Genomic DNA, 127,532 nt, shown 5'->3' on the forward strand with positions numbered 1-127,532 from the left:
GCATATTTGAGACTTGCGTCAGAACCCCTGCAGCCCCGCAGTGATGGCAAACATAGGGGGAAAGGGATTTACTCACTGGAGTCTGGGTTGTCTCATCTGATGAAAGGATTTCTGCTAGGAGACTTGAGAACATCCCCCAGTCACAATGGATTAGGCAGGTGCAGGGGGATGGGGTTTAAGCAATACAGAATCTCAGAATTTGATCATGGAAATGGGGGTAGGATTCTCAGTAGTCTGATTGAGATAGCCAGTGGGCCAGTGGGTTCCCACTCCCAAGAAACAGGCTCCTGAGAGGAAGTGAGCTTAGTCCTCTGTGCTGAGTATGATTTTGGCTTCACAGATCTCTGAACAAACTGGGACAGAGGAGAACAGGGCATGGCCCTTTCTAGTATGACTGGGTCATCTTCCCTTCTCTGAACCCTCATTACTCTTTGCAAAATAAGAAGTTGTAAGGAATGCTTCACAAAGACCCAAAGTGTGGTTGTGTGTCTCCAGAGCGGCCAGCGAGACATACTCTGCCAGTGCTGGGGAGTCCTGCCTGGGCCATGTTAATAGAGTGGGACTTGTTAGTCTTCCAGGGTAGAGCCAGGTGTGTGTAGCCTTGCTGGCCTCTTGGCTTGAGGCTACCCTTTCTCACACCTGTAACTCCCTGAAGAGGGCTCCAGTTGTCAGCTCACTCAGCAGGATCCAAGCAGAGGTCTCTGGGCTGTGCTGGTGGCAGATGCTGGGGATGTAGGAGAACATGCTGGGATGTTCAGGATCAGATCAAATTCTTCTGAGATTCAGAGGATTGGAGAAGGTGACCTTTTGGGGTCCTTTTCAAAACAACAATCTAAACCTTGAAGGGTGTGGTAATTTGAAGTTCTTTGTGAATCCTGGAAAATATTATGTTTTTGAACTAACCCATTCCTGTGGGTTGTGGGTGGGGGGAGGGGAGAGGGCTTTGATCACATCAAATTCAGTTAAGGGGCCTTTGATTAGATCACTTGATTAGATCACTTAAGGGCTTTTGATTGGTATACATCAGTGAGGCATGATCCAGGTTAGGTCTCTGCCCTCTTGCTTTGTCTTGTATAAACTGAGGACACACAGAGAGAAAGACACAGAGTAAAGGGAGCTCTGCCATTTTGGTCCTGGCCATGTGAGAGACAAGACGCTAGGTTCACCTTCAGCTGCAGGAAGACAGAGGAATCTTAAGAGGCTCCAGGAGACTGAGGCTCAGGGAGAGATGCCTGATTGCCCACAGCTGAGCTCTAGAAGAAAGTAGAGAGAGAGCCACCAACTTCCCTCCCACATGACAGGACTCCAGCATCTGCTAGCAGCCAACCTTTGGTAAGAAAGCATCTCTGATGATGCCTCAATTTGGACATTTTTGCAGCCATGGAACTGTAAGCTTTTACCCCAATCAATTCCCTTTATAAAAGCAAGCCTATTTCTGGTATATTGCATTGGCAGCCTTAGCAAGCCAAGACAGAGGGTAGGAGGTATTGTGGAGGGGCATGACCCCTTGCTAAGAAAACCATTGTCAACCCAGGCGGCATTAACAGAGGACAGTATCTAAAACATGGGTGGTGGTGGGCTCATTCTGCTTGTCCTGGCCAGACCACACCTGGGCATTGGATTTCAGGACATCCAGGACTGCCAAGAGAAGGGAGACCTTGTCAGATGGAGCATCTATAGGAACTGAGCTTATTTATCCTGCAAAAGAGCAGCCTCAGGGAGTGGATGTGGCTCAAGTGGTTGAGCACCTGCTTCCCACATGGGAGGTCCCAGGTTTGGTTCCTGGTGCCTCCTGAAAAAACAAAAACAAGCAAGTGAACAAATGAAAAAACCAACTCAGGGTTGCTGGTGCAGCTCAGTGGTTGAATGCCAGCTTCCCACATATGAAGTCCCAGGTTCAATCCCTTGCCAAAAAAAAAAGTTAGATTTGGTACCTGGTACTATTACTTTCAGCTAGTGACCTAGCATAGGTTACTTCATGTCTTTGAGCTTCAGAAGCCCACCTACTGAACAAGGCTATTAGGAAGAGTAAATGAGGGGATGTATGAAGGTACCTAGAAGAGTGTGTGGCATGTAGTCCTCAGTTAACATTAGATAGTATTATGTTACTGTTGTTATTTGCTGAATGGCTGTCATGGAGAGAGGGAGATTCCAAGGGGTTACAGGGAGGAGGGTGTGGACCCTGTATAGAGATGGCCTCAGAATAAAGCTGCCTTGGTGGTAGTGAGCTTTCCATCCCTGGAGCTGTTCAAATGAGCTGACTACCCACCCCACCCCCAATTCTATGGCCCACCTCCAGTCCAGTTCTTAGCCCAACCTTTGGGAGCCACAGCTTTTGAACCTGGTGGCGGTGGAGGGCGGGAGAGGGGAGTGTCCATGGCAAGGTCTGTCTCTCTCTGTGTGTCTGTCTGTTGGAACTTTATTCCATCCAGAGGGAAGTAACCAGGGCAGACGGAGTGGTCCCAGGCAGTGTCTGAAAAGCAGGACACAAACTCCTCCCTGACTCATTTTCCTGCTCAGAAAAACCCTCAGAATCCCTCTTTCTCTGCACAAGCAGCAGGAGAGGGACAGGGATGAGGGCAGGAAGAGGTGGCTTAATAAAAAATCCCAATAAAGCTCTGAAGCCCCTGGCGGCCAGGGGCAGGTGCTGGGCACAAACCTTCCTTTGCCCCGCCCACCCAGGGGCCCTGACTAATATTCTTGGAGCCTCTGCCTGCTCCTGGCTTCATTAACTATGCTTAAGGGGCTGCAAGGTCCAGCAGGGCTCCCCAGCGCTGCCTGACAATATTGCCGAGCGGCCCATGCAGGTCCCACCCAGCACGCCCCTCGCACACACACCATCCCAGATCTGCCGCTTAGGAATGGGCTCGATTCAATCAGCCGTTGGCCTGTGGGACAGTCTGGGTCAACTTATTATGGGCAGATACCAGCTCCAGGGACTTAGGCATCCCTGGCGTGGAATTTGGAGCAAAGACTCATTAAAGAGCAGCAGAGAGTGGCTGAGATGGGGGCTCTGTTCCCCAAGAGCAAGACAGGCCCGGGGTAGACTCTGCTAGGAAAGGCTGCAGTGAGGTGGGAGAGGGCAGGGCCCCAGGCAGAGCCCACAGGGAGGGCTGCCCTGCTGGTCAGAGCTCTTCTTGTGACAGTTCCAAGCTGGCCTCGCTCCTCGGGGACCCTGGGTGGGACAAGCTCAGGCCTTGTTCCCTCTACCTACCCCCTAACATAAATCACAGTGCTTTAAGGAGTTAGGACTGAGAAACGCTAAGTTCGGCCAGTTTCAAGACAGCCAGACAAAGGCCTGGTGTGGGACCGCCCGGAGCACCCTGGCCCTCAGCTGCCTGCAAAAGGAAGGAAAAAGGAGTGCGGACGTTGCAGTTCAGCTTGAAAAACAAACCTGTGAAACACAGCCGCCCCCCTCCTTCCCCCTCGCTCCAGCATTAACAGGAGGGGCTGAAAACATTTGTTCAGAGAGAGAGGGGAGGGGGGAAACCCTAAGTGCTTCTGCTTCCCTTTTTTTGCCAAATCATGCAGAAGATGCTGGCAGCTGCAAAGATTCAATTATGCACAATGCGAAAAATCATTTACAAAAATAATGGCACTCGAAAAAAATGGCCTCTCCAGAAATGGCGTGGAACAATAAATCCGTTAATTAGCTAATTAATATTCAATTGGGGTCAGTGGGCTTAATAGAACCTTTCTTGGAGACCCAAGAAATTCTAAACTGCCATGAGGCGCCTTCCCACTGCCATTATCTCAGGCGAGCAGGCCCTTATCGGGCTGCCAGCTGTCCTGGAACAATACGGACCCTTATCAGCTGGGGCAGCAGCCCTGGCCGCTGGCTCTGGCTCCCTCCACCCAGAGGAGCTTGCAGCCTCTTGGTAATTGATATATGGCGCAGCTTTGTCTGGGGCTGTTTGCTCTGCTGGTATTTAAGGCAGCACGGCCCCCTGATTGATTGCCATTGGCTAAGTTTCTGCCATCAATGACAACCTGTCAATGAGGGGCCAGCCAATGGCAGTAGCTAACACTCTTGATGCCCTGGCCATCTGGGCCATGCCGGAGGCCCAGCATGTGGCAACGTGGCTGGCTTGGGTTTGGCTTGCGATTTGTGATCCTTCTCTAGTGGGACCTGCAGCCCTCATAGACTTGGGCATTTGAGTGCGTGGCCAGGGTCCCCTGCCCTGCTTTGCTCTCAGTTTGGTCTTCCTCTCAGGAAAATGAGAGATTGTGCTAGTCCCTTGCTATTCAAAGTGTGGTCCATGTGCTTGCAGCATCCATCACCTGGGAGCGTGTTAGAAACAAATGTATACTCAAACCTCTTAAATAGAAATCTCTAGGGATAGGGCCCTATGTTTTACCAAGTTCTCTAGCTGATAAAGCTTGAAAGGCAGTTGACAAGATACAGGTTCCTACCCCTGACTGTGCCTTAGAATCAGCTGGGGTGGGGGGAATTAAATATAAAAATTTCTCCGTCTTGCCGTGTAGTGTTGTTTTTCCATCACCCACTGAAGTGTGTACCCTGAGTACTAGTGGGTACCAGGCACTCTGGGGACACTAGGACTGGCCAGCAAAGGAGCAGAGAGACAGGCAACCATTGTCATGGCCCACAGGGGATCCTGCCCAGGGTGGAACAGGGCTACATATGTCCAACAGCGTAGTCGAGCTTTGGTTATACATGACTTGGGCTCCAGAATCCATCTGGGAGCCATCAGACATTCAGAATCTGTTTTTGATAGAAACAATGCTCCACGTGGGTGGGGGGAGGAGTTCTCAGGCTAGCCCCTGGATACTCATAGCAAAGCCGAGTCTCAATACAGGCCTTTGCTCTTAGTCCTGGCAGGAGGGCCCACGGCATTGGGAAGAGAATTGAAGGAACAAGAGAAAGGTGGGGAAGGAGGTTGGAGAGGGAATTTTTCTATTCTCTTTCCAGGGCACAAAGTGCAATTTCTAAGTGGGCAACATTTCTTTGGTGTTCTGCATGCCTGCCCTGCCTCCAGCTTCTCTTTTCACTCCCACGGCCCATTCTCTATCATCATCCCCTGCCAGGCCTGCCCTCTCAGGGACCAGCTCAGCCAGGTCTCCACAAGTGAATGGGCAGTCCAACCACTGAAGGAGAAGGGCTCTCGTGGGACCTGGCTTGGAGTAGCCTTGGATGAGTAGGTGGGGAGTGTCCTCCACCCTGACCCCATCCCACTTTCTTTCAGGTGCTGAGTGGAGCAACATAACCAAGGAGGCAAAAGGGTTGGGGGTAAACACCAGGCAAAACCTAGTCCAGCCTCAGTATCCCTGAGCCAACACGGGTTGGGGGTGGGGGTGGGGGGAGAAAACTGTGCAGATTGGGGACCTTGGTGATAGGGATCCAGGGCTGTTCTCCCCCTAGAGCCAGGGCCGGTGCAGGGAGTTCTGGGCACCAGCAGGAAGTGAGGCTGCAGCCAAAGGGGCCATGGGTGGGGCCGGTGGGATGAAGCTGATCTAGGCAAAGAGCAGCTCTAAACTTAGAACTTTTAGGATGAAGTTATAGGCGGGGGCCATGGCAAGGGCCAAATGTCATACTGAGTGAGACCCGAGGGAAGGGCTGGAGCTGCTGAAGTTCTTCCTACCTCCTAGAAGCCAGAGGTGGGGTCAGGTGGAAATGGAGAGAGGAGAGAAGCAAGCGCAGGGACTTAGTGGCTCATCTGATCAGGTCCTTTATCTCTGCTGTGCACCAGCAGCAAAGGCTCAATGTGCTGCTCCTCCTGGGCCATTTACTTCTTTAGGAGCAGAGGCCTTCAATGCTTTAAGCTCTGCTTGGGAGGGTTAATCGACATTTCTAGAACAGCCCCGGGCCTCAGGGGAGGCTCAGTCACATGTTCTGACTGGTGTGGGCTGTTGGAGCTACTAGCAGTCAGCATGGCCAGGAGTGTGGCTGATGCTCACAACCAAATCATCCTTTCATCTTTGCCTTCTCAGGGACTCTCAGTGCATCAAAAGTTTGTCAAGGAATATCAAAGGCAAGTACCCTTAATCCGTCGTTCTGCAGGGTTAAATAACAGGCTAATGGGAGAAAATAACCTGCCAAGTAAGCAAATCACTGACCTGAGAACCCATGGGTTAACCTAGGCCCTAACCCATCAAGTGAGCAAGGGAGCAATTAGTTTCTAACGCTGCCTCGAACACTCTATAAAGCATTCCCTTCCTTCTCCCACATGTGGGCGCACAGGATTTCTGTCCTCATGGGGCAGCTGGACCCCTCACTGAGCAAGTCTGCTCCTGTGGACAACTTGGGTTCAGCCCATCTCACAGAATCCGGAGATTAGAGGCCAGGGGTGCTTTCATCTGGGCTAGAGTGGTGGTCCCACCCCTTTGGGGGGAGGTGAATGTGTGACCCCAGATTGGAGGGACAGCCCTGCAGAAGCCAGTGCTAGAAGATGATACCCCAGGATTCCTTTCCCACATCAGATCTGTCCTGGTTGTTTCCACGGATGCTGGCCCCCCTTGAAGAGGCTCCATGGCAGCCGCTGGTGGGAGAGAGAGAGGTCATGAGAGGCGGAGACGTGGGCAGGGTGAGACACTGAACGACCAAGACAGACTCCCTCCGGTGAGAGGCTCTAGAGGACTGGTTGGTTTGTGTGGACGAGGGAGGAAGGGCTTTAATCATTGGTGAGATTTTGGCTGCCTTTGGCTGCAGAAGAGACTTCCTATGTCAAGGACGACACTTGCTGGGATGGGGGTGGGGCAGGCTGGAGCCCTGCAGATCGCCCTGGCTGCAGATCCGTCTTCTGGCCTTGAATCTCTGGTTTCCTGTGAGCCCAAAGTAGGTGCTACCATGAGCAGGCACAGGGCTGAGCTTGTTCCCAATTTCCTTTGCTACTTGTCCTTGAAACACCAGTCATTTGGGACCCTCACAGTGTCCCCTCAATTTCAGAGATGAATAAGCCGAGGCTCAGGGTGCAACAGCTGCTCAAGTGCCCACTGCACACACTGAGTCAGGTGCTGGCCGGGATGTTAATCCAGGAGCAGCCTTTGCCCTTTAGTTCTCTGCCCACTGCCCATGCCCCTCATATACACACACCACACACACACACAACCCTACTGCCCCCACTGCGGGGGAGTCTAGACCCTAGCTCTAGGGGAAAAAAGTTTCTGCTAACCTGAAAAGAAGCCATAGGAGCAGGAGGCCCTGTGTGTGCCTGCGGAGTTTGGAGCTCCTTCAACTTCACGACTAATTGCAGAGAGGCAGTGGGCGGGCTCTTGGCAAGCGATTAGCTGTCCCACTGCATGAATAATTTGCATAGAAAATGCTTTATTTTGGCAATCTATTAAAGGGCCCACAGTGCTGTGGCTTATCTCACTCTCACAGCAAGGAGAAGGCCTGGCTATCTCGTTAAGTTCTGTTGATGCATAACAATTTGAAATGGGCACACGCTAGTATGACATTTAAAGATGCCTTCACTTAATTATATTACACAAACATGGGGTTGTTTATCCTTGGGAATAAAGTCTTTTTGAAGTCAAAGTTGGCGTGTGCATAAAGGAGAGCATTTTAACTGATTTTTCAAGAGGGGGCCTCCTCACTACTTCAGACTTGGGGGGGCTGCATTTCCCTAGCGCCTTGTAACACAGAAGGTTCTATGGCTGAGATGAAGACTTTGAGATTGGTTCTCGGCTTCTTTTTTGTTGGGAGTAGCCTACAGTTTGGTCCTTAATACAAAATTGTGGAAAGAAGAGCTTATTAGAGCAGGGAAAGGAGACTCGTTCTGTGACCTTGGGTGAGCCGCCTCTCCTCTGAGCCTCCATTTCACACTTGGGCAACCTATAGGGGTGGAACTTTCCTGCTCTAAGGCAATGCCTGTCAAACCACAATGTATTTTGCTTTCTCCTTGCCGCTCATCATGTTGAGCATGTAAATAAAAATACAGCCTCTTGTTAAAAGTCAAAGGGAATTCAGAGACCCTATCACGCTCTTCCTAAGGACTGTTAAGATACTGGAGGTAGAAGGTGAGGGAAAATAGGAAGGGGGTTGCAGCTACAGCAGGTGTTGGTATGTTTTTTGTTCTGCCAAGCCAGGAGCCCCCAGGAGACTGCAGAACTAGCAGTCTTCCTTAAAAACTAGGAACTGAACCCTGGCTGGAGGCAATTCAAGGAAAGCCCTAGTTGCAATGAGAAAACCAACAGAGTCCTGAGAAGTCTGTGTTGCTCACAAGGTACACATGGAAAAGCCGACAAATGCTAGTGAGCCCATCACCATTGGAGCAGAGCCTAATTGATGCTCCTGTGGAAGGAATTCTGGACACAAGGTCAGTTGGACTTGTTTCTGACAGGACACATTCTTTGATATTTTTAATGAAAGTGCTGTTGGAGTAGGTCATTCAACAGAGAAAGATATAGAGAGAAGGGGGATTTTGTCCAGTACTTTGACTTCCAGGTGCTGTGTTCTTCCTAGATTAATAGGTTCTCATTCCACCTCCCACTTCCCTTCCTAACCCTCTAAGACTGAGACTGCAATATACTCCTGTTTCTGTCATTTTAAAAATACATGTTTGTATTTTTAAACAAAAAAATACTGCCTCCCACATGGGAGGTCCCAGATTCAGTTTCCAGTGCCTCCTGAAAAAACAAAAACAAATAACAAGCAAAACAAATGAAAAAACTATCTGAGGGAAGCCAATGTGGCTCAGTGGATGAGCACCAGCTTCCCACATACAAGGTCCCAGGTTCAATCCCAGGCCCCTTGTACCTCAAAAAATAAAAAAATAAAAAAATAAAAAATATATATATACATGTTTGTTATGAATAGACACACCATCTATAATTTAAGAACAGAGGTTATTCCTATTCCATTATGATTTCCTATAAAGAAAACTCTGTTAAAATAATTGAGATAACACTAATTAGCATTAATAATTAACTGTATACTTAAATGATGAATACCTCTTTGAATAAGACCTAAAGAAATGTCAACTCCTAGACACAGCTAGGTAGTTCTTTGGCAAGTCTGCCTATTCTCACATGGCTGTCCCTTGACCTTGAGTAAAACATCCACTGAATAAGTTCACCTCAAGTCAAAACCTTCAAAGGTGCTTGAAGGGGCTGCCTCCACAAATGTGAGCAATAGAAAAACAGTCCCGGTGTGACAGTTTGAAGTTTTTGAACCCCAGAAAAGATCATGTTCTTCAACTAATTCATTCCTATGGAGTGTGTGTGGGGGAGGGGAGGGGGTGTCATTTGATTGCATTAAAGACCTTTGATCAAGTCACTTGATTAGATCTACTTAGGGCATTTGATTGGCCTACCTCAGTGAGGCATGACCCAGGCCAAGTGCCTGCCCTCTTGCTGGGGTCTTACATGAACTGAGAACTGGGAGCAGAAACACAGAGAAAGACAGCTGCCATTTTGATCCTGCCGTGTGAGAGAGAGGATCGCCTGCCCTCGAAGAAAGACAAAGAAGCCAGAGAGGTTGAGAGAGGTACCAGAGGCAGAAGCTGTTTATGTTCTAAATGAGCAGCACACAGAGGTCTGGAAAGAGGCCCCAGAGAGCCTAGGCCCACGGAGAAGTTCAAAGCTGAAGAGAGAGCCCTGCCATGTGCTTAATGGCTCACAGCTAAACTCCAGAAAAGAGGCCTAGAGGAGAATGTAGTGACCCAGACAGAGTGGGCCATTTTGCCTTACCAGGAACTCAGGATCCGGCCAGTAGCTGACCTTTGGTGAGAAAGCATTTCTGATGATGCTTTGATTTGGACATTTTCACAGTCTTGAAACTGTAAGCTTTTACCTTAATAAGCCCCCATTATAAAAACCAGCACATTTCTGGTATTTTGCACTGGCAGTTGTAAGCAAACTAAAGCACCAGGTAAGAGAACTCATGGTTATGCTTGCACCATCTGAATAATAAGAACCGAAGGTACCATTTACTGAGCAATTGTTCTGTATCAGGCCCTGTGCTAAGTGTTTTCTTAGATTAAACCACAAAAAATGTGATTTTGCAGTTCAAAAATGGCTGGAGCATGGTGATTTAATATGGTTGTTCAATCTGGTATTACCTCATTTAATCCTTACCATACCCTTACCACCATTGAGGAATAAATGAGGAAAATGAGGGACAGAGAAATTAAATAATTTATCCAAACAACAGACAAGTGGGTGGAGCCAGGTGCCATCTTTCAAAGGCCAAGTACTGACTTCATAGGCATCCAGCCTGACATTTTTCCTTTACCAAAATGTTGCCATAAATATTCCATCTGTTTCAAACAATGAACCTGTTAAACTGAAGCTGGTACACATTGTGTGCTCAGTTATGGTTTGTTAAATAAATAGATGTATAAATGATCAGTTACAGGGGGGCCTTGGCTCCATTTATCAGGGGGGTGGACACCGACAGGCCGACTGGATACTGCAGAGCCATTAAACACCTGGCCTGAAGCTCCTCCTACTCCCTCCTCCCAACCCAACCTCTACACACCAGCTTCATCCTCGGAGTCAAAGATGGGAGTCAGACATGGCTGGAAGGGTGGCAGGGAGAAAAAAGAGATAGGCCCAGGGGCTCCGTGGCTGCTGAGGCAGAGCTCTAGGAGATAGGGTCATTTTGGATGAGCAGAAGAAGGGAGAGGGGGGAGAGCAGAACGGTCATACCATGAGTCACCATTGTTAGGTTGGGAGGTTTCCTAGCTCTGGATTTCCCTCCCTCAAGTCCACTTACAAACAGACCATAAAATGTTCACTAACTCCAGAGTCCTCGTGCCACATCCATCACTTCCTCAGCACCTGGAGACCTTTCTCTCTGGTCTCCAGGCCCGTGTTAAATCTGCCCCCTCACAGCCACCTAGACATGCAGCTTCTGCTCTTCTCTGTAACATTGCCCAGGGCAGTGAGGTGGGCGAGCTCAGTTGCCAGCTTTGAGGGCAGAGAAAGGCCATGTGGTCACTGGTACAGTAGTTCCTCACTCCTGCCATGTCCTAGTCATGGTATGTGTCAGTGGATCAGACTGTAATTTACGTATTTATCCATTTTTGGTCAAACACAACTAAGAAATTGAAAACTATAAAATGATACAAAGATGGACAATAATTATAGTTCCTTTATTGAATAGCTTCCAACATCAAGAAATGGATGTTGTTAGCATAATTTTTGCTGTCGGTTTTGCATGAAGTAGGTGTTCTGAGAGGGAGTGATTGATTAGCAGATGCTGACATTGCACATCTGCCTCCCTTCAGGTAGCCAGCTATATTGAACGTGGTAATGGGAATAGCAGTCCATAGTGACAGGAGTTTGGAGGATGAGGCCCTTGGAAAAGTTGGAGACTTCACATTCTAGGCTTTCTCCTTCAGGCCCAAAGGGATAGGGAATAGGTGCAGGAGAAGGAGCAGCTCGAAGTGTTGGGGGGACAACAGGTGATGGAAAGCCTCCCCTCAGGACTGAAACCTCCAGATCTGGGTTACTACCAAGTATCTTCTGAGGGGGGTTCAGTTCAGAACTGCTCTTGCTGGTGCTGTGGGGGTACAGGAAATGATCATACACCTGTTCTGTCCAAAGGAGCTTTTGTATTTTGCCTGGTTAAGACCTTACCTCGGGAAGCAGATTTGGCACAATGGATAGAGCATCCGTCTACCACATAGGAGGTTCAAGGTTCACACCCAGGGCCTCCCGACCTGTGTGATGAGCTGGCCCACGTGCAGTACTGATGCATGCAAGGAGTGCCATGCCATGCAGGGTTGTCCCCCACTTAGGGGAGTCCCCCGTGTAGGGAAGCCCCACATGCAAGGAGTGTGCCGCCCAGCACGAAAAAAGTGCAGTCTGCCCAGGGTGGCTCCATACACAAGGAGAGCTGACACAACAAGATGATGCAACAAGAAGAGACACAGATTCCGCATGCCACTGACAAGAATACAAGCAGACACAGGAGAACACACAGAGAATGGACACAGAGAACAGACAACTGGGGATGCAGGCAGGGAAAGGAAAAGAAATTAAAAAAATAAATCTTTGGGAAGCGGACCTTGCCCAGTGGTTAGGGCATCTGCCTACCACATGAAAGGTTTGTGTTTCAAACCCTGGGCCCCCTTGACCTGTGTGCAGCTGACCCATGCACAGTGCTGATGCGTACAAGGAGTGCCATGCCACGCAGGGGTGCCCCCCCCGCATAGGGGAGCCCCACACGCAAGGAGTGCACCCCATAAGGAGAGCCATCCATCATGAAAGAAAGTGCAGCCTGCCCAGGAATGGTGCTGCACACACGGAGAGCTGACACAACAAGATGACACAACAAAAAGAAACACAGATTCCCATGCCACTGACAACAACAGAAGTAGACAAAGAACACACAGCAAATAGACACAGAGAACAGACAACTGGGGTGGGGGCGGGGGGAGAAATAAATAAATAAATAAATCTTAAAAAAATAAAAAATAAATAATAAAAAAATAAATCTTTAGAAAAAAAGACCTTACCTCATTTTTTTTTCCTCTTACCTCATCTTGGATACCACATTTGGTATCATTCCCTTCACAGCCCTACCTTCATGTGCCATGTTTGATGATACTTAAGGCTCTTTCAACTCATTAGTTCATTTAATCCTGGTAATGACCGTGTAAGTGCAGAGATAATTATCGCCACTTTCCAGATGAGGAAAACTGATGCCCCAAGGATAGGTGACCTTCTCAAGCTCACTCAACAAGTCAGTGATGATGTTAGGGGTTTAATTTCTAGTCCAGAGTTCTTCCTACAAAAGCACCACCTGCTGGGATGGCATAGAGCAGGGCTTTTTAACCAAGATTTCAGGGGGCCCATGAGCTTGAATTGAAAATTCAAAAAAACATTATTTTTGTGGGGACGTGTTGGTGTGGGTGTGATATATTTATTAAATACTACACAGTATAATATGGACTTAGTAAGGGTTTTCATCTGACTGGCAAAGAGGTCCGTGGAGCAAAAAAGGTTAAGGACCCCTGGCATAGAGGGAAAGGGGGAGAATTCTGGCTTTGCCAAGATTGAGCCAGTGTGAAAGCAACAGGGCAGAACATATTCCTGGCTCTTGGGACCTGCTCAGAGGACCCAAGTCTTTATGAAACCAGGGTACAAACAGCCTTACCTGGATGGAAGAGAGCAACAAATGGGGAAAAAAATCTTCCAGATGTGCTCAGAACTGTATGAAAGCCCTGAGTCGTTCAGCATTCATTAAGCAGTTATTAACTGAGGTCCTACTGTGTGCCAAGCACTGTCCTGCAAGATGTCCAGATGTGGAAGACATCCTGTCCCAATCCCCAGGCCCTGCCCTCTCCTCTTCCACTCTCAACTGGCTGTCACAACCCAGAAAGGGAAGGCAGGACCTAGCACCACGGACAGCGCCACGCAGGCGGCAATGCGGTGGATAGTCCAAGAAGCAAGGGGGAAGGTTCCACCAACGTCCTTTTTCACAGGAAAATCCTCACTTCCTCTGGGAATGTCCAGGGAAAATGTGGCCTCACCCTACCCATAAGGGAGTTGGCGGTTCTCATCCCCTTCACATTTCATTCAACCTGTGCCCCTATCTCTCTAGCATATGGCACCTTAAGACCAAGAGAGATCACCTGGATGTTCCAAGGCTACTAAAAAACACCCAGACCTGCTCTCCTCTGTTCTTCCTCATCTGCTTTACCTATATTGCTATCTCCATATGACTCTGAACTCGTTTCACATCTCAAACTCTGATTCTACCACCTAAGTTTGTTGTTGGTGTTCCCAGTGCCTGAATTTTAATTTTCCTGAAATGAAAGCTAGTTTAGCTTGCCCCTGTCTTACCTTGGATGAGATCCCCCCACCCTGCCACATGACACCCACACCCCCAAATCCACCATGTGGCTGTACCCCCACTGGGACAGCCCTAGGTAGATCATGAGTGTGGCTTACCCTCGAAGAGTCTCACTTCAGAGAGGAAGGAGAAGCTGGAGTTTGAGGAGGATGACTCAGGCAGAACCCCGCCTCCTGAACCCAGACAAGGGGCCAGGCCGCATCCACGGAAGTCACAGTACAGGCTGGGGGATCACCAGGGGCTCTGGGTGGTGGGTCACATGCCCTTGGCTCTCTGCTGCTCTGGGCCCCATTCTTCAGGGTGCTGTGGCAGAAATATGGGATTTTGCCCAGGGGAGGTATCCAGGTGTCTGGGGCTGAGGTGTCGGGGCTGCTGGGATCAGGCTCAGGACTCACACTGCCCCCACTGGCTGTGGGGCCCAAGCACAGGATGGAGTGGACTGGGGAGAGCTCTGCAGAGTTGGGGACAACCCCACAGCAACAGAGTTGGCTACACAGGGACAGGTTTCCCTGGGCCACAGGTGCCCTGAAGGCCTGGAGTCAATCCTGACTCCACCCAGGCCCAGGGGGAGCCCCAGCTCTGAGTGGATCTGGGGAGAGCTGACACCCTGGGAGTGGGAAGGGACTCACCTCTCTTCCCGAGGGCGGTTGGGAATTCTTCAGCAAGATAGATGACCCCTTATCTGGCCATCTGGCTCTATGACAAGAAGAGTGGTCCCCTCCTTGCTTTCCAGCCTGCAAAATCATCCATGGGTGATCCCAGGAGCTCTCTCCCTGGTTTCCATACACACACTGCCATCTGCTGGGAGGATGGAGGACGCTCATAAGGGCTGTAAGTTCTTAGGAAAGCCCTTTGCTCCTGTTAGGCAGAAGGTGACCTGGCTTCCTTCCCTGCCTGCCCTCTCTCCTACCCCTTCAAAGTACCAATCCCTCTCTTTCTGGGCTCCTCTCTCCCAACTCCCTGCCCTTGGCAGTTAATCCCTGAGAGCAGATCTCATCCCAAACCAGCTCCAGTACTTGAGCCTAGAGGTGCAGGCACAGAGCAGGGGTTCCAGAAGTGTTTGCTGAGGGCTGCAGCAGGAGGGCTTTGGGACACATGGACCCTCAGGGCAGGAGATGATTCCTTTCCTTCTGTCATGCTGGACCAGGCCAGTCAGGAGAGAGAGAGCTGCAGGGCCCTACCTATCACAGGTCTGGAGGGGAGGCGACGTGGAGGTGTTGCTTCCAGTCTACCCAAGAGCTGCCAGGCCAGAGAACCAGGCCCATTCCAGAGCCAGCTACACTGAAGCAGACGTGGGGGTGATTCTGCTTGCAAATTCTGGGAGCAGGTGAGCAGAGTCAGAATCACGTAGTAGAGCATCAGGGCAGAAAGAGCCCTTTCAACAGTCCATGTGTCAGCAGGGCCCTAAAATGCCACAGAGTGGCAACACCTACTCTCTGGTTCATTGGACTTGCCCAGGTCAGCTAACTGGGAGGTGAGGATGGTCAACCACCACACCAGGGAACCACGAGAGTCTACAGCTGCAAGCAGAAGATTTCCATCCATTAGCCATGTGGGCTCTAAGCCCCCTCTTGATTTAGAGGTGGAGTGGGCATCACCATTCCAGGGTCCTCAGGATGGAGGGGTAAAATATGGATTAGAGTGGACTTACTGGTATTCTACTATAGAATTATTGTGACTCTAGCAATGGGAAAAAAATATATCATTGGTGTGGAGACAGTGGCCACAGGAGTTGCTGAGGGCAGGGAGAGGGAAAAAGAGGTGTGATACAGGGGCATTTTCGGGACTTGGAGTTGTCCTGAATAATATCTCAGGGACAGATGCAGGACATTATATATCCTGCCATAACCCACTGAATGTACTGGGGGAGAGGGTAAACTACAACATAAACTATAATCCGTGCTGTGTAACAATGCTTCAAAATGTATTCATCAAATGCAATGAATGTAGCACACTAATGAAAGAAGTTGTCAATGTGGAAGGAGTGGGGGTGTGGGGAGTGGGGTATAGAGGAACCCTTTATATTTTTTAATGTGTGATTTATGTATCTTAAAAAACAAAAGATAATATGGGAAGCAGACTTGGCCCAGTGGATAGTGCGTCCGTCTACCACATGGAAGGTCCGCGTTTCAAACCCTGGGCCTCCTTGACCCGTGTGGAGCTGGCCCATGCGCAGCGCTGATGCACGCAAAAAGTGCCATGCCATGCAGGGATGTCCCCAGCGTAGGGAAGCCCCACGCTCAAGGAGTGCGCCCTGTAAGGAGAGCTGCCCAGCACGAAAGAAAGTGCAGCCTGCCCAAGAATGGCGCCGCCCACATGGAGAGCTGACACAAAAAGATGATGCAACAAAAAGAGACAGATTCCTGTGCCGCTGACAACAATGGAAGTGGACAAAAAGAACACACAGCAAATGGACACAGAGAACAGACAACTGGGGTGGGGCAGAAGGGGAGAGAAATAAATAAAATAAATCTTAAAAAAAAAAGATAATAAAAAAAAGCAAGAGCCCTTTGAGACGTCATATCAGAATCCCCACTATATGGATGAGAAAACAGGCCATCACACTGACCCTCCTAATTAGATGAACTATGATATTTAAGGCTCTTTCAATGCATTAGTTCATTTAATCCCAGAGATCTCAGAAGACATCTAGTCTAATCCCTTCACTTACAGATGGGGAAACCAAGGCATGGAAGGTAGCAGGAGGAAGGGCTGCTCCCCTTCCTGAGGTTGCAACAGTAGCTAGTATCTGTCCTGTGGTTTTTCTGTATACCAAATTGCCCCAGTGTGAAGAGACCAGCCCCTGATGTAGTATCTGCTTGAAGCCATGGGGACAGCAGGGAGGTTGTGCAGCCTTCTGGTGGGCAAGGGTGTTGAGGCAGCAGTCACAGGCTGCCCTGCCCTTCTGTGAAGTTTCTACTATTTCCCTCACTGCTCAGAGCAGGGCCAAGGTGGGAGGCTTATTTATTCCTGTGCTTTTATTTACTCATCTTTTATTCATTCACATCCTGTCAGTGTATATTGTTTACATTATAAATCATATGTACTCCCACATTCCCTCTCAAGGAAAAAGCCCAAGAACACAGATTGTTCCAAAACTGTAAAAACAGTGGTGGTGGCGGCAGCACTGTGTTTGCATCCTCCTACAGGCCTCCCAACAGGCTGCAGGATGCCCTCATTATGCCTGGCGGAGGCTAAGCCCACCTGGACCACTTCTCCACCTGCCCCCACCTAACTACCCACTCAGTGTGGCATTTCTCTCTGATCCTCAGTAGAAGAAGTGTGGGAAGGAGGAGGAATGGGAGAGAGTGGGGCTCTGCAGGGAAACCCAAGGATGGCATTCTTCACACATCCCTGTCCTGAGCTGGCTGGTAGGACTGGGTCAGGGCACCAGGTGTCTGAAGTCCTCTTGAAGGGGGCGAGTCAAATCCAAGCTAGTTTATCAGAAAGCCTCAAGCCAGGAACCAGAGAGGCAGGTTGCAAATGCCAAGAAAAAGGAAAGAGAAGTAGAATTGTGAAGGAGAGATGTTGCCAAGAATTGGTAACCTGGCATTCAAGCAGCAGTGATTCAGTAACATTTGCAGCCAGCCGGCCAGGAGGGGCCTGGTGGGTAGTCACAGTTTGTGTTTATAGACTGACTTAAATGGAGTGGGGGATGGGGGGCTGGAGTTCTAGCCAGACTGGGATTTCAAGAACTGAGTTGAGCAGATGAATCTTGCAGCTGTGAGACTGAGTAAAGGGTAACTGTACATTTACTCTGAGCAGGAAAAACAACAACAACAACATGATTTTAATTGTAATTGCACAACAAAAGCTTTGGATGTGTCTAAAGCTATATTCAGAGGAACAGTCATAGACTCAAACTGTCTGTCTGATAAGCTAAGAAACTAATAGCTGCCACAATCCTTTCTTGCAGCAATGTTTCTACTGCTGCTCTTGTATCTCAGAGCAGGTCCAAGGTAAGAGATTTATTTATTCCAATGCTTTTTTATTTTTTACTCATCTTTTATTCACATCCTATCAGTGCATATTGCACATGGAAAGCTATATTAACCCAGAAAGTTGCGGATTGGGGAGGGACTATAGACAATGCTTGGAATTACAGGTTGCTAGGACTTCATGAAGATGTGAACTGTATCCTTGTAGTGATGCTAGTTCAGCCATTCACATAGCTGTATCAATTTTCATAAGAAAAACAAGAACAAAAAAGGTAAAAGACCATCTAAAGATATATAACTCTTAAACTTGACCTGCAAATAAATACAAACTAACTATATTTCAAAATAAAAAATTGAAAACAAGGGTATTGAAGAGAATTTTTGCTACAAATTTTGTTTGGACCATGTAGTATTGGGAAAATCCTGATACCCAGAGATATATAATGAAAATGGTCACATTTGAAGTTCACTTGGCAACCTCAGGATAATCTTCAGTTAACCTGTTTCAGAAGCTTGTAAGAGAACAGTAGAAAACTCCCCCCCATGGAGAATATTGAAATGATATAACTGTGTACATTCCTTATCATAAATAAAGTGTCATAAATGAAGAACTCCAAACTTATAATCTTTAATGGTCACCTTTCTAAGAAATTCAAATATATTCATAGAAACGGCAGAAGAATCTTTATTTTCAAGCTCTTTTTAAAAAATGAACTAGCCTGGCAGTACTAGTTAACACATCAGCAAGTGCCAATATATGCAAATTTAATATATACTGCATTTGAGTATGTTTTATTCTTAAAATAGTTAAAATGATATTTGAAAATAAGACAAGCATTAAAGGAATTCCTCCAGCACATAAGTTTTAAACACTGTTTAAAAATCACCCAGGCCCAGTGCAGTAAACATGAGAATGTGCATAATCAATCATTCCATGTAAACCTCTTCTCACTTCATTTACCCAACTGTAGTTTTCAGGTACTATATAATATATATGTGTGTGTGTATATGTAAATTTATCTACAATCAGTTTGGGAGCTTTTTCAAAACACTTAATCTGTAGAACCTAGACATTGCCATCTTCATTCACCCAGCAATGAGTTATTTATTGATGCCTACCATGCACAAGGCACTGTTCTAGGCACTGGGAATGCGGAAGTGAGCAAAATCCCTGCCTCATGCAGCTTATATTCTAGAAGACAGAGACAGACAATAAATAAAAGTAAGCTTTAGAAAGTCATAAATACAATGGAGAAAAATAGAACACTGCAGGAAGACAATGAGTGTTCTATTCTAAATAGGTTGGTCCGAGAAGGTCTTGCTGAAAAAGGGATTTTTGAGCAAAGACTTGAATGAGGTGAGGTACTGAGCAATGCAGATATTTGGGACATCAGCATCCCAGGTAGAGGACACAAGTACAAAGGCTCAAGGTGGGCGCTTTCAAGGTATGTTTGAGTGAGAGTGAGAAGGACAATGTGGCTAGAGATGGGAGCAAAGAGGCAGTCATAGGAGATAACTCAGAAGTGAAGAGAATTACTAACTTCAGCCACCTGGAGACCACTAATAGAAAACAGCTGGATCTAGCCCCCATCCATCCCCCTTTCTCTCAAGGATCATCTTCTTCCTCTGTATTAGGGAGAAACGACCTTTTGTCTCAAGGGCGTTCCTGACCTGGATGTGCTGCAGTCTGCTCCTCTGCTTTTCCCTGGTTCCATTACAGCCGTCCACTGACGCTGTTTCTAGTCCCCCTGGCAGTCCAGGATTAGCATTCCCTGCTGATTCTATGCTGCTTCCTCTGTCCTGACCCCATAAGAGGGGAATTCCTTGCTCTAAGAACGGGGCACAGCCCCCTCCCTTGTTTCCCAGCACCACTGACACCAGTCCATTGTGTGTCACAGACATTTCTAAAGGCTTCAGGAGCCCATAAGAGGAAAACAGTACAGGAGAAAAACCTGGATGTCTCCTTACTAAAAGTCCTGTGTCTGCCCTTTCTTCCCCAGTCCCTAGGCTATCGAATTCCAGACTCTGGGCCACCAGAGGAAGTACCCCAAATCTAACAACATAGCCTTTCAGTGAAGGAAAACACCATTTTAAATCATTCTGTAAAGTCCTTTAGTCCTTTGTTTCAGTGCCTACTCAACCCAGACGACCCTCTGGACTTCACCTTCCATAACCAGAGGATTCACGGAAGTGTTCATTTCCCTCTGCCAAGGTGACACTTCCACCCATTCTTAGAATGAATAAACAAAGCGAGCAGCTTTTCCAAAAGCAGCAACATATTACACCTCCAATGTTTGATATAATCAAAAACTATTCTAGGAAAGCAGACGTGGCTCAACTGATAGAGCGTCCATCTACCATATGGAGGGTCCAGGGTTCGATCCCCAGGACCTCCTGACCCGTGTGGTGAGATGGCCCACATGCAGTGCTGCTGCACACAAGGAGTGCCGTGCCACACAGGGGACCCCCACATAGGGGTACCCCACACACAAGGAGTGTGCCCCGCAAGGAGAGCCACCCCATATGAAAAAAGCACAGCCTGCCAGGAGCGGCGCTGCACACATAGAGAGCTGACGCAGCAAGATGACGCAACAAAAAAGAGACGCAGTTTCCCAGTGCTGCCAGATAATGCAAGTGGACACAGGAGAACACACAGCGAATGAATAGAGAGCACGGGGGAGAAGGAGAGAGAAATAAATTTTTAAAAATCTTTAAAATATGAAAAAATAAAAAACGACTTTATATTGTGGAAAATGTGAACTAGGAGCCGCGTTACTTTACTGCACACCGGGCTTCCTGGAGCATGAGTCACTGACAGCGCAGCAGGCTCGGATTCAGGCAGGCAGGGCCTAAAGAACCACCAGGCACAGTGCGCACGGTGCATGGTGCCCACCAGACATTTAGGGGCCCTTGAAAAATGTTTCAATTTATTTTAAAATTAGAAGGAAAATGAATTTTTAAGTTGAAGAATATACCTTAATATATAATATTAACATATTCTTTACACCAATGCAGTCACAAAATATAATTTAAAAAAATTTTTTTTTTTTTAAATCGAGGATGGAGTTCAGAAGGCAAATGTGCCAAAGGCCCAGCCAGAGTCTGCCATGACTTGATCCTGGCTGGGTCATTTGCACTGAGCAGTCTGGCTTTGGTATGCTCAGATCTTGGTCACAATATTGTAGCAAACTCAATGAGACCTTTAAGAAAAATAGAACAATTTTTAACTGTCCATTCTTGTCATCAATAAGAAGATAGTAAAGTTATAGTTACTTCATAAGTATTTCCAAGGGAGAGAGAAAGTGGACATCAGCGGGATCAAATTATGAAAAAAGACGAAAGGGGAGAACTTAGGTAGGTTAATCTGATTTCCTTTGTGACTCTTTTCTAGGCTTCTTGTTCTATAGTCCCTTTAGGAAGCAGGTCAGACACTAAATAATAATAATAATGATAATAACAATAAGAAGAATCATAGTAGTAGCATTTACTATGAGGCAGGCTCTATTCTAATTGCTTTGCAAGCAAGCTCACTTAATCTTTGCAAGTCATTGTGCTTTTAGCTGCAAGAGCTAGAAATCCAACTCAAACTAACCTAACACACACAAAATGGGAATGTATTGACTCACATGGCTGGGAAGGATTCCTGTTAGCTCAGAGAATCACAGGATGAGCTGGAGCAAGGTCTTGGGGGGTGAAACTGGGATTTAGCACCACTGGGATCACTCTCTATTAGTCTCATCTCTCCTTGTGTCACTGGCTTCATTCTTTCCTACTGCAGAAAGGTCTTTTCCAGATGGTGGTGAAAATAGTTGCCTGGAAACCCCAACTTTACATCTGCCTTAGTTTGGGCTCCCTCCAAAGTAGACTAGAAGGCAAGAATTTAGGTGCACAGCTTTATCTGGGAGGTGTTTTAGTTTGCTAGGCTGCTGAAAGCAGATACCACAAAATAGGTTGGCTTTAACAATGGGAACTTATTAGTTTACAAGCTTACAGTTTCAAGACTAGAAAAATGTCCAAATCAAGGTATCATCAGGTAATGCTTTTTTCCCAAAGAACAGTTGCTGGTGATCCTGGACTCCTCCATCATATGGCAAGGCACATGATGACATCTGCTGGTCTCTCCCTTCTGTTCTTTCCATGGTTTTCTGTCTTTGTCTGAATTTCATTCTCTCTCTTTTTTTAAAGATTTATTTATTTATTTATCACCTCCCACCCCCATTGTCTGCTCTTTGTGTCCATTCACTGTGTGTTCTTCTGTGTCTGCTTGTCTTCTCTTTAGGCGGCACTGGGAACCTACCCTGGGACCTTTTGGAGTGAGAGAGAGGTGCTCAATCTCGTGTGCTGCCTCATCTCTCTGGTCTGCTGCATCTCTTATTGCCTCTTCTCTGTGTCTCTTTTTGTTGCATCATCTTGCTCATCAGCTCTCCACTTGGGCCAGCATCCCACATAGGCCAGCTTGCTTTTACCAGGAGGCCCTGGGAATCAAACCCTGGACCTCTCATATTGTAGATGGGAGTCCAATAGCTTGAGCCACATCCCCTCCCTTCCTCCCTTCCTCCCTTCCTCCCTTCCTCCCTTCTTCCCTTCCTTCCTTCCTTCCTTCCTTCCTTCCTTCCTTCCTTCCTTCCTTCCTTCCTTCCTTCCTTCCTTCCTTCCTTCCTTCCTTCCTTCCTTTCTCCCCCCCCCCCAGGCTTGCTTGCTGTCTGCTCTCTGTGTCCATTCATTGCACGTTCTTCTGTGTGTCTGTATTTATTTATTTTTTATTCCTCCCCCCCCCTCCTTGCAGCTTGCTTGTGGTCTGCTCTCTGTGTTCATTTGCTGCATGCTCTTCTGTGTTTTTATCTCCCTTTCTGTTGCATCATCTTGCTGAGTCAGCTCTCTGTAGCACTGGCGGGCCAGACAGCAATCTGTGGAGCTTGTGGACAAGCCTGCCTTCACAAAGAGTCTCTGAGAACCCAGGGCCTCCCATACGGTAGACGAGAGCCCAACTGATTGAGCCACAGCCACTTCCCCCCTTCATTCTCTTTTAAGTAAGAGGATTAAGACCCACCATGAATGAGGTGGGTTACATCTTAACCTAAGATCCTACTCATGATAAGTTTCTCCTTACAATGGGCCCATCTACAGGAATGGCTTAACTTTAAGAACATATTTTTCTGGGGCCCGTACAGCTTCAAACAATGACAGGAGGTGATTCCAGGAGGCACAGCAAGGAAATGGAGATGTGAGATAAGGAAGGGAAGAAGTCCAAGACAGGTATGTTGATGAGCAGGTTTCAGCTGGAGCAATTAGGGCTAAATTCCACTGGGATAGAGCACCCCTCAGTCATCTACCAACTTCCCCCCTCACTGTTTGAGAGTTGCTCTGTGGGTGATAACTCCCCAGCACTTGTGGGCTGCCTGCATTGCAGGTCTGGCTGCTCCCAAGGTTGAAGAATGGCCTTAGGCAGAAAGACGTAGGAATCTGATTTGTGTGCAGTAACTGTCTGTAGGTGACCTCAAGACTGACCCCAAAAGCACCCACTATAACTCCTTCCAGCACCATGAACCCTGAAGCAGAATGGAGGGACTTCTCCTCCAAATCCAAATCCAGAAAGCCCAGCTGAGGACTCTGCTCAATCAGGTGTGAGTATGTGCCCACCATGGACCAATCATGGGTCAAGGGGAGCAGAGGGCTGCTTCCTGGGAAGGGGGGCTTCTTCATCTATTGGAATAGAGAAGGTTCCCCTAGTCCTTTCTTCCATCCTTTTCAATTACTAAAATCCATATTCACCATATTCACTGCTCAAGTATGGAGTCTTCAGGAGAAGAGGAAGGACTGGCCTTGCTCTGCCCAGCAATGGGGGCACAGCAGACGCAAACCACCTGGTTCTACAGTTTCCACCAACTTGATCCCTCTGCAGAAAGAAAACAGTCATTATCAAAAAGCCAATTGTCATTCTGCCTCTTCAGAAAAATTCCCATTAAAGATAAAGCAAATTTTAATTAGATTAAGTATCCAATTACTGTAATTACATTTTTAAAAAATTCACATCATGAAGATGACCCTTTTAAAAAGGGTTACAGGAATAATTAGTGTATTCATATTAACCAAAATGTATTGGATAATATTTATACCCAGAAGACAAAGTACATTACACACATTTCACCTTTGGGGAAAGCTTGCAAATGTTTTGGCAGTGGCATGAATATTTATAGGCAAGAGTGTGCTTTAGTAAGATTATGTGAGGCAGCATTTAAATGCTCACCAATTTTTACCCAGGGGTAAAGTATACAGAAAACGTAGTGCAGAGATTATGGATATGCAAAGTGTGACTTAAGCAGGGAATTTCTATCAGTTTGCTTAATTAATTGGAGCCAAAGACTATTTCTCCTCATTCAAGGCAAAAAGGCCCAAGGTATCCAACTGTGACTTCTCTCTATTCTGTTCACAAAGAGCCAGCAAGGAGAGCAGGTAGGAAGTGGTAAGGACATTCTCACTTTGACCACTTATCACAGGTAAAGCTTTAGAATGAGCTAGAGAGCTATAGGCTGCAGTTAGGCAGGAATATGTGCCTTCTAGAGGTGTCTTCCCTAAAGGTTTTTCTCTAAAGCTGCCTTCTCTTTCCTAATTCTAATTTTCTTTATTCAGACTCATCTTGGAGCTACAGCTTTCACACATGATTGCCTTTCAGATTCAGTCATTTTTGCTAGTTCATTAGCAGGGAGGTAGCACACATTCTGTGATCCATTTCACAGATGAGAAAACTGGGGCTCTGTGGTGGCCTGCAGTTATGTACCCTAGAAAAGCGTGTCCTTATTCTTAATACAATCCTATTAATCCACTGTAAACAGGAATTTTGAAGATGTTATTTTAGTTAAGGTGTGACCAACTGAATCAGGATGGGTCTTTCCTATAACTGGAGTTCTTATAGAGAGGCCATAACTACAAAGAAAGAAGCTGGAAGTCAACAGAACCCCCCCAAAAAAGAAGACACTGCCATATGGATTGCCATGTGACAGAAAGACCAAGGACCCAAGGATTGCTGGCAGCCAGTCTCACAATGCCACAGTCTTCAGGAAGAAAGTATACCTTGGGTTTTGGACTTCTCCTAGCCTCAAAACCAGGAGCTAATAAATTCCTGTTGGTAAGCCACCCCCCTGTATGGTATTTGTTTTAGCAGCTAGCAAACAAAGATAGGTTCAGGGGGTCAAGGGGCTTTATTAAGAAACACAAAATATTGGATGTAAGATTAGAATTTATTTATTTGGCATGAATTCATATCTGGGATGAGGCTTAGGACCCAGGTGGAGTCGGTCTAGGTACTAAAAGTGAGCAAACACTCACTTAGGATCTGCACTGTTCAATATGGTAGTCAACAGCCATATGTGGCTCTTAAGCTCTCAAAAGTAACCTCTCTCCTTTTGTTCATATGGTCTCTTCTGGCATAAGGACATTCTCCTGATGAGCAGAGGACCTTGTACAGGGACTGTGGTAGGTGAGTTGCATTCCTGGGAATAAAGCACAATGGGAGGCATGACCAAGCTTCAGGCACTGCCCCTGAGGGAGCTGGACACTTTAGAATGGACTTTGAGTCTGTTGTTGTGGTGGTGGGGTTTGCTTTACCAGTGTCATATTTCTGCCTTCATCTACAGTTCTGTAGATGGATCAGCAGGTAGAGTCAGGCAGGCACTGATAGGTGTGTCTTCGGGCAGAGATGGTGTTTCATTCTGTAGCTGTTAGAGGGGTGGGAGGGAGATGAGGAGCGTTCCCAGAGACAGAATGCCTGAGGGACATGAGAGATTGTGGCTGAGGGTCTGGGACACAGTGAGATGGAAAAGGGGAGTCCATCTGCACCAAGCAGAGGCCTGGGGCTGGGCATGGGGAAGCCAAATATCCTAACAGAACATCCCTTCATGGTTCAAAGACAGTGTTGCCTTTCAGCCCCCCTGCCCCTGTCTCCACCCAAACTTATTTCTCCTCAACAGGACAATTGCATGAGCCCATAACTAGATTCCCTTCTCCTGTTCTCCCCACTGCCCCAGACCATCTTCTCCCAAACACAGCTAACACCCCTACTCTGCTTACTCTCTTTGATATCACGATCAGGATAAAAGTTCACCAATTCTGTCTGGCTTCCTGCCCATCCTCCCTCACTCTGTAGCCTCTTCCCACCATTCCCCAGATGCGCTGTGACTGGTACACCTCGTAATCTACACTTTTAGCTTGGGACTCTCTCTTCTATGTATCACTCAGGGTTCTTTGCTGTCTGAGTTCCCAGGGCTGCAGTAAGAAAGCACTGCAAACACAGTGGCTTAAAACAGAAATTCAGCATCTCACAGTTCTAGAGGCAAAAAGTCTGAAATCAAGATGTTGGCACAGCCCTGCTCACTCTGAAGCCTGTGGAGGAGAATCCTTTCTTGCTTCTTGCTAGTTTCTGGCAGTTACTAGCAATCCTCGGTGGTCCTGGGCTTGTGGCAGCATAACTCCAGTCTATACTTTTATATCTCTTTGCCTTCTCCCTCTGTCTGTCTGTGGTCTCCCTTCCCTTCCTGTAAGGACAACAGCCACATTGGATTAGGGCCTCATTGTAATTAATCATATCACATCAAAGACCCTATTTCCAAATAAGGTCTCATTCATGGGACCGGGGGTAGGACTTGATCATATCTTTTGGGGAACAAAATTCAACCTGTAACGTTAGAGAAAACAGAAGCTACCTATGCAATTTAGATTCTTTGGGAAGCAGAGGCTGAGATTGAGTCAGGAGTGTGAAAGGTTTGTTTGGTGACAAAACCTGAGAAGTAAAGTGGGAAGATGCTTTATTGGGCAAGTAGAGCTTTCCCAGGACTTCAACTCAGACCTGGCAAAGCCTCAAAGCCTGGGGAAGGGGTAGATGTCCAACACCACTGTGGCTTTCACATTTTATCTTCCCCCTTCTTTCTTTAAAAAGGAGCTTCCTTTATAAAGCTCCTTGGAAGAGCATGCCATCTGGCTGCTCATTCCTCCTTCGGTTTCTGTCACCTTGCAACCTTCCAGTAACTCCTCATACATTCAACATTTTAACATCTGGCTCACTGTCTACCTTTCCACTCCATTTCCCCATTTCCTTTTATTTGGTAACTTCAACATATAGGTGTAACCTGGGTTTCTATTGTGTTCTCATCACTCTTCATGAGGCCTTTTTTTTAAAGATTTATTTTTATTTATTTCTCAGCTCCCCGCCCCTATTGTTTGTTCTTGCTGTCTGCTCTCTGTGTCTGTTCATTGTGTGCTTGTCGTCTCTTTTTTAGGAGGTATCGGGAATTGAACCCAGGATCTCCCATGTGGGAGGGAGGCTCTGAATCACTTGAGCCACCTCCACTCCCTGCTTGTTGTGTCTCTCATTGTGTTTCATCACGGCATCAGCTCTCTGTCTTGCTCATCTTCTTCAGGTGGCACCAAGAACTGAACCCAGGCCCCTACACGTGGTAGGTGAGCACCCAACTTCTTGAGTCACATCCACTCCCTTCATGAGTGTTTTTGCTACTGTCATCTTCTCCCAGACTTCACATACTATTAAAGGGCTGGTGACTTCCATATGTGTTTCCAGCCCAACTATCTCTTTTGAGCTCAGAACCACCTAATCCAGCTGTCTATCTCTACATGGATAGTTCACAAATGTCAAACTCAACCAGGCTACATGTGAATTTATCACCTTTCTCACAAACCTAGTTATTTCCTGTTCTCAAAATTTTAAAATATGAACTCATCTACCCAGTCACCCAAGCCAGAGTTCTGGAGTTATTGCAGATTGCTCTGCATTGTCAGAGGTCATATCCCATCAGTCACCACCTCCCTAAGCTGCTCCTGTGGTCCATGAGTCCAGAGTTTCTCTGATTCAGTCCCTTCAGAGGATAAAACTGGTAGTTAAGAGAGCAAGTTCTGGAGTAGGCATGCCTGGGTTAAAATCATAGCTTCCAGTTCTGCTGTGTTATTGCTGGTAAGTTACCTAAGTTTTCTGTGCCATGGTTTTTCTCATCTGTAAAATGAGGATATAATAATAATGTTTAAATTGTAAAGTTGTTGGGAGGATCAATTAAGTTATCATATGTAAGATGCCTGGCACATAGTAAGCACTAAATTTTTAGTAATGTTGATGGTACCAATGATGATGATGCCTGAGTGATGCCAGTGGGATAACCACCTGGCTGTGTGAATTGAGGAAAGAGGTTTGGAGGTATCCATTGCATCTTAGCCAAACTTTCAACCAAACCTTCTTTATTCGGCCCCATGCCATACGTGTCTTTAAGGGGACCTTGTTCCTCTAATTCTTGAGACTTTATAGGACTGAACAGGCATGGAGGGAAAAATTAGTTTGCTTTTTTACAGGCTTTTCCCTCTGTAGGCACTTAGGTATCTGTGTTCTTTATCTGCATTATCTATGTGGCTATTGAGCTCTTGAAATGTGATCAGTGCTAAACATATTGAAATGGTAATGTTTTGAATATATTGGGTTAAATAAAATATATTATTAAAATTAATTTTTACTTGTTTCTTTTTAATGTGACTACTAGAATATTTTAGTATTAATGGCTGACATTATATTTCTAGTGAATAATGTTGCTATGCATCTCACATATCTTGCCTGCTGTCATGTTCACTCTTATTCTGTTTAGTCTTGTGGTTTATACACTTTAATTCTTTTAATATTTTCATTTTCATGATATATCTGGAAAAAGCAGAGATAAATGAGTTGTGTTTCAACTGCCATATTAACTAATAGTCATATCTAAGCTTTTTGCAATCTAACCCCTACTTATCTTTGTGGTCTCTTCACTTTGTGTAGTCACCTACCTTATAATGATGAATTATTGATAGTTTTCTGAACATATCAGGAAACTTCAAGTTTTTATCCCATTGCTTTCTTTGCTTCCTTTTCCTGAAATACCCTTCTAACCCCTTCCATCTGTCTGCCTAGTAAGTCACACATTCCTCAAAAACTATCTCAAATTTCAGTTTCTCCAAGGAGCTTTTCCTGATTTCCTCTCCTTCTAGTTGAGCTGACTGGGTTAGAGTCTAGAATATTTCCTGTATTTTCTTGCTTAGATGCCTATCTGTACCATAATGAAATCCATCTTATTCATTAGATACTGTAAGAGCCTTTGGGTGTCCTACAAACAAGGAGTATACTAGAGAATTAGCAAATCATCCAGTTTGGATGGAGCATTGTTTAGAGTCGGTTCATGCAGGGCCTGATGGTCACGAAAAAGCGTTTGACCATTGTTCTGAGGGTAATGAGGAATTATCGAAACGTTAAAAGGAGTAGAGAGAGACAATTAGACCTGCGTTTTAGAACGATCACCTCTGGCCCTAGATGGAGAATCTATGAAAGGGGCAAGAGTGGAAGCTGGAAGACAGTGAATTCATTGCGGTAATCAGTAAATTGACGATGGGGGTCTAGGGATGGGTGGTGATGCGGGGGTGGAAATGGGGATGGAGAGAAGGGTGTGATTTTCAGATGTTTAGACGGTAGAATGCAGAGGACTCAGTGACAGATGGTTGTGGAGAGGGAAAGGACTTTCTAGTTCGTGTAAAAGGCAGGGTGGTGGTTCCATTTGCTGGAACGGGCAACCAATCCGGAAGAACACGTCAGGTCTGGACCGCGGGGTTGCAGGCGCGCGCCTCGCGCAGCTTGTCCCTCGCGCGGCGCCGTCCACGCAGCCCGCGGTCTGGTCGGCGGAGGCTGCCGGCAAGCCGATAGCGGTTCCGGTTCCGGTTCCAGCTCCAGCAGGTTCCCTGTGGCGGCGGCTGGACGCCATGGCGTATTCCACGGTGCAGAGGGTGGCTCTGGCCTCAGGACTCATTCTGGCTGTGTCGCTGCTGCTGCCCAAGGCCTTCCTGTCTCGGGGAAAGCGTCAGGAGTCGCCGCCGACGTCCGAAGGTAAGAGCGGGCGGCCGGCGTCACCTCGAGGTGGCGGCGGAGCCCCGGCAAGGAGTACGGGGAACGCTGCTCCAGGCAGGGGTGACTCTGGGGGTCTCTGCCCTTTGCCTAGATAGCCAAACCGGCGACAGAGGGCGAACGAGACGGCGTTAGGGATATGTCCAGCCCCAGCGGGCAGTGGCTCAGGTGCACCGGGCATCGGGTCTTTCCTGAAGTTCTGCCTCAGTGGGGGGCCAGGAATACTGACCTGCATGCCTGGGCACCCCTCTGGGTGCTGCACACACCAATGTGACTCTTATTCCGAACTTTCTTCTCCCTTCCCCTCCCTGGCTCACCTCATCTAGTCACCATCTCTTCAGATGCTTTGATTCAGGAGGACTCCCAGTTGGCTTTTCCTCCAAGGGTTTCTGTGTGCTTTCTGCCCTGCTTTTGTATGAAATAAAGTCAGTTTGAATTGGAATTGTTAACTTTAACCCGTTGTTTTTATTTCAACTTGATGCAGGACACTCAGTGTTTTGGGCTTTTTGTGTGCCTTTTAAAATATTACTTGGAAAGTTTATTCAAATTTTAGTTACTGAGACGGAGATAAGCAAATTATTACATTGCCCTACTTGAACAAGTATCTCTTTGTTAATCCTTTGTTATTGGCTTTGTTACCTGGTATTTAAAAATTTCCACTGTTGAATGCATTCTGTAGTTTTTACAGAATGATTTATTGTAAAGGCATGGGTGCCAGAGGCTGGGAGAAGGAACTACAATAGTTCTACAGAGGTCATGAAGTTCTGCTGGTAATTTCTTCTGTAAATTATCTCTAACATCTTCGAGACAGGGTTTTACCAGTGTCTGAACGTTTCCAGTGATGTTCAAGCTGTTGATTGTTGGACAGCTCCTTTGATGTTTGAAACTGTTGATTGTTGGACAGCTCCTTCGGAACTGTAATGCACTTGCTTACACTTTGTGCACATTGGCTGGAATGCACCCTCTTGTGCAACATAAACTATAAACACCGTAAATGTAAAGCATCAAACTCCAGGGGTTGAAAGCCGACTAAACACACTGACTACAGAATTTGCTTGATAGTCTGTGTTCTTGTAAAGATATCAACCTGGAAGAGATTTTCAAGACATTTTTACATGTTGGATCTTATTTTTTTTTTTTTCCTTTTTGTATTATTACATATTCCAAGGGTTTTACTCATTTTTCTAATAATATTGTTTCCCTTGGAGAAGGGTAAATTCACGATGATTGTAAGCAGTGAGGATCCTTCTAAAACAATTTTTGCTGAGTTGAATTCCCATTATACGGACTTCTCCTGAACAAATAGTATTGAATGTGAGTGGGAGACACACTTTTTAAAAAATATTTTAGAGAGTAAAGAGTAGAGATTAGACATGACTCTTTTCAATGAGAGCTCAATTGCTTGTATTAAATATTCTGATCTTGGTTTTTTCACTTTCTGTTCTGTTTATTCCCTAAGTGCTCTTTCCTTAGCTTCCTTCTTATTATTCAAGTCTCAGTTCAAATGTAACCTCCTCTGAAAGACTTTCTCTGATGTCCCGAGCTAAAATAACCCTCTTTTTACTACCCTCATTCCAGAGTCAGTCATGTTGTTTTATTTTCTCTATTTCAGGCATTGTATGGATTTTTCTTATTTGTTTATTTGTATATTTTCTGTCTCCATCTTCTAGACTGTAAGCCCCACAAGGGCAGGGGCTTTGTCTTGTTTACCACTATATCCAGCACATAACATTTGATATATAGTCAATAAATACTTTTGAAAGGATGAATTTAAGATTTTGAAGGTACTGATATCATTGTGAATTCTCCACTTGTATTGCAAGTTACTTAACTAATATAAGCTAGGCAAAAACCTACCTTGAATGATATATTCTAGTAGCTGAAGTATGCTAATTTAAATTGCTGCCATGGTACATGGACATTTTTAAAGCAGTGAATCCTAATCATTTTTGGGTTAAAATATCTCATTGAGAATATGAGGAAAGGTATGAATTTTCTCCCTGTAAAAATGAGTATTTTCTTTATGCATATACTCGATATTTGAGGATCATTTTAGAAGATGCACAGAACCCAGAAATCCCTGCTTAGAAGAAAGGGAGAGCCCCAATAATTTAAAAATTCTCAAAATATGTGTCACTGTAGCTTACATTTCTGCTCACTGGGGAGTGTGAATCAAACATGGTCCCTTTTCCACATGATAGCTGTTAAGATCATCTTTTAACAAATATTTATATCCCCACAGAAACTCTGTGGATTCTAAGAAAAATGAGCCATATCTTTGCTTTAAGTTTTAAAACATTTTTATTATCTATATTCAAGATCCATCCATATTGTAGCATGTATCAGAACTTCATTTTTTTGAATAAAATTTTATTGAATTATTCATGCCTAAACACAGATAAACAATAAGTGTATAGTAAAAGTTGTGAACTTAAAAAACAATTATATTGTCATACAGGGCTCCCATATGTCACCCTACCACTAATACCTTGCATTGTTGTGAAACACTTGTTACAAACTATGAAAGAGCCTCATCAAATTTTTACTAACTATAGCCCATATCTTATATTTGGTGTATTTTCCCCCAACCCACCTGATTATTAATACCTTGTATTAATATTATATACTTGTCATAGGTCATGAGAGAATGTTCTCATTTTTGTTCTGTTAACCACATTTCCTTTTCCAGTACTGGAATCCCTGCATTCTACAGCTCCAAGCTTTGTACAGTCCATTCAGTGTGTGCACTCAGTGGTTTTCATTTTCATCACAGAATTGTACTGTCATCACCTCAGTTAATTTTAGAACATTTTTATTATTCCAAAAGGAAAAATCCCATATACCCTTAGACCACCCCCCCATTCTTGTCTCTTAGAATTGGATATATCTTCTTTGCCATTGTTGCAGAAATATTGCAGTTACTGTTAACTATCATCCTATACATTAGTTGTAATTCTTTTCAAAAATAATAAAAAAAAAACAATAGGAAAAACTGAGTGTGGGGGCGATATATGGGAACTCTGTATTTTCTGCATGATTTTTCTGTAAACCTACAAATCTCTAAAAATAAAAACTTCATGAATTGTTTGTGTGTCCCCTCCCCCAAATATGTTTTACTTTTTATTTTTTAAAGATACTTAGATTATACAAATATCACATATTTCTGATATGGATTCCCATATGCTCCACTCCCCATACCTCCCACATTTTCCCACCTTAACAGTCATCCCTCATAGTGAGGTACATTTATTACAATTGATGAACACATTTTGGAGCATTGCCGCTAAGCGTGGATTAAAGTTTACATTGTAGTTTACACTCTTTCCCACCCAATTCTGTAGCGTATGGCAATTTATATAATGGCCTGCATCTGTCGTTGCAGTGTTATCCAGGACAATTCCCAAGTCCTGAAAATGCCCCCATATTATACCTGTTTTTCCTTCTCCTTACCCTCAGAACCTCCAGTGGCCACTGCCTCCATATCAGTGATACGATTTCTTCCATTGCTAGAGTCACAATAAGTCTATAGTAGAATATTAGTAAGTCCACTTTAGTCCATAGTTAATTCCTTTTTTTTTTTTTTTAATTTATTTACTTCTCTCCCCGCCCCCACCCCGGTTGTCTGTTCTCTGTGTCTATTTGCTATGTCTTCTTTGTCTGCTTCTGTTGTTGTCAGCGGCACAGGAATCTGTGTTTCTTTTTTGTTGCGTCATCTTGTGTCAGCTCTCCAGGTGGACGGCACCATTCCTGGGCAGGCTACACTTTCTTTTGCTCTGGGTGGCTCTCCTTATGGGGCGCACTCCTTGTGTGTGGGGCTCCCCTGTGCGGGGACACCCCTGCGTGGCAGGGCACTCCTTGTGCGCATCAGCACTGTGCATGGGCCAGTTCCACACGGGTCAAGGAGGCCTGGGGTTTGAACTGTGGACCTCCCATATGGTAGACGGACGCCCTAACCACTGGACCAAAGTCCGCCACCCATAGTTCATTCTTTAATCCTGAGGATTCTGGGATGGTGATGTCCACTCCCCCTCTAATTGAGAGGGTACTGTCATCTCATAGGGCCTATGGATGGGACTCTTTTGTTTGCAGTTGTAGACTCTTGGTTCCTTGGTATGGTAGTTGTCCATCATCACCTCAATGTTAGTTGTCCTGGGTGAGACTAATGAACTGGAGAGTAGGTGTTGAAACTCCATTGAGATTCAGGGCCCAGCTGGCACATGGACAGCCCAAAGATTTAAGTCACTTAGACATACACCTACCAACTCTAGTATTAATTATAGGTTCCAATAGAAGGACAGAAGAGCCATGTGTAGGGAAACCACAATTAAGTCCGACATTTTCTTATTAATTATATTTGACTATTGGCTTCATTCTTAATGAATTGTTTTTATGTTAGCCGAATAAGACTCTGAACAGATGCCACAGTAATTGAAGCCCTCCAAAATGACAGAATGTTGCTGCTTTTTGGAATTGAGGCCTGCTTCAGGAGAGTCCTAATACCTCCACTTAGCTGGGAGCCTGTGATACCCCCACAATAATGCCATTAGTAGGCAGCTGTCCTGTTGATCCTGCCGATGTTTTCCAGTGAACTTCTCACTATATTGCTTATAGAGAGGGTTCCTTACTAGTTCCTCCCCAACAGCCTGTTCCTCTGGAATAGCTAAGACTCTTTTGCTACCATATTCTCCTCAGGTGAGTCCAGTTCCACTGAGTCTTGATCTCTCTGAGACTTGAAAATACAACAAACACATATAATATGCATACATATAGAAACACATACATAAATAATTCTCTTATCTTAAGTTAACTCTTTATGTGTTTGTATATAAATGCATGAAGACAAATGTATTATTTTGGTTCCTCATATTTTCCTTTTCCTAAGGAAACATATCTATTCTGAAGAGTGTTCAAAGGGAAGGGATTTTAGGAAATTATTTTGATCTTGATCACTTTCCTAGTCATATATTGTGAAAAACAATAGGAAACAATTTGAGAACTGTGAATGCATGTAAATTGGGTACATCTTCAACTTTAGGAACTTATAGGTTAGTTGGTGTGGAGCACATTGGTGGGCATGGAGCACCTTGTTCAGTCATCTTGATTGCCATTTGCTAGTCTAGAAACCATGAAATTGAAAACTGGCAGGATAATGAAGTGAAAACAAATATTGCTGCTAGTGACTGGGAAGTGTCTTGAGGTTCCAGCAGAGGCCCAGAGGCACAGTGTAATTCATCTAGATCAGTTCAACAGAATCTAACATGCAAGGCTCAGAGAGTGTCCTGTGAGAGAACTAAGCATAAATAAAACACCGGACCTTTATTCAAGAAATTCTTAGTTTGTCTTCCAGCCAAAGACCACCAGTAACATATCTGTAATTGAACAAGTTGGGTTTATTACTTATGCAGAAATGGAGAATACACACGTTGGGAAACTGTGGGACAACTCAGTAAGACAGTATTAGGAAAGCTTTATTACAGATTTTAACCCTGTTTTAGATGATTTGGCAGAACACGATTTGAGTCTTAATTTTGGACTGGATGCTGTCAGGAAATGGGAGAAATGATAGTTTTTCTAAATGCAGGGCAGACTAGAATGATGCTAACGTGTAATTAAGAAAGAAGCAACAGTCACTCATAGTAGCCAGGAGAAGGGGCTGTTTGGTATTTTATAGCTTGGATAGTGTTCCTGTTTTGTCTGTTAAGACATTATTACAGAGTTGTCTTATTTTTTATCTTGATCTATCATGGTTACAGAGTGGCTTTGTCTGATATTAATGTTCTGAAATAGTTTATGTTTAACAAGAGAACACCAAGACCTACCTGTGCATGCCAGGCCAACTCATAGTAACACTGTTTTACTCTTTCCTGGATGTGATTTGTAGGTTTCAATCAGCACCAAGTAAATTTGGGTAGAAGTAGTAGTTAGTGGAAGATGTTAACTGGTTATTGCTCAGTTCATTTGGTGGTAGAGATAAGGTACAAAAATACAACTTTTGAATAAGGCCAAGTGTGATAAATGTAAGAAAAGTGGTGTGTTGTAGGGCATGGGGGTGGCATGAGAAAATGCTTTGTGAATGGGGGCTGTATTTGTTTTCTGTGTCTGCTGTTAACAAATTACTCCAAACTAGGTGTCTTAAAACAAAAAAATTTATTCTTTCATGGTTCTGGAGGTCAGAAGTACAAAATAAAGATCTTGGCAGGGCCGCATTCCCTGTGGAAGCTCCAGGAGAGTCCCTTCTTTGCCTTTTCCGACTTCAGATGGCTGTCGACATTCCTTGATTTGTGCCCACCTCACTTCAGTGTCTGCCTCTGTGGTCACACTGCCCCTCTCTTCTGTGTGTCTTGCTCTTCTGTATATCTATATCTTCTTTCTGTTTCTTCCTTGGTCTGTCCTTTATAAGAACACTGTCATTGGTTTTGGGCCACCCACACAATACAGGATAGTCCTATCATTTCCAGATCCTTAATTGCATCTCTAAAGATTCTTTTTCAAATAAGTTAGCATTCACAAGAACTGGGGATTAGGATGTGAATATGTCTTGGGGGCCACCATCCAGCACACATAGGCTACAGTGTGTGCTGAATTTAGATATGTGGATTGGAGAGAAAAGCAAAGGAATCTGATTAAGCCTCTTCTTAGAGGCAAAAAGGCAAAAGTCAGGTTGCAAACCTAGTGAGAAGTCTAGTTTGGCTGAATTAGAAGTATGTGATGGGAAAAGGCGTGATGAGATATTTTTGGACTAGATTATGGAATTCACCTTGTCAGGAGTTCAATTTTAGGGAGAGGAAACTAGACGTTGTTAAATATCTGCTGTTTCTCAGGTGCTTTCTATGTTATTTAATTCATAATCTTGTAACCATCCTGAAAGATAGACATCATTATACTTTTTCCTAAATTATTCCTCATTTTGCAAATGAGGAAGTTGAGCCCCAGAAAGGTTCATTTAACTTCCATTTAAGTAGTTGGAAGCACAGCCAGGGTCTAAAGCAATCACTTCGATGAATAAATGGTACTCATTCTACTTTACTTTGCTGTCCTCTTGTTATCAGTAGGAACCATTCGAAGCTTTTGATGAGTGAAATGGCAAGAACAAGTAGAATGATGCTTAGAAAGATTACTCTAATAAGAAAAAGTAATAGTTAATATGTATTGAGTATATGGACCAGGCTCTGTGCTAAACAATTGAGCTACATAGTTCTCTTTTAGTAACATATAGGATAAACTGGGAATGGGAGGTTGGTAAAGTTGAAGAAAAGATCAGCAGAAAACATCAAAGCACTGGGCAGCAAAGTGGTGTTTGGTAGAAGAGGAATGTAACAAGATGGGGTACTTGGAGGAGACTGTTGAGGAAAAAAAGAGCTGTTTTCTTGGCCTCTACTTTAAGTGTTGCTGAATTAAATATGGCCTCTATAATTTCTTCAGAGTATAGGGAGAAGCTACCATAACTTAAGGAACTGGCCAGAATTACAAAAACATACAGTTCTTTACTGATTTATTTGTTCTAAGAATGAAATGCTATAGATGGTATAATGTTGCTTTCAGAAATTTCTTTTGCTAACAGTGCTAGAGGCTGTTTTTTTTTTTTTTTGCTTTTGCTTTTTTGTTAAGCAACAGGGATGGTTATTAAAAAGAGAAAGTAGAACTTTACTCTGTAAAATCCATTAAGTTTTTAGTCAAGCTTAAATGATATACTAAGTGAAATTTTAATAATTAAATATAACTAATATCTCTCTATTTGAATTTCATTCTGCTTATAAAGGACTCCAGTGATAGGGAGTCCTCACCTCCCCTTCCCTCTTCTCTCTTGTGCACGCATGTGCTCCTTCCCTTCTCTCTCTCTCTCTCTCTCTCTCTCTCTCTCTCTTTCTCTCACTCTCACATTCCTACAGAATTTAGTTTGTCTGGTAATAAGATTCATGATAACTTGCCCCCCTTCCCCCTTTATCTTTCTTTTCTTTTTTCTTTTCTCTTTCTTTCTTTCTTTTTCTTTTTTTCATATACTATTACTGATAAGTATTATTCTGTGTGTTTATATTTTGTTTATGGTTCCCTTTCCTACCTGTAGCACAGAGTCCTTAATTTAATAAGTGTCCAATGAATCTTCCTGACTGACAGATAAAGTTTGGGGGAGGGGAAGATGTATAATGTTTAGCATCATCATCATTCTTCAATTTTAGAAATTCAAAGTAATGTCTTTTATGTCATTAACTGGTTTTAATCTTCAATTTTTTGTTTTATGGCAGGTTTTGATGGCAGTATTTTCAGTATCATAAAATGAACTTTAATGATACATTAATATAAAAATTAATAAAAATATTGAATATTAGCCAGCTGATACATCAGATTCTCTCAAGACTAAGGTTATCTTCCTAGATGCTGGCTAGGAAGTTTTCAAAGGTGCGTAATAGCTTTAAAGCCTGTTCTTGACAATTTAAAATTGACATAGTCAATAGCATCCAGAATAAGGGGTGGTGACCTGGTTCCCTCTTTCTGCTTTCTGAAGCTGTACTTTTGTTGCTGACCCGCTCTTAAAAAGAAGCATTTCTTCACATAATTGCCATGTCATCCAGTCAATACTGAGAAGGAAAAGAGGATGATTGGGGTGGGGATTAAGGCTGAGGAAGGATGCAAGGCAGAAGGCAGCTTCCACCCCAGTGGCTAGCTGTCTTAACTCCCTGCTTGTCCACCTGCCTTCTGTCTGTCTTCAGGAACAGATAGTTGATATATATTCCTTAGTTCATAGCACATTTTTAACCTTATCTTGCAAGTTTCCTGTTCTTTACTTTTAACCCATTATCCCTTTTCCATATGCCCATTCCCTTCCTTGCTCATATGTATCCACTCTAACATGTTTGTTGTATGTCTTATACCTACATATTTGCTTGAAAGATATTTTGTAGTTACGTGCGTATCTTCAATGTACATAATGGTATTTGTCTATTTTTTAACTAAATGCTGTTTTTAAAGATGTATTGTTACTGTAGGTATGTCTAAAGTGTGATTTCTGAAAGCTCTATAGAATTCCATATTTCTATCTACTCCATTTTGCTTTTTCATTCTTCCAGTTATGGCAATCAAAGTTACCTCAAGCTCTGTGCTACACCACTACAGCTAACATTCTCACACAGAGCTATAAATGCTGTAAATAGGATATAAATAGCCTATTTGAGAATTCTCTGAAATTTATACACTATAATCATTGGATCATAGAGTACAGCCAGATTACTTTGTATAAGGGCTGTATCAGTTTATACTCTTACCCATAATGCATGAGAGTTATTGCTTCCCAACATCCTTGCCAATCCTTGCTCTTATCCACAATTCTCATTTTTTGCCCTTCTAATTACACCTAATAGGTATAGAGTGTTATCTCATTGTTTTAATTTGTATTTTGCTTACTGGATTACTTGGAATTTGATCATCTTTATATATACTTGTTACCCATTCAAGATTCCTCTTTTGTGAGTTCCCTACTCATTGCTTTTGACCATTTTTTGTTGGGTTGTCTGTGATGTTCTTATTGAATTGTAGGAATTCCTTGTATATACTAGATATTTAAACCCTTGTCAGTTTTAGATGTTTCAAGTGTCTTTTATTCATCTATTATCCATCTTAACTCTGTTCATGGTGTTCTTTATTTAACAATAATCCATAATATTGTTGAAGTAAAATCCAAAAAAATTTTCACATTATGGTTTGTAGTTTTAGAGTCTTTTTATGAAGTCGTTTTGCTCTCTAGTCCTTTCTGCTATATAATGTTACTTCCCAGGGGTTTTATGATATGAGGCTGTGCACAGAGAGTCTTTCGAAGAAGTGTCTTTCCTTTCTTTCTTACCTATGGCTCTCAGGAGGTTTGGCAGTTAGTATTAATGTTTCTCTGCTCCAGAGGAAGGAAAAAAGGCAAGAAAATTAAAGCCCTTCCCCCACTTTCTCTAAGCCCTGTTCTTCCACTCACAGGGTTGGCCCTCTATGACCCTGTTTGAACTACATGCCCAGGCATAGCCAATGGAAAAGGGAGGCATATCTCTCCAAGCTGAGTACTCAAAATCTTCCTCCAAGATTTGGAATTAGGACTAAAGAACATGAACAGTCTCTGCTAATCTCTTGAAGGACATGCAGATTGAGGGGTTTGGGGGTGGCTGTCATCCACCATGTACACAAAGAAGCTTTAAGAAATGGTCTGCAGAGAGAGAAGAATGAAGAAGCTGTACACAGAGAAACAAAGAAAAATGCCTTATGGTACAAAAGAGAGGGAGAGGAATTGAGATAGAATGAGAGAATAGCTGTCCTGGTTCCTGATGGCTTTCCAGTTTCTGGTTCTATTCTCTTCTGAGAACAGATTGCATTTACTACCTGTGTTAGGTAAGTGCTGTAACAGACCCTGAAGTGTATAATCGCCCTAATACAATAGAAATTTATTTCTTATCCACATAAACAGTTCTAGATGATTCTAAGTTGTGGGGTGGCAGTGGTGGAAGGCTTTTCCCCACAAAATTATTCAGGAACACAGGCTGATGGAGGCTCTGCCGTCTTTTTCACATGGCTTCCAAGGTTTCTCTGGGTGTCAGCATCCAGCCTAAAGAAGGGAAATGAACCTGCAGTTTAATAATTGGGAGGTTTTATAGGCCAGGATTGGAACTAATACATATCACTTAAATTCCTTTTGCTAAGCTCAAACGGCCATATTTACCTGTATGGGAGACTGAAGTTGTATTATCTGTGGATCCAGAAAGAAAAGAAGAATGGACTTGATCAGTCAGACATTGCCACATTCATATTTAGATTTTGTATAATACTTCCTATAGCTTTATAATCAAGTTCTGTTTTTTCTTAAACTTGCTTGAGTTGGCATCTGTTACTTATAACCTTAATGCATGAGCTATTTTAATATTGATATTTAAAATAGTAAAGTAAATAAAAACTGAATAATTTATTATTTTTTCAGGAAACTTCGGTCGATTCCCACCCATGATGCATCATCATCAGGCACCCTCAGATGGCCAGACCCCTGGGGCTCGTTTCCAGAGGTCTCACCTTGCAGAGGCTTTTGCAAAGGCCAAAGGAACAGGTGCAGGCACTGGAGGAGTCAATAGTGGAAGAGGATTGATGGGGCAGATTATTCCAATCTATGGTTTTGGGATTTTTTTATATATACTCTACATTCTATTTAAGGCAAGTAGAATCATCCTGGCCATGTCATTACAATAAAAATCTTTGTCTGCATTAATCATTGTCTGTCTTTACAGCTCATAACTCTTTCAAATTCATAATCTTTTTAAACCTCCTTTCCTTTGTGAGGTACTTAGAATAGGTATGGTCTCATTTTTACAGATGAGAAGATCTTCACTCAGTTTGTGATTTGCCTCAGAATTCAAAATTAAAAAGGTAGAACCAGGTCTTGAAGCTGGGTCTTCTAATTCTTAATCCAGGTGAATGTTCTAGTTCAAAGTAAAAAAAAAGAACTTTGATTAAATATCATTGCTAACTGAAAAAGGAATGAAGGTGTTCTAAGAAGAGCATTATTATTAGGATTGGTACATTGATTTTCACTGTTATAACCACTGTGAGGCCAAATAACAACTGTACCAACACCACTTTGTCCCCTTTTTTCCCTAAGGGTACGAGGTTCTGTTTTTAACATCATCTCCAGTAATTCTCCTGAGACAGAACTGTCATGTCCTGAAACTGAGCCTGGTATTTCCTAACTCTGGTGAGACATGCTTTGGGTCCTTTAAAAGCAGACCTCTAATAAGTTCCACAAGGCAGGCTTTTTGCACGCCATGGGCCTGTGCACTGTGAAGTGGAGGCAGCAACTTCACTTTGCCTTCGTAACTACTGTAAAAGTTAGTGCCTTCTTGCCCAGGAATTCTGCAGGCAGCCAGAGTAGACCCTACAAGAATTCCCCTAGGGACACATCCCCTTTTAGATCAGCATGGGAGACAGATGACCAGTACTGAGATTTTTTTTCTTTGTGCCTTGATAATTGTTTACTTGGCGACTTCTCATCTTTTGTTAGCTCTTTTTTTTTGGAGGGGGGCGGGGGAAGATGTTTCTGTAATACTGCTATTTGTTTTGATTTCTGATTTAATTTTTGTTCCCCAACCTTCTTATTTTTTTTTCCCATTTAATATGAGGGGTTCCATGAGTGAGGTTCTGAGCTGCTGTTGATGTGCTGTACCTCATTCAATTCTCAGCTCTCAAAGGGGAAAACTACTGCAGAGACTCAGAAATGCTGTACAGCCACACCTGGAAATATCCACAGGAAAATTAGTAAGTTCCCTTTCTCAGTATATTCTCAAGCGTTACTGAGTCAGACAGCTGTTTTACAGCCAGAGGACAATCTATAGGTATGACTTAAAAGCTTTTCTCAAAAGTTGCTCTAATAAATTAGTCTGGTGCTATTTTTACCTTAGTGCTGGGAATTCTCTGAATTTTCCATGTTGATATTGGACTTTTAAGGGAAAAAAGATTTATGAAAAGTATAAAATCACCAGTTCACTTTTTTTCTTTATTAACAAATTAATATTTCACATTTGGAATGGGTTACTTTTCATTTCCAGATTTCAGAATATTGGTAGCAGGCATCATTATGTCACAGAGAAGAAAACTGAAGCAGAGAAATCAAATCATTGTCAAATTCAGTTATTATATTTAGGGACAGAATTTAAAACTTCTGATTCTTGAAATATGGTAAATATTTATTGACTACCTAGACTATTCTGTGCTCTCTGGGGAAGCGAAAGTTTATAAGGTATGGCTGTTCCCTCTTAAGAATTTATAGTCCAATTTGGATGTCAGGAAAAATAACTTATGAAAAATTAACTGCTTAGAAAGAAGGAACACGACAAAAAAGCACTATGAAAAATCATGTCTAGCTGGGATGACTGATAGGGTAGTTAGGATGGCTTCAGTAAGACACAGGCAGACAAGCACAAAGTCCTGAGCACGGTGCTCACTTGGAGCAGCTTGGGAAAGAAGTACTGAAGAGTAGGTTGGCCAGATTGTTGAAGGCCTTGGAGGCCAAACTACTTTATTCTGTGGATAATGAAGTCTCAAGCAGAGGTTTTTAAAGGAAAGACAAGGAAAAGGCAAAAGGAAGTGAGGCTGATACCGAAACATCCATTCTTGGCCATAACTGTCTTTTGAATAACCTCCTGGGTTCTCTATGGAAATAGATATCCCAGTCACTTTCTGCATCCTTTCTAAGTATAATAAATATTCAAGGAATCTTTGAAGGAAGATGTTATATTCTTAAATGAAATAGTGTTGTCTAACCAATAGTGATGGTAAATGCATTAGCTATAATGTTAAAAAATTTGTGGAATGGCAAGTTCCATAGCCTATCACATAATGCAGTTAAAACAGAAAGAAGTAAATCAAATGAATACTTAAGAGCAGTTATTTTTATAATAATGGAAATAGGAGTAATTAGCTTCCTATTCTATTTTGAATCATGCAGAAAATAAAAAGAACCTGAGAACTGTGTGGCAAAGTATGCAGAATACTTTACAAATATTCACTGAATGCATTAGGGTTTATTCTAGAAATATTAAAAGGCTTTTGAAATATTAAATCTTACATGACATTCTAGGTAGAAAAGCATTCAGATATGGAATAGAGAAACTAGACTGTTACATAATCCTACTGCTTTAAAGTTCATTTCAGGTACTGATTGAGTGATTTATTTATTTTTTCTGTTTCACTTTTAGGGTCATAATGTTAGTTTCACTTGATAAATTGAAGGAGTTTAATATTTACATTGTTATCTCCCAGGTATGTTTTAAACTTAAGTGCAGGTGGAATAGTGCTCATTTTAGGTAGGGTCTTAACTCCTTTTCTAAAGTTAGATTTGGTACTTTATCCTCAAGCATCATTTGGATCATCATTTGGAGCTGCATTTCTTCTTAGGTGACATTGAGAGCTAGTTTTTCAATCGTGAGTATTTTTCTTTAGCTGTTCTTGTTGTATTTCTATAAAAGGGCATGATTTATTTAATACTCATTAAACATGAATTCTATAGATTTCTCTGCCCAAGCATTGATACCCTTTTTGTCCTGGTTGATTAGCTGGAGAGACTCTCAGTCTCTTCTTTGAGTCTCAGACCAGTCTGGATTATTGTAGAGTATCAAGTAAGCTGTGTTTCAGAAAAGGGCATAGGGAGTTGCTGTGATGGTTCTTAGATTGATGCTTGTTTTTTCAGCCAATTTCGAGCTTACTCAACTACAAGAAAAACTGAAGGAGACAGAGGAAGCCATGGAAAAATTAATCAGCAGAGTGGGACCTAATGGTGAAAGGTAGGTTTTCATCTAGAACTCAGACTATTTCCTATATAGAGAATCAGCTGAAAAATTTTCCCTTCTTTGATTTATAGGCTATTTACTTGCATTTTATATAATTGTCAACTTATTTCTTATTTATATATTATTTCTCATTTATTAATAACATTTCCATATTCATACTATCAAGTAACTTCAGTTTTTCTCAAGAAGAAAAGCATATAATTGGTATTGTGCAAATTATTGTGGGAGTGAATACATTTCTAAGTAAATCCTTCAGGGTAATAGAACCAGGTTTTAACAGAAAACAATTCCCTAGTTGTATTAAAAAGGTATCATTTAAGTAAAACTGATATTATTTAATATTGTGCTTTCTATTTGAAACAAAATGAAAGAAGAGTGCAGTTGTAATCAGATCAGTCATTTATTTTGATCTATTAGCACCGAATTAAGGCTGTAAAGTGGGTATTAGGAACCAAACTAGCTCTTTAGAGTGCTCCATGGAGAAGAAACACTCTTCATGCTGGTCATGGATCTGAAAAGGGAGCTTTAGGAGGTTGGTGGAAATCAGCAACCATGAAGAAAACCTGGGCTTAGGGAACCCACAGAGGCCAAATCAGAATATGAAATTGAGTAACAAAGTGAAATTCTTTTTCAGCTAGGCTTCTGACAAGAATGAAGGAAGGATGTGGGGATGAGTGGCACAATCCCATCCAGGAGGACGTATAGTAAATTCTCATCTGCAGCTTCTTGGGTGCACTACAGAGTCCTTGCCCTAGGAAATTACTGCTCCACCTTGGCCTTTTTTGTTTGCCAGCCCTGGTGGTACTCATTGGCCCTAGCTTTGCCCATCTTTGGACTGGATGGGAGAGGAGTGTACAACCTCAGGTCGCAGCCTCCTGGCCTGTCTCATCTTTACTGCTGTCTTTTCCCAGCAGAGACTACAGTATTAATAAAATGACTTTTAGAATAATGAACCTTGCCTACCTGAGCTATGAGTATGTATATATATGTGTGTATAAAATAGTTGATATGAGTTAAATGTTTTATATACATTATCTAATGTATGAGTATTGTATGAGTGTGCTTGAATCAATATGTGCAAATATTCTTTTCTAGCCTTTCCTGCCCTTACTCTGTAATTGCCACTCACAATATGGGTGGGACTACCCAGGCCTTTGCACACCCTCATCCTCAAAATATATCACTACCCTGACCATGGTCCTTTGGAAGCACCAGGCAACCACCTAAGGGTAGTAAAAACCATAAATGGTTATCTGTGGGTAGGATCTTTCACCTAGAAGACCCAACCTCAGAACCTTGGGAGTAGGCAACCACATGAAGATATTTTCTCCCTGTTACTCCTTATGATGCAGACTCCCTTAGCTTAGGTAAAATGACTCCATCACCCAACCTATGCATACCATCTGTCCACTTCCCAAGCCATGGATGCAATACTGGAACCACCTGTCCTCTTTGTGCCAGTATTATTTCCCAGTGTATAGACAGAGGAGTTGACCCCATGCTGCAGCTCAGGCTGTACTATCTCATTGTTTCTGGGGCCACCGCTCCCAGCCCAAAACATTTATTCCGTATTAGATGCTGAGATGTGACTCCTTGATAATGTATTGATTCCAGCTGCAACATAGATTATATAAAACAGTTTCCACAGTACCTCTCAGAAACTGGGAGAAACTTTCCTTCCACTTCCTTCGGGCTCACTTTCCCGAATCTCGTTTCCAATTCATAAAGATAACTTTTCACGCAATATTCCTTAATCTTTTATCCTAATAGCTGGGCCCTATGGCACTTCTGCCCTCAAAACTGCAAGAGCTACGTAGTTCCCTGTTTCTACATTTTTCTCCTTTTTATACTTTTGTCTTATATCCTTTATCCTTATTTTCTGTAGCATTTGTTCTTCTGTAAGTCTGTGCTTCGATGATTATTAGAAGAACCTTAAATACCCAGTGGTTTTTCTGTCAGATAAAAATGTTATAATACCTCTAGGCTTCTGGGAAGTCAAGGAGAAGATCTTAGATAATGAAGACACATTTAATTATAGCCTTCTGAATCCTTCTATATAATATTTATTCCATAATGACAAAATATTTGCTTAAAATTCCAGAAATATACAGTTTCTGAAACTTTATCTTAATGCTTATGGAAAAATGAAAATATGGGAAAGCTTTTTAATATTATCTAATAAAACTTTTTAGACTTAAGATAGTTTTCACCTGGGAGTGATGGCTATACACATTGTTTAAATAATTATTGTTAAATAATAAGTCTTCTGGAAGACCTGTATCGAACCACATATGTCTGATATTAAGCACAATATCCAGCCCAAGGACTCAGAGACTAAGGAAAGGATCTAGAAATCAAAATCAGGGGGTCCTCATTTTTGTGATTAGCAAAATTTCCTCCCTGGAGCTGCATGTCCAGTTGTGATGATTCACCTCCTGGAAGGGTAGCATGGCCTGAGAGGAATGTTGAGGGTACAACCTTAAGTGGCAGCAAACAGCCCTGGGAGGATGTTGAGTATACATGTGAGACTGTATATTTCTGTCATGAATTGCTTGAAAGTAAACTCTTTGAGGACAGATTTAGTCTATTTTATTCACAGTTCATATAGTAGGTATTAACAAAATGGTTGTTGTTGAATAAGAATAGATATTCACTTTTGAGACAAGCCTTTGTACATATACTGTTTTCCTGGTGGAAGAGTAAATCATGGTCATTCTCTGTTGCGATCCCTCTCCTTAGTCCCTGATCTGTATATTCAAGGGCATAATGAAATGTCTCATAATACCTACACTTATCTTTATCAAAGAATAAATGTTTCTTGAATGAATGAATGTCCAAAATGGAAATCATCATCTACTCCTAGCTCAACCTACCTCACCATTAGTGTTCCCCATCTCAGCAGATGGCTCAACCAACCTCTTAGTTACCCAAAACAGAAGTTAGAAATTATCCTTGGTTCATTTTTTCTTTCATTCCCCATATCTCATCAACACCTTGCCCTGTTGTTTCCACCTAATTAATGTCTGTCTCCCTGCAGAAGACTATAAATTCCATTAGTCAGTGCATTAGGGTTCTCTAGGGAAACAGAACTGACAGGAGATAAACACGCACATTATATACATATTATATAAATTTTATGAGTTTTTATAGGCACTGACTCGCATGACTGTGGGCATGGGCAAGTCCAGATTCTGTAAGGCAGGCCACAAGTTAGGAAGTCCAGTGAAGATTTTTGATGAATTCCTCAGGAAAAGTTGGCTGGCTGAAGTCAGATGGACATTCTCCCTCCTAACTACTGAAATCATCCCTACTCCTTTTAAGCCTTCAACTGTGATTGGATAAGATTTCTTTCATTGTTGAAGGCAATCTCCTCAGGGGATTGTAGATATAATCAGCTGTAGATGCAGTCAACTTACTGATGATGTAAGTCCTCAAAATACCCTCACAGTAACAATCAGACCAGTGCTAGCTTAACCAAACAACTGGACACCATTACCTAGCCAGGTTAACACATGAACTTAGCCCTCATAGTCAGGGATTATCCTTCTTATTGCTAGAGCCTAGCACAGGCTCTAAAAAAGTATTAGGCAAAAGGATGAAAGAATGAGTGAGTATATGCCTTTTTTTTCCTTACTGGTTTTATGCATTGGACTTTTGGATCCTGTAGGAAGCAAAAAGTGAAGTTACAAAAAAAAATACACTTGGGGAAGCAGATTTGGCTCAACTGACAGAGCATCTGCCTACCACATAGGAGGTCCAGGGTTCAAACCCAGGGCCTTCTGACCCATGTAGTAAGCTGGCCCATGTGCATTGCTGATGTGCACGGAGTGCCTTGCCATGGCGGGGTGTCCCCTGCATCGGGGAGTCCCACGCGCAAGGAGTGCGCCCCTCAAGGAGAACCGCCCTGTGTGAAAAAAGTACAGCCTGCCCGGGAGTGGTGCCACGAACACGGAGAGCTGATTCAGCAAGATGACGCAACAAAAAAAAGAGACACAGATTCCCGGTGCTGCTGACAAGAATGCAAGCAGACAAAGAAGAACACACAGCGAATGGACACAAAGAACAAACAATGGGGGGCGGGGGAACAGGGAAGGAGAAACAAATCTTTAAAAAAAATACACTTGTACTGGCTTTATATTTACCCACACCATTATCTGTCCTGGAGATCTTAATTTCTTTATGCAGTTTAATTCTGTTATCTACTGTCCTTTCCTTTCAGCCCGCAGAACTCTCTTCAGCAGCTCTTTAGGGCTGGTATAGTGGTGATGAACTCCCTCAGGTTTTGTTTATTTGGAAATGTCTTAATTTTCCCTCATTTTTGAAAGACAGTTTGGCTAGATAAAAAATTCTTGATTGGCAGTATTTTGCTTTCAGCACCATTAATATGTTTTCCCATTGCCTTCTTGACTCCATGGTTTCTGATGAGAAATCAACACTCTTATTGAGGCTCCCTTGTGTATAACATGTTGCTTCTCTCTTACAGCTTTCACAATTCTCTCTTTATCTTTGGCATTTGAAAATGGGTCTATTTAGGTTCATCCTGTTTGGGGTTAGCTGAATGTCTTAATTTAAATGTATATATTCATGTCTTTTGTCAAATTTGGGAAGTTTTCAGGAAGCCATGATGTACTTGAATGTTATTTCTGTCCCTTCCTCTTTTGCTTCTCCTTCTGGGACTCCTACAGTATATATATATATATAGATAGATATATTGTTTTAGTATGCTAAAAGCTGCAGGAGTAATATACCAGAAATGGGTTGGCTTTTATAATAGGAATTTATTAGATTAAAAGCTTACAATTCTGAGGTTGTGAAAGTGTCCAAATCAAGGTACCATCAGAGATGCCTTCTCACTGAGCTGCAGCTGTGGACCACCCTGGGTCATGCAATCTAATCAAAGACCCTTAGCTGCAGTACTTTATTCAAAGGGTCCCACCTATAATAGGTTTACGTGCACAGGAATGGATTAGTTTTAAGAATAGGATTTTCTGGGGTCCACCCAGCTTCAAACTGCCGCACTCTTTGTGTTCATCTATTGTTTTCCTGATTTGCTTGCATTTTGTGTCCATGTTTCTCTTTAGCTCTTTGGGCATATTTTGGAGATTTTTTTTTTAATAGTCTTTGGCATATCCCAGATATGGTCATCCTCATTGATGGTTTTTGATGCTCTAATATTTTCCTATGCTGGTATGGAATGAGTTGCTATATGGTGCATCATGGGAACACAGGCACAACAGAGACTTTCAGCAAATGACTGCCTTGCTACTTGTATAGCAGAAAGGATCCAAAAGAGCAAGGGAAGAAATCCCATCATGGCTGATTCCCTGGAGAAGTCAACTGTTAGGGTCAGGATTGGCAACTCTGCATGCCCGCCTCATGTCAGAGATTAGGCACACTTGTGCAGCCCAAGTGGTTGGGTTTTAATGTAATCTGGGGGAAGGGAGTCCCACCAATGACCAAAAAGCATTATCAAGCAATGCTTGTGCCTTGGTAAGCAGGTGGAGCTGGTTAAGATTTAATGTCTCCCCCAGGCTGCCTGCAGTCTTGTGAAATAGAAACATACCAACTACTTGCATGCAGACAAGGAAAAATAGAAATATATATACCTGCAGACAAGCAAGAGGGGAAAAAGGGGGGTAGGCAAGGGCTGGGAGATAGTCATTAAATATCCCATGACTTCCCCAGCACCTGGGCCATCTCTTTCTGTTTCTTTGTATGTCTTGTAACCTTTTTTTGAAGCCTGGTCATTTTGATATTTCAGTGTGTAATTGCTGGAATTTAGATTGGGGCATCTGTTCCTTAAGCTTGATCCAGCGAAATGTTTTGACAGAACTTTGCTTGGGAAGAAAAAAGAAAATATTCTTTGTCGATTGACCTGTGAATGCTGTCCTTCAGAGCTTATCCATACAATGAGTTTAGAAAACAGTTCCAAGCCAAGCATAAGGACATCCCTGATCCTTTCTGCTTAAGCCTCTTGCCTTGACCATGTGTGTGTAGCCCCAAGAATTCCCCCGTTTACATGGTTCCAAATGTGCCCTCTCCCCTAAGAAGCAGGTTTCTCACAGTCCTGGGCACTGCACTGTATATTCAACAACCAGCAGTTCCTTTCCCAAGACAGCATGATTTGACTGCTCTCTGTAGGACTGTAGGATGGCTCAGTGAACCACATTCTGTACACAGCACAAGTTCCGGATGGCGAGTCATTCAGGTCACACCAGAAAGATTAGGCTAGACATATGTACTTCTAGTATGTGTATGAGGATTACTCTGCTCCCCTTGGAACCAGGACCAGGGATCTGTACTGGGAGCATGGGCTGGCTCTGTACCAAGCTGGTGAGAGGTGGAGGAAAGGGTCAGACATGGTGCCATGAGATCCTGGCACCATGGTTTTTTTGTTGTTGTTTGTTTTGTTTGTTTTTTTGCCTCTCCATCTTTTTCTTTATTAGAAAATTTGTGGGTTTATAAAAAAATAATTAATAAAACACAGGATTCTCATATACCAACCTATTTTTAAAATTTTTATTCCTCTAAGCACTTTTTAAAAATCAATTTTTTGATACATATTAATAAACCATAGTCCATCTAATGTGTACAGTCAGTATTTGATATAATCACATAGTTGTGTATTCATCATTTCAGTCATTAGAGCATTTTCATTATTCCAGTAATAATAATAATAATAAGCAAAAAAGAAAAGCTCTGCCCTTTAATAATCACTTCTTAATCTATGCTTCCCTTGCCATACATAACTGCTATTCTATTCCTGTCTTTCTAATTTATTTGTATTTATATTTCATATAGATTGAGTCAATCAGTATGCACTACATTTGTCTAGTTTCCTTCACTTAGTGTATTTCCTTTCTTATCCTTAATGGAAGATTATTAATATATTGCTATATACTACTATCCATATTTTGCTTTGGTTGTGTTTTTGCCTGATTAACATCGTGTAGCATTATTGCACATTTGTTCAGTTTCAAAGAAAAACAGTCTTATATATGCAGTATTACACATACTCATATTTCACATGAGGTTTTGCTATGCTATTCAGTCCATGTTACCTTTTTTAACTTTTCTTCTAGTAATATACATGACCTTAGACTTACCCTTTCAACCACTGCCATACCTGTATATTAGCACTGCTAGTTAAAAACACTATAATGTGCTTTCATCATTTCTATTTATTTCCAAAGATTTATGAACAACCTTTTTACCAGTTCTGTACAAATTAACCCTTAACTTTCCATTCTCTAACCTCATTCTGTTTTCTGGTGACCTGTATTCTAGTTATTAACTCCATGAGTTTACACAATATACTAGGTTCATAATAGTGCAGTCATGCACATGGCTTGCTTCATTCAACATACTGTCCTCCAGGTTCATCTATGTTGTCATATGCTTCATGATTTCATTTCTTCTGCATAATATTCCATTGTATGTATACACCACAGTTTGTTTATCCAGTCTTCAATTGATGGACATCTGGGTTGTTTCCATCCTTTGGCAATTGTGAATAATGGGGAAGCAGACTTGGCCCAGTGGTTAGGGCGTCCGTCTACCACATGGGAGGTCTGTGGTTTAAACCCTGGGCCTCCTTGACCCATGTGGAGCTGGCCCATGCACAGTGCTGATGCGTACAAGGAGTGCTGTGCCACGCAGGGGTGTCCTTGTGCAGGGGAGCCCCATGTGCAAGGAGTGTGCCCTGTAAGGAGAGCCGCCCAGCGCTAAAGAAAGTTCAGCCTGCCCAAGGATGGCGCTGCATACCAGAGCTGACACAACAAAAAGAAACACAGATCCCATGCCGCTGACAACAACAGAAGCAGACAAAGAAGAAGACGCAGCAAATAGACACAGAGAACAGACAACCAGAGCGGGGGGGTGGTGGGGAAAGGGGAGAGAAATAAATAAATAAAATCTTAAAAAAAAAATGTGAATGATGCTGGTATGAACATTGGTGTGCAGATGTCTGTGTTGTGTCACTGCTCTCAGTTCTTCTGGGTATTCCTACCCTGTTCTTAACACCTTGTATTGGTCTGGAACATTTGTTACAATTGATAGCACATTTTTATAATTGTACTATTAACTATAGTCCAACTTAGTGTGTAGAGTAGTTCCATGGATTTTTAAAAAATTTTTTCTTCTGTTACCATATATACAATCTAACATTTTCCTTTAAATCACATTCATATATGTGTGTGTGTGTGTGTGCATATATATATATTTCAGTGCTGTTAATGGTGGTCACAGTACTGTATTACCATCACCAGATCCTACTCCTTTTAAGTAGCCTCATTCTTGAGTCAGTGTTTCTTCCAGTTCTTGCTGGTTGTTCAAGCCTTCTGTGGGAGGTTGGGGGCCTAAAACCTCTCACTGAGCCATTTTGACCTCTGAGGTGTTTCCTTTATAAACTTTTTTTTCAAGTAGAGAAGTTATAGGTTTACAGAAAAATCATGCATAAAATAGTCCTTACATACCATATTAATAACACCTTGCTTTAGTGTGATACGCTTGTTAAAATTCATCAGAGTATTTTAATAATTGTACTATTAACTGTAGTCCATTGTTTACATTAGGTTTCACTGTTTCTATTATACAATCCTGTTTCTTTTTTTTGTTTATTTGTTTCTATTCTAGTAATTTATATACAACCTAACATTTCCCTTTTTGACCACATTCAAAATATTTAATTCATTGCTGTTAACTACATTCACAATGTTGTGCTACCCTTACCATCATCCATTACTAAAATTTTTTCATCAACCCAAATAGAAACATTGTGCATTTTAAGCCTTTACTCCCTATTCCCTACCCCTACTCCAGCCATTGGTAATCTATATTCTAATTTCTGACTCTATAAATTTGCTTAATTTGATTATTTTATATCCGTGAGATCATACAGTATTTGTCGTTTAGGTTTGACTTACTTCATTCAGCATAATGTCTTCAAGGTTAATCCATGTCTTTGCATGTATCAGAACTGCATTCTTCCTTAGGGCTGAATAATATTCCATTGTATGTATATAACACATTTTCTTTAACCATTCATTGGTTGATGAATACTTGGGTTGCTTCCATCCTTTGGCAATGGTGAATAATGCCATTATGAACATTGTTGTGCAAATATCTGTTTGAATTCCTGCCCTTACTTCTTTTGGGTATATTCCTAGAAGTGAGATTGCTGGGTCATATGGTAATTCTATTCTAAGCTTTATGAGGAATGTCCAAACTATCTTCCAGAGCATGTCAAAGCACCATTTTACATTCCTACCAATGAGTGTTCCCATTTCTCCATATCCTCCCCAGCACTTGTAATTTGCCATTTTTTTAATAGTAGCCATTCTAGTTGATATGAAATGGTATCTCATTGTGGGTTTGATTTCCAATTTGCTAATATCTAATGATGTTGAGCTGCTTTTCACATGCTTTTAGGATATTTGTTTATCTTCTTTGGAGAAATTTCTATTTAATTCTTTTGACAATTTTTTATTTGGGTTGTTTGTGGTTGAGTTGTAGGATTTCTTTATATATTCTGAATTTTAAACTCTTACTAGATGCATGGTTTTCAAATATTTTCTCCTATTCTGTAGGTTGCATTCTTATTGCCATGATGATATCCTTTGAGGCACAAAAGTTTTTAATTTTGACAAATTCTATTTATTTTTTCTTTTGTTTCTCAAAGTTTTGGTGTAAGAAGCCACTGCCTAACACAAGGTTCTGACAATCCTCTAAATTTTCTTATAAGAGTTTTATAGTTTAGGTTCTTATATTTAGGTCTTTAATCCATTTTCAGTTGATTTTTTGTATATGGTGTGATGGAGGCTCTATCTTCATTCTTTTGCTTATGGATATCCAGTTTTCTCACCACCATTGTTCAAGAGACTCTTTTCAAAATGAATTGACTTAGCACCCTTATCAAAAATCAACTGGCCATAGATGTGAAGGTTTATTCTGAACTCTCATTTCGATTCCATTGGTTTTTATGTCTGTCCTTGAGCTAGTACCATGCTATTTTGATTACTGTGGTTTATAATAACTTTTTAGTTTGGAAATGTGAGTCCTGCAACTTTGTTCTTCTTTGTCAAGATAGCCTTGCCAGGAAGCGGACTTGGCCTGGTGGATAGGACATCCGTCTACTACATGGTGGGTCCGTGGTTCAAGTCCCAGGCCTCCTTGACTTGTGTGGAGCTGGCCCGTGTGCGGTGCTGATGCGCGTGGGGAGTGCCCTGCCATGCAGGGGTGTCCCCGCGTGGGGGAGCCCCACGCACAGGGGGTGCGCCCCGTAGGGAGAGCCGCCCAGCGCGAAAGAAGGTTCAGCCTGCCCAGGAGTGACGTGGTGCGCACGGAGAGCCAGAGCTGACACGGCAAGATGACGCAACAGAGAGAGGCACAGATTCCCGTGCTGCTGACAACAGAAGCGGACAAAGAAGAGCACGCAGCTGATGGACACAGAGAACAGACAGGGTGGGGGGGGGGGGGGCGGGAGGGATTAATTAAAAAAAAAAGATAACTTTGGCTATTCAGGGTCCCTTAGCCTTCCATATAAATTTGATGAGTGGCTTTTCCATTTCCACCAAGAATTCTTTGGAATAAAATTCCAAATTAAAATTGGGATTGCACTGAATCTGTACATCACTTTGATTACATCTTAATGATATTTAGTCTTCCAATCCATGAACCCAAAATATGTCCTTTAATTTGTTTGGGTTTTCTTTGATTTCCTTTAGTAATGTTTATAGTTTTCCACATACATGTCTTTTATCCTTGGTTAAACATGTTCCTAAGTATTTGATTCTTCTTGTTATTGCAAATGGAATTTTTTCTTGGTTTCCTCTTTAGCTTGTTCATTACTAGTGTGTGTAGGAACACTACTGATTTTTGTGTGTTGATCTTGAACCCTGCTACATTGCTGAATTTGGTTATTGGTTCCAGTAGCTTTGTTGTGGATTTTTCAGGATTGTTTGAATATAGGATCATGTCACCTGCAAATAGGAAAAGTTTCACTTCTTCCTTTCCAATTTAGGTGCCTTGTATTTCTTTCTCTTGCCTGATTGCTCTAGCTAGAACTTCCAGTACAATGTTGAATAACAGTGGTGACAGTGGGCATCCTTGTCTTGTTCCTGATCTTAAAGGGAAAGCTTTTGGTTTTTTACCATTGAGTATGATATTAGCTGTTGGTTTTTCATATATATCCTTTATGATGTTGAGGAAGTTTCCTTTTCCTAGTTTTCTAAGTGTTTTTTTTTTAAAATCAGGAGGGGCTTGCTGGAGTTTGTCAAATGCCTTTTCTGCCTTAATTGGGTGATCATGTAGTTTTTACCTTTGTTCTGTTAATTTGGTATATTACATTTATTGATTTTTTTTGTTTACATTGAACCACCATTGCATACATGAGATAAAATACCACTTGATCATACTGTATTTGTTTTGATGTGCTGTTGGATTTGGTTTGCTAGCACTTTGTTGAGAATTTTTAGATCTATATTCATAAGGGATGTTGGTCTGCAGGTTTTGCTTCTTGTAGTATTTTTATTTTGCTTTGGTATGAGGATGATGTTGGCCTCATAGAAGGAGTTAGGATGTGTTCCTCCTCTTCAATTTTTTGGAAGAGTTTGAGCAGGATAGGTGTTAATTCTTAGAATGTTTGGAAAAATTCACTTATGAAGCCTTTTGGTCCTAGGCCTTTTTTTTTTTTTTTTGAAATTTTTGATTACTGATTCATTTTCTTTACTAGCTATTGGTTTGTTGAGATCTCCTATTTCTTCTTGTGTTGGTGTGGGTAGGTTGTGTATTCCAAAGGAATTTGCCCATTTCATATTGATTATCTGATTTATTGACATAGAGTTATTTATAGTTTTCCTCTTACAGTCATTTTTATTTCTGTGGGGTCAGTAGTAATGACCCCCTTTTCATTTCTGATTTTAGTTATATCTGTTCTCTCTCTGTTTTTCTTTGTCTTGCTAAAGATTTGTCAATTTTATTGATTTTTCATAGAACTAACTTTTGGTTGTGTTGGTTCTCTTTATTGCTTTTTATATTTGATTTCATTTACCTCTAATCTTGTTTTTTCCTTCCTCATGATCGCTTTGGGATTAGTTTTTTTCTTCTTTTTCTAGACCCTCCAGTTTTGAGATTAGCTCTCTGATTTGAGATCTTTGTTCCTTTTAGTGTAAGCATTTAGAGCTATAAATTTCTCTCCTAGCATTGCTTTTGCTACATCCCATAAATTTTGGTATGTTGCATTTTCATTTTAATTCACCTCAAGATATTTCCTAATTTCCCTTGTGATTTCTTCTTTGCCCAGTTGGTTAAGAGTACATATTTAATTTCCACATATTTTCCATGTGGAAAATTTTCCATTTCTTCCTCTGTTACTGATTTCTAGCTTCATTCCACTGTGGTCAGAGAAGATAGATAATATGATTTTAATATATTTTAACTTATTGAGAGTTGTTTTGTGACCTAACATGATCTATCCTGCAAAATGACCCATGTGCAGTAGAAAAGAATGTGTATTCTACTGCTGTTGGGTGAAGTGTTCTATATATGTCTATTAGTTCTAGCTGGTTTAGACTGTCATTCGAGTCTTATATTTCCTTATTGATATTCAAAGTTATTCTATTTCAAAGTTAGATTTTTGCCCATTATTGAAAATGGTGTATTGAAATCTACTATTAATGTAGAACTGTCTATCTCTCCCTTCAAATCTCTCAATTATTTGTTTCATTTATTTTGAGGCTCTGCTGATATATATATATGATTGGTATGTCTTGCTGTTGAATTGACCTCTTTATAAGTATCTAGTGACCTCTTTGTCCGTCAATCGTTGTTTTACTTTAAGTCTATTTTATGATATTAGTGTATCTACTTCAGCACTCTTTTCGATGCTATTTGCATAATATAGTATATTTCATCCTTTTACTTTCAGTCTACTTATATCTTTGAATTTAGAGTATCTTGTAAAGAGCATATAGTTTGGTCTTGCTTTTTAATCCATTCTGCCAATCTCTGCCTTTTGATTGGAGAGTTTAATCTATTTACACTTAAGTTAAATACTGATAGTGCAGGACTTTCTTCAATTATTTTCTATTTTGTCTTTGTAAGTCATATCTTCTTTTGACCCTCAGTTCTTCTGTTTATGTATAAATACTTTCATACTTATTTGATTTTTTATATTGTACCATTTTGAGTCCCTTCTTGTTTCTTTCTGAATGTTTTTCATATATTTCCTTCGTGGGTCTTAAGTTTAACATCCTAAATCTATAACAATCATATTGGATTTGATACCAACTTAACTTCAATAGCATACACGTACACTCTTCCTTTATCACTCCCTATTTTTGTTGTAATTGTTACAAATTATATCTTTGTACATTGTTATATCTAAAACCATGTATATCTTTATTTTTTATGCATTTTTATGCATTTGCATTTTAGCACCTGCAGGAAACAAGAAGTGGCATTAATAACAAACAGTACAATGGAATTGTGCTGGCAATTTATAATTACCCTTATGGTTCCCTTTACTGAAAGTCTTTATTTCTTTATGCTGCTTTAATCTTCTCTCTAGTGTCCATTCCTTTCATTCTGAAGAATTCCCTTTGGCATTGCTTTTAGGGCAGGTCTAGTGGTAATGAACTCCCTCAACTATTGTTTATCTGGGAATGTCTTAATCGGTCCCTCATTTCTGAAAGAATGTCTTCCTGGATATAATATTCTTGGCTGGCAGTTGTTTTCTTTCAGCACTTTTTTGTCCCACCACCTTCTTGTTTTCTGTGGTTTCTGATAAGAAATCAGCATTTAATCTTCTTGGGATTCCCTTTTACAAAGCTTGTTGCTTTTCTCTTACAACTTTCAGAACTTTCTCCTTGTCTTTGGCCTTGAACAGTTTGATTACTATGTGCTGGGAATGGTTGTCTGTTTGTCCTGTTTGGGGTTCATTGGGCTTCTTGTGTATATTCATGTCTTTCATTAAATTTGGCAGGTTTTCTGCCATTATTTCTTTGAATATTCCTTCTGTCTCTTTCTTTCTTTCTTCTCCTTCTGGGACTCCCAAAATGCATATATTCATATACTTGATGTACCCAACAGGTCTCTTAGGCTGTACTCATTCTTTTGTATTCTTTTTATTTCTGCTTCTCAGCCTGAATTGTTTCAGTTATCTTTTCTTCGAGATCACTGATTCTTCTGCCACTCCCAATCTGCTGTTGAAATTCTAGGGAATTTTTCATTTCACTTAAGTGTCCTTCAACTCCAATATTTCTCTGGAGAGATTCCCATGTTGTTCATTCATTATTTTTCTAATATCCTTTAGTTCTTTCTCTGTGTTTTCCTTTATGTCCTTGAGGATACTGAGAATTTTTTTTTTTTTCTTTTAAAGTCTGGTAAATCTCAAGTCTGATCCTCTTTGTTAGTGGTTTCTGGATTTTTACCTTGTTCCTTTGGACAGACTATCATTTCCTGTTTTGTTTTTTTTTCTTTGTCTTATAATCTTTTGTTGTACAGTATAATTTAATATTTTTAAGTGTTAACTCTGGGATTCAGTCCCTGAGGTATCTGTTCCTTAAGCTTACAGCCAGCTAGTGATGTGATACTTTTTGAATTCCAGGAGCTAATCAAAACAAACAAATCAAAGCAAAAAGAGTCACTGTCTTTGCAAATTTGTTCTACTTTGGCTGGTGGTCTCCTTCAGAGCTTAGTCCCTCCTATCTAAAAGATCAGTGGTAGGCAAAATGGGTGGTACAGGATCTTCTCTGTCTTTTTTTTTTTTTTTACATTGGCGTTATATTTTATTTTTTATTTACTTATTTATTTTTAATTAATTTATTTTTAATGTTACATTAAAAAAAATGAGGTCCCCATATACCCCTCACCCCCCTCACCCCACTCCTTCCATAACCACAAATCTCCTCCATCATCATGAGACATTCATTGTACTTGGCGAATACATCTCTGAGCACTGCTGCACCACGTGGTCAATGGTCCACATTACAGTTTACACTCTCCCCCAGTCCACCCAGTGGGCCATGGGAGGACATACAATGTCCGGTAACTGGCCCTGCAGTACCACCCAGGTTCTCTGTCTTATCTGAGATGGAGCTGGAGTCTGGAGCCAGCTTCTTTTCCTGGGTGGATACTTGCTACAGGCCTTAGGAATTTCCACTTTACAGGAGTCCAAGGGAATGGCCCCTCTAAGCCCTTTGAGCTAGACCTTCCCATCCCAGGTGCTCTCTTGAGTGACTTAATGCAGGTAGTCCTTTGACCCAGGCCACTTCAACTTAATTGCTTCTCATTCTGTCCACACTGTCTGCAAGCAGCTTCTCAGCCCTCAGGACAAATTCTGGGAGGGGGAGCTGAGACATGATCCAGGCTAGGCTCAATCTCTAGACTTCTGAATATGGCTTTGGATTGGCATTGACATACAGGGACCTTAGTATTTACACAGAGGCCACCTGCTCCCTCTGGAACAAGCCCGGGGAGCCACAATGGGAGCACAAGCTGGCTCCACCCTGGCTTTTGAAGGGGTAGGGGAGGGGCCAACAAGTGCAACAGGAGCTGCTTCTGTGGCTTTTTAAAAAAAGCTGCATATTTTTGATTCAACACTTGCCTAGCTAATGCAGTCCTTTAACTCTTTTCTGTAGTTTTTAAAAATATATATTTTTAATTGAAATATATCACTCATATATAAAAATACATAAACAACAAGTATATAGTAAAAGTTGTGAACTTACAAAACAAATATGCATAACATGATACAGGGTCCTCATACCTTGCCCCACCACCAATACCTTGCATTGTTTTGAAACGTTTTTAACAAATGGTGAAAGAGCATCCTCAAAATATTACTACTAACCAAATTATCTTACATTTGGAGTATATATATATATATTTTTTTTGATTGAAGTATATCATTCATACATAAACAATATGTATATAGTAAAAGTTGTGAACTTTCAAAACAAACATGCATAACATATAGGAAGGTTACCGTCTAAGATTCCTCTGCTGCCTTTGCCAAAGGAGGTTTGGGACAATGGCTGCCCTCAGAGCTGGTCCCCAGAGATCTCAAGTAGTAGATCAGAGTTAGGTATCTAAGATCAGAGGACTTGGTCTGTATGACTTACCTTGGCACCAGCAAGCTGTGCCAGGAGCTTGAGCTCTAGTCCTCACTGCTGCCTGCCACAAAGCTGGGGGAAATAGCCACTGCAAGGTGGGTGAAACTCACCAGGTTTATTGCAAATTACCATTCTGTTCCTTCCACTCCTCTCTGGATGCTGCACAGTGTTCCATTAGACTCTGGAGTTTCAAAATGGTTTATTTAGACAGTTCCTGCCAGTTCAGTAGTTGTTTTGGTGGAGGGACTGATTCCTGGAACTTCCTACTCTGACCTCTTCCTGAATGTTTTTACTTTTGATATAGGTCTCAAGTACCTCGGGTAATTTCCTTTTTCTCTGATTTTACCTCCCTCCAGTTCACTTTCTGTTTTCCAGACAGATGGATTATAGTTTTTGTTTTAACCCTTCAACATGTCCCTTTTGCTCTTGATAAAGTCCAGAATCCTTGTAAAGTTCTGAATGACCTGGCCCTGCAAACCTCTCTATTGCTTTATCATTCCCCATCCCTTTCTCTTGGTCTGTATCCAGCCTCACTGACTACTTTTTGTTCCTGTAAAGCAGTACACTTTTTGGTTAAGATTTTGCAAAATCTTTTGCCTGGGGTTCTCTCCCCTCCAACCCACTGTTTTTAACTCTTGTGTTACAAATCTCAACATAGGCATCAGTTTCTCTGTAGATTTTAGTTCCTGAATCCCCCAAAGTTTTTAGTTGCTATTTCTATGTGCTGTCATACCAACTGAGTTTGTTTGGTATTGTATGTATCATATATTACATTCTAATGTTCTGTTAGCTTTTCTTCCTTCCCTAATGCCCTTTAACCTTCTTGAAGGCAAGAGATTTTCATTGTTCAAATTTATAGTCCTGTGTTGGTACATTGACAGTGTGCAAGTTGAGAGAATGAATAAGGTAGATCTAAAGAAAGAAAGCAGCAGGTGGCTTCAGCACTAAATAAGAAAAACATCTCTGGTATCTATTATGTGTTGTTCCTCACCACTCCATATGGATGCCTATGGCAACTATTTTTTCTGTACAAGAAACTGCAGAGGAAGTATGTTCTAGAAATGTGTATTAATTTTCTATAGCTGCTATAACTAATTACCACTTATTTGATAGCTTAAAACACGAATTTATTATTTTACAAGTTTTGTAGCTTAGAAATCCCAATACTGAACTAAAATCAATATTTCAGTAGAGCTGCCTTTCCTTCTGGAGGCTCTAGAGGAGAATCTGTTTCCTTGCCTTTTCCAGCTTCTAGAGGCTATCCACATTCCTTGGCTCATGGTACCCTTCCTGGCCCACTTCCTCCATCTTCAAAGCCAACAGCAACAGGTTGAGTTCTTCTCATACTGCATATCTGACCTCTTCTTCTACTTCCCTCTTCCACTTTAAAGACCCTTGTGATTGCATTTGGACTCCTAGATAATCGAGGATACTGGATACTCTCCCTATTTTGAGGTCAGCTGACCAGCAACCTTGATTCCATCTATAAAGTTAATTTCCTTTGTTATGTAAGGTAATATATTCACAGGTTCCAGGAATTAGGATGTGGACCTCTTTTGGGGAAGAGGGCATTTTTCTGCCTACTATCGAAGATATTATGGAAAAGGGAGAACTTGAATAAACAATACCGGTTGGAAGGATCTCATCAGGCATAATTTGGGGAGAGGATCTTTCTGATGGAGAGGGCAGTACAAGCAAACAAGATGAGAGACAAGGCATGTTTTGAAACAGTGAATAGTCTTGAGTAACAGGTACACCAGGTGTTTTAGTGGTAAGGTAGTAAGTAATGAGGAAAAACTAGAAAGGTAAACTAGAGCAGACTGGAAGGCCCTGAATAGTAGGACAAGAAGTTTGGATTTTGCTCTCTTTATAAAGGGGTGCCTCTGAAGGCTTTGGGGGAGAAATGTCAATATCTGCTTATAAGAAAAACAACTCTATAATATGTTGAGTGATTACATGCTAGAAAGTTACTGAAAAAGTTCTAGCAAAAGGTAATAAATAGGTTAGTGTATGCAGAAAAAAATGGGCAAATTAAGGGAACTTCATGGAGGAGAAAAAATCACAGACTGTAGCAGGATTCTTTGGTTGCAAGAGCCAACTCTGTTAAAAAATAATTGCAGGGGGAAGCAGATGTAGCTCAAGTGGTTGAGTGTGTCCTTCCCATGTATGAGGTCCTGGGTTCAATCCCTGGTACCTCCTAAAAATAATAATAATAATTGGAGGGGGAAGAATTTATTGGAAGAATATGGAGTAGCTCATGTCAGAGGAATAGTTGAAGATGCAGGTTTCAGGAAGGGTAGGAACCAGAGCAACTCTGGGGATTTAGGGAGAGAAACAAATGAATAATCTCTTCCATGACTGTTATCAGGGCAAATTAGCTTCGCAGTTTTCAGTTCAGATATCACTGTGTTCAAGACCCAGCTTTAGGAGAAAGTACAGTTGGCCCATCTTGAGTCCTCCATCTCTGAATCAGTCACTACAGCCAAGAGGGTGGAATGTATTGATTGGGCATGGGCCACATGGCCACTCTTGGAGGAGAGGAGATGGATGGCTTTACCCTAACCTTTATTCTGTGAATGGAAGAGGGTGTGGCTTCCCAAAGGAAAACTACTAACTATACAGGAGCAATGAGGGAGAAGAAAGGCATGAAGATGAGATAGAGATTTACAGCCCAAACTGGAAGGAAGATTATGGCATTAATGTAGATAAAAACACAAAAGAGGAGAAAGAAAAGGTTTTGGAATAGGGATCATGAGTTCAGCTTTGAGTATGGTTGAAGTGCTACCAGAACATCCATATGTAATATATAACAGCAGTGGGAAATTTGGGTCTTGAGGTCAGAACAAGGATGTAGGTTTGGAAGTCACTTGACTAGAAGTGAGAGATATGGGCCTATGGGGAATGATGAGATCACCAGATCCTTGAAACATAACACACTGTGCTGCAGTGGCACCTATAGTCTTCTGCTCACCTGAATTCTCTTGTAACCAAGAATGGTGGTGTTCGAATCTGTTTCATTCTCTCTCTACTGATTTCTTAGACTCAAAACATTAATTCCTTTGGGTTTATAGCATTTAAAAGTATGGTGAGGTTATGTGCCAACTGTGTTCCTTTATTTTTCTAGCATCTTGGAATCTGTCATATCCAACAGCTGCCTGTTAATGCAGTTGCTCTTAGTCTGGGCCAGAGAGATCTGGTTTTGAGGGGTGAATTTAAGTTTTTAACTTCAAGGCAGTGGCAAGCCCTCCAAGTGGAAATTCTTAGAGTTATGAGCCTGGCCTTTGTGTGAAAAGTCAAGATTAGAGGTAGAGATTGGCATCATCCATGCAGAGCTGATGGTTTAATTGTGAGACTCAGCCAGCTTCCTGAGGGCATAATTATAAGAATGTAGACATTAAAGTCCTAGGACTGGGCATTTGAGAAAACTATGTTTTAGAGCATGAGAGGAGGAAAGTAGACCAGAAAAAGAGAAAAAAGGGACTAAAGTCATGGGAGAAATACAGATGCCACAATAGCCAAGGGAGGAAGAAGTTTCAAGGAGAGTTATGTTCCACAATATAGAGAGGTCAGGAATAATGAAATGTAAAAAGACCCTTGAGAATAAAGTTACCACTAATCATTTTCTGAGTTTTGATAAAATGATGGGATGGAAGCCAGATTTCAGGGAGGTGGGAGAAAATGGGTGGTAAGGAAATGCAGACCAGTCAAACTAACAAATATTTATTGAGCACTTACAGTGTTTATGGTACTGTACCATTACTGCTTATGACCTCATTACCACTGCCCTCAGGAGTGTCAAACCAAATAGAAACAGTAAGGAATGAATACAAACATTCACTGCAGTAAATTCAGAAGCTATCATGAGGTGGACCACGATTACTTGTCTCATGTATGATGTAGACAGTAGTACACTAGATCAGAATTAAGAGAGAATACTTTAGTTTGGTTTTCTCTGAAGAAAGTTTCTCTTGTCTATCCTTCTCTTAGTTTTGCGCCCAGTCATCCCTCTTTGAGGTAAGAGTTAAGAGCTTCCAGTTTTTCCATGGGTTAGAAGACCAGAGAATCAAGAATGTTCAGTAAAGATAAGAATGCCATGGGTACAACCCAGACAAGTAACATGTGTGGCCCTGGTATAAGAGCTTTGAATAAGCACATAGACTCTTCTAATTGGTTGTGACCTAGTTTGCCTCAGAAGCCTTCCACAAAGTGGATCATTATAATAATAAGGATTAGGGCTTATGTGGATCAGACGAGCCGTTGTGGCAAGGACTCCAGTGCTGCTGGGAAGAATAGAACTGCAAGGGGTCTTTTTTTTTTTTTAAGGATTTATTTATTTATTTTTCTCCCCTCTTCCCCCCCACCCCAGTTGTCTTCTCTGTGTCTATTTGCTGCATCTTCTTCTTTGTCCGCTTCTGTTGTTGTTAGCAGCACGGGAATCTGTGTTTCTTTTTGTTGCGTCATCTTGTTGTATCAGCTCTCCTGTGTGCAGCGCCATTCCTGGGCAGGCTGCACTTTCTTTCACGCTGGGCGGCTCTCCTTACGGGACGTACTCCTTGCGCATGGGGCTTCCTTACATGGGGGACACCCCTGCGTGGCATGGCACTCCTTGTGTGCATCAACACTGTGCATGGGCCAGCTCCACATGGGACAAGGAGGCCCAGGGTTTGAACCGCAGACCTTCCATGTGGTAGACGGACGCCCTAACCACTGGGCCAAGTCTGCCGCCTCCCCAAGGGGTCTTATAAGCATAGGATTTTAGCAGAATGTGGAATAGGCACATTTATTTATTTATTTCTCTCCACCCCCCACCCCCACCCCATGTTGTCTGCTTTCTGTGTCCATTCGCTGTGTGTTCTTCTGTGTCAGCTTGTATTCTTGTCAGCAGCACCTGGAATCTGTGTCTCTTTTTTGTTGCATCATCTTGCTGCGTCACTCTCCATGTGTGTGGTGCCACTCCTGGGCAGGCTGTGCTTTTTTTTTTGTGCTGCGTGGCTCTCCTTACGGGGTGCACTCCTTGTGTTGTGGGGCTCCCCTATGCAGGGGACACCCCTGTGTGGCACAGCACTCCTTGCACGCATGAGCACTGCGGGTGGGCCAGCTCACCACATGGGTCAGGAGGCCCTGGGTTTGAACCCTGGACATCCCATGTGGTAGGTGGATGCTCTATTCATTGAGCCAAATCTGCTTCCCTAGGCAGTCTTCTTTATTTCATGACTTCGAGGCCATTTAGTGTGGAAGAAGTAGAGCTTATGGTGTTTTTGTTTTTCTCCCACTGAGGACTTGGAAATATTGCACCTTCACTTTCCTCAGTTACTGTTTTGATGTTGGAGGGTGTATTAGTCAGCCAAAGGGGTGCCAATGCAAAATATCAGAAATCTGTTGACTTTTATAAAGGGTATTTATTTGGGGTGGGAGCTTACAGATACCAGGCCATGAAGCCTAAGTTACTTCCCTCACCAAAATCTATTTCCACGTGTTGGAGCAAGATGGGTGCTGATGTCTGCCAAGAGTTCAGGCTTCCCGGGTTCCTCTCTTCACAGGGCTCCCTTTCTCTCCGGGCTCAGCTCCTCTGTTTTTCTCCACAAGGTCAGCTGTAGACTTTGAGGCTCTCTTCATAAGGCCAGCTGTAGATGATCAGGCAACTGGCTCTGTTTCTAACCCCGGGGCTGTCTCTCTTTCCTCACGACCAAGCTCCTCTGTGTGCTTACTTCCTGGGGCTCCAGCTCAAGACTCCAGCATCAAAAACTCCAACTCTGTCCTTTGCCATATCTTTTACCCTACTTATGTGGCCCAATCAAAGCCCTAATCATAATTTAATCATGCCCAGGTGCAGACCAGTTTACAAATATAATCCAGTATTTCCTTTTGGAATTTATCAATAATATCAAACTGCTTCAGAGGGAAAAATGATCCTTCCCCCCCTCCCCCCAATGAGTCCTTTTGGGTAAAATTTGTTAGGCTGAACCTAAAAAGGAATGAAAGCTTAGAGTGCATCATTATTCCTTCATGGGTATTATTGACTTGGTTGCTTTGTTTTTTTAAGAGAAAAATAAGTAGGCCCTGTTAAATTCTGCTGCTAGATAAAACTGGTTCCAAAGTAGACAAGTCTCAGTCTTCTAAGTATGGCCTTATCTGTATATCAGCATGATGCTTTCCTCTCAAATAAAATAACCACATTACTTATTATTTTTGAGTTTCATTTTATTTTAGCAGACATTTGCCCAGAACCACACAACTAAGTTGGGACTTGAACCCAGGTTTAAAAACTGTGTGTGGAACTCGAGCGATATGCTTCAAGAATTGCACAAAATGTTATCAGAATCATGAGACTTTAGTTTTATTTTCAGTGCTACCATTAACTAGCAATATGATTATATAATTTCCCGTCTGTGGGCCTCAATTTCCCCAATTTTTCTGGACTAGATGATTGAGTGTTAGAATGATCCAGCCCTGAAATTTTAGGATTTATCTTTATTTCTGCTCAAGAAGATTGAACCTGTTGATTCTAGGGTTGGCCTAGTAGCATATTTTTCTTTGTTTGAGGGTAATGGCCTAGCATATTTTCTTTTGATGACCTTGATTCAGAGAAAAGTGGCTTGGATTACTGGAGTGATGTGAACAACAGTGAAATTACTTGAAGATTAGAGAACAGGCAGTGAGGTTGTATTGGAAAAAATAATGGACTGAAAGCTGAGACGTCTGGGGTCTAGTGCATAACTGATGTTAACTCATTGTCTGACCTTGGGCAATCACTTGATCTATTCTGGGCCTTAGTTTTCCCAATTGTCAAAATCAAAACATTGAACTAACATCTCTAAGATCTTATCCCAGCTGTGCAGTTCTAGAATCAATTCCTAGAATAAGTATTTGCTGCTATTGAACTTCTTTTAGGATCCAGACAGATCATAGTGATGCTTATGTCCATTTCCTATGTGTGCTTAATGCTAAATGGCTGGATTTCTGATATATCTAAGCAGAGCACAGATCGTGACTTCTGACCAAGAAAAACGGTTGCTTCATCAACTCCGAGAAATCACCAGAGTCATGAAGGAAGGAAAATTCATTGACAGACCCACTCCAGAGAAAGAAGCTGAGGAGGCCCCTTACATGGAGGACTGGGAAGGTAAACAATGTCTTCTCCTTTCTTTATTAGTTGTCAGCACAGAAAAGAGATTCTATTTTTTTAAAACCCACATTATTATTGTGATATTTTATATATTTATTTATATAAAATACCTCAGTATAATGTTGCCCAAAAGTGGGGGGAGGGAGGGGTAGCATACGAACACAGGAGAGGGTTAGGAGGTGGTGGAGAGTAAAATGCCGAGAAAATAATATCAAAATATAATAAAGAGGGTTACCTGTTTAGAATGCTCGGAGGGGAGGGTCTGATGCAGGACGGGCTCCTGGGGAATGTCTAAATGCTCATTCTGCCAGAGTGGGTGACACCATGGGGTAGAATCCCAAGTAGTGAGAGTGGGGGTGGACCCACATCCTGGGGAGGACTAATGCCACCAAATAGAGTGAACTCTATCCCTCGAGAGAAAGGGTGGCTCCCAGGGCATTGGGGCAGATGAGCAAGTTAGGCCCTAAACACTATTCCATCTATCTCTGGAAGTGGCTTCTCAGGAAACGGAGGTTGACTGTCACTGTGGGCACCAAGGTGGAAGGGAAAATGGATGTTAAATGTGTGGAACCAAAGTAAATGGGGGGCAAGGGAGGAGTTTCTTGAGAGTACACAAGGATGGATATAAAACATGTAATATTACACCATAACATATAGGAGACGACAGACTGATAATGTAAACCATAATGTAAAACATAGGAGAACTAAAAATGTAAAGAACTGTGTATCCTAAAGTATGCACCATAATGTAAGCACAGATATTACCATGTTAGAAAGCTAATATCTCAGACTCTGTACATCACCTTAAGTAAATATGATGTGAATAGGGTGTAAGAGTATCGCTGTGGAAGGAAAAAGGTGTTGTGGTGGATGTATGGGAGTGCTGTATATTATATATATGCATTGCTGTGGTCTAGGACTCCTACGAAGAAACGCTGAATAATTGGGGGGGGGGGGAAAGGATAGGATGTGGAATTTTTTCAAGTCAACATTCTTTATCTAAGTTCTTTATCTAACTTTATCCAAGTTCTTTATCTATCCTTTAAACCCATCGCTATATGCCATTCCCTAGTAAGGGACCATGACATTATATTGGGCTTCAAATTTCAGGGAGTTCTGGATCACAGAGTGTTTCAACAATGGCAATGGAGGGATACTGGTATGGGATACCAATGACAGGTGATATATGGCTGACAGGGAGCTGTACAGAACATATGTCCAGGGTGCATGGTAATGATTGGATATACTCATAGTGGCAACAATTAAAAACCCAGCAGGGGGGGTACTGGGTTCCTGGCCAGTGGTGCTCTGTCGTGGTCCCTAGGGGAGCAGCGATAGTCTCCCAGGTACAGCGGCGGGGACCAGGAGGGAGTGAGGGTTCAACAGTGAGCCCCTGATGCTAATGACTATGCTTGTGAGCTGATAAACCTAAAATAAGAACAAGGCCTAGAGCAACATTGTGCCTGGGAATTTCCTCCTGTCAGCCTTCATGTTACTCAAATGTGGCCAGTCTTGAAGCCAAACTCAGCATGTAAATGCAATGCCTTCCCTCCAGCGTGGGACATGACACCCGGGGATGAGCCTCCCTGGCAACGAGGGACCACTATCAAATACCAACTGATGATGCAACTGGAAAAGGACCTTATATGGAAGGTTCAATGCGGATCAGCAGAATATCCATGTCTACATAAAATAACATGACTTTAAAATGCTGTTTGACCTAAAGTAAGGGGGAAATGGAAAGGAGAAATGAGTTTATATGGCTACGAGTTTCTATAAAAGAGTCTGGAGGCTGGCAGAAGGATTGCCCTCATGCACAACTGAGCAGAGTCAGAGAGACAGATAAAGCAGATACAACCCCCAGATATTGGTTCCTATGAAGGCTAAAGAGACCCATGAGAGTTATGGTCATGGCCGATGGGGTTTACTACCAGGGCAGATGGCCCCTCTCTGGAAATGGTGTTTATGTGTGATGAATCTGGACTTAGATGGGATCTCCCTTCATAAGACTTTCATACTAATCTGCTGGAGGTGCAGTTAACGTTGGGGTTTAAGATATACTTAGGGGATTTGAATCTCTGGACTGATAATGTGATAGCCAGGTCCTGAGCCTCAACAGACTCCAGCACCTACAATCTGATTTATTGGACTTACCACACTCAGCTACGATGGAGTTGAAGAAGGACAATCACCACACCATGGAGCCTAGAGTGATTACAACTGAAAATGGGAGGATGGCAGCCAGCATCCATGTGGAATCTGAGCCTCCTCTTGACATAGAGGTGCAATGGACACAACCAATCCAATGTCCACATAGAAGAGGTGGCATTGGATTGGGAAAAGTGGACATGGTGGACGATGGGTATGGGGAAGGGCAGGAAGAGATGAGAGGTGGGGGCGTATTTGGGACGTGGAGCTGCCCTGGATGGCGCCTCGGGGGTGATCACCGGACATCGTGGATCCTCACAGGGCCCACTGGATGGAATGGAGGAGAGTATGGGCCATGATGTGGACCATTGTCTATGAGGTGCAGAGGTGCCCAAAGATGTACTTACCAAATCCAATGGATGTGTCATGATGATGGGAACGAGTGTTGTTGGGGGGGAGAGGGGGGGTGGAGGGGTGGGGTTGAATGGGACCTCACATATATATTTTTAATGTAATATTATTACAAAGTCAATTAAAAAAAATGTGATCTGAGGTGGGGGGAGGAAAATAAAAAAATAAATAAAACCTTTTTTTAAAAAAAAAAAAATACCTCAGTAATAATCAATATGTACACAGTATATAAAGACAATATATAAACAATAAAGACGAGTTTTGACAAATGTAAAGAATTGTGTAATCATACCACAATAATCAAGATATGGAATATTTCTGTCACCCCAAAAGTTCCCTCCTCTTTACACCTAATCCCCTTCTTCCCACCCTGGCAACAACTGAACTACTTTCTGCCTGTGTTGTTTTGCCTTTTCTATGTAAATGGATCATACTGCACATGCTCGTCTGTTTCCACCATTTAACGTCATGATTTTGTGATTCCTCTGTATATTGTTTATGTATCTTTGGTTTTTTTTGCTGAGCGTAGTGTACCATTGTAGGGATATACCATGATTTTTTATTTATTCACCAGAGGAACATTTGGGTTTTTTACAGCTTTTAGCTATTATGAATTAAGCTGCTATGAACTTTTACATGAAGTATTTGGATATATATTTTTATTTTTATTGGGTTTCACCCAGGAATGAGATTTTTGTGTTTTATGGTAAGTATATGTTTAACTTTATTAGGAACTTTTCCAAAGTGGCTCTATCATTTTACCCCCTCCCCCGAGTGATGTATGAAAATTCCAGTTATTCTACATCCTTCCTATACTTAGTATTGCCAGTCTTTTTAATTTTAGGCTGTTCTGTTGAGTATGCTAGTGATCTCTCATTGTGATTTTAATTTGCATTTTCCTAATGACTAATGATGTTGAACATTTTTATGTGTTTTTTTGCCATCTGTATATCTTTGTTGAAGTGTGTGTTTGCCCAGTTTTTAATTGGGATGATTGTCTACTTATTATTGAGTTGTAAGGGTTCTCTATTTATTCTGAATGCAAGTCTTTTACTTGATATATATTGTGTAAATATTTTCTCCTAATCTGTGACTTCCCTTTTCATTTTCTTAACAGTGTCTTTCAAAGAGCAGACATTTTTAATTTTGATGAAGTCCAATTAATAATGTTTTCTTTTGTGGTTCTTTTGTGTTCTGTTTAAGAAATCTTTGCCTAACCCAAAGATTTTATGTTATGTTTTCTTCTAGAAAATTTTATGGTTTTAATTCTTACATTTAGTACCATGATCCATTTTGAGTTAATTTTTGTATATGGTGTAAGGTGAGAATTGAGGTTTATTTTTTCCATATTGATAATTCAATTGTTCTAGCTCCTTTTTGTTGCAAAGACTATCTCTTTCTTATTTAATTATCTTGGTGCATTGGTTGAAATCAATTTGCCCTATATGTGTTGGTCTCTTCTGAACTCTATTCTGTTCCATCTGTCTAAATGTTTATCCTTATAACCATATCACATTATCTTGATTACTGTAGCATTATAAGAAGTCTTGAATCAGGTAGTGCAGGTTCTTCAATTTTGTTCTTTTTTCCAAAATTATTTTGGCTCTTCTCTGTCCATTATATTTTCATATAAATTTAGAATCAGTGTGTCAATCCCTCCAAAAATGCCTCATAGGATTTTGATTGGCATTGCATTGAATCTGTAGGTCAATTTGGGAGAATTGACATCTTAACAATGTTGAATCTTCCAATGTATGAACAGTATATAGCTCTCTATTTATTTAGATGTTTCATTTCTCTCAGCAATGTTTCATAGTTTTCAGTATAGATAACATTTGCACATATTTTGTAAATATATCCCACAGAGTTCATATTTTTGGTGCTGCTGTTAGTGGTATTCTGGACATTTAAAAATTTTATTTGTTGCTACTATATAGAAATGCAATTGACTTTTGTATCCTGATCTTGTAACCTGTGACCTTGCTAAACTCACTTATTAGTTCTAGTACCAATCTTTTAAAGATTTCTTAGGATTTTCTACAAATTGTGAATAAAGACAGTTTTACTTCTTCCTTTCCAGTTTATATGCCATACGTTTCTTTTTCTAGCCTTATTAGCCTCCATCACAATGTTGAATGGAAGTGGTGAGGACAAATATCCTTGTTTACTAGTATTAAAGGGAAAAGCATTCAGCCTCAATTAGCATGATGAGAGCTGTAGGTTTTTCATTGATGTCCTTTTTTTCAGATTGAGGAAGTCTCCTATTTTTATGTTGCTGAGAATTTTTTTTTTTTACTTTTTACTTTAAATTAATTTCAAACTTTTAGGACAGTGGCAAAAATAATACATAGAACTCCAGCCTACCCCCACTGACCTGGATACCCAGATCCACCCCCACCGACTTGGATACCCAGATCCACCAATTTTAACATTTTCTACCTTTGCAGTATCATTCTGTCTTCTATCTCTCTGTATATCAAACATTTGATAGCAGGTTGGACACATTCTCCTTAAACACGTAATACTTACATGTGCATTTCCTATGAAAGGGTTATTCACTTATGTAATCACAGTAAGTGCAGTTATCAAGTTCAAGAGATTTAATATTTACATAAGGCTTACATTTTATATTCTAATTTTTTCTTATGTCCTGATAATGTCCTTTTGAGCCCCTTCTCTTCTATTCTTAGATCCCGTCCAGTATCTTGTATTGCATTTGTCATTATCTCTTTAGTTTTTCTTTATTTTTTTAATTGTGAAAACAGAACATAAACTTTCCTGTCCTAACCCCTCCCAAGCATACCAGTTCAGTGGGATTAATAAAATTCACAGCTTTGCAGTACCTTCACCACCGTCCATTGCTGGGACTTTCTCTTCACCCCAAACAGAAACCCTACCCTCATTTTGCAGTAACTGCCCATTGCCACTGCTTCCTGCTCCCACCTCTGTTAACCAGTACTCTACTTTTTATCTCTGTGAGTTTGCATATTCTCTGATATTTTCTTCGTGGTTACTGTGGGGCTTAAATTTAGCATACTAAATCTAAATGTTTCATTTGATGTGATTCCAACTTAACAACATCAATAACATACATAAACTATGTTCTTGTACCCCTCCATCTACCTTTATGTAGTTTTTGTCACAAATTATATATGTATACATTATGAGTCCAAAACCATTGATTTATCATTGCATTTTATACATTGTCTTTTTATAGTAGAGTTATAAATAAAAAATAAAATAGTACTGGTATTTATATTTACCTATGTCATTTTCTCTATTGGAGATTTTTTTCCTTCATGTGGCTTCAGTCAATTGTCTACCAGCCCTACAATAAATGCGAAAGGGAGTTTCAATCTGCAGAACTCCCTTTAGCATTTATTGTAGGGCTGGTCTAATAATCGCAAAGTTCCTCCCTCATTTTTTTTTTTTAGATTTATTTTATTTATTTCTTTCCCTTTCCCCACCGTTGTCAGCTTTCTGTGTCCATTTGCTGTGTATTCTTCTGTGTCCGCTTGCATTCTTGTCATGCTGCACCAGGAAACTGTGTCACTTTTTTTGTTGTTGTTGTGTCATCTTGCTGTGTCAGCTCTCCGTGTGTGTGGTTCCACTCCTGGGCGGACTGCCCTTTTTTTGTGCGGGATGGCTCTCCTTGTGGGACACACTCCTTGCACGTGGGGCACCCCTATGCAGAGGACACCCCTGCATGGCACAGCACTCCTTGCACTTAGGCAGCATTGCGTGTGGGGCAGCTCACCACATGGGTCAGGAGGCCCTGGGTATCAAACCCTGGACACTCCAACCCTCCATATGGTAGGTGGGCGCTCTATCAGTTTAGTCACAACTGCCTCCCCCCTCCCTCATTTTTGAAATACACTTTTGCTGGATAAAGAATTCTTGGCTGGCATTTTTTGGCTTTTGGCACTTTAAACATGTCTTCCCACTGCCTTCTTGCCTCTGCGGTTCCTGATAAGAAATCAGCACATATTCTTATTGAGGCTCACTTGCATGTGACATGCTGCTTCTCCCTTGGAACTTTCAGAATTCTATCTTAAATCTCTGGCTTTCAATAGTTTGATTATAATATGGCCTGGTGTGGGTCTATTTGGGTTTATCCTGTTTGGAGTTTGCTGAGCATCTTAGATGCATGCCTTTTGTTAAATTTGAGAAGTGTTTAGCCACAATTTCCTTGAGTATTCTCTCTGCCCCTTTCTCTCTTTCTTCTTTTGGAACTCCCATAGTATGTAAATAGATATGCTTGACAGTGTCCCACAGGTTCCTCAGTCACTATTCACTATTCTTCATTCTTTGCTCTTTTTGCTCTTCAGACTGGATGATTCCAGTAGTGTTATTTTCATGCTTACCTTTTCTTTCTTCTACCAGTTCCATTCTGCTGTTGAGCCTCTCTAGGAAATTTTAAATTTCTGTTACTCTGGTCTTCAGCTCCATTTGGTTCTCTTTCATAATTTCCATCTCTCTCTTGATTTTCTGTTTGTGTTTGTTTTAGTTTGCTAGACTGCTGAAAACAATATACCATGAAATGGGTTGGCTTAACAATGAGACTTTATTAGCATACAGGCTTACAGTTTTAAGGCTATGAGAATGTCCAAATCAAGGCATCATCAAGGCAGTGCTTTCTTCTTGAAGACAGGCTGCTGGTGATGCTGGACTCCTCTGTCACATGACAAAGCACACGGTAGTATCTGCTGGTCTTTCCTTCTCTCCTGGGTCTCATTGCTTCCAGCTTCTTCTGTACGTGGCTTTTTCTTTCTGTTTTATCCTGTTTGTAAAGGACCCAGTAAGAAGATTAAGACCTGTTTTGGGCCATGCCTTAAATGAAGTAACCTCATGAAAATCTACTTACAATAGGTTTACACTAACAAGAATGGATTGACTTTAACTACATGATTTTCTGGGTGACATACAGTTGTTTTTCTGATTTCCTTTAGTTCTTTGTTCATGTTTTCCTTTAGCTCATTGAGTATATTTAGGACCATTTTTAAAAGTATTTGTGTGGAGTGTTCCGGGTCTGAGCCTCCATGATGATGGTTTCTGATGCTTTAATCTCTTAAATGGGCTGTCACTTCCTGTTTCTTTGTATGTTTTGTAAGCTTTTGTTGAAATCTAGACATTTTGATGTTTCAGTGTGTTATTACTATAATTTAGACTCTGAAGCATCTGTTCTTTAAGCTTATTATTCAGCTTATTATAGAGCTTTCCTTGAATGCCAGGAGCTTAAAAAAAAGAAAAAAAGAAAACACCTTTCCCAAGTCTTTGTAGATTGACCTGTGTGAGTGCGATCCATAAAATGGTTTTGGAGAGTAGCTCTAAGCCAGAGTTTAGGGGCCTGATCCTTTCTGCATCCGCGTCTTCTCTTGAGCACATTTGTGTGGCCCTAGGAATTTTCCTGTTTACATGAATACAAATGTTCCCTCTTCCCTAGGAAATAGTTTCCTCACATTTGGGCACTGCAGTATATGTACTACAGTAGTATTCGTTTGTCCCAGGCAGTATAACTTGGCTGCTCTCCCACAGCAGGAGAGCCCAGTGAGCCATCTTCTACACACTGTGCAAGTTCTGGGATTGTAAGTCCTTCAGTCACTAAATAGATTGGTCCAGAAATTTGTGTTCCCAGGATCTGTATGAGGCTTACTCTGTTCCATCTACACCAGGGATCTGCACTGGGAGCATAGGCTGGCTCAGCACAGAGTTGGTTGAGGATATGGTGAGGGACCAGCCAGGGTGCCATGAGATCCTACTACATGTAAGTGGCCTTTTTCTTGACTTTGTGCTTGCTTTTTTACCACAATCCTTCATCTGTTTGCTGGAGCTTTGAGAAGGATGTTTATACCAGTTATTTCTGGATGTTCAAAGCTTTTGTAGAGGGATAGACCCCTGAAATGTCTTAGTCTTCCACCTTCATCAGGATGGGCCCTTGCTGAGAGTTTTTAATCATGAATGGTTGTTGAATTTTTGTCAATGCTTTTGTTTTTTAATTAGCTGAGAGGATCATATTATTTTTCTGTTTGTCTGTTAATATGGCAGATTATGTTGATTTTGAATGCTTAAACGACCTTGCATTCAGAGATAAACCTTACTTTGTTATGATACACATATGAGATTTGCTTTGCTGAGGATTTTTATGTCTTTGTTTATGAGGGAATTTGCTCTTTGTTTTTCATGTAATAACTTTGTCTAATTCTGGTTTATTTAGTGTTGAATTGGTATTATTTCATCTTTAAATGATAGGTAGAATTCACCAATGACACCATCTGGGCATAGAGTTTTCTTTGTGGGAAGAGTTCTAACTATGAATTAAATTGATTTTCTATTTGTCCCATCAGTTTTTTGTTCTCCTCCTCCTCCTCCTCCTCCTCCTTCTGCCTTTCTCCTTCCTTCTTCTTCCTTCTTTTGGATTGAATATTTTTCACATTCCATTTTTCCTTTTTTCTATTTTTTTCTTAATTTTTTTTGTTAGAGAAGTTGTAGGTTTACATAAATATCATGTATAAAATATATAAAACAGAGTCCCCACATATCATAGTATTATTAACACCTTGCATTAGTGTGGTATATTTGTTAAAATTCTTGAAAGAGGGAAGTGGATGTGCTTCAAACGATTGATCTTCCACCTACCACATGGTGGTGGGTGGTGGGGAGTCCCAGGTTTGGTTCCTGGTACCTTCTAAAGTGGGTGAGCAAGACAGCTGACCCGACGGGCTGGCCCAGCTAGCTGACACAACAAGATGATGCAACAAGAGACACAAAGAGAAAAACATAATGAGAGACACAGCAAAACAGGGAGCGGGGTGACTCTAAGCAATTAGGTGCCTCCCTCCCACATGGGAGGCCTGGGCTTGGTTCCTGGTGCCTCCTAAAAAGGAAGACAAGCACACAGTGAACAGACAGTGAGCTCAAACGATGAGGGGGTGGCAGAAATAAATAAAATCTTTAAAAAAAAATTATTGGAAGATCATTTTTATAATTTTAATATTAACTATTGTCCATTGTTGATAATAGGGTTGTACAGTACTATGATTTTTCTTTTAGTTTTTATTCTATACCAGAAAAAACCCTTTAACCATATTCATGTACATAATTCATTGTTGTTAATTACATTCACAGTGTTGGGCTACCATCACCACCATCCAGAACTGAAACTTCACAATCAATCCATACAGCAAATCTGTACAATTTAAGCATTAATTCCCCATTAATTTCATTCCTTTTAATGCTGAATAATATTCTATGTATGTTTATACCATGCTTTATTCATCCATTCATTGGTTGGTGATACTTGGGTTGCTTCCATCTTTTGACAATTGTGGATCATGGCTGCTAGGAACATTGCTATGAAAATATCTGCTCAGTCATTGCTTTCTTTTAGGTATATGTCTAGTAGCAGAATTGCCAGAACATATGGCAGTTCTACACTTAGCTTCTTGAGGAACCATCAAATTGTCCTCCACAGTGGCTGTACTATTCTACCTTCCCTCCAGGAATGAATGAGTGTTCCTATTTCTCCACACACTCTTCAACACTTTTAGTTTTCTGTTTTTCTTGTTAATGGTATCCAGTGTAGTAGGTGTGAAATGGTATCTCTTTGTGGTTTTGATTTGTATTTCCCTAATATCTAGTGATGTTGAGCATCTTTTCATGTGCTTTTTAGCCATTTGCATTTCCTCTTTGGAAAAGTGTCTGTTCAAGGTGTTTTTTTTTTTTTGCCCATGTTTTAACTGGGTTATCTTTTTATTATTGAGTTGCAGGATTTCTTTATCTATGCTGGATATTATATGTTTATTGGATATGTGGTTTCCAGATATTTTCTCCCATTGAGTAGGTTGCCTTTTCACTTTCTTGACAAACTCCCTTGAAGCACTAAAGTTTTTGATTTTGAGGAGGTCCCATTTATCTATTTTTTCTTTCGTTGCTCACACTTTGGGTGGTACGCAAATGTGGCTTTTATTTAAATCAAACTTTGCATATAAACTCAGTATCTTTCCCCTGACTTGGGAAATGACTCCCGCAGATGAGTCTCCCTGGCACTGAGGGATTAATACCAGGCATTAATCAGTGATGCATCTGGAAAAAGTCCTTGACCAATATTAAATAAAACAGAGTTTTTATGGCTAGGAGATTTAGTTGAGAGGTCTTTCCAGAGGTTATGCTTATGCAGGTCTCAGGTAGATTTCACAAACTGCCATAGTAAACAAAGCTTCAAACAAAAGTGCTTCCAAGGGTTCTAGGGATGTCTGCACACAGTATGCAAGCCACACAGCCTCATGATATCAACACCCTCTCAGCGGGACCTATTTGGGAATTGTGAAACTATTTTCCCAATATAACATAGTTATACTATATTCATTTGTAATTCCCCTAATCATGATTCTTTTACTTCTTTTATTTGAATCTGTAATTTTCAGTGTACTTGTTAAATATATTTCTCAGAGATTTAAATCTTTGGATTGTTCTTATGCTGGTTGAGCCATGATTCCCAGCAGAGTTGCAGCCAACTCCTACTCTCCAGTTTTTGTGTTTGCTCTAGGAAACTAACAAAATGATTATGATGGACAACCCCCATCTCAAAAACAAGGAGTATCTTCAACTGCAAGCAAATCAATTCCTTTCTTCCACTGCGTATTATTTAAGTTCCCTCTTAGCATGGAGCAGCAGAGTAGACATCATCCCTAAAACCTCAAGATTGAGGAATGAACAAAAACAAGGGAGGAATATAACCATGGACTAAAGCAGATTTATTGTTATTGTAGTTATTATCTTGTGTGACTGGAGTAACTTGTAACATTGATATAAAATACAAAATAAAATAAATTATAATTGTACGTTTCAATAAAATTGATAAACATAATGTTAATAATCTTTAGTACCAAGAAACATAGTAAACATGTTTACCACAAATAGAATGTGAACAAATTGAGTTAAACGTGTTTTTGTAATAAGTGATAACCAGACATTTGTGCCAAGAAATGATGCAGATTGGCTTAATGCCCGCCAGATGGGGACCTCTTATAAAAACTCAGTGTAGACACTGTTTTAGTGAGTATCAGATTGAAGCAGATGGATACTGGGTCATTTGACTCCCAGCTTCAGTGCCCATGCTGTGCTGTTAAGAAGCTTACCACTACCTTCACTGTAGCCCGGTGACCAGTGCCTCCACCATCAGTTTGAATCCTCCACTAAATGGCTCATTGGACCTGCTTCTCAAGCCTGCTCTTTAAAGGTATTCACCTGCAGTCCAGTGGCTCTCGGGCCAATGAATTTTAACGGTTCTGTATCCTCCAACTTTAAATGTGTTAAGTGTCCCTGACCTGGCTTTTTATTCAGTGTTCATATCGGCAACTTATGATTCAGCAAGAAAATTAATTGCCTTCACCATTAAAAAAAAAAATCAATTGGTCATATGTGAGAGTCTATCTCTGAATACTCAGTTCAATTCCATTGATCTATATATCTGTCCCTGTACCGTACCATGATATTTTGACCACTGTAGCTTTGTGGTAAGTTTTAAAGTCAAGAAGTAGGAATCAGGAAGCAGACTTGGCTCAATGAATAGAGTGTCCGCCTACCACATGGGAGGTCCGCAGTTTAAACTGTGGACCTCCTTGATCTATGTGGAGCTGGACCATGCTCAGTGCTGATGCACGCAAGAAGTACCGTGCCACTCAGGGGTGTCTCCCGTGTAAGGGAGCCCCACGCACAAGGAGTGCATCCCGTAAGGAGAGCTGCCCAGCGTGAAAGAAAGTCCAGCCTGTCCAGGAGTGGCACCACACACAGGGAGAGCTGATGCAGCAAGATGATGCAACAAAAAAAGACACAGATTCCTGTGCCACTGACAAAAATAGAAGTGGACACAGAAGAACACACAGCAGATGGACACAGAGAGCAGACAGCTGGGGGCAGGGAGAAGGGGAGAGAAATTAAAAATAAATAAATAAAATCTTTAAAAAAAAGAATATCAGTTAAAAAAAAAGGAAGTATGAATCCTCTAACTTTGTTGTTCTTTTTCAAGATGGTTTTGGTTATTCTGGACCCATTACCCTTCCAAATAAATTTGATTATTGGATTTTCTGTTTCTACAAAGTAGGCTTTTGGAATTTTGAATCTGTAAATCATTTTTTGTTTAGAAATAATGCCCTAATAATATTTAATCTTCCAATCTATGAGCATGGACTGTCCTTCCATTCATTTAGAACTTCTCTGATTTCTTTTAGCAAAATTTTATAGTTTGCCATATATATCCTTTACATCCTTGGTTAAATTTATTCCTAGATTTTTTTATTCTTTTAGTTGCTATTATAAGTGGATTTTTAGAATTTCCTCTTCAGATTGCTCAGTACTAGTGTATAGAAATAGTATTGATTTTTTGTGTTGATCTGAGTTCCTTTATTAGTTCTTACAGATTTTTTGTAGATTTTTCTGGGATTTCTAGTTATACAATTATGTCATCTGCAAACAGGAAAACTTTTACTTTTTCCTTTCCATTTTGGATGCCTTTTATTTATTTTTCTTGCCTTATTTCTCTGGCTAGGACTTCTAGTACAATGTTGAATAACAGTGGTGACAGTGGGCATCCTTGCCTTGTTCCTAATCTTAAAGGGAAAGCTTTTAGTCTTTCACCATTGAGTATGATGTTAGCAGTGGGTTTTTCCTATATTCCCTTTATCATGTTGAGGAAGTTTCCTTCTATTTCTATTTTTCTAAGTTGTTTTTTTTTAATCAAGAAAGGATGCTGGATTTTGTCAAATGCCTTTTCAGTGTCAGCTAAGATGATCATGTGTTTTTTCTCTTTGTTTTGTTAATGTGGAATATTATATTAATTGATTTTCTTAGGTTGAATCACCCTGGTATAAGTCCCACTTCATCTTGGTGTATAATTCTTTTAATGTGCTGTTTGATTCTATATGCTAGTATTTTGTTAAGGATTTTTGCATCTATATTCATAAGAGAAATGGCCTGTAATTTTCTTGTGGTATCCTTATCTGGCTTTGTATTAGAGTAATGTTGGTCTCACAGAGAAAGTTAGGAATTATTCCCTTCTCTTTAATCTTATGAAAGAGTTTGATCAGGATCGTTATTAATTCTTCTTGGATATTTTGGTAGAATTCACCTGTGAAGCCATCTGGTCCTGGATATTTCTTTGTTGGGAGACTTTTGATGCCTGATTTAATCTCTTTACTTGTAATTGGTCTTTTGAGATCTTCTGTTTCTTCTAGAGTTAGTGTAGATTGTTTGTGTGTTTCTGGGAAGTTGTCCATTTCAATCAGATTGTCTAATTTTTTGGCATGCCATTGTTCATAGTATTCTCTTATCTTTTTCATTTCTGTGGGGTCAGTAGTAATGTTTCCATACTTATTTCTAATTTCATTTATTTTTGTCTTGTCTCTTTTTTTTTTTTTTTGTCAGTCTAGCTAAATGCTTGTGAATCTTACTGATCTCTTCAAGGAACCAGCTTTTGTTAACATTCTATTGTTTCTGCTCTAATCTTTGTTTTTTTTTTTCTTTTTCTTTCTCCTTTCTTTTGGTTTAGTTCTTTATCTAGTTCCTGCAGGTATAGACTTATGTCTTTGGTTAGTTCTCTCTCCTTTTTAATGTAAATATTTAGGGCTATAAATTTCTCTCTCAGCATTGCCTTCACTGCATCCCTTAAGTTTTGATGTGTTCTCTTTCTCTGCCTATTTCCAGCTTCATTCCATTGTGGTCAGAGAATATATTTTCTGTATTTTCAGTCTTTTTAAATGTATAAAGGCTTGCTTTGTGACCCAACATTGTGGTCTTTCCTGGAGAACGATCTATTTGCACTTGAGAAGAAGTATATCCTGCTATTTGGAGGTACAGTGCTCTGTATATGTCTGTTAGGTCTAATTTGTTTATCATATTGTATGTTTCTATGTTTCTTTTTTGATCTTCTGTTTAGGTGTTCTGTCTCTTGATAAGAGTGGTGAATTAAAGCCTTCAACTGATATTGTAGAGATATCTATTTCTCCTTCCATTTTGACTTCCTCTATTTTAGGGTACTGTGGTTAAATTAATATTTATTATTGTTATTTATTTATGGTGGATTGACCCTTTTTATAATATATAGTGTCTTTCTTTGTCTCTTGTAGCAGCTTTGACTTAAAGTCTATTTTGTCCAATATTAGTGTAGTTACCCCAGCTCTTTTTTGTTATTATTTGCACTGATTATCTTTATCCATCCTTTCATTTTCAACCTGTTTGTGTGTTTGGGTCTAAGGTGAGTCTTATAATCAATACATAGTGAGTCTTTTTTTTTTTTTTTTTAATAGTATAAGTATTTAATTTGAGCATTTAAACTTGAGGCTACTTATGATTTATTTCCAAAAATTAACTTCAATTACATTTAATACAATAAACTAAATCTTTTTTTCCACCAAGATTTAATGTACATTTATTCTTAACCCATGGAACATATAGTACAAAGATTTAATACTGAATAAATATTAAGCCAAAAAAAGGAAAAAAAAGGAGAAATTTACATCAAGTTTAGATACGACATTTGAAATACAAAAATGCAGATTTTATCACTGAAAAAAATCTCAATTGTGTTTCTTCATCAGGAATGTCAGGAATTTCACCTGAACCTAGAACTTTTTCACACCTTGATTAGAAAGAAAAGAAAAGAAAACAAAAACCCAGAAAAAAATAACTTATAAATTAATTGGCTTCTGAGACAGCAAGGACTTTTTATAGATACCTGTACAGCATTGTGCCAAGATAAATCTTCTATTTTAATATTTTTTCACATTATATATATATATTTTTTAATTTTTTTTTTATTGACTTTGTAATAATATTACATTAAAAATACATATGTGAGGTCCCATTCAACCCCATCCCCCCACCCCCCCTCTCCCCCCCCCCAACAACACTCGTTCCCATCATCATGACACATCCATTGGATTTGGTAAGTACATCTTTGGGCACCTCTGCACCTCATATACATTGGTTCACATCATAGCCCATACTCTCCTCCATTCCATCCAGTGGGCCCTGTGAGGATTTACAATGTCCGGTGATTGCCTCTGAAGTACCATCCAGGGCAGCTCCATGTCCCAAAGACGCCTCCACCTCTCATCTCTTCCTGCCTTTCCACATACCCTTCGTCCACTATGTCCACTTTTCCCATTCCAATGCCACCTCTTCTATGTGGACATTGGATTGGTTGTGTCCATTGCACCTCTATGTCAAGAGGAGGGTCAGATTCCACCTGGATGCTGGATGCAATCCTCCCATTTTCAGTTGTAATCACTCTAGGCTCCATGGTGTGGTGGTTGTCCTTCTTCAACTCCATCTTAGCTGAGTGTGGTAAGTCCAATAAATCAGATTGTAGGTGCTGGAGTCTGTTGAGGCTCAGGATCTGGCTATCACATTGTCAGTCCAGAGATTCAAATCCCCTAAATATATCTTAAACCCCAACATTAACTGCACCTCCAGCACATTGGCATGAAAGTCTTATGAAGGGAGATCCCATCTGAGTCCAGATTCATCACACATAAACACCATTTCCAAAGAGGGGCCATCTGCCCTGGTAGTTAACCCCATCGGCCATGACCATAACTCCCGTGGGTCTCTTTAGCCCTCAAAGGAACCAATATCTGGGGGTTGTATCTGCTTTATCTGTCTCTCTGACTCTGCTCAGTTGTGCATGAGGGCAAACCTTCTGCCAGCCTCCAGACTCTTTTTTAGAAACTCGTAGCCATATAAACTCATTTCTCCTTTCCATTTCCCCCTTACTTTAGGTCAAACAGCATTTTAAAGTCATGGTATTTTATGTAGACATGGATATTCTGCTGATCCGCATTGAACCTTCCGTATAAGGTCATTTTCCAGTTGCATCATCAGTTGGTAGTTGATAGTGGTCCCTCGTTGCCAGGGAGGCTCATCCCCGGGTGTCATGTCCCACGCTGGGGGGAAGGCATTGCATTTACATGCTGAGTTTGGCTTCGAGACTGGCCACATTTGAGTAACATGAAGGCTGACAGGAGGAAATTCCCAGGCACAAAGTTGTTCTAGGCCTTGTTCTTATTTTGGGTTTATCAGCTCACAAGCATAGTCATTAGCATCAGGGGCTCACTGTTGAACCCTCACTCCCTCCCGGTCCCCGCCACTGTACCTGGGAGACTTTCGCTGCTCCCCTAGGGACCACGACAGAGCACCACTGGCCAGGAACCCAGGACCCCCCCTACTGTGGTTTTTAATTGTTGCCACTATGAGTATATCCAAACATTACCATGCACCCTGGACATATGTTCTGTACAGCTCCCTGTCAGCCATATATCACCTGTCATTGGTACCCCATACCAGTATCCCTCCATTGCCATTGTTGAAACACTCTGTGATCCAGAACTCCCCGAAATTTGAAGCCCAATATAATTTCATGGTCCCTTACTAGGGAATGGCATATAGCGATGAGCTTAAAGGATAGATAAAGAACTTGGATAAAGTTAGATAAAGAACTTAGATAAAGAATGTTGACTTGAAAAAATTCCACATCCTATCTTTTTCTTTCCCCCCCCCCCCCCCTAATTATTCAGCTTTTCTTCACAGGAGTCCTAGACCACAGCAATGTATATATATAATATACAGCACTCCCACACATCCACCAGAAAACCTTTTCCCTTCCACAGTGATACTCTTACGCCCTATTCATATCATATTTACTTAAAGTGATGTAGAGAGTCTGAGACATTAGCTTTCTAACAAGGTGACATCTGTGCTTACATTGTGGTGCATACTTTAGGATACACAGTTCTTTACATTTTTAGTTATCCTATGTTTTACATTATGGTTTACATTATCAGTCTGTCATCTCCTATATGTTATAGTGTAATATTACATGTTTTATATCCATCCTTGTGTACTCTCAAGAAACTCCTCTCTTACCCCCCATTTACTTTGGTTCCACACATTTAACATCCATTTTCCCTTCCACCTTGGTGTCCTCAGTGATAGCCAACCTCCGTTTCCTAAGGAGCCACTTCCAGAGATAGATGGAATAGTGTTCAGGTCCTAACTTACTCAACTGCCCCAATGCCCTGGGAGCCACCCTTTCTCTCGAGGGATACAGTTCCCTCTATTTGATGGCATTAGTCCTCCCCAGGATGTGGGTCCACCCCCACTCTCACTACTTGGGTTTCTACCCCATGGTGTCACCCACTCTGGCAGAATGAGCATTTAGACATTCCCCAGGAGCCCGTCCTGCATCAGACCCTCCCCTCCGAGCATTCTAAACAGGTAACCCTCTTTATTATATTTTGATATGATTTTCTCGGCATTTTACTCTCCACCAACACCTGACCCTCTCCTGGTTCGTATGCTACCCCTCCCTCCCCCCACTTTTGGGCAACGTTACCCATCCGTCCCTCCCCAGCCACCCTCAAACCCGCAAAGCCCCAAGCAAAGGCAACCCCTTGCCCCTCTTTTATCTCTTCTTTGTGTTCATACTTACCACCATCTCGTCTTAAATTCGACCCCTGCAGACATCGGCTCATATCCTTCCTCCACCCTCCGATTTCCTATAAGCCTATCGTTCAGTCTCTTGCTATCTAGGGCAGCTTGTTTATTTCATATCATTGAGGTCATGTAGTATTTGTCCTTCAATGTCTGGGTTGCTTCACTCAACATAAGGTTCTCAAGATTCATCCATGTTATCACATGTGTTTGTAGTGTGTTTGTTCTTACAGCCGAGTAGTATTCCATTGTGTGTATATACCACATTTTATTGATCCACTCATCTGTTGATGGGCATTTGGGTTGATTCCAACTTTTGGCAATAGTGAACAATGCTGCTATGAACATTGGTGTACATATATCGGTTTGTGTTCTTGTTTTCAGTTCTGCTGGGTATATACCCAGCAGTGGTATTGCTGGGTCATATGGCAAATCTATGGCTAGTTTTTTGAGAAACCGCCATACTGTCCTCCAGAATGGTTGGATCCTTCTGCATTCCCACCAGCAGTGGATGAGTGTTCCCCTTCCTTCACATCCTCTCCAGCACTTGTATTCTTCTGTTTTTTTCATAGCTGCCAATCTTATGGGTGTAAGATGGTATCTCATTGTAGTTTTGATTTGCATTTCCCTGATAGCTAGAGATTTGGAACATTTTTTCATGTGCTTTCTTGCCATTTGTATTTCTTCTTCGGAGAAGTGTCTGTTTAAGTCTTTTTCCCATTTTTTAAATGGGTTGTTTATCTTTTTATTTTCAAGATATAGGAGTTCTTTATATATGCAAGTTATAAGTTTCTTATCAGATATATGGTTGCCAAATATTTTCTCCCACTGTGTGGGCTCCCTTTTTACTTTCTTGACAAACTCCTTTGAGGTGCAGAAGGCTTTAATTTTGAGGAAGTCCCATTTATCTATTAGTTCTTTTGTTGCTCGTGCTTTTGGTGAGATATTCATAAATCCATTTCCTATTACAAGGTCCTGTAGATGTTTCCCTACACTGCTTTCTAAGGTTTTTATGGTCTTGGCTCTTATATTTAGGTTTTTGATCCATCTTGAGTTGATCTTTGTATAGGGTGTGAGATGGTAATCCTCTTTCATTCTTCTACATATGGCTATCCAGTTCTCCAGACACCATTTGTTGAATAGGCCACTCTCTCCCAGTTGAGAGGGTTTGGTGGCTTTATCGAATATTATGTGGTTGTATATGTGAGGTTCTATATCAGAGCTTTCAATTCGATTCCATTGGTCTATGTGTCTCTCCTTATGCCAATACCATGCTGTTTTCACCACCGTGGCTTTATAGTATGTTTTGAAGTCAGGTAGTGTGATTCCTCCAATTTCGTTTTTCTTTTTCAGTATGTCTTTGGCTATTCGGGGTCTCTTTCCTTTCCAAATAAATTTCATAGTTAGTTTTTCTAGTTCCTTAAAGAAGGCTGCATTGATTTTTATTGGGATTGCATTGAATGTGTAGATCAGTTTTGGTAGGATAGACATCTTAATAATGTTCAGTCTTCCTATCCATGAACAAGGTATAGTCTTCCATTTATTTAGGTCTTCTTTGATTTCCTTGAACAATCTTGTATAATTCTCATTGTATAAGTTCTTTACCTCTTTAGTTAAATTTATTCCTAAGTATTTGATTTTTTTATTTACTATTGTGAATGGTATTTGTTTCTTGATTTCCTCCTGATCTTGCTCATTATTGGTGTACAGAAATGCTACTGATTTTTGCGCATTGATCTTATAACCTTCGACTTTACTAAACTCATTTATGAGTTCTAGAATCTTCGTTGTAGATCTCTCAGGGTTTTCTATGTATAGGATCATGTCATCTGCAAATAATGAAATTTTGACTTCTTCCTTTCCAATTTGAATGCCTTTTATTTCTGGTTCTTGCCTCAGTGCTCGAGCAAGTACTTCTAAGACAATGTTAAATAGGAGCGGAGACAGTGGGCATCCTTGTCTTGTTCCTGAGTTTAGAGGGAAGGAGTTTAGGATTTCTCCATTGTAAACAATATTGGCTTTAGGTTTTTCATATATACTCTTTATCATGTTCAAAAAATTCCCTTGTATTCCAACCTTTTGGAGTGTTTTTATCAAGAAAGGGTGCTGTATTTTGTCAAATGCTTTTTCTGCATCAATAGATATAATCATGTGATTTTTTTCCTTCAATCTGTTTATATGGTGTATTACGTTGATTGATTTTCTTATGTTGAACCATCCTTGCATACCTGGGATGAATCCCACTTGGTCGTGGTGTATAATACGTTTAATGTGTTGTTGAATACGATTAGCAAGTATTTTGTTAAGTATTTTTGTGTCTAGGTTCATTAGAGAAATTGGTCTGTAATTTTCCTTTCTTGTGATGTCTTTGTTTGGCTTTGGTACTAGGGTAATGTTGGCATCATAGAAGGAGTTGGGTAACGTTCTTTCTGTTTCGATGTTTTGGAATAGTTTCAGCAGGATTGGTGTCAGTTCTTTCCGGAATGTTTTGTAGAATTCACCTGTGAAGCCATCTGGCCCTGGGCTCTTCTTAGTTGGGAGATTTTTAATAACTGATTCTATCTCTTTACTTGTGATTGGTTTGTTAAGATCATCAATTTCTTCTTTTGTCAATATGGGCTGTTTATGTGTTTCTAGGAATTTGTCCATTTCCTCTAGATTGTCATTTTTGTTGGAATATAGTTTTTCAAAATATCCTCTTATGATAGTCTTTATTTCTGTGGGGTCAGTGGTGATATCGCCTTTCTCATTTCTTATTTTGTGTATTTGCATCTTCTCTCTTTTTTTCTTTGTTAGTGTTGCTAAAGGTTTGTCAATTTTGTTAATCTTCTCAAAAAACCAGCTCTTGGTCTTGTTTATCTGTTCAAGTGCTTTTTTATTTTCTATTTCATTTAGTTCTGCTCTTATCTTTGTTATTTCCTTCCTTCTTCTTCCTGTTGGGTTGCTTTGTTGTTGTTTTTCTAATTCCTTCAAATGTGCAGTTAGTTCTTCAATTTTTGCTCTTTCTTCTTTTTTGATATATGAATTTATGGCTATAAACTTCCCTCTCAGTACTGCTTTTGCTGCATCCCATACATTTTGGTATGTTGTGTTATCATTATCATTTGTTTCAAGGTAGTCATTGATTTCTTTTGAGATTTCCTCTTTGACCCACTGTTTTTCTAAGAGTGTGCTGTTTAATTTCCAAATCGTGGTGTGAAATCTGGGCTTCTGTCCCTTGCAAATCTCCAGCTTGACTCCACTGTGGTCAGAGATAATGTTTTGTATGATTTCAATCTTTCTGAATTCGTTCAGCCTTTCTTTGTGGCCTAGCATATGATCTATCTTGGAGAATGATCCATGTGCGCTTGAGAAAAATGTATATCCTGCTGTGTTTGGGTGTAGCGATCTATATATGTCTATTAGATCGAGCTCCTCTAATATATTATTCAGATGTTTTGTTTCTTTGGTGATTCTCTTTTGAGATGTTCTGTCCAGAGTTGATAGTGGTGTATTAAAATCCCCCACTATAATTGTAGATGTATCTATTCTTTCACTTAGTTTTTCCAGCGTTTGCCTGACGTATTTAGAGGCACCCTTGTTAGGGGCATAGATATTTATGATTGTTCGATCTTCTTGACAGATTTTCCCTTGGACTAAAATGTAGTATCCTTCTTTGTCTCTCACAATTGTTTCACATTTAAAGTCTATTTTGTCTGATATTAATATAGCTACTCCTGCCTTTTTTTGGTTATTGTTAGCTTGTATGATTGTTTTCCAGCCTTTCACTTTCAATCTCCATGCGTCTCTGGGTCTAAGATGTGTCTCTTGTAGACAGCATATGGATGGGTCATATTTCCTTATCCAATGTCCCAGTCTGAATCTTTTGATAGGTGAGTTTAATCCATTGACATTCAGTGTTATTACTATCAAGGAATTATTTGTGTTAGCCATACTTTGATTGGATTTGTGTTTGTCATATTTTGTTTGTATATTTTTTTTTGTCTTTTTTGTTGTTGTTGTTGGTCTTATACTCTCCTCCAACTTTGCCTTTCCTGTTTTTTCCTTTCTTCCTGCAGCACTCCCTTTAGAATTTCTTGAAGGGGAGGTTTCTTGTTGGTATACTCTTTCAGTTTCTGTTTGTCTGCGAATATTTTGAACTCTCCATCATATTTGAATGCTAGTTTAGCTGGATAAAGTATTCTTGGTTGGAAATTTCTTTCCTTTAGTACCTTGACTATATCATACCACTGTCTTCTTGCCTCCATGGTTTCAGAAGAGAAATCAGCACTTAATCTAATTGAGCTTCCCTTGTATGTGATGGTTTTCTTTTCTCTTGCTGCTTTTAGGATTTTCTCTTTGTCTTGAGCATTGGATAATTTGACAAGTATATGTCTTGGGGTGGGCCTGTTGGGGTTTATGACTTGTGGAGTGCGCTGTGCTTCTTGGATACGTACATCTGTCTCTTTCAGTATATTTGGGAAGTTTTCAGCCATTATTTCCTGCAACACTCTTTCTGACCCCTTTCCCTTCTCTTCACCTTCTGGAATGCCTATAATACGTATGTTTGAGCGTTTTGCATTGTCATTCAGGTCCCTAAATCCTAATTGGATTTTTTCTATCTTCTTATTGACCCCTTCTACTATCTGTTTGATTTCTGATGTACTGTCTTCCACATCACTAATTCTCTGCTCTGTCTCTTCTAGTCTGCTGATATTTGCTGCAAGTGTATTTTTGATTTCTTGAACTGTGGTGTTCATTCCCATCATATCTGTTATGTTTTTGCGTATGTCTGCAATTTCCCCTCCAAGTGATATCTTCATGTTGTTAACCTCTTTCATTACTGCATCAAATTTGTCGGTGATAAATGTTCTGAGATCTTTCATTGCTTGTGCCAAGTTTTGCTCCCCTTCGTGATTATTGGTTTGTTGATTGGATTCAGCCATGTTTTCCTGATTATTGGTTTGGTTTGTAGATTTTTGTTGCTTTCTGGTCATCTCTTTATTTTGACGAATTTAATCAGTTCCTTAGCTTCTTTGTCTGCTCTTGGAGGTTAATTAGTTGTTATTTTTGCATAGGTGTTATATCTTCTCTTTGTCAGATTTTCCTTCTTATTCTAGTTACTTGTTGTTGGTTAAGTTCACTTTAGAGGAAAGTATTAGTGTTGGGGAAAGGCAATTGCGTAAGCAAGGGAAAAGTGTAAAGTTGTATTGGTGATGTATGTTAACAAAGCAAGAATATGAGATCTGGAAGGATGGAGGTTAGATTCATGTAGATTGTATAGAGTTATAGCTGTAGGTAGAGTACCTTTTATGAAGTAGATGACTGAATTTGGGAGGAATATGGTATGAACTACAAAGCTATTGTTTTCATGAGAGAGGGAGAAAGAAAGGAGAGGTAATAGTTTCAAGAGTGGATAATAGACAGAAAACAGAACAAAGGTATTAGAAATTAAGAGTTAGACACTTTGTGGATCAAAGAACGGGAGGTTGGGGGTGGAATATAGGAGAGACAGTAGATGATAGTGGATATCAAGATGCAGGGGAAGGGGGATAGTGTAGGTAGCCTAAATCAGTTCACACAGAAATGAGGCAGTGGAGGATCGGAAAACCCAGCAAATGTGAGGTGTTCCCTGTAGCACCTATTGTATACTTGAATTAAAATAAAAATAAGTGGAAGATGAGGGACAAGAGGGAAAGAGAAAACCGAAAAAAAAAAACTAATTATAATAAAGAAAAAAGAAAGACAAGAAGAAAGGAAGAAAGAAAAAGAGGATGGGCAAACGGTGGGGAACGGATAGGGAGAAGAGAGATACAGGTATACACGTGTCACAATTGCAACACTATCTAAAACAACAACTTCCCCCCGCTTTGCCCTAAAACCCCCTGTCTGTCTACCCAAATGGGTCTGCAAGCACCTCCCTTCCCACAAACCCCCAATAGGCCGCCCAGGGCCCACGAACTCCCCAGTACTGCAGATGCTCCAAAAAAATAAATAAATAAATAAAATAAAATAAAGTAAGATAAATTAAAAAAAGAAAAAAAAAAAAAAAAAGAACAGAAACCCCTCCGCAGGCCCGGCTCCGCCCGCCGCGGAGGCTTGGACCGGCTCTGCCCAGCTCCTTACGCCGCCTCGGCCTGGCCTGGCTCCGCCCGGCTCCGCTCGCTACAGCGGCCCAGCCGGCTCCCGCGTCCACCTCCCGCCACCGCGGCCTGGACCGGCCCCGCCCGGCTCCGTACCCGCCGCGGCCTGACCCGGCTCCGCCTGGCTCCGCTCGCTACAGCGGCCCGGCGCAGCTCCGGCGTCCGCCTCTCGCCACTGTGGCCTGCACCGGCCCCGCCCGGCTCCGTATGCCACCGCGGCCCGGCCCGCACACCACCGCGGCCCAGCTCGGCCCTGCTCGGCCCCGCCCGGCCCCGCCCGGCCCCGCTCGCCGCTGGCGCAGCCCGGCCCGGCTCCGGCGTCCGCCGCTGCGGCCCGACCTGGCTCAGCCCCACCAAGCGGGGCTAGATGCCTCGTTTCCGCCTACCCAAGGAGGGAATCCTCTACAGGTAGCTGGGATCTCCGTGTATCTTTCACAGACGAATCCTCTCTGTTACCTTCCCTCCAAATCGATGTCCAGACACCTCCGGACCAGCAAAAATCCCGAAACAATCCGGTCCCAAAGCGTCTCCAACGCCGCCCAGCCGATTCCCTGCAGAAGACCCTAACAGGGATGTTCACTCAGCCGCCATCTTGCCCTTCTCCCACCCATAGTGAGTCTTTTGTAAACAGTACATAGTTTGATGCTTTTTAAAAATCTGTTCTACCAATTTCTGTCTTTTGATTAGAGAGTTTAATCCATTAACATTCAGTGTTATTACTGTAAAGGCAGTAATTACTTCAGACATTTTGTTCTTTTGTTTTTAAATGTCATCTCTTTTTTTGTTTCTCCATTCCTTTATTGTAGCCTCCTTTCCTGTATAATTCTTTTTTTTATGATGTATCTGATTGATCCCTTTCTCATTTCTCTTTCTGTATATATTTTTAAATACTTTCTTTGTGGTTGCTCTGGGGTTTGTATTACACATCCTACGTCTATAACTTACTAATTTGAAAAGGTACCAACTTAGCTTCAATAGTTTACATGTCCTCTACTCCCATATCCCTCTGTTTTCCCTCTTTATATTATTTTTGTCCCATATTACCTATTTATATTTTGGTGTGTCCATTTTCAGGAAATATGACTTTTTCTTGTTCAATTGTATTCTGACACTTACAGAAATTAAAGAGGAGAGTTATATATTGATGATACAGTACTATTTGGGTTCTGCATTTACTACTGTTTTAGTTACCTTTACTGAAGATCTTCACTTCGTCACACTACTCCAAGCCCCTCTCTTCTGTTTTCCCCTGTCAAACTGAAAATTCCCTTTAGTAATTATTGTAGAGCAGGTCTTTTATTAATGAACTCTCTCAATTTTTGTTTATCTGTGAATATTTTAAACTCTTGCTCATTTTTGAAGGTCAGTTTTGCCAGATGAAGTATTTTTTCTGGCAGTTTTTATCTTTCAATACTTTATCACACCACTGCCTTCTCATCTACATGATTTTTGAGAGAAATCTGCACTAGTGGTATTGAAGATCCCGTGTATATGACGAATCACTTTTCTCTTGCTACTTTCAGAATTCTCTCTTGATCTTTGACATTCTAAATAGTATGTGTCTCAGAATAGGTCTATTATTAATGGCTTTACTCTGTTTGGAGTATACTGTGCTGCTTGGACATGTATATTTATGTTTTTTAATAGAGTTGGGAAATTTATGCCATTATTTCCTTAAATATTCTTTCTGCCCCTTTTCCCTTTTCTTCTCCTTCTAGGACACCCATGATGCATGTGTTTGTATGCTTTATGCTGTTACTCAAGTCCCTGAGAACACTCTTCAATTTTTTCTTTCTTTATTATACCTGTTCTCTGATTTATGATTTTGATTTCCCTGTGTTCTAGTTCACTGATTCTTTCTTCTGCTTGTTCACATCTGTTGTTGTATGCTCCCAGTGTCCAGTGTATTTTTAATCTCCATTGTTTTGCCTTTAATCCCCATGATTTCTTGTTATGTTTCTTTTTATTTTTTTTTAAGATTTATTTTATTTATTTCTCTTCCCCTTCCCCCCCACATTGTCTGCTCTCTTGTATTCATTCACTGTGTGTTCTTCTGTGTCCGCTTGCATTCTCGGTGGCACCAGGAATCTGTGTCTCTTTTTGTTGCGTCATCTTGCTGCACCAGCTCTCCATGTGTGTGGCGTCACTCCAGGGTGGGCTGCTCTTTTTTGCGTGGGCCAGCTCTCCTTTTGGGGCACACTCCTTGTGCATGGGGCTCCCCTATGTGGGGGACACCCCTGTGTGGCATGGCACTCCTTGTGCATGGCAGCACTGTGCATGGGCTAGCTCACCACATGGGTCAGGAGGCCCTGGGTTTGAACCCTGGACCTCCTATATGGTAGGCGGACACTTTATCAGTTGAGCCACATCTGCTTTCCTGTTATGTTTCCTTTAAACTTACGAATTCTTCTTTATGTTCACACATTGTCTTCGTAATATCCTTTAGCCCTATATTCACCTTTATTTCAAGCCATCTTTTCCTTCATCGCCTTGAATTGATTTAGATATGTTTGAACTTCTTTGATTAGTTGTTCCAAATTCTGTGTCTCCTCTGAAGTTTTAATTTGTTTAACTGAGCCATATCTTCCTGTTTCTTGTGTAGAGCTTGTAATTTTTTTCTGATGTCTGGATGTCTGATTATTTTGATGCATTAACTCTAAAGGTCAGGTTCTCCCTCTTGTGTAGGGCTTTATTGTTGGTTGGCTTTGTGCTTTCTTTGAAACTTTGTCCAACTTATTTAGACCTATAGAAGTAGCCCTTGTTTAATCAGATTTTCTCAGCTCTTCATCTATTCTTGCCCTGGATATATGGTACAATTTTTAAGACTGTCCAGTTGTGTGTATTTGTCTCATCCAAGAGAGAGCTCCCAATCCTATGTTCCTTCTCCAAGATTCTTGATCTGTTCTGTTTTTGTGCAAAATTTTCTCCCAAGCTCCTGTGATTTGTTAGTATTCTCTCCCTCACTCATTGTCTACTTTTCATTACACTTTTTGGTTTTGGGATCCATTCTGTCTTACAGCAGCTCAGAACCCCCTACCTTTTCTTTCTGGAAGGCTTTTCTGGCATCAGTTTTCTTCCCTGTTGAGGTATCCTGCCACAGTAATACCTTGTGTTTAGGTGGTGTGGTAGTTTGATATTTATGAATTCCAAAAAGAGATATTGATTATGCTTGTAAACTGGCCTATTCCTCTAGGTATGATACCTTTTGATTGTATAGATTCAGCTGAGATGACTTTGATTAAATTATGTTAAGATTGAGGCTTTGATTCAGCCACATCATTAGGGCATGCAGGGTTGAGTCCCTGCCCCTTGGTGGGCTATATAAACAGACACTCACTCAAGGAGAACACAGAAGTAGATACTCAAGAAAAGAGGAAGGGAGCTTCACAGACATGGAAGAGGATCCTGTGGTCCTAGGAAGAGAGATGAGCCATTTGCCTGATAGTTTGCAGCTGAAGAGCACAGAATAGCTGAGCCCTGTACCAGCCTACAGCTGAGATCAGAAGAAGCTGGACGCACAGAGCCTTAAGAGGAAAGAGGAAGGCTGAACCTTCTCAGATACTGCCCACCATCTTGTGTCAACATGTGGCAACAGATTTTGGGTGAGAAAATACCTCTTATGGTACCTTGAGTTGGACTCTTTAGGAACTTATAACTGTAAGCTTTTACCCAAAATAAATACCCTTTATAAAAACCAAGAGAGTTCTGGTACTTTGCATCAGCACCCCTTTGGCTGACTAGTATAGGAGGTCTAGCAAACAGAGACTGGATTGAGTGTGTATACTTCTTGCCAACAATTCTTTTATTGCTGGGGCACTTTCGTATGTGGTACTCCTCAGCCACTTGTGTTCCACCCTGGGTCCCTGCAGACTTAGGTCCCTGTGCCTGGATATGTGTGGGGTTCTAACTCGCTTCTGTGAGTGGCTCTGTTGCTTGCATCTGTGGCAGGAGGGACCTAGGCCTTGCCGCCACTGTATGACTCCTAAGTTGTGCAGGACCGAGTGAGGAGAAAGAGTCCAAACTGGTGGATTCAGGATGCAAACCTCCTATCTGATTTTTTTTTTTTTTTTAGCTCTTGTGGAGTCCTTCCATAGTCTCTGTCATACTCCAGAGATCCAAGCAAGTGGGATATATCCTTTTATTAGTTAATTCTGAAGGGAGAATTTTCTAGGGGATGTCATACATTACCACATTGATTATGTTATTCTTCATTTCCACTTTTGACTAATTAGCTTATTACTTCCTTGGGTTTTTCAACCGGCTTCTCTAGGATTTACAGATTGCATCTTTAGTTTATCGTGGTCTACCTTCAAATAATATTAAACCTTTCATGTGTAATGTAAGAGCATTTCAATGGTATAATTCCACCTCCTCCAGCCTCACTTTCTGCCTGAAGATATTTTGTAAAATCTTGTAGTGCAGGTTGACTGGCAGTGAATTCTCTCTCAGCTTTCATTTGAATGAAAATAATCTCCATTTCACTTTTTTTAAATTGGAGAAGTTGTGGGTTTACAGAAAAATCATGCATAAAATACAAGATTCCCATACACCATTCCATCTTGCACTGGTATGGAATATTTGTTACAATTAATATTATATCATAAAACTAAATTGTACTATTAACTATAAAGCCCATGGTTTAAATTAGGGTTCACTGTGTAATGTAGTGCCATGATTTTTTCTTGTTATCATATATACAATCTAACATTTCCCCTTTTAATCATATTCAGATACATATTTCAGTGCTGTTAACTGTTTTCACAATGTTGGTCTACCATCACCGCCGTCCATTACCAAAACATTTCCATTATTCCAAATAGAAACCCTATGCACTTTAAGCCTTAACTTCCTATTTCCTAGCCTACCCCATTCTCTGGTACCCAGTATTCTAGATTCTGACTCCATGAGTTTGCTTATTCTAATTGTTTCAAATCAGTGAGATCATACAATATTTGTTCCTTTGTGTCTGGCTTATTTAACTCAACATGATGTCTTTAAGATTTATTCATGTTGTTCCATGTATCAGGACTTCATTCCTTTTTAATGCTGAATAATAACCTTTTGGGTATATACCTAGAATTGATAGTGCGGGGTCATATGGTAGTTCTGTGATTAATTTTGTGAGGAAACACCAAACTGTCCTCACAGTGGCTGTACCAATTTATATCGCCACCAGCAATGAATGAGTGTTCATTCCTATTCTCTGTATCCTCTCCAACACTTGTTATTTTCTCTTTTTTTAAAAGCAGCCATTCTAATGGGTGAGAAATGGTATTTCATTGTGGTTTTGACTTGCATTTCTTGGATGGCTAATGTTGTTGAGGATCTATTCATGTGCTTTCTGACAATTTATATATCTCCTTGGAGAGATGTGTTTTCGGGTCTTTGGCCCATTTTTAAATTGGGTTGCTTATCTTTCTCTTGTTAAGTTAAAGGATTTATTTATGTGTACTGGACATTAATTCTTTATCGGATATGTGGTTTCCAAATGTTTTCTCCCATTGCAGGTTGTTTTTTACTTTTATGATTAAATCCTTTGATGTACAAAATGTATTTTCTATTTTGATGAGGTCCCATTTATCTATTCTTTGTTTTGTTGCTTGTGTTATGTATGTAAAGTCTAAGAAACCATTGTCTAACACAAGGTCCTGAGGATGCTTCCCTACATTTTCTTCTAGGATTTTGATAGTTCTGGATTTTGAATTGATTTTTATATATGGTGTGATAGAGATCCTCCTCCTTTTTTTTTGCAAATGGAGATCCAGTTTTCCCAGCACCATTTGTTGATACTATTTTTTCCCATTTGAGTAGTTGATTTAGTTTGCTAGGCTGCTGAAATGATATGCCAAAAATGCATTGGCTTTTAAAATGGGGATTTATTTGCTTGCAAGTTTACAGTTCTGAGGCTGTGAAAATGTCCAAATCACATCATCAGGTGATGCTTTTGGCAAGGCACATGGCGGCATCTACTGGGCTCTCCCTTCTCTGCGAGGTCTCATTGCTTCAACTTCCTGCTTCAGTGGCTTTCTCTGCTTCTGTGCCCTGCTGTCTGTTCTCTCTGTATTCATCCCATTTATAATGGACTCCAGTAAAAGGATCAAGACCTAAACTAATTAAACTAATTAAAAGGTCCTTAACTGAAGTTACCTAATCAAAAGTCCCACAGTAGGTCCACACCCACAGGAATGGATTGACTTTTAAAACATAATCTTTTGGGATCCATTCAGCTTCAAACCATCACAGTAGTCTTTGCCACACTGTCCAAACTCAGTGGACCATAAATGTGAGGATTGATTTCTGAGCTCTCCGTTCAATTCCATTGGTCTATACATCTTTCCTTGTGCCAGTACCATGCTGTTTTGATTACTGTGGCTTTGTAACAAGTTTTAAGACCAGGAATTGTGAGCCCTCCAACTTCATTCTTTTTTTTCAAGATAGCTTTGGCTATTTGGGGCCCCTTACTCTTCCATATAAATTTGGTGAGCAGCCTGTCCATTTCTGCAAAGAAAGGTTGTTGGAATTTTGATTGGGATTGCATTGAATCTATAAATTGCTTTAGTATTGATATCTTAATAATATTTAGTTTTCCAATCTGTGAACACAGAATGTCCTTCCATTTATATAGGTCTTCTCTAATTTCTTTTAGCAATATTTTTTCTGTGTAAAAGTCCTTTACATCCCTGGTTATTACATTTATTCTCTTACTATTGTGAATGGAATTTTTTTTTCTTGTTCTGATTGTTCATTGCTTGTCTCTAGAAACACTACTGATTTTTTTTCTATTTATTTATTTATTTTAAAAGATTTTTTTTAAAAAATTTATTTCTCTCTCCTCTCCCCCCGCCTCCAGTTGTCTGCTCTCTGTGTCCATTTGCTGTCTATTCTTCTGTGACCACTTCTATCCTTATCAGCAGCACCGGGAATCTGTGTTTCTTTTTGTTGCATCATCCTGCTGCATCAGCTCTCCGTGTGTGCGGCACCACCCCTGGGCAGGCTGCACCCTCTTTTGCTCTGGGCGGCTCTCCTTATGGGGCGCACTCCTTGTGTGTGGGGCTCCCCTACGCGGGGGACACCCCTGCATGGCAGGGCATTCCTTGCGCGCATCAGCACTGTGCATGGGCGAGCTCCACATGGGTCAAGGAGGCCCAGAGTTTGATTTTTGAGAGGTGATCTTGTACCCTGCCACTTTGCTGAATTCACTTTTTAGCTCTAGGAGCTTTGTTGTGGATTTTTCAGGATTTTCTGTATATGGGATCTTTTTTTTTTAGGTACCAGGGTCTGGAATTGAATCCAGGACCTTGTATGTGGGAAGTTGGTGCTTAACTGCTGAGCCACATTGGCTCCCCTGAGTTGGCATTTTTGTTAGTTTGTTTGTTTTTTTTGCCCCTAGGAGGCAATGGGGACTGATTTCTGGTCCTCCCATGTGGTAATCAGGTAATCAACTGCTTGAGCCACATCCACTTCCCTGTATATGGGACCTTATCTGCAAATAGAGAAAGTTTCACTTCCTTCTTTTTGACTCAAATGTTTTTTATTTCTTTTTCTTACCTAATTGCCCTGGCAAGAACTTCTAGTACAGTGTTGAGTAACAGTGGTGACAGTGGACATTCTTGTCTTTTTCCTGATATTGGAGGGAAAGCTTTCAATGTTTCTCAATTAAATAAGATGTTAGTTGTTGCTTTTCATATGTGCCTTTTATCATGTTGAAGAAGTTTCCTTCTATTTCTACTTTTCTAAATGTTTTTTATTGAGAAGGGGTGCTAGATTTTGTCAGGTTCCCTTTCTGCATCAATGGAGATGACCATGTAGGTTTTTCTCTTTGTTTTTTTAATGTGGTGTATTATGTTAATTTATTTTCTTATGTTAATCCACCCTTGAATACCAGGGATAAATTCTACTTGATTATGGTGTATTTTAAAAAATATGTTGTTGGATTCCTTTTGCTAGTATTTTGTTGAGGATTTTTGCACCTATATTTATAAGAGATATTGGTCTGTGTTTTCTTTTCTTGTGGTACCTTTATCTGGTTTTAGTATGAGGGTGATATTGGCCTCATAGAATGAGTTAGAAAAATGTTCCCTTCTCTTCAGTGTTTTGGAAGATTTTGAGCAGAAATGGAGTTAAGTGTTCTTGAAATGTTTGGTAGAATTTCCCTGTGAAACCATCTGATCCAGGGCGTTTCTTTTTGGGGAAGTTTTTGATTGCTGATTCAATCCCTACACTAGTAATTGATTTGTCAATATCTTCTATTTATTCTTGAGTCAGTGTAGGTTTGTGTGTTTCTAAGAATTTGTCCATGTCATCTCTGTTATCCAGTTTATTGGCATACAGTTGTTCATAATATTTACTTATAGTCCTTTTTCTTTCAATGAGGTCAGTGGTAATGGCTCCCTTTTCATTTTCATGCTCTAATCTTAGTTATTCCCTTCTGCTTGCTTTGGGTCTAGTTTGCTCTTCTTTTTCTAGTTTCCAGTTTTGAGGTTAGGTCTTTTATTTGAAGTCTTTCTTCTTTTCTAATGTAAGCATTTAGGGCTATAAATTTCCCTATCAGCATTTCCTTCACTCCATTCCCTAAGTTTTGTTTTTGTTTTTACATTTTCTTCTGCTCAAGATATTTTCTCATTTTGCTTCTGATTGTTTAATTTCCATATATTTGTGAATTTTCCCTTTCTCCCTGTTACTGATTTCTAACTTCATTTTGTTGTGGTCAGAGAATACATATTGTACGTTTTCAGTATTTTTTAATTTATTGAGACTTGTTTTGTGACTCAACATTTGGTCTATCCTCGAGAATGATCCATGTGCACCCAAGAAGAATGTGTATTCTGCTTTTGTTGGGTTCGGTGTTTTATATATGCCTGTTAGGTCTCGTTGGTTTAGAATATCATTCAAATCTTGTACTCCTTTATTGACATTCTGACTAGATGTTCTACCAGTATTGAGAGTGGTGTGTTAAAGTCTCACTATTAATGTAGAACTGTCAATTTCTCCCTTCAAATTGGTTAGTATTTGTTTCATATATTTTGGTGCTCTGCTGTTAAGTGCATATAGATTTATAATTGTTACATCTTCCTGTTGAATAGTTCCCTTTATCAGTTTATAATTACCATCTTTGTCCCTTGTGACTGTTTTGATTTAAAGTCTATTTTATCTGATATTAGTATAGTTTTGATATAGTATAGTATAGTATAGCTTTCTTTTGGTTACTACTTGCATGGTATATTTTTTTCCATCCTTTCATTTATAATTCTCCACTGGTATTTATATGGCATTTATAATTACCAAAATGGGCTACCTTTACTGCAGGTCTTTATTTCTTTATGCTGCTTTGAAGTGTCCTTTCCTTTCAGTCTGATGAATTCCTGTTGCCATTGCTTGTAGAGCAGGTCTTGTACTGATGAACTCCCTCAGCTTTTGTTTATCTGAGAATGTCTTAATCTCTCCCTCGTTTTTGAAAGAAAGTCTTGCTGGATATAAAATTCTTTTTTTTTTTTTAAAGATTTATTTTTATTTATTTAATTCCTCTCCCCTCCCCCGGTTGTCTGTTTTCTGTGTCTTTTTGCTGCGTCTTGTTTCTTGTTTCTTTGTCCGCTTCTGTTGTCGTCAGCGGCACGGGAAGTGTGGGCGGCGCCATTCCTGGGCAGGCTGCTCCCTCCTTCGCGCTGGGTGGCTCTCCTTATGGGTGCACTCCTTGCGCGTGGGGCTCCCCTACGCGGGGGACACCCTGCGTGGCGCGGCACTCCTTGCACGCATCAGCACTGCACATGGGCCAGCTCCACACGGGTCAAGGAGGCCCGGGGCTTGAACCGCGGGCCTCCCATGTGGTAGACGGACGCCCTAACCACTGGGCCAAAGTCCGTTTCCCTGGATATAAAATTCTTGACTGGCAATTGTTTTTTTCAGCGCTGTATTTCAGCCCCAGCCTTCTTGCCTTCATGGTGTCGGATGAGAAATTGGCACTCAATCTAATTGGAACTCCCTTGTATGTAACATGTTGCTTTTTTCCTTGCAGCATTCAGAATGTCTTGTGTTTTGCATTAGATAGTTTGATCAATATATGATTGGGGTACTTTTCTTGTCTTTTGCATTAGATAGTTTGATCAATATATGATTGGGGTACTTTTCTTCATGTTCATCCTGTTTGGTTCTCTCTGGTCTTCATGGATGTGCATATTCACATCTTTTGCTAAATTTGGGGAGTTTTTAGAATACTTTTTAAAATTCCTTCCTTCCTTCCTCCCTCCTGCCCTCCCTCCCTCCCTCCTTTCCCAGAGCTAATATTTTAAATGTTAGTTCTGGAATTTATTCCCTGAGATGTCTATTTCTTGGTTTTGTATCCAGCTGGAGATAAGAGAGATTGTCTTGAACTGCACCCTTCTCTCAGGAAGGTCTGCCCAAGGCAAGCACACTGTGCAGGGTTTTCACTGTCTTTCTGGGCCTCTTTCTCATCCTGGGGTTTATGAGTTGTTTCAGAGTCCCCCTGTTTACAAGAGTTTGGTTATCCCTGTTTCCTAGGAAACAGACTTCCCTCTTCTGGTTGTTTGAAGCCGGCACACCTCTATCCCAAACTGTCCACCTCTATAGTTTGTTTTTTGTTTTTTTAAATTTATTTTTTATTTATTTCTCTCCCTTTCCCCCCACCTGCCCCAGTTGTCTGCTCTCTGTGTGCATTTGCTGTGTGTTCTTCTGTGACCGCTTCTATCCTTATCAGTGGCACTGGAAATCTGTGTTTCTTTTTGTTGCGTCATCTTGCTGTGTCAGCTCTCTGTGTGTGGCGTCATTCTTGGGCAGGCTGCACTTTCTTTCACTCTGGGTGACTCTCCTTACGGAGTGCACTCCTTGCATGTGGGGCTCCCCTACACAGGGGACACCCCTGCGTGGCACGGCACTCCTTGCGCGCATCAGCACTGTGCATGGGCCAGCTCCACATGGGTCAAGGAGGCCCGGGGTTTGAACCGTGGACCTCCCATGTGGTAGGTGGACGCCCTATCCATTGGGCCAAGTCTGCTTCCCAACCTCTGTAGTTTTTAATACTCCTTTTGTTGTTTCAAGCTGCTTTTGCCTAGAAGGCAAATTATGGGAGGTGGACACAAAGTCTTTCCCAGCCAAAGCAGGGCCAGGGACCCACAAAAGGGGTGCAAACTGGCTCCAGAGTGCCCTATGGAGGGGAATAGGAAGGGTACCAAGAGCTTCTCTGAGAGCTCACCACAGCTGAGCTTTTTTGTCCTGCCCATCAAATACAGCCCTTCAATTAACTGTCCCCCAGATCCCTGAGGAAGCGCAGCATCTTTAAGTCTCCACTGCCCCTGTCCGGGGAGGATTGAAACAATGGCTGCTACCACTGTGCTGTGTGGGTTGAAACAGTGGCTGGGCCTCCAATGATCTGAACTCACTTATCAAAAGCTGTGATCAGTGATTGACCACACCTGCCCCAGTCTTGGAGAAGAGAATTTTTATATTATTTTTCTGTCACCAATGAGCTACCCAGGAGTTGGATCCCACTATGCCCTGCTGCGAGAGTGTGGGATAAGCGCCCATAGCTGCTGTGCAGAGAGCAGTTTACTGTTCTTTACCACAATTTATCAACCTCTTCTCCCCTATTTCCTGGATACTGCTGTGTTTGTTCTTCTGGCCTCCAGAGTTTCAAATAGTTGTTTCAGGCAATTCCTACTTGTTTAATAGTTGTTTTAGTGGAATTAAACTATTAGTGAGTCCTGGAGCTCCCTACTCTATCATCTTCTGTGGTGGTTTGAGGCTTTTGTGGAAACCAGAAAATTATATTCTTAAATGAATCCATTCCTGTGGTTGTGAACCTGTTTTAAGTGAGAACTTTTGATTAGTTCATGTCAGTTAATGGCCTTTGATTAGGTTACTTCAGTAGGGCCTGACCAGAGTGGGTCTTAATCTTCTTATTGAAGTCTTTTATAAATGGAATAAATATGGGGCGAAAAAGTCACAGAGACTAAGGTAATAGTTCCCTGGGACCTGAGAGAGGAATGCACAGAAACGGAGAGTGAAAGCCATGAGAGCAAGAAGCTGAAATCAACAGAACCTGGGAGAGAAAAATCCACAGAAGGATCAGCCAAAAGCTGAAAGCAACAGAGCTGGTGGAGAACGCAGAGATGGGTAGATATCACTATGTGCCTGATCATACACAGCTGCAGATTGGGGAGAACACATCTCCTGATGATGCCTTGATATGGACACTTCCACAGCCTCAGAACTGTAAGCTTATAAGTTAATAAATCTCCATCGTAAAAGCCAACCCATTTCTGGCATATTGCCTTGGCTGCCTATAGCAAACTAAAACATGTTCCCATGATCTTCTGTCTCTGTTTCACTATTAAAATTGAAAGATATTTTCCTCTATGTAGTTGATTTTTTTTCAAGATATTAAAAATTTCTCTTAATTGTCTTCTGGCTTGCGGAGTTTCTAATGATAATTCTGTCATTCTTATGTTTGCTCCTTTGTACCTGATGGTCTTCTTTCTTTGGCTCTTTTGCGATTTTCTCTTTATTGGTTTTATTCATTTTATTTTACTCTTTTTCTGTTGGATTGTGTTCTTTTATTGTTTTTTTCAATATACTTTTTAATTTTTAAAGATGCTTAGATTACATAAATGTTACTTAAAAAATAGGGGATTCCCATATGCCCTGCTCCCTACCCATCCCACATTTTCCTGCGTTAACAATGTCCTTCATTACTATGGTTCATTTGTTACAATTGATGAACACATTTTGGAGCATTGTCCCTAAGTTTGGATTATAGTTTCCATTGAAGTTTACACACTCTTCTGCACAATTTTGTAAGTATGACAAGATATATAAGGGCCTATATCTGTCATTGCACAATGTCATTCAAGACAACTCACAAGTCCCAGAAATGCCTCCAAATTACACCTATTTTTCCCTCTCCATGCCCTCAGAACCTCTAGTGGCTACCACCTCCACATCAATGATAAAAGTTCTTCCATTAATAGAATCACAATTAAGTCTGTAGTAGAATAACAGTAAGTCTACTCTAGTCCATCAGTTATCCCAGTTCTGAGGATTCTGGGATGGTGATGCCTACTCTGCCTCTAATTGAGAGGGGGCTTAGATCCCATGGGGCAGATGGATGGGACTATCTTGCAGTTGCAGACTCTCTCTGTTCCTTGGGATGGTAGTTGTCCTCACCATCTCAGTTGTCCTGGGTGAGTCCAGTGAACTGGAGAGTGGGTGTTACAACTCTGTTGAGATTCAAGGCTTAACTGGCACATGGACAGCCCAAAGATGATGTCTCTTAGACATATACCTATCAACTCTAGTACTAACTATAGGTTTAGATAGAAGGGACAGAAGAACCATGTGTAGGGAAACCGTCGCTGTGCCCATCTCTATCACACTGGGGAGCATAAATTCCAAAGTAGGCCCCACTGGCAGGGTGCCAAACTCCTGAGCTGTCTGCCCCACCTATAATGTCTGGATGTCTCCAGAGCCCTCAGGAGCCCCATTATTTGAGGCAATATTTACTTTGGCAGTCAATGAGATCCTGCTGAGACATGCATAAATGTAACCTCTGGAATGACCTCCCAACTCACTTTGAAGTCTCTTAGCCATATGAACTCATTTGTCTTTACCTTTTCACCTTTTGGTCAAGGTCTTTTTCCAGTTGCATTACTAGTTGTTTGATGTAATCCCTCGATGCCAGGGAGGCTCATTCCCAGGAGTCATGTCCCATGCTGCGGGGAAGGTAATGCATTTATATGCTGAGTTTTGCTTAGCAAAGAGAGAGGCCATGTTTGAGCAACAAGGAGGCTCTCACAAGGTAACTCTTAGGCACCCTATAATACTAGGCTAAGTTTCTATTTCAAGAGTAAAGGTTCATAAGTACAGTCATCAATATTAAGGACCCATCAATGGTTCATCTTCCTCCTTCACTCGTCACTGCCCCTGGACTTGGGGGATACTTGCTGTCCCATTAAAGAATGTGGCAGAGCTCTCCAGGATGGGAATTTGTTGTTCTTTCAGTTATTGTGTGAATCTCCACCCACTGTGACAATGCCTCATGAACATATGAACACATTCATACGCCTTATAGGTGTGCCCCAGATAAACCTCTTCCCATGCATCCCCCATCACTGACACCCCACGCAAATGACCCTCCCCTGCCACAGTTGTAATCCTTTTATTATCTGAAACTTCTTCAAAAATGAAGCCAACGAAATAACCAAATACATATATTCATTTTAGTTATGATGTTCCTTGGTGTAGTTTTCTTTATGTTTCTTTTGCTTTGGATTTCTTGAGCAGCTTGCTTGTGGTTACAGTTTTCATCAATTTTTGGCCAACATTTCTTATTTTTCCCCCCAATATATTTAATTCACTCCCCCTCCCCCAGATGGTTCTTTTGTTTGTCTGCTCATTGTTTGCTTGCCTTCTCCAGGAGGCACTGGGAACTGAACCTGGGACCTCCCATATGGCAGGTGAGTGCCCAGTGGCCTGAGCCAGATTCACTCCCCATGGGCTGCGGCATCTGCTGGCTTGTGGCATCTGCTCATTTAAGCAGCTGCTCGTTGCGGCAAGTATGGCATCTAGCTCATTTTTTTTGGCAGTGTGGTATCTAGCTCGTTGCAGAGGGTGCAGCATATGCTTGTATTCTTTAGGAGGCAATGGGACCCGAACCCGGGACCTCCCATGTGGTAGACAGGCATCTAACTGATTGAGCCACATCAGCTTCCCCGTCATTTCCTTAATTGTTTCGCCTCTTCTTCTGATTCTCCGACTGTGCATATATTAGACTGCTTAATATTTCCCCACAGGTAACATATGGTTTTTTTTTTTTTTTTTCTGGTCCATGCCTAAATTTTTTTTCTTCTCCTTACCTAAATTTGGATAGTTTATATTGCTATGCCTTCAAGTTTGCTAATCTTTTCTTTTGGGGTATCTAATCTGCTGTTAATCCCATTCAGTATATTTTTATTTCAGATATTGTGTTTTCATCTCTGGAAGTTCCTTTGGGTCTTTTAAAAAAATATCTTCCATTTCTCTCCTCATGTGTTTATGATTCTACCTTTCTCAAACATATGAGGTGTGTTTATAATAGCTGTCTTAGTCTTATCTGCTAATTGTATTATTTTTGTCATTTCTGGGTTGGTTTCTAGTGATTTTTCTCTTTATTATAGGTACCTTTTTATTTTTACTTTCTTTTTTTTTCTTCTGTCCTTTAGTTTTTCTTTTTCTTTGTTACCTTGTTATAGGTTCTTATTTCCTGCTTTTTTCCCCCTGTGCCTGATAAATTTTGATTAGATTATGGTTATTGCACATTTTACATTGTTGAGTCCTGGAAATTTTGTTATTTTAAATAGTATTGGACTTTTTTTTTTTTTTTAATGCAGTTAAGTTACCAGAAATCAGTTAGATCCTTTCAAGGCTTGTTTTTTTTTTTTTTTTTTTTTTTTGGTATTCTTTTTTTTTTAATTAAAATTATTTATTTTTATGAATTACATTAAAAAAATACGAGGTCCCAATCAACCCCACCGCCCCCACCCCCCACTCCCCCCACAGCAACACTCTCTCCCATCATCGTGAGACACCCATTGCACCCAGTAAGTACATCTCTGAACATCACTGCACCCCGTTTAAGCTTTGTTAGGGTGGGTCCAGAAAAGCCTTTTCTTTTCTCTAGGGCTAATTAAGTCTCACTAATAAGGCAATGCCCTTCTAAGGTCTCTTCCTGATGCCCCACAAGGTCTTCCCATACTGGTTAATAGAAACATGAACTATTCCTAACTATGAATGGGCTCCAGGGTTTTTAGACTGAATGCTTTTAATACTTTCGCTTACCCTGTATAGTTTTTCCCCCATGTATGGTACTTAGGTAAAAACATGAAGGAATCAAATGAATAAATTGAGTAGAATTTGGAAAAAAATAAAATAAAATAAAATAAATAAACTTTCATTCCTGGGGAGGGGCGGGGAAAACATGAAGGAATCTATCTGCTATCTCTGGAGCTCTTTTCTGTGCAGCTCCTTTCTTTAAAGTATTCTTCCCTATAAATTCTAACTGTGCAGGCCTCTCTAAACTCTAATAGTCCCTGTCTCTCCAACTCAGTGATACCACTGGGCCCTTTTTCCCTTCTCTCAGAGATCACATGTCTGCACTCCCAATTATCCAGTGTTTCATATGTTTGTCTTATTTCCTAGTTGTTTAATGCAGGAGGTAGGGGAGAGGAACATAAATTTGGTCCTTGTTACTCCCTTATTACAGAAGTAGGAATGAGAGCCTACACGTTAATACTGTAATAAATTACATATTTACTAAATACTTAGTGGGAGGTAGGGAAGCAGAGCTTTAAAACTTAAAAAAAAAAAAAAAAAAAGGTTATCAGAAGGAAGAAATAAAACTGTCCATACTTGCAAATGGTGTGATTGTCTAGTTAGAAAATCCCAAGGACTCTCAAAAAAGTTCCTAGAACTAATAATAATGAGGTAGCAAGTTTACAGAATACAAGATAAACATAGTAAAAATCAATTGTATTTATATATAGTTGCAGTGAACACTTGTACACAAATTAAAAATATACCATTTACAATTACTCAAAAATTACTCAAAAATTTTGTTAGGTATAAATCTAACAAAATATGAACAGAATTTCTGTGCTAAAAACGACACAATGCCGATGAAAGAAATTACAGAAAACCTAAATGAATGGAGAGACATAGCATGTTCGTGGATTGGAAGACTTAACAAAGTACAGATGTTAATTCTCCCCAAATTTACATACAGATTTCAATTCAGTTCCTATCAAAATCCCAGCAAGATATTTTGTAGGTATTGTCAAGATTATTCTTCAATGCATGGGGAAAGGTAGAGAAACTATAATACCTAAAATAATTTTGAAAAATTAAAGTGGGAGGAATTAGTCTATCTGATTTGAAGACTTCGAATACAGCGACAGTAATCAGGACTATATGGTATTGCAGAGGGATGAACACTATTGAAAAACAGAGAACCCAGAAATAGACCCACATAAATATGCATAACTTATTCTTGACAAAGGTGCAAAAGCAATTCAGTGGCATTTACAACAAATGGTGCTGGAACAATTAGACAGCCATAGGTAAAAATATGAACCACAACCTAAGTCTCATACTTTATACAAAAATCAACTCAAAATGGATAATGAACTCTTAAAAAAAGTAAAATGTAAACCTATAAAGTTATTAGAAAAAATATGACATCTTCAGTATCTAGAGCTGGGCAAAGAATCATTAGACTTTATAACAGAATCATAATTCATATAAGTAAAAATTGATAAATTGGATTGATTCATCAAAATTTAAAATTTTTGGTCTGCAAAAATCCTCATTAAAAGGATGAAAAGAAGCTACACAGTGAAAGAAAATATTTGCCAACCACACATCCAAAAAAGGACTAGTATCTAGAATATATAAAGAACTCTCAAAACTCAACAGTAAGAAAACAAACAATCCAATTAGAGAATGGGCAAAAGGCTTGAACAGGCTTTTCATCAAAGAGGATCTGTAGATGGCAATTATGTACATGAAAAGATGTTCAACATGATTAGCCATTAAGGAATAAATTAAAACTACAATGATATATCATTACACACCTATCAGAATGACTAAAATAAAAAAAAATATTGACCAATAAATGCTGGCAAGGATGGGGAGAAATTGAATCAATCATATTTACTGGTTTTATCAATGCAATATCCTCTTAACTGTCTCTGGGAATATCAATTATGATTTGATTGAAGCTAACTCGAATTTCCTACATTGACTATTTTGTTAGGAGCTATTTGCATAGTTTGCTTAGTTTGGTTCCCCTATTTTGAACTGATTTCCTCGTAGGACCAGTGAATTTTGTTGCTTGTTCATGGTTTTAATGAAGTCCTTGAGTAACCAGTAGTATGGATCACTATTCAATGTTTTCTCTAGTGCCCTCCCTCCTAATTCTTAAACCAAAGCAGAGAGCCATGGAAGTCCAAGGGCAAACTTTGTCCTTGCTGTGGTGAGAACGCCAAGACATGGAAGTAAACGGACTTCTTGTCTGGGAGAAAACTAGCAAGCAGGCTTCCCTAGTCCCTGCCTCTGACCAAGGAGTCTGGGAAGGCTTTGAGTACAGTAGCTAAGCCCCATTTTACCTAATGTACTTCTCATTGTAAGTTAAGCTTGGGAATGAATACTGCATTGGCAAGATTTTGATACTTAATGCTGGTGAGGGTGTGGTAAAGGTAGGACAGTCCACCACTGGTGGGACTGAACATTTATACCATTTTCTGGAAAGTAATTTGGCAGGTTATTTTAAAAAAGGCATGTAAAATGTTCATTCGCTTTGGCCTATTATTCATATTTCCAGAAGTCTAGAATAGAGAATTGGACCTGGATTTATATTCAGAGCTCTTAATTACAATGTTACAATAGGGGAAAATTGGAAAGAATCTAAATGTCTTAGAGAAGAGGAATGGTAAGTCATGTCAATTGTGTTTTAACTATATGATGGAATGTTTTGTAGCCAATTTAAAAATGCTTAATGACATGGAGAAATACCCATGGTACAATGCCAAATGAAGAAATCAGGGTACATTTTATAGACAGTATAATCCTTCTTTATTAAAAAAAAAAAACAGAAAAAGAAAAATATATTTTTATGTAAAGTAAAAAAGTCCAGAAGTAAATGCAAGAAATTATCAGTGGTGGGCTTCTGGGTGCTTTGTTTTTGTTTTTGTTTTTAACTCTTATGTATTTTTCAAATTTTCTACATTGAGTTTTTATGACTTTTATAAAACAGTAAATGTTGTGAAAATATGTCCCCTTACCCTACACTGTATCAAAAGAGACCCTTTTCAAAATTTGTAGGCAGGAAGTGGTTTATGTTAGGAGTGAACTTGCCAATTATCATAATATACAAATGGATTTTGAATTCTTCAGCTTTTCACATTGTGTCATGAGCACGGCTCCTGTTGCCAGCAGTGGCATATGAGCTTCAGTGCAGCCCATCTGCTGCTCAGGCTTGGCTTGGCTGACATAGATTTATTTCATTTCTTTCCTTAATTTGGCAGCATTTTCTTCTTTTCTCATTATCATAGCTGGGATTCAGTACCAGTATTACTCATTTTGTTTACCAGTTTATTGTCTTTTGTCTATTTTGTGAAGACAAAGAATCCAACAATAGAAATTCTGTCTTCTAAAAATGCAGTGCTTGTCCTTTGGGATCTTAGGCATGTCTTGCTAAAGTGCGCTGTTTTTTTTGACACTTGCAAGCATTTCAATTGTTTTGATAAGTAGAAGTCTTCATGGTATATTTTTTAAAGAGCTTAGCATTCCTTACCTCCTCCTTCCTCCCATCCCAGGAAAATTTAAAAGTCATTCCAAATAGAAATTATAAACCTTAGTCTTGAGCTACACTTTTTCCATCTGATGTTGGTGCTTTTTTTCCTGTTTTTAACTGAAGGCGCAATTGTTCATTTAATTTTATCAATACTGCAGAAGCATGTGGTGTGAGACTTACACACTGCCACAAGCACCCTACACTTAAGAAGGGATTTTCATCTGAGTTGTATTTCAAAGAGCACTGGAGTACTCAATCAGATTGCTAAGAATTTGCTCAAGTGAAACTTCAAAACAGTTAGAATCATCTTAGAGATTCCTTGAATGGATTTGTTAGGATAGGATGACTACTATCTGAGACTCTGAGCCATCTGACTTTATTTTTCTTTAAGAGATATTCCTTGTTCGACTTTGTGCTACTTTCCTCTATAGGATACCCTGAAGAGACTTATCCAGTTTATGAACTTTCAGATTGCATCAAACATGGGAAAAAAACAATCCTGGTGGATTACCCTGACCCAAAAGAGCCTTCTGCTGAAGAAATAGCTGAAAGAATGGGAGTGCTAGAAGAAGAATCAGACCCTTTGATTTGGGGAAGTCTGCCCACTGACCCCAGAACCCAGGAAGATAATCCTGTTATCTCACATGACCCAAAGTCAGAAACATGTGCCTGCTGTTTTCATGAAGAGGAGGATCCTGCTGTATTGGCAGAGAATGCTGTGTTTAGTATAGGTAGCTACAGTGAGCAAGAGGAAACCAGCAAAGAGCAGTGGCCCCAAGACTTCAGAGAGGAAGGGTTGAGCATCAGTGCTGATAAAGCATATACAAGTGACATATTGAGGAAGCGGAATCTCCAGGGTTTAGAGTAAAAACATCCAGTTTGGTGAAGTACCCATTACTCTAGTCCTTGGTCCTGTGCCCTATAATTCATTTCTCTCTTCAAATAGTGTAGCTATTAGGCCACTACTATGGATATTATGTATCCCTCCTGGTGCTCACATATCTGCCACTTTGTAAAACATCATAGAGATTAGTGTGAGCATAAGACAGCCTCACTCTTTCTCTTCCTGCCCTTGCCCCATCAGAAAAGTTGATCCACTGAGTAATTTTGTTTGGTCTATCACAATTACTGATGGGACCGCTCAGACAAAGTTCCGACTCTTGCTAGGAGTAACAGATGGTTTACCGGTGAATGAACATCAGCTCGCAGATGATAAGGACTTAAGTTTGCAGGAGTGAAGATTGCAGACTCCACGATGCCTTATTCTTTGGGCCTTGGGCAGGTTAGTGGTGCCCTGGGAAGAATAGAGCATTTCATTTGTGGGGATGATGGACCCAGGACATCATTTGAACTGAACCCTCTTCCTCAGGAAGGACCTTTCTAGAAGCACTGATATTGCATCAGACATCTTTTTTCTTCCAGAGTAGCAAAAGACTCCAGCTGACCTGAAAATGAGCTGTTTTGGAACTCTTTGCTGTAATTTTGCCTTGTTCTCTAGTTCTTTATCCTGCTCTGCTTAACAGAACTGCCAAGCCCAGGCTCACCTTTTCACTTCTGTTCTTCAGTGGCTGGAGGAGGCTCTACATAGAGCCTTTAGTTCTTGCCCTATACAGTCAAGGTGTGAGGCTGCAGGAAGGCCTACCAAAGGGTGACAGTCATCTCATGAGGAGTTCAGAAGTCCAGGAAGCCAACAACAGGGGCAAGAACCCCTGCCCTTAGGGACAGTCCATGCCTAGAGGCTGTTTCTGGATGTTGTGCCCTCTGGAATATTGGTTCTCACAACCACTTAAATTGAAAGAGAAATGTAAACTGAGCTTCCATACAAAATGCCAGTCCGGCAGGGAATTTGTGGAATGTGTCTGTTGCAGAGAACAATATAGCAGTGCATAGAGGAAGAGAGGATTTGTTTATATTCAGACATCTGAGTCTTTTGAGAGAGCTAAGGAGAATCGGATGTAGATTAGGGACTACTTGGATTTTGACCAAGATAAACCTGATTTCCTGAACTTCCCATCTGTTCCATGTTTTCTTGAGACAAGATGACACCTGTGAATTTTCTTTAGCAAGAAGGATGAGTGAATTCATACTTTACATGCAAAAGTTAAGTTTAAAGGAAATATGTTCTGAGGTCATTCCTAATCATGAAACATGGAAGACTTGAAAATTAAGAAATTATGTAAAGGTATTAGATGCTTTTTTCGCTCCATTTGTCTGGCTTGAATAAGATGCCAGGTAAAAGTTTAAATTACACATATATGCATACTGGCTGCTATCAGAAGATATGGGATATTAAGATAATATGTCAGCTCCTACAGGACATTTTTTGTCAATTAATTGAACTACAGAGAAAAGTCATTGAAGATTAAATCTACAGAAAGTATATTGCATCTATCTTTGTGTGAAACATTTGATTCACATTGTAAAGAACACAGTTTAAAGTGTACTAAAGACAATCTAGATGTAATACTAAAGGTAAAAAATAATGTAGATGCTCTCTGTTTTGATAAATTGTTTCCTGTTACTTCTTTTAATTCATGATGAGGGGATGATTATGAGATAAGTCCTGGGTTCCTGGTTCAAAGGTTAAAATATCTTTTTTCCCTTGGAATGTGACTCTCTTATTAGAAACAAACTTTTGTTTCCTCTAGCTTAATCATTCATTTAACAGACATTGCTGAATGCTAAGTTTTGAAATAAAAGACTCAATTCCTGTCCTCAAAAAACTCTGTTTAACTTGGGAACCTGGCAAGTAAAATGAACCATCAACTGTAATAGAGGCAGAGTAGGTAGTATAGGGCTGAAGGTAATCAGTTCTGCAGGTAGAGCAATGTGTATCCTGATCCCGTACTTGCATATTCTAATTGTGGGATCTTGGACATCTTCTTAACTCCTCTGAGCCTTGGCTTTCTTATCTATAAAATAAGAGTAATTAAAGCCCAGGTCTTACTGACTGAAAGAATTAGCATTTGTAAAACAGCATTGGTATTATCTCATGTATGAAAACCACTCAATAAATGGTAGCTACTTTACTTTTATTATACAAGGTCTCATGCTATAATAGAGATGTGAACCCAAAACTACAGGTATACAAGGGAGAGATAAATCATTTTTGCCAAAGTACATCCAGGAATACTTCATATAGGAAGTGGGCCTTTGAAGCATGGAAAGAGTTTCTACCGGTGGACAAGGAAAGGAAAAGATATTCTTGGCAGAAGGAATAACATTGGACAAAGCAATGGGGTATGACAGTAGAGGCATACTTTCATTGTGCTTTGCAAAAACTTTTTTTTTTTTTAACCAGTTGAAAGTTTGTGGTAACCCTGCATCGAGCAAGTCTCTCAGTGCCATTTTTCTAACTGCATGTGCTCACTTTGTGTCTTTGTCACATTTTAATTAAGGTTATGTACATTGTTTTTTTAAAAACATTATACTATTACACACTTAACAAATTATAGTATAGTGTAAACCTAACTTCTTCTGGGAAACCAAAAAATTCCTGTGACTCTTTATTGTAGTGTCTGGAACCAAACCCACAATATCTCTGAGGTATGCCTGTATATGTTTTTGTCATGTATTCTGATGAGGTTGGCACATAAGGTGTCACATAACTAACCCTTTATTTTGAATGTTAGTCTTTGGGGAAAATTGGGTTATGGAAATAGTCCCATTTTCCGAAGTTCTCAGGATGGCTTTTGATGCCTTAGCTCTTGATTGATTTACAGATCAGTAATTTTGATGTACCTTTCAGTCATTCCAGATTGGACAATCTTTGTCTGGATTTTCCACAAGTAATTAATTTTATTGCTCAGAGATAACAGCTATTTGGGACATACAACCTAGAGTAACTAGTCTTTGGAATGGTTTTTGTTGCCATGCTTGCTGTCTCTTTCTTTAAGGTCTTCAGTTCTCAGAACTGGTCAGCACTTAAACTTGACTAACCCTGTACTAGGTCTGCAGTGACCTTTAGGCATTATGGCAGAGCATACAAATCATACCGCTGACCTAGAAAATAATTGGATCATCTGGGCCCGTGATTGGCAAATTGGGTGGGTGGTACCATCAGAGGATTCCCTTTCCTGGTCAGAGAAAACATAACAGGGACATAAAAAAGCATCTGTTAACTTCATGACTGGTGAAATGTGAGCTTCAGAAGTTGGGCCCAGGGAAGTGTGCTGAAAGAATGGAGGCATATTTGGCCTCTAGAAGAGATGGCCTATGAGAATCACAATCTGCTCCTTTTATAGCTTGAGTGACAAAATAACTTGTGGTCCAAACTGTGACATTTTGGAAAAAGGGAACTTTAATAATTATGCCAGGACAATAGGCATAAACCAGGACTATTCTGGTCATCTTGTCTATGGCCCTTTGGTTATTTTCTGTTTTGTGCTTATGGGTCTGGTAGGACACTGACTTACATTTCAGCCTTGACAACAGCAGCTTCTGGCTACCCACTAGCACGTAACAAGCTATTTAGAGAAAAAGTCAACCTCCCTTTTTTTTTTCATTTATTTTTTTATCTTGCTGTTTTTGGAGATAGTTTGTCTGCTGCTTAGTATTCTCAGAGTGTCCATTTATCAACAACAACAACAAAAATATAAAACATACAAGAAGATGGGAAAGTATGGCCTAGTCACAGGAAAAAAACAAGATATTCCAGAGAAAGCTCAAGTCTCTGGAATTACCAAGTATAGACTTTAGAACAACTCTCATAAATAAGATCAGTGAGCTAAAGGAAATCAAGATAACAATATATGTGCCAAATAAGAATTTCAGTAAGATAGAAATGTAAAAAAAAGAACCAGATGGAAATACTGGAACTCAAATGTATAGTAACACATAAAATTCAGTAGAGGGGTTTGATAGAAGAAAAGATCCATGAACTTGAAGACAAAACAAAATCATTTAGATTGAGGAGCAAAGACAAAAAAGAATGATAAAAAATGAGCAGAGGGAAACGGACTTTGGCCCAGTGGTTAGGGCGTCCGTCTACCACATGGGAGGTCCGCAGTTCAAGCCCCGGGCCTCCTTGACCCGTTGGAGCTGGCCCATGTGCAGTGCTGATGCGCGCAAGGAGTGCCGCTCCACATAGGGGTGTCCCCTGCGTAGGGGAGCCCCACGCGTAAGGAGTGCACCCATAAGGAGAGCCGCCCAGCATGAAGGAGGGAGCAGCCTGCCGAGGAATGGCGCCGCCCACACTTCCCATGCCGCTGACAACAACAGAAGCAGACAAAGAAACAAGACGCAGCAAAAAGACACAGAAAACAGACAACCAGGGGAGGGGAGGGGAATTAAATAAATAAAAATAAATCTTTAAAAAAAAAAAATGAGCAGAACTTGAGGAATTTGTTGGACACCACAAAGCATACCAGTGAATCACAGGAGAAGAGGGATATAGAGTCATAAAAATATTTGAAGAAATAATGACTGAAAAATTCTCAAGTCTGTTGAAAGATACCAATATACAAATCTAAGATGCTCAGCGCACCAAGCAGGATGAACCCAAACAGATCTCCACCGGAATACTTGAAAATCAAACTGTTGAAGCCTAAGGATAAAGACAAGAGACACATCACATATAAGGAGTCCTTAATAAGATTAACATCCTATTTCCAGTAGAAACCATGGAGGCCAGAAGTCAGTGGGAGGACATATTTAAAGTAGTAAAAGAAAAAAAAAAGCAGTTACCCAAGAATAATATATTTAGCAAAGCTTTCCTTCTAAAATGAGGGTTAAATTAAGACATTTTCAGGCAAACAAAACTATGGGAATCAACATCTGCCTTATAGAACCTGCCAGAAGGAGTTGTTCATGTTGAAAGGACACTAGGCAGTAACTTGAAGCTATCTGAAGAAATAAAGACTTCCAGTTTAAGGAACAATATGGGTAAATATAAATGCTAATACATTTGCATTTGTAATGCTTTTACTTCTCAGGCTTAAAATCCAAGTGCATAAAAAAATAAGTGAAAATTTTTATTACTGGGCAAACATTACATAAAGATGTAATCTGTGACAAGAACAACATGAAAGAGGGATGGGGGAGATATAGGTATGGTACATATGTAGGCTATTGAAGTCAAGTTGGAATCAACACAAAATAAATTGTAATAGACTTAGGATACTAAATGTAATTAATCTACATGGCAACTATAAAGAAAATTAAAATACACACAAAAGGAAAGTATAATAGATTCAAGATGGCTTATTAGAAAAGATCATATAAACAAAATGGAAGGCAGTAATGAAGAGACAATAGAAGGTTTATAAGACTTTTTTTTTTAAAGGAGGTAAAAAGCAATTGAACCCAGGATCTTGTACATAGGAAGAAGACACTTAAACACTGAGCTACATCTGCTCCCCAAGAGAGTTGTTTTTTTTTTGTTTGATTTTAGGAGGTACTGGGGATCAAACCTGGGACCTCGTACATGGGAAGCAGGTGCTCAACCACTTGAGCTACATCTGCTCTCCAGTCTATAAGATTTTTTTTTTAGATTTTTTTTTTAAAAACTTACTTCTCCCTCCCCACCCCATCCCCCCCGTTGTCTGTTCTCTGTGTGTTCTTCTGTGTCTGCTTGTATTCTCATTAGGTGGCTCCAGGAATGAATTCTGGGACCTTCCAGAGTGGGAGAGAGGCAATTACTCTCTTGTGCCACCTCAGCTCCCCTGTTCTGTTACGTCTTCTTATTTTCTCTCCCGTGTATCTTGTTGCATCATCTTGCTGTGCCAGCTCTCTGCATTGGCTGGCACTCCTATGCGGGGCGTCTTTTCCCGCATGAGGTGGCATTCCCACACAGGGCAACTCTCCTGTGTGGGGCTGCATTCCCAAATGGGCTGGCATTTGGCATGGGCCAGCTTGCCAAATGGGCCAGCTTGCCCTCACTAGGAGTCCCTGGGCATCAAACTCTGAACCTCCTATATGGTAAATGGGAGCCCAGTTGGTTGAGCCACATCCATTTCCCTATAAAATTTAAAACACAATTTTTTAAATGGCAGAAGTAAATCTTGCCTTGTCAGTAATTACCTTAAATGTAAATGGATTAAACTTACCAATCAAAAGGCAGAGATTAGCAGGATAAAGAAACATAACCCAACTTTCTGCTGTTTAAAGAGATTCATCTTAGATCCATAGGTATAAACACAGATTGAAAGTAAAAGGATAGAAAAAATATTCATGCACATAGTAACCAAAAGAGAGCTGGAGTGGCTATATTAATAGAAGACAAAATAGACTTTAAATTTAAAAAAACCATTTCAAGAGAAAGAAGGATATTATATATCCATAAAAGGGTCAATTCAACAAGATTTAACAAATACAGATATGCATTCAACAATAGAATACCAAAATGTCTGAAGCAAACTGACAGATTTTAAGGAAGAAATAATCTATAATAATACACCACTTTCAATACTGGATAGAACATCTAAACAGAAGATCAATAAAGAATCAGAGGACCTAAACACTACAAACTAGCTAAAGCTAACACATATATAGAACACTCTGCCCAACAACAGCAGAGTACACATCTTTTTCAAGTTCACTTTGATCATTTTTCTAGGAAAGAACATATGTTAGGGCACAGGAGAAGACTCAATAAATTTTAAAATACTGAAATCATAAAAAGTAAGTTCTCTGACAACAATGGAATGAAGGTAGAAATGAATAACAAGGAAAACTAGAAAATTTTTAAATGTGGAAAGTAAATATGTCTATCAACCAAAGGGTCAAAGAGGAAACCACAAGAGGAATTAAAAAATACTTAGAGATGAATGAAGGTGAAAACAACATACCAAAACTTATATGATGCAGTGAAGGCAGTGCTCAGAGGGAAATTTAGCTGTAAATACCTACATTAAAAATGAAGAAAGATCACAAATCAATAACCAAACTTCACACCTAAAGAAACTAGAAAAAGAAGAGCAAAGTTAGCCCAAAGTAAGCAGAAGAAAGTAATTAAGATTAGAATGAGATATATATAATAGAAAATCAAAAAACAATTGAGAGAATAAAAAGTTGGTCCTTTTGCGGAAAAAAATAAAATTGAAAAACTATTGCAGATTGATGCAGGAAAAAAGACAACTATTAAAATCAGAAAGCAAAACAGGGATACCATTACTAATCTTAAAGAAATAAAAAATAAGAGAAAATTATGGGCTTCCAGTCTACCAAATGGTGGCATAAGGTTCCAGGATATAGTTCAACTGAAGAATCTTTGAACAACTAGCAAAAAATGGCAAAGCCATCATCATCAGAGCTTTAGAAAACAGTATAAGTGTTGCAGTAAGTGGGGAGAATGCCACATCTTTAACAGTGGGAGGAGAAGCCCATGGCACCCTTGCTATCTTCTCACCCACCACCTCCCCAGTTGCATTGTGGGTTCATGGCATGGTTCCAGAGGGAGCAGAGAAAACCCTATAAGCATACTGGGGTACCTCTATGTCTGTGCCAGTCTATCAGGTGGCAGACTGCAAAACTGACCCAGGAAACTCATCTCTGGCTTGCCCTCCTAGAACTTGCCATGCAGGCAGAAGCAGATGATGAAGGGCCAAAGCAGTATAAGAAACAAGTCAAAGCAGCCAAGGCAAAAGATAACATGCTTTGAGTCATACAATAAAGCATCCAGGAGGAGGAGAAAGTCTATTTCAAGATGGGACATTTGAATTCTTTCACATGAGGTAATTCCTAAGGCCATGAGCAAGCACAAGCCCAGAAAAAGCAGCAGGCAGGAAAAGTGGCAGGCACAGAAAAAACCAGGATCCTGTACTTCACATTCGCCTCAGGCTGATCTTGATATGAAAGCTAAACTGTGAAGGAGAGTACCAACCAAGGCAAGCCAATTTGCAAAGTCTGTGAAAGTATTTTTTGTGTTGGTTTTTTGTTACTACCTCCTGGCAATCAAGGAAATGTCGTCTTATCTGGGCATAAACTAAAGGAACAGACAGTTTAGGGCCTAATCCCAGAATTTACACTTTAAAATATTAAAATGTAAACTGTGCAACAAAAGGTTAGAAGACAAAGAAACAGGAAATGATGCCCCACCCAAAGGAACAAGACAAAATTCCAGAAATTATCAACAAAGAACACCAGACTTTGTACATACTGGAAAAAGACTTTTAAAAAATGTTCCTCAATAATATGCCCAAGGACAAAGTAAAACACAGAGAAATAACTAAAGGGTAATAAGAAAATGATAAAAGAACAATATGAGAATCTCAATAGATAGAAATTTTTAAAAGGAATCAAAGAGATATATTGGAATTGAAGACCACAGTAAATGAAATGAAAACTCCCAAAAGGGTTTCAACAGCAGATTGGAGGTAGCAAAAGAAAGAATCAGGGAAATGGATGTGGCTCAACCAGTTGGGCTCCTGTTTACCATATAGGAAGTCCAGGGTTTGATGCCCAGGGCCTCCTGGTGAAGACAAGCTGGCCCATGTGGAGTGCCAGCCCAAACGGGAATGGGGCCCCGCATGTGAAAGCTGCCCTGCGTAGGATTGCCAACTAATGTGGATAGCTGGTGCAGCAAGATGATGCAACAAAAGACACAGAGGAGAGAAAATAAGAAGACATAGCAGAACAGAGAGCTGAGGTGGCACGAGAGAGTAATCGCCTCTTTCCCACTCTGGAAGGTCCCAGGATCAGTTCCCAGAGCCGCCTAATGAGAATACAAGCAGAAACAGAAGAACACACAGCAAATGGACACAGAAAGCAGATAACGGGGGGTACAGGGCAGGGGAAAAATAAATAAAAATAAATCTTAAAAAAAAAAAAAGAACTCAAAAGACAAGACAGTTCAACTGATTAAGGCTGAAACACACAAAGTAAAAATAAAAAGAAACAAAAGAGCCTAAGAGACCTGTGGGACAACCGTCATGTGACCAATATACCCATTATGAGATCCAATAAAGAAAAGAGAGAAATGTGTGGAAGGAATTTTGAAAGAAATAGCAGATGATTTCCCAAATTTAACAAAAAATATATGTATATTCAAAAATCCAACAAATCCTAAAACAGGATAACCATGAAGAGAACCATGCCCAGACTGAGCAGTCAAACTGTTGCGTGCTAAGAACACAAAGAGAGTTCTAAAAGCTGCAAGAGAAAAGCAATATGTTACATATAAGATTAAGTGCTAATTTCTTTTCAGAAATCATGGGGACAAGAGGGCAGTGAAATGAAATAAAGTGCTGAAAGAAAACAACTGCCAACTAAGAATTTTGTATCTGGCAAGACTATCTTTTAAAAATGACATTTCCAGGTAAACCAAAGTTGAAGGAGTTCACAACTAGATCACCCTACAAGCAGTGCTAAAGGGAATTCTTCATACTGAAAGGAAAGGTCAGTGGATAGAAGCAGCATAAAGAAAGAAAGACCTCTGGTAATGGTAACAAATATGTGGAAATTAAAAATCTTAAATGACAAATGAGTCAAAGAAGAAAAAACGAGGGAAATACCTTGAGGTGAATGAAAAATGAATACAGCCTACCAAAACTTATGGTATGCAGCACAAGCAGTGCTGAGAGGGAAATGTATATTTTAAATGCTTACATTACAAAAGAAGATTGCAAACCAGAGGCCTAACCTCACAACTGGAGGATCTAGAAAAAGAAGAGCAAACTAAGTCCAAAGGAGCAGAAGGAAAGAAATAAATATTAGAGCAGAGATAAAATGTAATAGAGAATTACGAAAACAACAGAACCAACAAAACCAAATTGCTTCTTTTAAAGATCAATAAAATCAACACCTTTAGCCAGACTATGAGGGAAAAAAGAAGGAACAACATACATAAGTAAAATCAGAAATGAACAGGGACATTACTTTTGATCCCACAGAAATAAAGATTATAAGAGGATTTATGAACAACTATGCACTGGCAAATTAGTTAACCTAGATGAAATGGACAAATCCCTAAAAACACCAACTGGCTATACGTAGAAGAAATAGAAGTTCTCAGCAGACCAGTAAGAAGTAAAGACATTCTTTCTGTCTTCCAAAAAAAGAAAAGCCCAGGACCAGATGGAGTCACTGGTGAATTGTACTAAACATTTCAAGAAAAATTAGCACCACTTCCACTCAAACCCTTCCAAAAATTGAAGGGAAGGGAACACTTTCTACCTCATTCTGTGAGACAAAAATCACCCCAATGCCAAAGGCAGATAAAGATCCCACTAGAAGAGAAAATTATAGATCAGTATCCCTTATGAGTATAGATGCAAAAATCCTCAACAAAATACTAGAAAACCTTTTCCAACAGCACACTGAAGGAATTTCACACCATTACAAATGGGATTTATCCCAGGTTTGCAAGGGTGGTTCAACCTAAGAAAGTCAATTAATGCAATATACTACATTAATAGAACAGAGGAGAAATACAACATATGTTCATCCTAATTGACAAAGAAAAGGCTCTTAACAAAATCTGGTGCCCTTTCTTGATGCAAACACTTAGAAAACTAGGAATAGAAGGAACTTTATTTCCTCAACATGATAAAGGCATATATGAAAAACCCATAGCTAACATCATTCTCCATAGTGAAAGACTGAAACTAAAAGAATAAAATATCTAGAAATAAATTTAACCAAGGAAGTAATGGACTTGAACATGGAAAACTGTAAAACACTGCTAAAAAGAAATCAGAGAAAACCCAAACAAATGTAGGAAATTCTTTGTTTTCATGGGTTGGAAGACTAAGTATCATTAAGACATTAATTCTACCCAAAGTGATTTATATATTCAATGGAATCCCAATCACATTTCCAACAGCCTTCTTTGCAGAAATGGAAAAGCCACTCACCAAATTTATATGGAAAAGTAAGGGGCCTCACATAGCCAAAACCATCTTGAAAAAGGATTAAGTTGAAGGACTCACACTCTGCAATCTTAAAATTTATTACAAAGCTACAGTAATCAAAATAGCATGGTACTGGCACAAGGGACGGACATATAGACCAATAGAATAGAACTGAGAGTTCAGAAGTAAACCCTCATCTCATATCTATGGCCAGGTGATTTTTGACAAGGTTGCCAAATCCACTCAATGGGGAAAAAATAGTCTCTTCAGGAAATGGTTCTGGGAAAACAGGATATACATAGGCAAAAGAATAAAGGTGGATCCCTACCTCACACCATATACAAAAATCAACTGAAAATTAGATCAAAGGCCTAAATATGTAAGAACCAAAACTATAAAACTTCTATAAGGAAAACATAAGGATGCATCTTTAGGACCTTGTATAAGACAGTGGTTTCTGGGAAATGGATTTGGCTCAACTGATAGAGCACCCACCTACCATAGGGAGGTCCAGGGTTCAAACCCAGGGCCCCCTGACCCATGTGGTGAGCTGGCCCACATGCAGTGCTAATGTATGCAAGGAGTGCCGTGCCATGCAGGGGTGTCCCCTGTGTAGGGGAGCCCCATGCGCAAGGATTGTGCCCTGCAAAGAGAGCCGCCCTGCGCAAAAAAAGTGCAGCCTGCCCAGGAGTGGTGCCACACACATGGAGAACTGATGCAGCAAGATGACGCCACAAAGAGAGAGACAGATTCCCGATACCACTGACAAGAATGCAAGTGGACAAAGAACACACAGCGAATGGACAAAGAGAACAGACAATGTGGGGGGGGGGGGGGGTAGGGGAGAGAAAGAAATAAAAAATCTTAAAAAAAAAAAGACAGTGGTTTCTTAGATTTTATACCAAAAGCATGAGCAACAAAATAGATAAATGGGATTCATCAAAATTAAAAATTTTTTTTTGCAAAGGACTACATTAGGGCAGTAAAAATACAACACCTACAGAATAGAAGATATTATTTGAAAACCACATATCCAATAAGGGTTTAATCAAAATATATAAAGAAATCCTGCAACTCAACCACAGAAAGTCAACCCAATTAAAAAATGGTCAAAAGACTTGATAGACATTTCTCTAAAGAAGACATACAGATGGTCAATAAGCACATGAAAAGATGCTCAGCATCATTAGCCATTAAGGAAATGCAAATTTAAACCACAATGAGATACCATTTCACACTCACTAGAATGGCTACTAAGTGTTACAGAGGATGTGGAGAAATAGAAACACTTCTTCACTGTTAGAATATAAAATGGTTTAGCCACTGGGGAAAACCATTTGGTGGTTTCTCAGAAAGTTAAGTACAGAATTGCCTTATGTCTTGGAAATTCCCCATCTAGATATTTACCCAAAAGAATTGAAAGCAGGGCCACATTCCATAAAAAGGAATGAAGTCTGATACGTGTGACAACATGGCAGAACCTTGAAGTTATGTTGAGTGATATAAGCTGGACACAAAAGAACAAATATTGTTATGATCTCAGTGATATGAAATAATGAAAATAAGCAAGCTCAGAGTCTGAAACTAGAATACATGTTACCAGGGGTAGGGAATTAATACTTAATTGGTACAGAGTCTGTTTGGGTGATGGAAATGTTTTGGTAAGGGATGGTGGTGATTGTAGCACAACATTGTGAATGTAATTAATACCACTTAAGCATGTATTTGTGGTTAAAAAGGAAAATTTTAGGTTGCATGTATTACTAGAATAAATTTAAAAAAAAAAAAAAAACCTCACAGCAAAGTGAACCCTAATATAAACTGTGGAATATAGTTAACAGTACAAGTATATTGTTTCATCAAATATAACAAAGGTATTACACTAATGCAAAGATTTATTAATAGCTTCAAAGAACTGTGGGTGGGCATGGGGGGTATATGGGAACTCTTTCGTTGTCATATTTGCATGATTTTTCTGTAAACTTACAGTCCCTCTAAAAATAAAAATTTTTAAATGTGTGTTATCATGCCAACTAGGTAATTTACCAAAGCTATAAAAATTCATAGCAACCACTCAAATGACTCAAAGCATTTTTGAGGTTTTCTTGTTCTTCTTAACAAATACATAGATTGTAGCAACAGTCAAAAATATTCTAAAAAAAAAAAAAAAAAAAAATAGCAGAACCAGAAGGCTTCACTAATTCTACCAAACATTTAAGAATTAACACCAATTCTTCTCAAACTCTTCCATAGAATTCAAGAGGAGGGAATACTTCCTAATTCATTCTATGAGACCAGCAATACTCTGATAGCAAAGCCTTGTAAAGACATCACAAGAAAATTATATATCACAGTACAATTTGTTATGAAAATAGATGCAGAAAAATCTTTAACAAAATACTAGCAAACTGAGTCCAACAACATATTAAAAAGATTTTACACCAAGTGAAGTGGATTTATCCCAGGAATGCAAGGGCAGTTATGAAAATCAGTGTAATACCTTACATAAATAGAATGGGGGGGGGGAGTGAGGTGGGGAATGATTATTCCAATAGATGCAGAAAAGGCATTTAAGAAAATGCATCATCCTTTCTTGATAAAAATCACTCAGAAAAGTAGAAATAGAAGGAGACTTTTGCAATATAATAGCATTTATGAAAAAACCCACAGATAACCTAAAACACAATGGTGAAAGACTTAAAGCTTTCCTCCTAAAATCAGGAATGAGACAAGAGACTTATCACCAGTGCTATTTAATAGTGTACTAGGCATTCTTGCCAGAGCAACTGGACAGAAAAAAGAAATCCAAATTAAAAAGGAAGAAGTACAACTATCTCTATTTGCAGATGGCATGATCTTATACAGAGAAAATCCAGAAGAATCCAGAAGAAAATTATTAGTTCAATCTAGTGGCAGGGTACAAGATCACCACATAAAAATCAATTTTGTTCCTATAAATTAGTAATAAATACTCCAAAGAGGAAATTAAGGAGACATTTCCATTTACAGTAGCATCTAAAAAAATCTAGAAATAAATTTAGCCATGGATACAAAAGACTTTTATACTCAAAACATTGCTGAAAGAAATTAAAGACCTAAATAAATGTGAGAGTATCCCATGTTCATAGATTGGGAGAGGTAATATATATTATCCAAAGCAATATGCAAATTCAGTGCAGTCCCTATCAAAATTCCAGGAGCCTTTTTTGCAGAAATGGAAAAATTGATCCTCAAGTTTAAATGGAACTGCAAAGGATCCCAAATAGCCAAAATAATCTTGAAAAAGAACAGGGTTGTAGGACTCACACTTCCTGATTTCAGATTGTACTACAAGGCAAGTGTAATAATACTGTGTGATACTGGCATAAAAATAGATAAACAGGTCAGTGGAACAGAACTGAAAGTCCAGAAATAGACCCATGCATGGGCTTGGGAAAATGGATATTCAAATGCAGAAGAATGAAGTTAGACCCCTACCTCATGCCATATACAAAAATCAAGCTGGACCTAGGACCTAAATATAATAGCTAAAACTATAAAACTTTTGGAAGATAATATTGGAGCAAGTCTTCATGTCCTGGGATTTGGCAATGGATTACTGGTTGTGATACCAAACCCGTAAGCAACAAAAGAAACAATAGATAAATGTGATTTAGTCAAAATTAAAGGCTTTTTTTGCATCGGTGGGAATTATCAAGAAAAGTGAAAAGTCAATCTATAGAATGAGAAAAAATACTTTTGAGCCATATATCAGATAAGAATTTAATATCCAGAATACATGAAGAACTCCTTACAATACAACAACAAAAAATAAATGAAAAACCCAATTTTAAAATGTGCTAAGGATCTGAATACATAATTCTCCAAAGAACATAATACAAATGGCCAATAAACACATGACAAGATGTTCAACATCATTAGCCATTAGGGAAATGCAAATCAAAACCATGAGATACCACTTAACATGCACAAGGATGACTACTATTTTAACAAAACAAACTAAGTTTTGGAAAGGATGCAGAGAAATTGAAACTCTAGTCCATTTTTGGTAAGAATGTAAAATGGTACAGTCACTGTGGAAAGCAATATGGCAGTTCTCAAAAAGTTAAATATAGAATTATGTATGGCCCAACAATTCCACTTCTAGGTATATATCCAAAGAGAATGAAAATGGTTTCAAACAGATAACTGTACATGTAATGTTTATAGCAGCTTTAGTACCTACAGCCAAAAGTTGGAAACAACCCAATTTCCCATCAACAAATGAATAAACAAAATGCAATACATGCACACAATGGAATATTATTAGGCCACAAAAAAAGAATGAAGCTATGAGACATGCTGTAAGTGAAGATCCTTGAAAAAATATTCAGCAAAATAAGAAGGCATGCAAGTACAAAAAATTGTATATCCAGCCTATAAAAGGACTAGAAATAGCAAATTCGCATAGATAGAAAGCAGATTAGAGATTATTGGGGGTGGGGGTGGGGGTGGGGGAAAGATGGTGAAAGAAGGAGAAGGGGAAATGTGTGTTTATTGAAACAAAAAGTAAATAAATGGCAAAAATAAAACAAAAGCTTTGCCTTCAACCTGACTCACTATAAGAAATCCCAAAATAACTTCTTTTTAGTAATATCTTGCATATGCTATTTCCCATAAAGGCAAATGCTACAAGAAGAAAGGCATGGCTCCGTTAGAAAATGGTCTTGGTCATATATAAATGTGAAATCTCAGGGAATAAGTAAACCCTACTTAGTATCACATGCCCTTAAATTCCCTCTTAACCCAGACTATTTTATTTCTATTAAAAAAAAAATTAATACTTCAGCTATCCAGAACTATTGAGAAAAAACATAAATGAAGTATGTGACTTTACCTTGACTATTTTGGTTTTTTCCTTCCCCATTTTCTTATACAAAGAAAGTAAAACAAGTTTCTCCTTTCTTAGATCTCACTCCTTAACTTTTTCAAGTACCAAGTTTCTCTTTTATGAATTGGAAATAATACCCACCTTGAAGGCTGTTAAGAATAAATGAGAGTTTATAAAGTAGCTATCCCAGGGTTAAGTACATAGTAGTGTTC

At 40.4% G+C, this 127,532-nt stretch overlaps 1 protein-coding gene across 5 annotated transcripts; it reads left to right on the forward strand.

Moving 5' to 3' along the window:
• The first annotated feature begins 28,872 nt into the window (after positions 1-28,872).
• On the forward strand, positions 28,873-113,696 carry RIC3 (RIC3 acetylcholine receptor chaperone). 5 transcript variants are annotated; one of them, XM_004470272.5, is made up of 6 exons: positions 28,873-29,602; positions 40,566-40,792; positions 41,815-41,890; positions 43,821-43,914; positions 67,010-67,155; positions 111,093-113,696. In XM_004470272.5, the coding sequence occupies exons 1-6, from the start codon at positions 29,479-29,481 to the stop codon at positions 111,527-111,529; spliced, it is 1,104 nt and encodes a 367-aa protein (XP_004470329.2). In that variant the 5' UTR covers positions 28,873-29,478; the 3' UTR covers positions 111,530-113,696. The 5 variants fall into 5 exon arrangements, with proteins under 5 accessions (XP_004470329.2, XP_004470328.2, XP_012385177.2 ...); XM_004470271.5 differs by having other exon boundaries at positions 29,332-29,602; positions 67,007-67,155; XM_012529723.4 differs by lacking the exon at positions 111,093-113,696 and adding an exon at positions 78,263-78,371 and having other exon boundaries at positions 29,332-29,602; positions 67,007-67,155.
• The last annotated feature ends 13,836 nt before the right edge of the window (positions 113,697-127,532 follow it).

The sequence above is a fragment of the Dasypus novemcinctus genome, chromosome 10 (assembly GCF_030445035.2).
Source record: "Dasypus novemcinctus isolate mDasNov1 chromosome 10, mDasNov1.1.hap2, whole genome shotgun sequence".
Classification (NCBI taxonomy): Eukaryota; Metazoa; Chordata; class Mammalia; order Cingulata; family Dasypodidae; genus Dasypus; species Dasypus novemcinctus.

Bases quoted from the DNA above. Each gene is read 5' to 3' on its own strand.
- RIC3 (XM_004470271.5), top strand. From the start codon at position 29,479: ATGGCGTATTCCACGGTGCAGAGGGTGGCTCTGGCCTCAGGACTCATT. The intron at 40,793-41,814 runs GCAAGTAGAATC...TTCAATTCTCAG, and splicing joins TACTCTACATTCTATTTAAG to CTCTCAAAGGGGAAAACTAC. The intron at 41,891-43,820 runs GTAAGTTCCCTT...TTGTTTTTTCAG, and splicing joins AAATATCCACAGGAAAATTA to CCAATTTCGAGCTTACTCAA.